Source organism: Ranitomeya variabilis, chromosome 6, assembly GCF_051348905.1.
Source record: "Ranitomeya variabilis isolate aRanVar5 chromosome 6, aRanVar5.hap1, whole genome shotgun sequence".
Lineage (NCBI taxonomy): Eukaryota > Metazoa > Chordata > Amphibia > Anura > Dendrobatidae > Ranitomeya > Ranitomeya variabilis.
In genome coordinates this window covers 328,415,849-328,560,027 of record NC_135237.1, presented here as the reverse complement: position 1 = coordinate 328,560,027, position 144,179 = coordinate 328,415,849, and the positions used below count along the sequence as shown (strand labels likewise).

Below are 144,179 nucleotides of genomic sequence, written 5' to 3'. Positions count from 1 at the left end.
AACGGCCCCTGCCCCAATCTCAGAAGCGTCAACCTCAACCTGAAACGGAAGAGAAACATCTGGCTGACGCAACACCGGGGCAGAAGTAAATCAGTGTTTAAGCTCCTGAAAGGCAGAGACAGACACAGAGGACCAATTCGTTACATCAGCGCCTTTCTTCGTCAAATCGGTCAGGGGTTTAACCACACTGGAGAAGTTAGCAATGAAACGGCGATAAAAATTAGCAAAGCCCAAAAATTTCGGAAGGCTCTTCATGGATGTGGGCTGAATCCAATCATGAATGGCCTAAACCTTAACCGGATCCATCTCTATAGATGAGGGAGAAAAAATGAAGCCCAAAAAATAAACCTTCTGCACTCCAAAGAGACATTTAGACCCCTTCACAAACAAAGCATTGTCACGAAGGATCTGAAATACCATCCTGACCTGTTTCACATGAGACTCCCAATCATCGGAAAAAATTAAGATGTCATCCAAATATACAATCATGAATTTATCAAGATAATTCCGGAAGATATCATGCATGAAGGACTGAAAAACAGATGGAGCATTAGAGAGCCCGAATGGCATCACAAGGTATTCAAAATGGCCTTCGGGCGTATTAAACACAGTTTTCCATTCGTCACCCTGCTTAATACGAACAAGATTATATGCCCCCCCGAAGGTCAATTTTAGTAAACAAACTAGCCCCCTTAATCCTGGCAAACAAATCGGAAAGCAAAGGTAAAGGGTATTGAAACTTGACCGTGATCTTATTCAAGAGGCGATAATCAATACAGGGTCTCAAGGAGCCATCCTTCTTAGCAACAAAAAAAAATCCTGCTCCCAACGGTGAAGAAGATGGCCGAATATGCCCTTTCTCCAAAGACTCCTTAACATAACTCCGCATGGCGGTGTGTTCCGGCACAGACAGGTTGAAATGTCGGCCCTTAGGAAACTTACAGCCTGGAATCAAGTCAATAGCACAATCACAGTCCCTATGCGGTGGAAGGGAACTGGACTTGGGCTCATCGAATACATCCTGAAAATCAGACAAAAACTCTGGAACTTCAGAAGAGGAGGAAGAGGAGATTGACACCACAGGAACGTCATTATGAACCCCCTGACAACCCCAACTAGTCACAGACATAGACTTCCAATCCAACACAGGATTATGTATCTGCAACCATGGAAACCCCAGCACAATAGCATCATGCAAATTATGCAACACCAGAAAACGACAATCTTCCTGATGGGCTGGCGCCATGCACATGGTCACCTGCGTCCAAAACTGGGGTTTATTTTTAGCCAAAGGTGTAGCATCAATGCCCCTTAAAGGAATAGGGTTCTGCAAAGACTGCAAGGGGAAACCACAACGCCTGGCAAATTCAAAGTCCATTAAGTTCAAAGCGGCGCCTGAATCCACAAACGCCATGACAGAAAATGACGACAATGAGCAGATCAAGGTCACAGATAACAGAAATTTAGGTTGTACAGTTCCGATGGTAACTGAACTAGCGATTCTCTTTGTACGCTTTGGGCAGACTGAAATGACATGAGAAGCATCGCCACAATAAAAACACAACCTATTCTGACGTCTGAATCCTTGTTGTTCCGTTCTAGACAGAATCCTATCACACTAGATAGGCTCAGGCATCGGCTCTGAGGACAACGCCACAGCGCGCACAGTTCTACGCTCCCGCAAGCGCCGATTGATCTGAATGGCCAGAGACATAGAATCACTCAGACCAACAGGCATGGGAAACCCCACCATAACATCTTTAACAGATTCAGAAAGACCCTTTCTGAAAATTGCCGCCAAAGCATCCTCATTCCATTTAGTCAGCACAGACCATTTTCTAAATTTCTGACAATACAATTCTGCCGCTTCTTGACCCTGAGACAGGGCCAACAAGGTCTTCTCCGCTTGATCCACAGAATTTGGTTCATCATATAATAATCCTAGAGCCTGAAAAAAGGCATCTACATTAAGCAAGGCCGGATTCCCAGATTCCAGGGAAAATGCCCAATCCTGAGGATCGCACGCAGCAGGGAGATGACAATTTTAATCTGCTGAATGGGATCACCAGAGGAACGAGGCTTCAGAGCAAAAAACAGTTTACAGTTGTTTTTAAAACTCAAAAATTTGGACCTGTCCCCAAAAAACAAATCAGGAGTAGGAATCCTTGGCTCTAAAAATGGAGTCTGAGCAATATAATCAGAAATACCCTGTATCCTAGCAGCAAGCTGGTCTACACGAGAAACTAATCCCTGAACATCCATGCTAGCACAAGACTCCTCAGTCACCCAGAGGAAAAGAGGGAAGAAAAGACAAAACAGGCTACAGAAAAAAAAATGGCTCTTTCTTCCCTTCTTCTGAGATGCATTTAACTCATTGTTGGCCAGTTGTACTGTTATGATCTGGTGACCTTGGAGCCGCATGAGAGACTTTCTCAGGAGTAAGTGGTACCTGTACTGACCGCAAACCTTAATCTAACACCGCAACTAGAAGTAGCCGTGGGATGTACCTAACATGTCCTAGACATCTCGACACAGCCGGAGGACTAAATACCCCTATAGATGGAAATGGGAATTCTATCTTGCCTCAGAGCAGAACCCCAAAGGATAGGCAGCCCCCCACAAATATTGACTGTGAGTAAAAGAGGAAAGACACACGCAGGCAGAATAACAGGATTTAGCAAAAGAGGCACTTCTAGCTAAATAGAAAAGGATAGGACAGAATTCTAAGTGGTCAGTATTAAAATCCTAAAGACATCCACAGCAGATAATACAAATATTCCACATCTAACTAAAGACATAGAAAGTATATCTGCATCTCCTGAGAATCCAGCATGACTGAAAAATCCAAACAAAGTCTAAGCTGGACAAAAACACAATAAATTGCACTGAATTGCAATGCACACTGCATGTGTGCACAGAGACAAAAAAACCAGACACTTATCTTAGCTGAATCTGCAGCAGGGCATGAGGAGCCAGAGAGAGATGCAATCCCTCCAAGTACAATGGACAACTGGCACAGACTCATGGATCCTGCACACCTAAATACCTAATAGAGCTGCAATCAGCAGAAACACCTGCCCGGATTACAACCCCAAGACAACTGCACTACCACCAACAACCACCTGAGGGAGCCCAAGAGCAGAATTCACAACAGCGGACGCAGTGTCACGCTTGCAGAGCCCTTGATGTACCTAAAAAGTGGAAACTCCCACAAGTGACCCCATTTTCATAACTACACCCCTCAAGGAATTTATCTAGAGGTGTGGTGAGCATGTTAAACCCACAAATGCTTCATAGAATTTTATAACAATGAGTTGTGAAAATTAAAAAAATACATTTTTCCCACAAAAATGTTTCTTACCCCAAATATTTCACTTTCACAAGAGTAACAGGAGAAACTGAACCATATCATTTGTTGAGCGATTTCTTCTGAGTACACCGATACCCCATATGTGCTGAAAAACTCCTGTTTGGGCACATCGTAAAGCTTGGAAGGGAAGGAGCGCCAATTTAATTCTGGAGTGCAATTTTAGTTGGAACAGATTGCAAATGCTCTGTCACATTTGATGAGCAACTGACATGTCAAAACAGCAGAAACCCCCACAAATGTCCCCATTTTGGAAACTACATCTCTTGATGAATTCAACTAGTGGTGAAATGAGCATTTCTAACACTTAGGCAATTAACAGAATTGTATAACATTGGGCTGGGTCAATGAAAAATTATCATGTTTTCCACTAAAATGTTACTTTGGACCTGAGTTTTCAATTTTCAAAAGGAAAAATAGGAGAAAATGGACTACAAAATATGTTACACAATTTCTCCTAAGTATGCCAATACCTCATACGTGGTTGAAAACTACTTTTAGGCACAGTGCAAAGCTTGGAAGGGAAGGAGCGCCATATTGCATTGCACATTTTTCTGGAATGGATTGTGGGTGCCATGTCACCTTGGCAGTGCCCCTGAGGTGCCATAACAGCAGAAACCAACACACGTCACCCTATTTTACAAACTACACCTCTCAATGAATTCATCTAAGGGTGCAGTGATCATAATGACAACTGGGGTGTGTATCAGAATTTTATACTATTGGCAGTAAAGAAAAATAATTACAGTACATTTGTACCACAAAAAAATTGTTTTAGCCCCTGATTTTACATTGTTACACATTGAGATGGGTAAAAATGGCACCAAAATGTGTCACACAACTTCTGCTGAACATAGCAATACTATGGCTGTGGCTGTACTGTACTGCTTAGCCACAGGGCGAGACTCGGAATGGAAGGAGCACAATTTGACTCTTGGAGAATAAATTATAGTAGAATAGTTTGCAGACTCCATATACAAAGCTCCTAATTGCCAGAAGAGCAGATTTCCCACTCAAGTGCCCCAATTTTGGAAATAACATCCCTCTGGGAATTTAACCTTCTCATTTAAAGATTTTTCTGTATTTTCATGACTATGAAAATTGTACATTCACACTGAAGGCATCAAAACTATGAATTAATACATGTGGAATTATATACTTAACAAAAAAGTGTGAAACAACTGAAATTATGTCTTATATTCTAGGTTTTTCAAAGTAGCCACCTATTGATTTGATGACTGCTTTGCAGACGCTTGGCATTCTCTTGATGAGCTTCAAGAGGTAGTCACCGGGAATCAGGGCCGGACTGGGACTAAAATTCAGCCCTGGCATTTGAAGTTACACAGGCCCACTTGTCACATGGTGACTGTATAATATCTTTGTACACTTGTAGGCAGGGCCGGTTTTAGGCAAAGTGGGGCCCTAGGCAAAGTTTAAAATGGGTCCCCAAATGCTAACATATTGCACATCACACAGAAGCCTTTCTGTTGTATTTACGTGCGCTGAGTTCAGGCCGCTAAACGAGTTTGATCGACAATACTGAAGTTGTTCAACGCTTGTTTCCCGGCCTCTTTCCACCAGCTGAGGAATAATGATGAGACAGAACGATCACTAATAGATCACCATACAGTATCATGTTTTCAGCAGCACATCTACAGTTTACACTGGCAATGTGCTGCTGACAACAAGGCTTTTTGTTCCAGCAAAAACAATCCGAATATGCAGCATTTTACTTGTTTAGTAAAATACACCCCATAGTCCTCCATATATTATAATGTGCTCCATAGTCCTCCATATAGTATAATACACTCCCTATAGTCCTCCATATATTAAAATACACTGCTCAGTCCTCCACATAGTATAATACACTCCTCATAGTCCTCCATATAGCATAATACAATCCTCATAGTCCTCCATATAGCATAATACAATCCTCATAGTGCTCCATATAGTATAATGCACCGCCACAGTCATCCATGTAGTACAATTCACTTCCCATAGTATAATGCACCCCATAGTTCTTCATATAGTATAACGTATTCCCCATAGTCCTCGATACAGTATAATGCAGCCCACATATAGTATAATGCAGCCACCCCAGAGTATAATGCAGCCACCCCAGAGTATAATGCAGCCACCCCAGAGTATAATGCAGCCACCCCACAGAGTATAATGCAGCCACCCCAGAGTATGTAACCCCCATAGAATATAATACAGCCCACCTCCCCATAATATGTAATGTAGCCCCCCATAGAATATAATGCAGCCCCCCATAGTATATAACGCAGCCTCCCCCATAGAATATAATATACCCCCACAATAGTATATAACACAGCCACATAGTACATAACATGGCCTCCCCCATAGAATATAATATACTCCCCATAGTATATAGCAAAGCCCGCATATTATATAGCACAAACCGCATAGTATACAGCACAGCCTGCATACTATAGCACAGCTCGCGTAGTAGATAACACAGCCCACACAGCAGTATTCAGCACAGACCACACAGTAGTATACAGCACAGACCACACAGTAGTATACAGCACAGCCCATGTAGAAGTATACAGCACAGTCCACACAGTAGTATACAGCACAGCCCACAGAGTAATATATACAGCACAGCCCACAAAGTAATATATACAGCACAGCCCACAAAGTAATATATACAGCACAGCCCACAGAGAACTATATACAGCACAGCCCACAGAGAACTATATACAGCACAGCTCACAGAGAACTATATAAAGCACAGCCCAGAGTACTATATACAGCACAGCCCAGAGTACTATATAAAGCACAGCCCAGAGAGTACTATATACAGCACAGCCCAGAGAGTACTATATACAGCACAGCCCAGAGAGTACTATATACAGCACAGCCCACAGAGTACTATATACAGCACAGCCCACAGAGTACTATATACAGCACAGCCCACAGAGTACTATACACAGCACAGCCCACAGAGTACTATATACAGCACAGCCCACAGAGTACTATATACAGCACAGCCCACAGAGTACTATATACAGCACAGCCCACAGAGTACTATATACAGCACAGCCCACAGAGAACTATATACAGCACACAGTAGTATACAGCACAGAGCACAGCCCACAGAGAACTATATACAGCCCACAGTAGTATACAGCACAGAGCACAGCCCACAGAGAACTATATACAGCCCACAGTAGTATACAGCACAGAGCACAGCCCACAGAGAGCTATATACAGCCCACAGCAGTATACAGCACAGAGCACAGCCCACAGAGAACTATATACAGCCCACAGTAGTATACAGCACAGAGCACAGCCCACAGAGAACTATATACAGCCCACAGCAGTATACAGCACAGAGCACAGCCCACAGAGAACTATATACAGCCCACAGCAGTATACAGCACAGAGCACAGCCCACAGAGAACTATATACAGCCCACAGCAGTATACAGCACAGAGCACAGCCCACAGAGAACTATATACAGCCCACAGCAGTATACAGCACAGAGCACAGCCCACAGAGAACTATATACAGCCCACAGCAGTATACAGCACAGAGCACAGCCCACAGAGAACTATATACAGCCCACAGCAGTATACAGCACAGAGCACAGCCCACAGAGAACTATATATAGCACAGAGCACACAGTAGTATACAGCACAGAGCACAGCCCACAGAGAGCTATATACAGCACAGAGCACAGCCCACAGAGAACTATATACAGCCCACAGTAGTATACAGCACAGAGCACAGCCCACAGAGAACTATATACATCCCACAGCAGTATACAGCACAGAGCACAGCCCACAGAGAACTATATACAGCCCACAGCAGTATACAGCACAGAGCACAGCCCACAGAGAACTATATACAGCCCACAGCAGTATACAGCACAGAGCACAGCCCACAGAGAACTATATATAGCACAGAGCACACAGTAGTATACAGCACAGAGCACAGCCCACAGAGAGCTATATACAGCCCACAGCAGTATACAGCACAGAGCACAGCCCACAGAGAACTATATACAGCCCACAGTAGTATACAGCACAGAGCACAGCCCACAGAGAACTATATGCAGCCCACAGCAGTATACAGCGCAGAGCACAGCCCACAGAGAACTATATACAGCCCACAGCAGTATACAGCACAGAGCACAGCCCACAGAGAACTATATATAGCACAGAGCACACAGTAGTATACAGCACAGAGCACAGCCCACAGAGAGCTATATACAGCCTACAGCAGTATACAGCACAGAGCACAGCCCACAGAGAGCTATATACAGCCCACAGCAGTATACAGCACAGAGCACAGCCCACAGAGAACTATATACAGCCCACAGTAGTATACAGCACAGAGCACAGCCCACAGAGAACTATATACAGCCCACAGCAGTATACAGCACAGAGCACAGCCCACAGAGAACTATATACAGCCCACAGCAGTATACAGCACAGAGCACAGCCCACAGAGAACTATATACAGCCCACAGCAGTATACAGCACAGAGCACAGCCCACAGAGAACTATATACAGCCCACAGTAGTATACAGCACAGAGCACAGCCCACAGAGAACTATATACAGCCCACAGTAGTATACAGCACAGAGCACAGCCCACAGAGAACTATATACAGCCCACAGTAGTATGCAGCACAGAGCACAGCCCACAGAGAACTATATACAGCCCACAGCAGTATACAGCACAGAGCACAGCCCACAGAGAACTATATACAGCCCACAGCAGTATACAGCACAGAGCACAGCCCACAGAGAACTATATACAGCCCACAGTAGTATACAGCACAGAGCACAGCCCACAGAGAACTATATACAGCCCACAGTAGTATACAGCACAGAGCACAGCCCACAGAGAACTATATACAGCCCACAGTAGTATACAGCACAGAGCACAGCCCACAGAGAACTATATACAGCCCACAGCAGTATACAGCACAGAGCACAGCCCACAGAGAACTATATACAGCCCACATCTCTTCTCTTCCTCCCCTCACCTCCTCCGAGAATGGCCCCACAGTCCAGAAAAAAAAAAAACTCTCCTCACCTCTCCTCGTGCCCAGCGTTGCTTCCTGGTTCCTGCTCCTGTCTCAGCAGCTGCAGTCTGCCCGGGACACAGCAGGTGCGCGATGATATGACATCATCGCGCACCCGCAGTGTCAGAGGCAGAGCGGGGAATGATGGGAGAGGAGCGTCTGTAGACGCTCTCTCCTCCATCATTGCATTCAACTGTACCGGCGTCTATACGCCGGTATAGTTGAATGCGACGGCGGGGGCGGCGGATTGAGCGGCCCACCACTGGCACCGGCCCTTCTGGCATTTGCCAGAAGTGCCCTATGGCCAGTCCGGCCCTGCCGGGAATGGTTTTCACTTCACAGGTGTGCCCTGTCAGGTTTAATAAGTGGGATTTCTTGCCTTATAAATGGTGCTGGGACCAACAGTTGTGTTGTGCAGAAGTCTGGTGGATACACAGTTGATAGTCCTACTTAATAGACTTAGAATTTGTATTATGGCAAGAAAAAAGCAGCTGAGTAAAGAAAAACGAGTGGCCATCATTACTTTAAGAAATGAAGGTCAGTCAGTCCTTTCAAACTTTGAAAGTGTCCCCAAGTGCAGTGGCAAAAACCATCAAGCGCTACAAAGAAACTGGCTCACATGAGGACCGCCCAAGGAAGGGAAGACCCTCAGCTCAGATTAGAGACCAGGTCAATGCCACACAGAGTTCTAGCAGCAGACACATCTCTACAACAACTGTTAAGAGGAGACTTTGTGCAGCAGGCCTTCATGGTAAAATAGCTGCTAGGAAACCACTGCTAAGGACAGACAACAAGCAGAAGAGACTTGTTTGGGCTAAAGAACACAAGGAATGGACATTAGATCAGTGGAAATTTGTGCTTTGGTCTGATGAGTCCAAATTTGAGATCTTTGGTTCCAACCACCGTGTCTTTGTGCGACACAGAAAAGGTGAACGGATGGACTCTACATGCCTGGTTCCCACCATGATGCATGGAGGAGGAGGTGTGATGGTGTGGGGGTGCTTTCCTGGTGACACTGTTGGGGATTTATTCAAAATTGAAGGCATACTGAACCAGCATGGCTACCACAGCATCTTGCAGCGGCATGCTATTCCATCCGGTTTGCGTTTAGTTGGACCATCATTTATTTTTCAACAGGACAATGACCCCAAACACACCTCCAGGCTGTGTAAGGGCTATTTGACCAAGAAGGAGAGTGATGGGGTGCTACGTCAGATGACCTGGCCTCCACAGTCACCAGACCTGAACCCAATCGAGATGGTTTGGGGTGAGCTGGACCGCAGAGTGAAGGCAAAAGGGCCAACAAGAGCTAAGCATCTCTGGGAACTCCTTCAAGATTGTTGGAAGACCATTTCCGGTGACTACGTCTTGAAGCTCATCAAGAGAATGCCAAGCGTCTGCAAAGCAGTCATCAAAGCAAAAGGTGGCTACTTTGAAAACCTAGAATATGACATAATTTCAGTTGTTTCACACTTTTTTTGTTAAGTATATAATTCCACATGTGTTAATTCATAGTGTTGATGCCTTCAGTGTGAATGTACAATTTTTATAGTCATGAAAATACAGAAAAATCTTTAAATCAGAAGGTGTGTCCAAACTTTTGGTCTGTACTGTATACCAAACAAGAAATATAGGGGATCATTAACCAATGGAATATCTTTCCAAAATGTATTAATATGTCAGAACAGGACAACACACAAATAAAACATATGTACAGCACAAAGGTGCTATCTAATAGAATGGGCCCACAATGCCAAACTGACCCAATAACACAGCAGAGTGACCAGTATAATAATAAAATATCAGGCCAGTATACAGATAAGTATAACGGCAATAAATAAACTTGTGTGGGGGATTTTGATCTGTGACTTGGACCAAAAATGTACATGTTTGTAATTATTTTGCGGTGCAGACACATGGTCCGCAAAAAAACACAGATGTGACCAATCCCATAGAATATAATGGATACATGTTCTATCTGTAAAAAACATGGATAGGATGTGTATGTGAAAATGGATGTCTAAATGCAGGGGACCACAGAAGCCCCTCGTGTATCACCATTCCTGTATCCTCAGGGGTAGTGTGAAGGTTGAGCCTTAAAAGGGTTGTCCCACGAACAAAGCACATTTTATTTAGTAGATCTTAGAATAATAATAAATTCCACGATTGGATGTGTTTAAAAGAAAATGTTCCTGTGCTGAGATAATCTTATAAATGTGCTCCTGCTGTGTACTGTGTAATGGCTGTGTCTGACCATGCAGTGACATGGTCTGATCATACCACATCTCCTGGGCAGGGGAGGAAGCAAAAGAGGACACAGACATTACAGCTGATTCTTTTTGCAGGGTAAACTATTTCACTGCCTATTTTAAGCAATGTTTCACCTCAAAGAAAGAATCAGCTGCAATCCTGTGCTGTTCTGTCTCTACACCTAGTCCAGGAACTGTGATATGATCAGACCATGTTCATGTAAGGCTAGACACAGCCATTACACAGCACACAGCAGGGGCACATATATAAGATTATCTCAGCATAGGAACTTTTTTTTTTAAATACATCCAATTGTCCAACTATTATTCAAAGATCTATTAAATTGTTTTTAAATTGACTTTATTAATATAGGAAGAGAACTTTCTCTAACTGTCTACTGTTATAGACTATATGTGAAAAGTTCTGTTTCTATATCATCGGAACAGTTGATTGGAGGGAACAGTCTCTCTGTCATCAAGCTTATAAAGATGTCTATGACTGCTCAAAGTGTCTGCACATCTGGAGCCATTCCAATGAAGAAGCTAGAAAGGGCAATTTACTTTAGTGGATACACTGACTGTCCCTTATGGGAAACTGCTGACTGTTATAGGTATACTAGCTGGCATCTATCTAAATTATGAGGTTGGACCTTTAAGGGTATATGACTGGCATTGCTGAGGACAGTGTAGCTGGTAGTCTGGACATCACTTTCACTAGTCAATGCAGAGGATGAAGGTTATTATATCTGTCATACTGCTATCTTGACCTGACAGCTGTTCTGCTCTATCCCATCAACCCAGCAAGTATTCTCAATAGCAAGATATGAGAACCTAGGACTACTGACTGCTGATATTATTATCCACCCCAATACACCTTTTTTCACCCACAAGCTATCATTACAGCACACTACATAGCTTTCCTCCTTCTGAAATTGGCAAGTTTGATTGACCTTTACCCAAGGTGAATGGCCAGTTTTACGTTTACTGCTTGCTCGGTTCTAGAGACACCATGGATTCACCAAAATACCTTAAAACCACGCGAAAGAACTAAGTAGGTGAGAGCATAATGTCACGAGGGTGTCACGTCCCACTGAAAAAAACTGAAGTTAGATGATCACGAGGGGTAATGAATTACAGGTGTTCATAGAGATGGTGTGATTCATGTCCTATGTAAAATGGATTTACTTTCCTTCAGGTGCTGAGGGGGTTAAGGACTCTTTCCATGCTGACTGAGACCATACAGCCTGGTTGCCTCAGCTGCAACTGCTTATCGTTTACTCCCTCTATATATACTGGCTCTGGGAGTTTAGTCCTTGCTGGTGAAAGATTCGTCTTCCTGTGGTGAATGCTAAAGCTAAGTGGTTGGAGTGGAGTTGTAGTAGTGATCTGTAGTTTGCTGTAGTGCGTGTGTGCTTATCTCATGGTCCCTTTTCCCATTTAGTTTATTCCTCCCTGTCCCTATTCTCCCTATTGTTGGTTTGTGCTTTTGCATGATAGAGAATTTCTGTTATCCCTGTTTTGTCTTCGTGTCTTTTTTACCTTACTTTTCTGTCCCATGCCTCATCGGGTGGGGGAGGGGGCAGATTAGGGCTTAACAGAAACATAGCAAGGTCAGAGACCAGAGCCTATCACGGGACAGGGATAGTTAAGGTCGGAGTTTCAGGGTCAGTTTGAGACCTCTATCCCTTAGAGAAGACCGTCACAGCGTGACAGTACTGAGAAGAAGATAAAATTAGGAGACACAGTCCTATTCCAGTTTAGGAAACGTTCTTGCAATATTATTCACTCTCAACAAATAAGTAATGGATGAACATGTGACTGAAAGGTCTGAAAATAGTACAATACCACAACATGACACATCAACAGGAATACATCGCTGACTAAACAGTCAGATATTACCACATCCTCCTTTCTGAGTAACTGAATGCCAAATGTTGCTTTTGCTTCTTTGCTATCAGCGTTTTAGCAGTGAGGAATCATTCATTTCCTTGCCAGGCATAATAGCAGAATACCCACAATTAGACATAAGAAAAATTATTTTATTGTTATTCTTATATTATCCAGCTTAAGACTTATTATTATTCTGATATTATCTAGTCTGTACTTTTTACTTTTTATATACTGCATTTTACTGTTCTACCATCAACTCAAATATCAGGAACTTATTTCCTATCTACACTGCTCAAAATATAAAGGGAACACCTAAACAACAGAATATAACTCCAAGTAAATCAAACTTCTGTGAAATCAAACTGTCCACTTAGAGCCCCTTCACACTGGTCGATTCTGCTACGATTACGACGCATTTGCGTCATATTCGACATCGCAGTACGAGCTCGTAGCCAGCGGTCACACTCTACGATGTTAACGCTTTTTCTGACGTAGTTGCGATGTGAACGTCACGCGTCGCAATCGTACGCTACCCTTCACACCGCCATAGTCCTACGACTCCGAGCGTGACGTATTACCAGCATGGGCGTGCTAAAACGTCACGCCCAATCAGGAGACAGGTATGCGGAAGCCCAACCCACGTAGTCGCATTACGAGCTCGTATGACCGCCGTCACATACTACGATTTCGACCGCCACAGCGAGACATTTACGACGAAAGAAAGTTCTGCTCTTTCTTTCACATCGTACGATGCTGGGCTGCGTCGCAGATCGTAACGCCATGTCACACTTTGCAACCTCGGAACGAGGACGGATAAACGTCACAAATCGAACGCTCGTTCAGACTTTGATTGCACAGTGTGAAGGGGCCCTTAGGAAGCAACACTGTTTGACAATCAATTTCACATGCTGTTGTGCAAATGGAATAGACAACAGATGGAAATTATAGGTAATTATCAAGACACACTCAATAAAGGAGTGGTTCTGCAGGTGGGGACCACAGACCACATCTCTGTACCAATCCTTTCTGGCTGATGTTTTGGTCACTTTTGAATGTTGGTTGTGCTTTCACACTCGTGGTAGCATGAGACGGACTCTACAACCCACACAAGTGGCTCCAGGATGGCACATCAATGCGAGCTGTGGCAAGAAGGTTTGCTGTGTCTTTCAGTGTAGTGTCTACAGGCAGGAGGTGTAACCAGGAGACAGGCCAGTACACCAGAAGACATAGAGGGGGCCGTAGGAGGGCAACAACCCAGCAACAGGACTGCTACCTCAGCCTTTGTGCAAGGAGGAACAGAAGGAGCACTGCCAGCGCCCTGCAAAATGACCTCAAGCAGGCCACAAATGTGCATGTGTCTGCACAAACGGTTAGAAACCAACTCCATGAGGATGGGCTGAGTGCCCGATGTCCACAGATGGGGGTTGTGCTCACAGCCCAACACCGTGCAGGACGATTGGCATTTGCCACAGAACACCAGGATTGACAAATACGCCACTGGAGCCCTGTGCTCTTCACAAATAAAATCAGGTTCACACTGAGCACATGTGACAGAGCCTGGAGACGCCATGGAGAGCGATCTGCTTCCTGCAACATCCTTCAGCATGACCGGTTTGGCAGTGGGTCAGTAATGGTGTGGTGTGGCATTTCTTTGGAGGGCCGCACAGCCCTCCATGTGTTCGCCAGAGGTAGCCTGACTGCCATTACATACCGAGATGAGATCCTCAGACACCTTGTGAGACCATATGCTGGTGCCGTTGACCCTGGGTTCCTCCTAATAAAGGACAATGCCAGATCTCATGTGGCTGGAGTGTGTCAGTAGTTCCTGCAAGATGAAGGCATTGAAGCTATGGACTGGCCCGCCCGTTCCCCAGACCTGAATCAGATTAAACACATCTGGGACATCATGTCTCGCACCATCCACCAATGTCACGTTGCACCACAGACTATCCAGGAGTGGGTGGATGCTTTAGTCCAGGTCTGGGAGGAGATCCCTCAGGAGACGTCCCGCCGCCTCATCAGGAGCATGCCCAGGCATTGTAGTGAGGTCATACAAGCACGTGGAGGCCACACACACACTACTGAGCATCATTTCCTTGTCTTGAGGCATTTCCACTGACGTTGGATCAGCCTGTAACTTCATTTTACACTTTGATTTTGAGCATCATTCCAACTCCAGACCTCCGTGGGATATTAGTTGTGATTTACGTTGATCATTTTTAGGTTTTATTGTTCTCAACACATTCCACTATGTAATGAATAAAGATTTACAACTGGAATATTTCATTCAGTGATATCTAGGATGTGGGATTTTAGTGTTCCCTTTATTTTTATATTAGGACTGGGGACATTATTAAAGGATAGCCACCAGGATATGGGACATTATTAAACGAAGGGGACAGGATGGGAAACATTATTACAAGTTGGTGAGCAGGAAAGAAGACATTATTAAGGATACGGGCCAGGATGGAGGACTGTGTTACAGAGGCAAACACCTGACCAACATGCTGTTGGGGGCCCACGTCCATATTTTGTATCAGAGCCAAAATGACTCTGGTTCTGCCACTACGTATATACCTTTATAAAAGATAACATCTTAACATATGATGGTAAATCCTACTGGTACAATAATCTATTCAAAAAATGATTTATGATACATCGTAATAAACTCAATAAAATGGTCTGAAATATTACTTGGGGAAAAAAAAGGCACTGCCATAAAAAAATAGAAGAACAAAAAATTCTGTTGTTTCTATTTTAGATTATTTCATTGTTATTGTTCTTTTTATAACTTACAATATAATGAAAGGTGGTGCAAATATCTTTATGGTGCAGTTTGCAAAAGAGCAATTAAGTGAATCAGGTAAAAAGTTACTGCTGACCCATACATCCCATTAAAACGATAATAATAATAATAATAATAATAATAATAATAATATGCATATATATAATATGGATAATATAAATGTTTCTGTAATATTTGGCACTACAATGTGAATACAGAAAGTTAACAGCAATGATATGTAAGATATTTTGGTACCCAATGTGTTGTTGCACCATTCTGTGAATATAGAACGTGTAGGACTATAAGGCAAGTTCAGAGTAAACTTAATGGTTATACAGAGGGGGACCACATAGTGTGGCATTATTATACAAGCATTCAAAGGCATTCTAAGGAAATCTTCCCTATCCCCTATTAGCCAAGTTCCCTTTGTCGCAATATTGTGCCTGGCTGTAAGACAACTGGTTTCAGCTGGAGGCTTCCCCTCTCTGCCCTGACTCCATTAGGACGCAAATTTAATGAAACCCTACCCCTTGCTTAAGAAGCATTCCTCCCATCAAAGTTTTTATCCTCTTAATATTTTACAGTCACCATTTTGTATAGCACTTTGTACTTACAATTGCTCATTTTGCCTTTCTACCCAGATAATTCTATTTTCTCTGCTCTATTCTAGAATCAGGAAGTCTCTTGTCCATGCATTTATCATTCGCCTCTTCATCTCCTGACCCAGCTGTTGGGCAGACATAACAAGAAAACTTTTAGAATAATACTAACACATCAGGACCAGGCAAAGAGCTAAGCACTGACAAGAGATGCAGGACATTTCCTCAAGTTACTTAAGGGAATATTAAATGGTGCAAACATTTCTGTGAGCAGAATGCAGTTAGACTTTTGAAGTAGACTCGCTGGCACTTAAGTGGAGCAATGAGGATCTCTGTTTTACTTGTTTTGATTCTTTAACACAATAAGGGGAGCACATTTTGGATACACATTTAACAAAACATACAGTGGGTGCGGAAAGTATTCAGACCCCTTTAAAGTTTTCACTTTGTTTCATTGCAGCCATTTGGTAAATTCAAAAAAGTTCATTTTTTTCTCATTAATGTACATTCTGCTCCCCATCTTGACTGAAAAAAAACAGAAATGTAGTAACATTTGTAAAAATATTAAAAAACAAACTCTGAAATATATGTATACAATGTATTTGTTTTACACTGAAAATATTATTAGCCATAATAATAACCACAGCAAAAAAATAATACAACTCTTATTAGCATTATATTTGTTTCTCATTAAAGCATCGCATGTAATATCTCCCAGCTATTGTCGCTGCTTTGATATACATATAAGTATACACCATATATGTAAATACAGTTAGGTCCATATATATTTGGACAGAGACAACATTTTTCTAATTTTGGTTATAGACATTACCACAATGAATTTTAAACAAAACAATTCAGCTGCAGTTGAAGTTCAGACTTTCAGCTTTCATTTGAGGGTATCCACATTAAAATTGGATGAAGAGTTTAGGAGTCTCAGCTCCTTAACATGTGCCACCCTGTTTTTAAAGGGACCAAAAGTAATTGGACAGATTAAATAGTTTTAAATAAAATGTTCATTTTTAATACTTGGCTGAAAACCCTTTGTTGGCAATGACTGCCTGAAGTCTTGAACTCATGGACATCACCAGACGCTGTGTTTCCTTCTTTTTGATGCTCTGCCAGGCCTTCACTGCGGTGGTTTTCAGTTGCTGTTTGTTTGTGGCCTTTCTGTCTGAAGTTTAGTCTTTAACAAGTGAAATGCTGCTCAATTTGGTTGAGATCAGGTGACTGACTTGGCCATTCAAGAATATTCCACTTCTTTGCTTTAATAAACTCCTGGGTTGCTTTGGCTTCATGTTTTGGGTCATTGTCCATCTGTAGTATGAATCGACAACCAACCAGTTTGGCTGCATTTGGCTGGATCTGAGCACACAGTATGTCTCTGAATACCTCAGAATTCATTTGGCTGCTTCTGTCCTGTGTCACATCATCCATAAACACTAGTGACCCAGTGCCACTGGCAGCCATGCATGCCCAAGCCATCACACTGCCTCCACCATGTTTTACAGATGATGTGGTATGCTTTGGATCATGAGCTGTACCATGCCTTCGCCATACTTTTCTCTTTCTATCGTTCTGGTAGAGGTTGATCTTATAATAATAATAATAATAATTTTATTTATATAGCGCCAACATATTCCGCAGCGCTTTACAACTTATAGAGGGGACTTATACAGACAACAGACATTACAGCATAACAGAAATCACAGTTCAAAACAGATACCAGGAGGAATGAGGGCCCTGCTGCTCGCAAGCTTACAATCTATGAGGAAAAGGGGAGACACAAGAGGTGGATGGTAACAATTGCTTTAGTTATTTGGACCAGCCATAGTGTAAGGCTCGGGTGTTCATGTAAAGCTGCATGAACCAGTTAACTGCCTAAGTATGTAACAGTACAGACACAGAGGCTATTAACTGCATAAAGTGTATGAGAACATGATGGAGGAACGTGATTATGTTGTTGTTTTTTATTAATAGGCCACACAGGGATAATTAGGTTAATGCGTTGAGGCGGTAGGCCAATCTGAACAAATGAGTTTTTAGTGCACGCTTAAAACTGTGGGGATTGGGGATTAATTGTATTAACCTAGGTAGTGCATTCCAAAGAATCGGCGCCGCACGTGTAAAGTCTTGGAGACGGGAGTGGGAGGTTCTGATTATTGAGGATGCTAACCTGAGGTCATTAGCAGAGCGGAGGGCACGGGTAGGTTGGTAGACTGAGACCAGAGAGGAGATGTAGGGTGGTGCTGAGCCATGGAGTGCTTTGTGGATGAGGGTAGTAGTTTTGTACTGGATTCTGGATTGGATGGGTAGCCAGTGTAATGACTGGCACAAGGTAGAGGCATCGGTGTAACGGTTGGCGAGGAATATGATCCTGGCAGCAGCATTCAGGACAGATTGGAGCGGGGAGAGTCTGGTAAAAGGTAGGCCAATTAGTAGAGAGTTACAATAGTCCAGACGAGAATGAATAAGTGAGACAGTAAGAGTTTTTGCAGAGTCGAAAGTAAGAAAAGGGCGAATTCTGGAAATGTTTTTGAGATGCAGATAAGAAGAGCGAGCCAGTGATCGGATGTGGGGGGTGAATGAAAGCTCGGAATCAAGGATGACTCCAAGGCAGCGGGCATGTTGCTTTGGAGTAATGGTGGAACCGCACACAGAGATGGCAATGTCGGGCAAAGGTAGGTTTGTAGAGGGAGAGAACACGAGGAGTTCAGTTTTTGACAGGTTCAGTTTCAGATAGAGGGAGGACATGATGTTAGAGACAGCGGTAAGACAATCACTGGTGTTTTCTAAAAAGGTCGGCGTGATAACAGGAGAAGAGGTATATAATTGGGTGTCGTCAGCATAGAGATGGTACTGGAAACCAAATCTACTGATTGTTTGTCCAATAGGGGCAGTATACAAAGAGAAGAGGAGGGGGCCTAGGACTGATCCTTGAGGAACCCCAACAGTAAGGGGAAGGTGAGAGGAGGAGGAACCAGCAAAACAAACAGTGAAGGATCGGCCAGAGAGATAGGAGGAGAACCAAGAGAGAACGGTGTCCTTGAGGCCGATGGAGCGGAGCATAGTGAGGAGGAGCTGATGATCCACAGTGTCGAATGCTGCGGAGAGATCCAGGAGAATTAGCATGGAATAGTGACCATTAGATTTAGCTGTTAGTAGGTCATTAGAGACTTTAGTGAGGGCAGTTTCAGTAGAGTGTAAAGAGCGGAAACCAGATTGAAGAGGGTCGAGAAGAGAATTATCTGAGAGATAGCGGGTAAGACGGGAGTGGACCAGGCGTTCCAGGAGTTTAGCGATGAAGGGAAGATTAGAGACAGGTCTATAATTAGCGGCACAATTTTGATCGAGGGAGGGCTTTTTAAGTAGTGGATGTATGATGGCATGCTTAAATGAGGAGGGAAAAATACCGGAAGTGAGGGAAAGGTTGAATATTTTTGTTAGGTGAGAGGTGACAGCCGGGGAAAGGGACTGGAGGAGATGCGACGGAATGGGGTCGCTGGTGCAAGTGGTCGGGCGAGAAGATGCAAGGAGCCTGCTTACTTCTTCTTCTGTAACTGGTTCAAGTCAGAGAGTGAACTAGATGCAGTGGGGGAGGGAGGACAGTGCTTGGTATGAAGAGATTGGGAAATGATTTCCTGTCGAATGTGGTCAATTTTTTCTTTGAAGTAATTGGCCAGATCGTCAGCGTGGAGATCTGTGGTTGGGGCCTGCTCTCTTGGGTTGAGTAGGGACCGGAAAGTGTCAAAGAGACGTTTAGGGTTATTGGACAGCGAGGTGATGAGGGTGTTGAAATAGGTTTGTTTGGAGAGGTGAAGGGCAGAGTTGTATGTTTTTAACATGAACTTATAATGGATGAAATCTTCGGGCAGATTAGATTTTCTCCACAGACGTTCGGCGCACCTGGAGCACCGCTGCAGGAAACGTGTTTGCAGCGTGTGCCACGGTTGTCGCCGTCTGTGCCGAGTTGTTCTATGTATAGGAGGTGCAGCTTCTTCCAGGGCACTTTGCAGGGTTTCATTGTAATGCTTCAGAGCAGAATCAGGACAAGAGATGGAGGAGATTGGGGCCAATGAAGACTGCAAGTTCTTCATAAGTTTCTGGGTGTTAATGGCCTGTATGTTTCTATAAGTGTGGAAAGTGGGGATGACCTGAGCGGGATGGCAGTTCTTGATAGAGAATGAAAGAAGGTTGTGGTCAGAGAGCGGGAGAGGGGAGTTTGTGAAATCATCCAGTGAGCAAAGCCGGGAGAAGACCAAATCAAGGGAGTTTCCATCATCATGTGTTGGAGAGTTAGTATGCTGCGAGAGGCCGAAAGAGGAGGTTAGAGATAAAAGGTGAGAAGCAGATGGGGAGAGGGGAGAAGCAATTGGGATATTGAAATCACCCATGATGAGGGTGGGGGTGTCATAAGAGAGAAAGTGTGGAAGCCAGGTGGCAAAATGATCCAGGAACTGGTGAGAGGGGCCGGGAGGACGATACACCACCGCCACTCGCATGGAGAAGGGGACGTAGAATCTGACAGCATGGACCTCAAAGGAAGGGAATACAAGTGAGGGTACTTGGGGGATAACTTGGAAGGTACATTTGGGTGAAAGGAGCAGACCAACGCCTCCACCTGCTCTGTTGTCTGATCTTGGGGTATGAGAAAAGTGTAGTCCACCAAATGAGAGAGCAGCAGCAGCGGTGGTGTCTGACTGCTGGATCCAGGTTTCAGTAAGAGCCAGGAGATTAAGAGAGTTAGAAAGGAAGAAGTCATGAATGAAGGAGAGTTTATTACACACAGAGCGAGAATTCCAAAGAGCACAATTGAATGAGACAGAAGGCATGCATGGAATATTAATAAGGTTAGAGGGGTTTCTGGGTGTAGCAGTTGGGAGGTTTGACTGGCTATAACATGGGGGGCCGGGGTTCGGAGAGATGTCTCCAGCAACTAGGAGAAGGAGGATAGAAAGAGTGAGCAGATGGTTAAGTGATTTGTGAGAGCGTCTCTTTTGTTGGATGGTGGGACTGAATGGATCTGTACTGTTAAGCAATGTGAACAGAGCATGAGTGCTATACATAGGAGAGGCCAGGACAGAGGGGCCAATATGGATGGAGTGTAAAGAGTTGATGCAAGGGCGGTGATTGTGTGTGAAAGCAGCAGCCATGATATAGATTATACAAATACATATGGTGAGTATTTGCTGTGTGCCAACTGAATAGGGAATAGATTTTGATTGTCTTACCTGTCTCCTGCCCTGTCTAACTGCCATGTTATAACTGCTGAATACTTAGAAAAAAAAGTACTTTGAAAAAAAAAAATGTACACATCTTGGTTTCATCTGTCCAAAGAATGTTCTTCCAGAACTGTGCTGGCTTTTTTAGATGTTTTTTAGCAAAGTCCAGTCTAGCCTTTTTCTTCTTGATGCTTATGAGTGGCTTGCACCGTGCAGTGAACCCTCTGTATTTACTTTCATGCAGTTTTCTCTTTATGATAGATGTGGATATTGATACGCCGACCTCCTGGAGAGTGTTGGTCACTTGGTTGGCTGTTGTGAAGGGGTTTCTCTTCACCATGGAGATTATTCTGCGATCATCCACCACTGTTGTCTTCCGTGGGCGCCCAGGTCTTTTTGCATTGATGAGTTCACCAGTGCTTTCTTTCCTTCTCAGGATGTACCAAACTGTAGATTTTGCCACTCCTAATATTGTAGCAATTTCTCGGATGGATTTTTTCTGTTTTCACAGCTTTAGGGTGGCTTGTTTCACCTGCATGGAGTACTCCTTTGACCGTATGTTTACTTCACAGCAAAACCTTCCAAATGCAAGGACAACACCTTAAATCAACTCCAGGCCTTTTATCTGCTTAATTGAGAATGATATAACGAAGGGATTGCCCACACCCGTCCATGAAATAGCCTTGGAGTTAATTGTCCAATTACTTTTGGTCCCTTTAAAAACAGGGTGGCACACGTTAAGGAGCTGAAACTCCTAAACCCTTCATCCAATTTTAATGTGGATACCCTCAAATGAAAGCTGAAAGTCTGAACTTCAACTGCATCTGAATTGTTTTGTTTAAAATTCATTGTGGTAATGTCTATAACCAAAATTAGAAAAATGTTGTCTCTGTCCAAATATATATGGACCTAACCGTATATATAGTACATATACACTCACCGGCCACTTTATTAGGTACACCATGCTAGTAACGGGTTGGACCCCCTTTTGCCTTCAGAACTGCCTCAATTCTTCGTGGCATAGATTCAACAAGGTGCTGGAAGCATTCCTCAGAGATTTTGGTCCATATTGACATGATGGCATCACACAGTTGCCGCAGATTTGTCGGCTGCACATCCCAAAGATGCTCCATACAAGGCAGGATGGATCCATGCTTTCATGTTGTTTACGCCAAATTCTGACCCTACCATCCGAATGTCGCAGCAGAAATCGAGACTCATCAGACCAAGCAACGTTTTTCCAATCTTCTACTGTCCAATTTCGATGAGCTTGTACAAATTGTAGCCTCAGTTTTCTGTTCTTAGCTGAAAGGAGTGGTACCCGGTGTGGTCTTCTGCTGCTGTAGCCCATCTGCCTCAAAGTTCGACGCACTGTGCGTTCAGAGATGCTCTTAGGCCTACCTTGGTTGTAACGGGTGGCGATTTGAGTCACTGTTGCCTTTCTATCAGCTCGAACCAGTCTGCCCATTCTCCTCTGACCTCTGGCATCAACAAGGCATTTCCGCCCACAGAACTGCCGCTCACTGGATTTTTTTTCTTTTTCGGACCATTCTCTGTAAACCCTAGAGATGGTTGTGCGTGAAAATCCCAGTAGATCAGCAGTTTCTGAAATACTCAGACCAGCCCTTCTGGCACCAACAACCATGCCACGTTCAAAGGCACTCAAATCACCTTTCTTCCCCATACTGATGCTCGGTTTGAACTGCAGGAGATTGTCTTGACCATGTCTACATGCCTAAATGCACTGAGTTGCCGCCATGTGATTGGCTGATTAGAAATTAAGTGTTAACAAGAAGTTGGACAGGTGTACCTAATAAAGTGGCCAGTGAGTGTATATACCGTATATATAAAACTCACATATGGCAAATGCATCATATTTTATTTATTTGTGCCCAGTAATTCAGTAATATGACACTTGGGCCCCGATACATCAAGACCTGTGTTTTTCACACCAGCCTGGATGAAGGGGTGGGGTGAACTGTGAGGTGCCTAATTAATTAAAATTAATTCTGCTTCAAAGAGACGCATGTCTGTTAGGCTAGGCTCACATTAGCATTCGGCTGAGCTGCGGAGGGCTGCGTACTTTGTTAAGCTCTAGGTCCGCCTACATTTGCATGCGTCCTGCGTACCTATCTTTAAAATTGGGTACGCAGGACATGTATGCGGATGCCTCCTTTTGACGCGCCCACCGACTGCACGGGGACACAACTTGCATTCGCATACATCCGCATGTCCTGCGTACCCAATATTAAAGATAAGTACGCAGGATGCATGCAGAAGTAGGTGGAGCTAAACGGTAGAAGTGAGGAAGTAGGCGGAGCTTAGCGGAGGAAGTACGCAGCCCTCCGCAGCTCAGTCAAACGCTAATGTAAATCTAGCCTTAATGAATCAGGTGAGGCATGAAGTGGCGTGTATCTCCATGTAGATCAGGGCAGCAGACTGTCAGTCATTACATTTATTACACTGGTAACGCCCCCTGTAATTTAAAATAAGCTCTGGAGGCAGATTCTCAGGGAGATCTATGTCCTTCCCATAGATCTTAACAGCTCATTTACATATTGAGAAAAATGTGGATTTCTCTGGAATAAGACATCGGATTGCAGATATCAAGGTGTCATTTTTTTCAGCTTCGTATGACCTACATGCCCGTATAGACGGCTTAGGAGGGACGATCCTACTGACAGATTCCCTTTAAGTGCTGATAAATGAACACTGCAAGTAATATATTAGAGTTAAAATAATAATAGTAACCACTAACCTTCCTGTATACTGTGTAAAAGCATCTATATTACATCTGTCTGAGACATCAAGTTATTATTGCCAAAGAATATTTTAAGGATGACGAAAACAATGAATGATGAACAGTCTCCTTGGAAAACTGAAGAATAATAACATCAGGCAGTCCACACCCATTTACTTACTCTTCCACAATGTAAGAATTCAGCGTACTGAGGAGCATTCCAGACATATCCTAGCCCTTTCACAACACCAAGCTTTATTATAGTCATGTGAAAAATGGACTGTATGCCGCAACAAGGGATACTTTTGCCTTTGTAATCGTCAGACACTAATTACAATACAATGGTTCCTTGAGAAAAGGGAAAATCAGGAATTTAGGGCAGGAAGGAAAGCTTCCTGTGCTGTTAAGGGGTAGATCTTCTGTTCTACAATATATAGGAAAGAGAGAGTGTCATCCATTAATTATACAGAAGACAAGCAATCACTGTGCATGCTGTACATGTGTTACAATTCAGCACGCCACACCATGACAGGTTACTCCATCTGGACACCATCAAAAGTTTTCTTGTGACCTTTGAACTCTTTGATGAGTGACTGCTTCTATGTTTTAGTCCATTAGAAAGGTTATCTTTTTACATATATTCATATTAGACTCCACTGATGAAAGTGTTGGAATGCGCAGAGGCTACTGTGCTACAGACAGTATAAGCATATAGTTGTTGTTACAGGAAAGATATATAGCTTTGTACCGTGTTAGCCAGTAGGTAGAAAAATATTTAGATGTTAGAGTCCTTAGTGGTTGATACCTTTTAATAGCTAACTGAAAATTGTTACCATCTTTTCAGTTAGCCATTAAAAGGTATCAACCACTGAGGACTCTCACGTATAAAAAATGTTTTAGTTGTTGTTAGTGATCCATGTGAAAGTATAGGTTTTCATTTTAGGAGTTGAATTCAGCATTAAATAAATGGCAAATATATGCTACTGCTATAGTATTATTACTTTGCACACATATAGTATATTACATTTCAAGAAAAACGTTCCTTTTCACAAATTTCTACATGCTAAAACACTTTTGCATATCCCACAATGCAGCATATGTATATAAAAAAGAAGAGTCCCCCAATTGGGAGCAAGACCATGGGCACGTAACGCAGGGTAATGAATCCAGCATAAAAGGAGGAAATTCAACTCCAGTTGTTGTAAAATCTTGAGGGCTTTATTAAATATCCATAAATATACTAAGGACAAAAAGGTACATCACTGACACATTTCAGACGCAAATGATTCGCAGTTGTAGTATGTTGGGACTCCTTCCTGTGAGCCAAAATAGACAGCCACTCTGGTGAACCCTCACAATACATGAATGATCATTCATTTGAATTGCTGGATTCCCTGCTCAGTCTCCTACCTTGATAACAGCTCATTGCTTGAGGTAAAAAAAAAACAAAATTGATGAGCTGAACCAAAAGAGGATTCCTTTAATTGTGATTGTTAAGGGTTTTAATAATGAGAATGGAGTCAGTAAATATAATCATAAATGTTAAGTAGTTTAGTTATCCATAAGTTATGATTACTGTACAGTTGAAGAAGTATGTCCAACAAATTTAATAATTGCCTATGCTTTATTTAAGAATTAAGATATAGTAAAATCCAAACATAAAAAGCAGCATATATCAACGTGTTTCAGGCATGCTTTAATAGATGCTGAAACATACTAATTAGTGATGAGCGAGTGTACTCGTTGCTCGGGTGACCTCTGAGTATTTGTTAGTGCTCAGAGATTTAGTTTTCATCGCCCCAGCTGAATGATTTACAGCTACTAGTCAGGCTGAGTACATGTGGGGGTTGCCTTGTTGCTAAGGAATCCCCACATGTAATCAAGCTGGCTAGTAGCTGTAAATCATTCAGCTGCCGCAATGAAAACTAAATCTCCGAGCAGTCATAAATACTTGGAGGTCACCCGAGCGTGCTCGGGAAAACCCGAGCAACGAGTACTCTCGCTCATCACTAATACTAATGGATACTGTTTTTTTTGTCTGTTTGAATGTTAAAGGAGTTGTCCACTATTGAAAAACCCATTCTTAACAACTAGTGTGTCCCACATAAAATAAAATAAATGTACTGCAGCTAGTGATGAGCAAACATGCACAGATAAGGTGTTACCCGAGCATGCTCGTCTGCTAACCGAGTGTCTTTGGCGCGCTCAAAAAATCTGTTAAAGTCTCCATGGCTCCATGTCTCCCGGCTGTTCACCAGCCACAACACATGCAGAGATTGCCTATTTGTTAGACATGCAGCCACAGGGACGCGAACATATTCTTCGAGCACGCCAAAGACACTCGGTTAGCACACAACCATGCTCGGATAACACCTTAGGCCTCTTTCACACTTCAGTTGTTTGGCGTCAGTCTAAAACCATCATTTTCTTCAAAAAACAGATCCGTTTTTTTTTCCGACGGATTCGTTTTTTTCCCCATAGACTTGCATTAGCGACGGATTGTGACGGATGGTCGTCCGTTCCATCCGTCATGCGACGGATCCGTCAAAATTTAGCGGACGTCATCTAGACATTGACGTTCATCTAGACGTTTTTTGTCTCCGTTGAAATGGCGGATCGCGACGGATCCGTCGCGTCCGTCATTTCATAGAATGGCCACCTATGGGCGACGGATCCGTCGCGATCCGTTTTTTGGCGGATCTGTCGCCCCAATCCGTTTTTTCAAGTTTTTTCAATTGCGCATGCTCCAAAAAGTATATACAAACCCCGAGTAACGGATTCGTCAAAAAAACGGATCCGTTACATCCGTTTTTTCAACAATTGTGACGGATCCGTCGATCCGTCACTTTATCGGAAGTGACTGACGCCAAACGACTGAAGTGTGAAAGAGGCCTTACCTGAGCACGTTCGCTCATCACTAACTGCAGCCTTTCAGTATCCCAATGGAGGGGATGTTTGATGTGACAGAATGGTGAAGGCTGCAACCAAGCAGTGACTGCTGATTGGCTGCAGTGTTTGCATTACATAACAATGTCACGTGACAGCTGAGAATCATTGTGCCAACAGTCCTGGTCCAAGAGATATGCATGTTTTTTTTTTCATTTTATGTGAGGCATTCTGGCAGTTAAGACAGGGGTTGCAACTACTTCAATATATCCTGAATAAAGTATTGACAGTCACTGAATCTGCTGGGCATTCTTCTCCTCCAGTTGATGCAACGTGGGATGGTCTGCGGTCTGGGCGAAACTACTGTGCAAATAGGTGAGCTGAACACTATTTTCCTGTGTGCTAGGATAACAGGTGTGTAGTAGATGCTTTCTTCCTTATTTCCAATCTGTTGCGCTCATATGTGTGCTACACTGTGATCTCTCATTGTCCTGTTCTCTTTCTGACATGTCAAAATGACAATCGTGATAGCACTCATCCTCCTACAGGATGGATTTCATGTGTTAGTTGTAAAACATGTTTTGAACACTTATCATATTAGCCTACAGCAACAAGCACATCTCTGAGATGATTGGTTTTGTACTCACAAAAAAATTCAGCATTTGTTCTCTTGTTTCTCCTTTTTTTCTCCATATTCCTATAATCGATTGCTAACAATCAATTAGAACTTTGTATATTATTATTTTCAAACATTTTTATTGGGTTTTCATATAATAAAGCATAACAAACACTTGTGCATCTTACATATACATATCAAATCATAGAAATGTGATCACATGCTTATAATTGTGGTACAATAACTCAGCCTAAACATACTGCAAAAAATAAATTAATGTGCATGTGGGCCGACAAAATACTCAGACAAGCATTAATAATAAGTAATAATCATTAATAGTAACTGGAATATAGTTTGTATCTATTGTATACAAGGCACAGTGACGGGAGCATTTTTTTATCACACCGAAAATACTCGATTAGGACACGAGCCTGCTCAGATAACACCTTATCCGAGCATGCTTGCTCATCACTACTCAGTAACTATGTAGCACTTACCAGATGTGTATCTTTTTCTCATTAATGGTGTTACGGGGTTACCGAGACAGTGTGGAGCCAGAAGACTGCAGGGTCCGATTGCTCCTACTCCGGAGCTGAGAAGAAGCACTTCTCCATTTTAAATGTGTTTATTCCTTCTGGTAGAACAGGGGTTAATCGGCCATGTTGGAAATCTCTGTGCTCACAGCTGTGCTCGGTTAGCCACTCCATTCCCTTTATAATCTGGGCTCTGATAATATTCCTTGTCAGAGCTAGCATTTGCTGCATGGCTAATGGAGGGAGAGGAGTTCGTATGAGAAGGAGAGTTGAAGGAGTTATTAGTGACTGTTGCTTGGTTTGTATGCATGGTTAATCCTTATCCTTCTCTGTTTTGGTTTATCCCCTTACCTTCACACCTCGGTACATTCCTCTGTTATATGTGAGTGAATATTTTGTATGTCTGGAGTTTTCGAATAACCCTTGTTTGTGTTGCCTTGTTTGTCGGGTTGGTGTACTACGGTGCACAGTCACGTCCCCTTTTCCCTAGGTGGGGGAAGAGAACAGGAGGAAGGCTAACTCAGGAGATAAGGCAAGGGTGGAGGCCCCGGTATCTTCACCATCTGAAGTATCCCGGGGAGCAGGGCAAGCTAGGGTGCCCCCCCTAGTGTTAGGAACAGGGAAGGAGCCCCTGGTCCTGGGTCACCCGATAGCTGTGTCGTGACAAATGGTTTATTATTCTTTCGCAAGAAGAAGGGAGGCGCCAGACCAAGACCAGCGACACCCCTCGGACCGGACCACCCCACAGGTGAGTACAATAAAAGTTATTTTTCTTATCTTTCAGGTCAGATCAAGGGCTTATCTACAGCATTATAGAATGCTGTAGAGGAGCCCTGAAAGGAGGTGGCCATATCTTATATCGGCCAAACCTGGTGACAGGTTCCCTTTAATATCATTGAAGGAAATGAGCAATATTTGCTGTGCCATTTTTTTTCTTTATGAATCTAACAAACAAAATTTCTCTCAGAAAAACACAATGTGAACCCGGCCTAAGTTCACGCCAACCAAAAGTTCAAAAGAGTAGAACAATGAAATTGACTGACAGCTACAATGGTTATAAGACGGACACCAATGGTGTTCAACTGATGCCCATGACCCACGATGGGTCCATCGGAATTCCAACATGGTGTCTCTCATTTTACTACAAGAAATAGCACAGAATGCTATTTGATTGTTGCACAGTCAATTTTTTATGAATTGGCAGAAACAAAAGTGAGTAAAGCTTCACCTTGCAGGCCTGGGAGGAAGTCATTGTTCACAGAATCTGTCAGCACAATCAAAATACGAAAAGATGCTTATCCTTAAATTAAAATGAAGGCTACCTCTTTTCTTATGAAGGCTCCTGGAGTAACCAGTGGAAAAAAAAAATGGATCAGTACCTCACCTTCCATTTTCCTGCTGCATTCCCTGCTAGCTTCGGACCTACTCTTCCAAATGGGAGGCACATGACCACTGAAACACTGTTTTTTCTGCTCTGATGGAAATTCAAGGCTGCACTCAATCAGCATCCTACGTTTTTTCTGTGAAAATTACAATGTTTTCATAATAGAATGAAGATAAAAATATATTGTGAGTAGATATTAGAAAAAAATGTCATATACGGGGAGTAGGGGGGTTATGATTAGCCACAGTGACCATATATAAAATAGGAAAATATTCATTAAACCTACTGTGGATGAAATGATGCACAACTAGATGTAAGCATATACAAAATAATTGATTGTCCTTGTATCGGCACAGCACATGTAATTACTATGTGGGTAAATCATGAAAACTCATCAGCTAATAAACCGCAGTGTTATCTGACAAGTGTCAGAGAGGGTCCGCAACAGAAATCCTTCAACATAAGGTGATCCCACATTTATTGTATAGTCTAATTATATAAGCCATCAATGAATGCCAAAACTTTCAGGAAGGACGCTCTGACTTTCTTATGTGCTTCCCTCTTTCTCCATGCTTGGCTGGGGAGATTGGTTTCCAGCACCAATCCGTAATAAAAAGAAAAGGAAAAAGCACTTCCAGATGTTCACCTCCTATGTGCTCCCTGAGGCCATAGAGTGTTTCTGCCCTTTTGAGCTGGGTTCATTCATGGACAGAAAGCACAACTGTAAAACACATGGGGTGCAGATCTGCTCCATCCATATTGCTTCCAGATGCAGAAGTGTAATGTATAAAAACATGGCCATCCTGGCACAAGCAGGGGATCCGGCTGTTGTCACAAGTGTCACAAATATTCACTTTTAGGCACCATTTTTGAGTTCAGATACAGAGTTTAGAAAGCTGAGGTCGTGTAAGACATTTTGGGGGTTTCAGCTGGTAATGTTACTGAGCCCCGTAACAATATACAGAAGCCTTTGTGCTAGTTTATTCCTATTTATACCATTAGCCAGTCTTTCTCACTTTCATCCCCTGTAGAGTTTCTTCTTTCTATTATACTTTGTATACAGCTGTATATGTTTTTAATATGTATATAATGAAAAGCTTTTTGATACACTGGGACTTTGGTTCTTACGCTAGGCTGCTGTATTTTGTACATACAGAATTAGAATTACTGCATCACTTTTATACACATATAACATTATTTTTCTAAGGGATCTCTCACCCCGCCATATAAATTGGACAAGTGCTATCCAATTTTTTATCGGACCAATGTTGTACAATGGGGCTGTGCTGATAATAGATTCTGTAAATAAAGACAAATTATCTGTGAAAAAAATGGCAGCACGCTCCGAAATCGGAAGGGCGTGAGAAAAATATCGGATGGCAAATAGAGCCACAGTATGACATCCGATTTGTAAGGATACATTACAATTTTGCAGCATAGGAAACTGTAAATAATTGATAGCGGCTGATAAAAAATAGATTTGATATGGATGATAAGTGAGAAAAAACGTACTTTTCTGGAAAAAAATCGTACCAATTTTCTTACGGTCATGTGACCCTAGCCTGATCGTGAGTTACAAATTGTGTAGCTGTAAAATCCAGAGCTGTAATCCTTCATCATTCTTGGCTGGATCTATAGAGGGATCATATTCAGGCGTCATTCAGATTAGTGCACAAAAAAAGTCTGAATTTTGTCAGTGCTTTGGATTCATCAGTGCTTGGTTTGTATGTCAATTTTTACCATCAGTGATTTTTTTTCTTGAAAAAATGAATAAATTGCAAATCTACTCATGTCCATTACATTTGACAGTACACAGATGACAATGTGTGCTGCCATTGATTTTTCAGACCCATTTACTTGTATGGGTGATTTCCATCCATGTTCCTTTTGTATATTTTTTAGTGACAACTTGATCCGCAAAAAAACACGGAGATGTGAAAAGCCACATAGACTATTATGGGTAGGCGTTCTATCCCTGAAAAACACTGGAAGAACACGGTTGTGAGTCACAGAAGTGTGAACGAGGCCGAGGGCTGGGTTCCCAGACAAGCTGTCTTATGTCTGAGTCAGACATAACTGATGACAATGTTGGTCACTGGTCCGTGATTATTGGGATCAGCTCTGCTGTCAGTTTATATTTAGCATTTCACTACCACTCTGGAAGGAAAAAACCCAACAATCAATGGCTGAATATATGGGAGCTAAATCTTAAAGGGATTATCTCATAATCTTAATTGGTTAAAACTGCAAAGTACTCGTAGGAACAAGGAACTTGCAATTCACTTGTTATTAAAAATTCTCTCAACTCTCAAAAATGGAGGGATTTTTAATTTTATTTCTATGTCTGCAGTCTATCAGTGGTGGCCGATGGCTGGCCTCCCTTGGTAAGGAGTGCAGCACTTACAAGCTCTTTGCTACAGAGCTTGTAAATGTTGCCCAGAAGCAGGCTGTAGCTGGCCAGCTTCAGATCCGTTATGCGCCTTCCATTCTGCAGAGTCCATGCTGACTTAGCTTGCCCCACAAGAGAGTGCACAGTTTGGGCCAGCGAGGCAACCATGCCACTGGTCTGAGCTGTCAATCAATCAGTAGCACTCCAATCACAGGCAAGCAGGAAGATGGGAGGCTGGTAAGCAATGCGCCACTGAAGACAAAATAATCCAATAACCCCTTTCAGTCCCTCCATGCAGACTGGATTAAAGTTAATGAAAAGGAACAATTTTAACCAAAACCATTGTTTGTTGGGTAAAAACGTAAGAACTAAACATAGACCGTCATCGATTGAAATGACTTGGGCCACCTCTGACTTTTTCAGACGATAGTCAGATTAACGATCTTTAGTTGAAAGAATATCCTACAGATCATTATGTCACCTGGTGTCACCGATCCCGCCCCTGCCAGTACCTTCCTATCCTTAGGTGCTGCGTGAACCCCCCTCACTCAGTTACCGCCGTCCTTGCGGAGAGCAGATGAGACATCTGTGGTCTCTCAGGCTCATTGCGCCTGAACGTTCTCGCTTTTGAAGGTTCGCCCTGTTGAAGGTTCATTCTTTCTGGGGTTTTTCATCACAATTGTTTATTTTTGCTGGTTTTCTGAATGAATAATGTAAAGTCTGTAGATATTTCGTACAAATAAGAGGGTTTTCTTAGAAATGGCCCGAACACGTAATAATAATCTATGATATGATAATAGGATGCCAACCTTGCTTTTCTCTCTGCCAATGTGTTTCTTCTGATGAACTTTCAACGTCTGAGTGAATGTCCCCGGTAACTAAGTGCCTTACAATTACCTTTTTTCCTAATTTTAATGTTTAGTAATAGTTATGTCCTGTAAACTGGAGGCTGTCTGGCATTAGTTCGGAAATTTGGGTACTTTGTTTTTTTTCTGCATCTGATTTTGTGTACGCTTTTTTTTAATACATCCCTATGAAGGTCACTGATTACTTTTAGAGCCTAGAAATTGAGATAATGATATACTATAGATGGTTTTCTAAGTTGTGCCTGTCAGGGAGTGCCAGAGATGCGCCTGGCGGAGCGGGGTAACCGCCCTGATGTCAACTGCTGGGGACCCCCATATGCGTTCATTTTGTCTGGCATCGACCGTAGTCTAATGTAGTTTACTCTACTTTTAAGATCCCTTCTAGTTAATCATGTCCTGGGGTAATAATTACCACACAACACATGCCAGGAATACCACCTCATGTGATGGAAGCCATGGCTGGCAGTGGGGAGGCCATCTCTCATGGCCAGGCAGGGTGAGCCCTGTGTGATGCAGCCATAGGCACATCTCCATGCATTGGGCGGCACCGTGTGAGGGCGCCCTGGCATGTGACATGAGGCGAGAAGCAGCCGGCCCAGTGTGCAGAGCAGAGCCGGCATTCCTCCTCCTCACAGCGCTCAGCCTCTCTCCTCCACACAAAGTTCCTCATCCTGCAGAGTCTTCCTGGCAGCGCTGCACTGAGGGCGGAGGGAGGTCCGGTGACAGCAGCTCCCAGCCGGGGGTGGGAGACAACAAGTTACACGTAGCCTGCCATCGCCCCTGCCCTGACAGCATCCCTGTGACGACTGAGCCGGAATGTCGGGACATAGCGGCACAGGGAGGACATAGCGGTATACGGAGGACATAGCGGTATACGGAGGACATAGCGGCACAGGGAGGACGGCGGAGCTGGCGGGATGTGCTGAGAAGTTGGCGCAGGGTCACTTACAATGTCCTGTGTGCCACTGATCCGGGGAGCGAGCGCCGGGATCTAGTTACTGCCGCCACAGCTGGGCACATCAGGGCTGCCACGTTGTGCCCGCGGGTGGGGATGTGGGCTGAGGATGGCATCGGCCGTGTTTGAGGGCACCTCCCTGGTGAACATGTTTGTGAAGGATTGCTGGGTGAACGGCATCAGGAGACTCATCATTAACCGCAAAGGGGACGAGGAGGAATTCTTCGAGATCCGGACCGAGTGGTCGGACAGGAACATCCTCTACCTCCACAGGAGTTACTCGGACCTGGGGCGACTCTTCAGGAGGCTGCTGGAGTCCTTCCCGGAGGACCGGGGGGAGCTGGCGCAGACATCGCTGCTGGAAGGTGGGTGCCGTGTCCCCCTAGATGGGTGGGCAGAGTGCTGGACCCCAGGGCCGCGTTCACACATTGCGGAACATCATGAATAGGGACATCCGCAAGGAAAATCCGCACAAGACCGTGAGCTCCGCGCCATCAATGGGATTGTATAACCCCGATGTAATGTATTGTGCGGTATATTCTGTGGAATCTCATTTTCTGCTCTAAGGTTCATGTTTTATGGGGAAAAAAGTGTATTTGCAATATCTCCGCTTGCTGCCAATGAGCAGGCTCATTCTTACATTGACAGTATGGAACTAACTGATCACAGCTGAGTGTTTGCTACAATGGCATTCAGTAGAGATGGCGCAAATCGCTTCGCAGGGCCGGCTCCATAAGGCTACTCAGCAGTCTGTGGCCACCGGCCAGGAGTCCTGGGAACCGCCTCTAAACTCCCGGCATCCACGACTCTCCTTTGGATTTGCCTCAACGTTGCGATGTGACGCTCATTTAACGTTGCACTAGGACCTGCTGATCAAAAGAAGAGTCGCTGGTGATGGAAGGTGAGGCGGGTGGTGGGGCTCCATCTAGTAGCCAGAGATTACCGGGGTGATGGAAGGTGGGGCGGGTTGTGGGGCTCCATCTAGTAGCCAGAGATTACCGGGGTGATGGAAGGTGGGGCGGGTTGTGGGGCTCCATCTAGTAGCCAGAGATTACCGGGGTGAGGGAAGGTGGGGCGGGTTGTGGGGCTCCATCTAGTAGCCAGAGATTACCGGGGTGATGGAAGGTGGGGCGGGTTGTGGGGCTCCATCTAGTAGCCAGAGATTACCGGGGTGATGGAAGGTGGGGCGGGTTGTGGGGCTCCATCTAGTAGCCAGAGATTACCGGGGTGATGGAAGGTGGGGCGGGTTGTGGGGCATCTAGTAGCCAGAGATTATCGGGGTGATGGAAGGTGGGGCGGGTTGTGGGGCTCCATCTAGTAGCGAGAGATTACCGGGGTGATGGAAGGTGGGGCGGGTTGTGGGGCTCCATCTAGTAGCCAGAGATTACCGGGGTGATGGAAGGTGAGGCAGGTTGTGGGGCTCCATCTAGTAGCCAGAGATTACCGGGGCCACTGACGGACCGGACCGCGGGGACCAATCTGCCCTAAGTCTGGTATCCAGTCCACTTACAGTTGTGGCCACTCGGTCTGCTGCTCCAGTGGTTTAGATCTATTAGTCAGATATTTCTATGGTCACTGAAGTACAATTATTAGAATTAATACTTTTTACACTTTTGTTGATAAATGTATCAAGTGTATACAAAGACTCAATATTTACGGTGCTGACCTTTTTTTTTCCAACACTTCCACTTTTGGAGACTTGAGATCTGAAGAGTTTCCTTGCCATGGACCCAAAATTTCAATGTTTCGTTCATCGAACCACTTGATCACTTTTGTCTTGTGATTTGCTGCTCCATCATGCTGGAAGAAGCAATGTTCATCACCACATTGCTCCTGGATGGTTGGGAGAAGTTGCTCTTGGAGGAGGATTACATACTATGTTTTGTTCATGGCAGTGATCTTTGGCAAAACTGTAAGTGAGCCGCTACCGTGGATGATAAACAGCCTCACATGTGAATTGTGTCGCCATTTCTAACACTGAATATCATTCCTCCAGAGTCCCAAACAGTCTGAAGGGGGCTTCATTAGAGACAATAATGTTACAGGAAGTATAGGGATTGGACTGCAGAGGACTGGGGTATGTTCTCTGATGAAGCCCCTCCAGGCATTTCAGATCTGTGAGGATAATTGTCCATAGAAGAGAAGGTCAGCGCTAACATGAGTCACAGACACTTGTGGGTCACAGTCATTTGTCAGTCAGTCACTTGTGGGTTCCTGTTGCAGACAATTGTCAGCAGTAGTCACAGACACTTGTGTGTCACTGTCACTTGTAAATTGCAGTCACAGACACTTTTGGGATGCAGTCACTTGTGCGTCACTATAACTTGTGGATTGCAGTGACAGTCACTTGTATTTCAGAGTTACTTGTGGGTCACAGTCATTTGTGGGTTGCAGTTACTTGTTGGTTGCAGACACAGACACTTTTGGGACACAGGCACTTGTGGGTCACTATCACTTGTGGGTGGCAGTCACTGTGACTTTAACTTGTAGGTCAGAATTACTTGTGGATTGTAGTGACAGTCACTTGTATTTCAGAGTTACTTGTGGGTTGCTGTCACAGTCACTTGTGGATCAAAGTCCCTTGTGTGTCACAGTTACTTGTGGTTTGCAGACACAGACATCTGTGAGTCACAGTCACTTATGGGCTGTAGTCACAGACACTTGGGGCTCAGAGTCACTTGTGGGTCACAGACACTTGTGGGTCACAGTCGCTTGTGGGTCACAGACACTTGTGGGTCAGAGTCACTTGTGGGTCACAGTCACTTGTGGGCCACAGTCACTTATGGGCTGTAGTCACAGACACTTGGGGCTCAGAGTCACTTGTGGGTCACAGACACTTGTGGGTCACAGTCGCTTGTGTGTCACTGTCACAGTCACTTGTGGGTCACAGTCACTTATGGGCTGTAGTCACAGACACTTGTGGGTCAGAGTCACTTGTGGGTCACAGTCACTTGTGGGTCACAGTCACTTATGGGCTGTAGTCACAGACACTTGTGGGTCAGAGTCACTTGTGGGTCACAGACACTTGTGGGTCACTGTCACTTGTGGGTGGCAGTGTCACCCCATTCTGGATCATTCCCTGTGACTTGGCAGGGTTGTGTTGCGCAGTCACTGGTCCCAAATCCCCATTAATCCCAAGCCTTATTCGATATTCCAGGCGACTCCTTTTTAGCTGCCCCATGTTCTACGTGACGCATCTGTGGGATCTGATCCTAAAATCAGTCTTGTTCATTGTATAGCTGGAAATCTGTAGAATGATCATAATTACATGGCGCAGAATAGGTAGGTAATGGTAATGCCACTGTGAGGTCTACTCACCGGACGGACAATAGAAACGGTTATGGAAATCAGGGCTGCACCAAATGGTGATATTTCTTTATCCGTCTGATTTAGGAGCAGAATCTTTATGTGTGAGCCCAGGCTTTTTATAGGCGTGATATGAAGTAGCCTATTTCTCCTGTTGAGCATAGGTTGGATGTTTCCATGTATCCGTAACTACTACGGGATCTGAATGCAGGGTACATACAGTAGATATAGGACACTGGAATTACTTGAGATCCTAATAAAATGAACAGTTATAACGCTGTAACAACCCTTCCCCCATATAACGATGAGGAGGAAACAGTCACCAGAGCTGGGGTGGGTGATGTGCTCCTGGTGGGAGAAGTTTCTACACTGAAAAGCATCATAAGGCCAAATAGTGAAGAACATGTTCGGTCTTATTAGGTTTCTCTTTATCTGTTATATTCACATATACGGCTATAAGCTGAGCTTCCTTCCCTATAAGTGGCCATACGTAGCTGTTGGCGTCCCCAAATGTCTGCGCACTCATTTCAGGTGAGATTCGGGAGAGAGGATAAAATGCTGACACCCCTGGCTTTGGTCTTTCTCCGGGGGAAACACATTTTATTTATTTTACTCCCTTATAAAGCACCATTAATTCCACAGCACTATACAGACATTATCATCACTGTCCCCGATTGGGCTCACAATCTACATTACCTATCAGTATGTGTTTGGAGTGTGGGAGGAAACCGGAGTACCCGGAGGAAACCCAATTGTTGTCCAAATGGATCAGAATGTGTAAAGCAATATCCCCCAAATCATTGGCTGGCAGATACTAAAAGCTTTTTCCATCACTGTGATATGGACGACCTATCTTTGCAATGATCGGCAGGGGTGCCGGGTGTCGGACTCCCAGCAACCTGATATTGATGGCCTAATTCTAAAGGTAGGTTGTTGTTATCAGAGTCCTAGAAAACCCCTTTATTTTAGCTGTCCCTGCTGAACTGACATGGAGAATACAGTGGAAATCAAGAGTGGATTTATTTCCTTTCTGAAACAGCAAAGGCAATAAGGAATTACAAAGTCAAACATGACTTTTCTGAGTTTCATCTTAGGTGGCCACAGACAGTAAACGCCCCCTACATGTTAGACTAAAGTTGTCCTAAAACGACAATATTGACAGAATCGTCCAACAGTCTAATGTGTATGGAGACCTCCCGGCTCTGTAACAGATGATGTCAGGGGAGAGAAGGATCCAGCCTGTCAGATCTCCATCTGCAGATTCTTTTTATTCTATGAGAGATAAAATGGCACCAGATTAGTCTGGCAGTGGCTCTGTAATAGTAATAGAGCTCTACCTCCCGGTGTATGAGGGAGATGGGGGACATACAGGTGCTTCTACCAAAATTAGAATATCACCAAAAAGTTAATTTATTTCAGTTCTTCAATACAAAAAGTGAAACTCATATTATATAGAGTCATTACAAACAGAGTGATCTATTTCATGTCTTTATTTCTGTTAATGTTGATGATTATGGCTTACAACTTTTTGATAATATTCTAATTTTGTGATAAGCACCTGTATGTGTCGTCTACACAATTGTTCGATCATCCCTTATCAAACGTGTATGGCGACCTTACAGATGTTGTCCGGACTTCTGCTAAAAGTCTGCAGTTACTTTATGTGACTGCAGACTTCTGAATCCTCGCAGTGTGTCCTCTGCACGCTGTCAAGATTCTCTTACATTGCTGGTGATAACGGGCAGTCACGTGACTGTAAGTATGCCATGTGCATTAATGTGGTCGCATGCTGATTAGACTTGCTCATGTCACTTGTATTGAGTGAGACCGAGCACGTCTAGTCAGAATGTGGCCAGACATATACGTATTGTATACTTGCACGACCGCTTGCTCTTACTGGGAACACAGGAGAATGCTGACAGTGTGCGGTGCACTGCAAGGATTCAGAAGTCTGCAGTCACATAGAGTGACTGCAGCCTTTTATAAGAAGACTGAACAACCCTTTTAAGGTTTCTTTTATGTAGTCTTTTTAATGATTGCCCCACAGGGGGTGCTGCTCCTTACCAAAATCCATCTGATAAAGAATGGAGTCTTATAAGCCATGCCCCCTTGGAATTTCATTTGACGTATCTCCAGTAACATCTGTACTTTCCTCTGGAAATTAGCATACCTGCCCAGATATTTGGAAACCTATGGACATTGTTGCACCTGTATTTTCCTGGCCAGCAGCTGGGATTTGTGCAATTTTTGATCAAAAATGTTCTGGAATAATTTTAAGGTTTGGAATGGGTTTTAAAAGGGTTGTGTGTACGCCTGTACGGATAATTCTTTTCAATATAATAATTAAAGAGGGACTCCAGCTATTAGCCCTATCTCAGGGCTCTGTAAGGGAATCTGTCACCAGGTATATAGGAGCAGAGACCTTGATTCCAGTGATGGGTAACTTACTGGGCTTTCAGTTTTGATGAAATCACTGTTTTACTTCAGATCTAGCAGTTATCTGAATGCTGTAACTTCGCCCATACCACTGATTGACAGCTTTCTGTGTATACTGTGCATAGGCAGAAAACTGCCGATCAGTGGTGACACTGGGGTTATACAGAGCTCATGAATATGGAGGACTACATAGAAGCAGGTTTACTAGTCCTCGAGTGAATCTTCTGCTGAGTAAGCAGTTCGGTAAGTGACACATCACTGGAATCAGGGTCTCTGCCCCTACATCATGCTGCTCTCAGATTGCATGGGAAAAACCTGGTGATGTTTTCCTTTTAAAGGGAAGCAACATCTAGCAGTGTGATGTTCCTCCCCCGTTCTATGTTATGACACGACTATGAACACGAATATGTGGTGGAATATAGATACCTGCACCCAATATTGCACTAAAAGTGGCCTTATAACGGGGTGTCCATATAAAATGATGGGAATATACATGCAAATAATGCACTTAAGTAATGACATTCAGATCAATTATTTATGTGCCTAAAAAGCCCTCCTCTCACTTTTTTCTCTGTTGCTCTGGACTTGTGGATTGTCTCAGTTTCTTTTTAGCTTCACATTACTAATTTGTGTTGTCCCTTTTCTGTCGCCTTGAAAGAGATATTGTATACTTGGCACAGAAGTGGCGCTGAGTTGCCAGCTACTGACAGAGACCCTCTGTTTGCCGCTGCAGCCTGCCCGGGACGCTCTTTACTTCTAACTTCAACTTTAGCTCCTAAGTCTATACAGAGCTGGAAGCTATTCATCCACTGAGCCAGATATATTTGGGGGCATATCTAGGGTTAATGTCTCAGTATGTGCTCCATATTCATACACGGGGGTTATCAAGCAGCTGATAGATGCCATGCAGCGCCTTCAGATGCGGAAGCGAGCGGTGCTGGATCATCCCTTTAAGGCTACGTGCCCTTAAATAAAGATCCCTCATCACCAGGTCACAGTGACCAGTTTTTGCTCCTATGATCATTTTTATGTTTTTTTTATCAAGAGGCTGTTGCTCTCAGGGTGATTGACTGAAGACACGCTCCTAGAGGATCCCGCGACCAGCCCCACTATAAAGGCCATAAAGGTAGCACATTGGGTGCCCTAAATGAAAAGTCCAATATTTATAGAACTGTACGGAGGAATCAGAAAAAAATATATATATATTCAGGGGAGCAGCAGAAATAAAATAAGAGCAAAATGTGACCACTTATGACCTTGTGATTAAGAAAGCCAATGTCAAAATATCAGCATAGGCTGTGATGGGGAAGGGTTCTGGAGAAGGGGGCTGGCTTAGTTATTGAAATGAGACAGGCAGAGCTCTGATTGCCTCCTTTCACACATCCGTTTTTTAGAATCAGTCACAATCCATCATTTTTAGAAAAAAATGGATCCAGCAAATGTTGCTGCTGGATCCGTTTTTTTCCCATTGACTTGTATTAGCGACGGATTGTGACAGATGGCCTTCCTTTTCATCAGTCAAACGACGGATCCGTCGTAAAGTCGTTGTCCGTCGGACGGAGACAACAGACATACTAACGTTTTTTGTGTACGTCGAAAAGACGCACAGTGACGGATCCTGCGGCGTCCGTCATTGGCTATAATGGAAGCCTATGGGCGCAGGATCTGTCGCTGTCCGTCCGAAAACGGATTCCAGTGATAGATTCCGTTTTTTTGCAACCGAGCATGCCCGGAACCCATTTTTCCTTTCAGGAAAAAATCTCTCTCTTCATGTTTATTGCAGGGTTGTGGAGTCAGTGTCCATTTTGGTGGAGTCAGTATAAAATAGACCGACTTACGACTTTGATATTGATGACTTGTACTTAGGACAGGCCATTACTATCAGATGGTTGAGGTCTGAGCTGTAATCATGAGAGAGAGAGGAGAGAGAATATAAAATCCAGCTACGGGGCATGCTCAATGTAAAAAAAAGGAATCGGTCGCCGGATTCACTCATTTGAGGAATCCGGCACCATATTCTTCCATTATAGCAAAAGCCGCATGGCGCTGGATCCGTCGCTGGCCATTTTTTAGACGGACACAAAAAACGTTCCTCTGTGCGTTCTCTCCAATTTTTGACGGATCCGGAGAAAAACGGATATAACCTTGGGCCATCCGGCGCTAATACAAGTCTATGAGAAAAAAATGGATCCGGCTCCAAATTTTGCCGGATCCATATTTTTCAAATTTCGCCGGATTGTGTCTGATGGCAAAAACCTGATGTGTGAAAGTAGCCTAATAAAGGTTCCCATACACGTTAGATGAGATAACCCGAGCCCTGGGCGATCATCTAATGTGAGTAGGACTGTTCTTACTCTCATCCAAGAGCAGGTATTGGGAGAACAAAGGATTTGTGCCTGCTGGCTTTCAGTATGCCTGATCCACTGTTCTCACAGTATCTCACAGGAGACAAGCTGCCTTCAGAGCGATCTGCCAGCATTCTCCCCATTAAAGACACCTTCCCTCTTGGTTGAGCTAATGTACATAGGGGCAGGAGGGACTGGTGGTGTGCCTGTCCGGAAGCTATGAAAGGTCCCCTTCTCAAATCAATACAAAAGCGGTGCCGGAAAAAACAGTACCGGCGTCATCAGTGTTTTGGATCAGTGTGCCATCAGTGTCATCAGTGTGTGATCAGAGTGCCATCAGTATTCAATCAATGTGTCATCACTGTGTTAGGCTAGATTCACATCGCTTTAGTGCCATCCGTTCAACGGACCCGTTAAACGGATGCGCTAACGCTGATGCCCAAAATCTCTTTTTTTCTACAATCGCATTAACGCATGCGCCAACGCATGGTACCATTGCGTTGGCATGCATTAGTAATTGAGGTCTATGCACAGTGAATGCGTCAGTTTGCTGTGCGTTAGACCTAACATACCCGAAAGCGCGGTAGACCGCGTTCAAAGGTGCGTCACAAAGTAACGGACCATAGCTAACGCATGCCGATTTTGACATGCATTAGGATGCGTTACGATAATGGATGGCAATAGTTGCATTAATGGATCCGTTACATTAGTTAGTGTCGCTTAGTATCCGTTAAACTGATGGCACTAACGCGATGTGAACCTAGCCTTATTAGAGTGCCCTCAGTGTCATCAGTGTACCATCAGTATTCGATCAATATGCCGTCAATGTCATCAGTGTGTCATCAGAGTGCCATCAATGTGCCATCAGTGTACTATCAGTGTTTTTATGGTATGTCAAAAGAAAAAGTAATTACAATTTTTTTCTGTATTTTACAGTGTTAAACACATACAGCACATGGAAAGCACACTGATACCATCCATGTGCTGTACATGTTTTACACGGACCCAATGACTTGTATAGGCCCTTTTCATCCATTCTGCAAGAAAAGAAATGGACATGTCTCTGTGTGGGTCACACAGACATGTGCATAGCAGCTTATCTTATAGAGGGTGCATGTGAAAAACATGAATTCCGCACGTACTGCAAACATGGACATGTGACGGAGGCCTAAGAAGGTGTGTGGGCACCTAAAGCCACATGGACTCGTCATGGAGCTCTTCTAGAACATATTGCTGACGAGGTGCTGGTGTTTGTGATGTCGGGGTCTCCTGTCTCCCCTCTCGATCCTACATTTATACAAATTCCTTTTTACATCTGTTCAGATCCGTATCCTCATTGGCCTCACAGACTGTAGGTACTGTATTTTCCTTCCTCGGTCTCCCCATGTAACTATGACACGTTGTATAATGTCATTTTTGGAAGCATGATGTCCTTTCTGTTGGTGGATATGTAGAAATAATATATTTAGTGTCAGTGAATTTGTTTTTGTATTCCTTTCAGCATGCCCATGCATGATTTACAGAGCCGCGGGTCTTGGCTATTGCCAAATGTATGATAATGAAACCTGCTTTATAACTTGCTTCCAAGCTACTGAATAATTTACATGGAGTAATCTACTCTTTACACAAAGGAGAGTGGGATGTTTTCACTAAAACTTAACTTATCAGCAGTCTTATATTTCTAAGCCAGGGGAAATTAATAGGGAGGAAACTTTAATAAGATGGATTTGTGACAGTCTATGAAAAATGTTTTGGGAGCTGTGTAATGTTTCATTCACTAGTGAAGAGGGGCACTATTATGGACAGGCAGGAGGCTCCTGATAATGTGGATTACATTAGAACCACTGTCGGTTTGCTATTAGTTGCCTAATTTGGATCTTTACTTTTACTTCACAACATTTCTGAAATGCCAATGAAAGTTGGGCAATTTCTGATTAGAAGATGGAGAATCTTTTGTGATGTGACCAACATACTGTCTCCAAGATCTCCTCCCATGTCACAGCATGAGTCTCAGAGAGGCCAAAGCCAGTAATACGCTTGACATAGCTGTCAACCAATCGCTTGGCATAGCAGTCAGCCAAGCGCTTATTACTTAGCTGTCAACCAAGCACTTATTACTTAGCTGTCAGCCAAGCGGTTATTACTTAGCTGTCAACCAATCGCTTGACATAGCTGTCAGCCAAGCGCTTATTACTTAGCTGTCAACCAAGCGCTTATTACTTAGCTGTTAGCCAAGCGCTTTTTACTTAGCTGTCAACCAAGCGCTTGACATAGCTATCAGCCAAGCGCTTATTACTTAGCTGTCAACCAAGCGCTTGGCATAGCTGTCAGCCAAGCGCTTATTACTTAGCTATCAGCCAAGCGCTTATTACTTGGCTGTCAACCAATCGCTTGGCATAGCTGTCAGCCAAGCGCTTATTACTTGGCTGTCAACCAATCGCTTGACATAGCTATCAGCCAAGCGCTTATTACTTAGCTGTCAACCAAGCGCTTGGCATAGCTGTCAGCCAAGCGCTTATTACTTAGCTGTTAAACAATCGCTTGACATAGCTGTCAGCCAAGCGCTTATTACTTAGCTGTCAACCAAGCGCTTGGCATAGCTGTCAGCCAAGCGCTTATTACTTAGCTGTCAACCAATCGCTTGACATAGCTGTCAGCCAAGCGCTTATTACTTAGCTGTTAAACAATCGCTTGACATAGCTGTCAGCCAAGCGCTTATTACTTAGCTGTCAACCAAGCGCTTGACATAGCTGTCAGCCAAGCGCTTATTACTTAGCTGTCAACCAATCGCTTGACATAGCTGTCAGCCAAGCGCTTATTACTTAGCTGTCAGCCAAGCAGTTATTACTTAGCTGTCAACCAATCGCTTGACATAGCTGTCAGCCAAGCGCTTATTACTTAGCTGTCAACCAAGCGCTTATTACTTAGCTGTTAGCCAAGCGCTTTTTACTTAGCTGTCAACCAAGCGCTTGACATAGCTATCAGCCAAGCGCTTATTACTTAGCTGTCAACCAAGCGCTTGGCATAGCTGTCAGCCAAGCGCTTATTACTTAGCTGTCAGCCAAGCGCTTATTACTTGGCTGTCAACCAATCGCTTGGCATAGCTGTCAGCCAAGCGCTTATTACTTGGCTGTCAACCAATCGCTTGACATAGCTATCAGCCAAGCCCTTATTACTTAGCTGTCAACCAAGCGCTTGGCATAGCTGTCAGCCAAGCGCTTATTACTTAGCTGTTAAACAATCGCTTGACATAGCTGTCAGCCAAGCGCTTATCACTTAGCTGTCAACCAAGCGCTTGGCATAGCTGTCAGCCAAGCGCTTATTACTTAGCTGTCAACCAATCGCTTGACATAGCTGTCAGCCAAGCGCTTATTACTTAGCTGTCAACCAAGCGCTTGACATAGCTGTCAGCCAAGCGCTTATTACTTAGCTGTCAACCAAGCGCTTGACATAGCTGTCTGTTGTGAATTTGGATTCTGGGCTCCCCCGGTGGCCGCTTGTGGAATTGGACTTGTCATCCTCTTTCCTGTTTCACCTGGTTCCATCAGTAGTGGGTGTCGCTATTTAAGCTCATTTCTCTGGTGGTTTCTTGCCGGTCAACAATGTTATCTGATGCCTCTCAGTGCTTGTTCCTGCTTCTAGACAACTACTAGATAAGTTGGACTTTTGTCCATGTTTTGTTTTGCCTATTTGTTCCAGTTCACAGCTGAAGTTTTGTTACTGTGTCTGGAAAGCTCTCGTTGATCAGGGATTGCTACTCTGGCGTTATGAGTTAATGCCAGAGTTTAAGGTAATCTTTGGATGGTGTTTTGTTAGTGTTTTTCTGCTGACCATGAAAGTATACTATCTGTCTTCTGCTATCTAGTAAGCGGACCTCAAATTTGCTAAGACTATTTTCCTGCTGCGTTTGTTGTTTCATCTGAACTCACCGTCATTATATGTGGGGGGCTACTGTCTTCTTTGGAATATTTCTCTAGAGGTGAGCCAGGTCTTATATTTCCCTCTGCTAGCTATTTAGGTCTTAGGCCAGAGCTGGGCATCTAGCGATAAATAGGATATGCTACCTGGCTATTTCTAGTTGCGCGGCAGGCTTAGTTCATGGTCAGTATAGTTCCATCTTCCGAGAGCTTGTCCCTCTATAGGCTTGCTATGATCTCTGCTTGCAGAGATCATGACAGTTTGACCGGCCACTAAAGTGTTAATGACCCAGGTTGAGAAAGGAGAGTTATAAGAAGTCTGCTGGAATTTTTTTTTTTTTTTTCCTCCAGCCTGCCTTGCTGCAGTCTTTTTTCTCTCTCTCCTCCTAATCTCTGTATGGCTCTGTGTGCACCTGACAATAATGGATCTTCAGAGTGTAACTGCGGGTTTGAATAATCTCATCACGAAAGTACAAAATTTACAAGATTTTGTGGTACATGCTCCGGTATCTGAGCCGAGAATTCCTTTGCCGGAGTTCTTCACAGGGAATAGAGCTAGCTTCCAGAATTTCCGAAATAATTGTAAGCTTTATTTGTCCCTGAAGTCTCGTTCAGCTGGAGACCCTGCTCAGCAGGTTAGGATTGTGATTTCCTTGCTCAGGGGTGACCCTCAAGATTGGGCCTTCTCATTGCCAGCAGGGGATCCTGCGTTACGCGATGTGGATGCGTTTTTTCTGGCCTTGGGCTTGCTTTATGAGGAACCTCATTTGGAACTTCAGGCGGAAAAAACTTTGATGGCACTATCTCAGGGGCAAGACGAAGCTGAAGTTTACTGCCAAAAATTCCGTAAATGGTCTGTGCTTACTCAGTGGAATGAGTGCGCCTTGGCGGCAACTTTCAGAGAAGGTCTCTCTGATGCCGTTAAGGATGTTATGGTGGGGTTCCCTGTGCCTGCAGGTCTGAATGAGTCCATGACAATGGCTATTCAGATTGATAGGCGTCTGCGGGAGCGCAAACCGGTGCACCATCTGGCGGTGTCTATGGAAAAGACGCCAGAAAGTATGCAGTGTGATAGAATTCTGTCCAGGAGCGAGCGACAGAATTTTAGACGGAAGAATGGATTGTGTTTCTATTGTGGGGATTCTTCTCATGTTATATCAGCATGCTCTAGGCGTGCAAAGAAGCTTGATAAGTCTGTTTCCATTGGCACCATTCAGTCTAAGTTTATTTTGTCTGTAACCCTGATTTGCTCTTTGTCATCCATTGCCACGGACGCCTATGTTGACTCTGGCGCCGCTCTGAGTCTTATGGATTGGTCCTTTGCCAATCGTTGTGGTTTTGATTTAGAGCCTTTGGAGACTCTTATTCCTCTGAAGGGGATTGACTCCACCCCATTGGCTAATAATAAACCACAATACTGGACACAAGTAACCATGCGTATCAATCCGGATCACCGGGAGATTATTCGTTTCCTGGTGCTGTATAATTTACATGACGATTTGGTACTGGGATTGCCATGGTTGCAGTCTCACAACCCAGTCTTGGACTGGAGAGCAATGTCTGTGTTGAGCTGGGGATGTAAGGGTATTCATGGGGACTTACCTTTGGTTTCTATTTCGTCGTCCATTCCCTCTGAAGTCCCTGAGTTCCTCTCTGATTATCAAGACGTCTTTGACGAACCCAAGCTTGGGTCGTTACCTCCGCACCGTGAGTGCGATTGTGCCATAGATTTGATACCGGGTTGTAAATATCCAAAGGGTCGTTTGTTTAATCTGTCTGTGCCGGAACATGCTGCTATGCGGGAATATATAAAGGAGTCTTTGGAAAAGGGACATATTCGTCCATCTTCTTCTCCCTTGGGAGCTGGGTTTTTCTTTGTCTCAAAAAAAGACGGCTCTTTGAGACCATGTATTGATTATCGGCTTCTGAATAAGATCACTGTTAAGTATCAATACCCATTGCCATTGCTTACTGATTTGTTTGCTCGTATAGAGGGTGCTAAGTGGTTCTCTAAAATTGATCTTCGTGGGGCGTATAATTTGGTGCGGATCAGGCAGGGGGATGAGTGGAAGACCGCATTTAATACGCCCGAGGGCCACTTTGAGTATTTGGTCATGCCTTTTGGTCTTTCTAATGCCCCTTCAGTTTTCCAGTCTTTTATGCATGATATTTTCCGCGATTTTCTGGATAAATTTATGATAATTTATCTGGATGATATTCTTATTTTTTCTGATGACTGGGACTCTCATGTCCAGCAGGTCAGGAGAGTTTTTCAGGTTCTGCGGTCTAATTCTTTATGTGTGAAGGGGTCTAAGTGCGTTTTTGGGGTCCAGAAAATTTCCTTTTTGGGGTATATTTTTTCTCCCTCTTCCATTGAGATGGATCCCGTCAAGGTGCAAGCTATTTGTGACTGGACTCAGCCCTCCTCTCTTAAGGGTCTTCAGAGATTTTTGGGCTTTGCCAACTTTTACCGCCGATTTATTGCTGGTTTTTCGGATGTCGTTAAACCACTGACTGATTTGACCAGACAAGGCGCTGATGTTGCTAATTGGTCCCCTCATGCTGTGGAGGCCTTTCAGGAGCTTAAGCACCGTTTTGCCTCTGCCCCTGTGTTGCGTCAGCCTGATGTGAATCTGCCTTTTCAGGTTGAGGTTGACGCTTCGGAGATCGGAGCTGGGGCAGTGTTGTCGCAGAAAGGTTCCGACTGCTCCGTCATTAGGCCTTGTGCCTTCTTTTCTCGCAAGTTTTCGCCCGCAGAGCGGAATTATGATGTTGGGAATCGGGAGCTTTTGGCCATGAAGTGGGCGTTTGAGGAGTGGCGCCATTGGCTCGAGGGGGCTAGGCATCAGGTGGTGGTATTGACTGACCACAAAAATTTGATTTATCTTGAGACTGCCAGACGCCTGAATCCTAGACAGGCGCGCTGGTCTTTATTTTTTTCTCGCTTTAATTTTGTGGTGTCATACATACCGGGTTCTAAGAATGTTAAGGCAGATGCCCTTTCTAGGAGTTTTGACCCGGACTCTCCTGGTAATTCTGAACCCACAGGTATCCTTAGGGAGGGAGTAATTTTGTCGGCCGTTTCTCCTGATCTGCGGCGGTCCTTGCAAGAGTTTCAGGCGGATAGACCGGATCGTTGTCCGCCTGATAGACTGTTTGTTCCGGATGATTGGACCAGCAGAGTCATCTCTGAGGTACATTCTTCTGCATTGGCAGGTCATCCCGGAATTTTTGGTACCAGGGATTTGGTGGCAAGATCCTTCTGGTGGCCTTCCCTTTCACGAGATGTGCGAGTCTTTGTGCAGTCATGTGACATTTGTGCTCGGGCCAAGTCTTGTAGTTCTCGGGCTAGCGGACTGCTGTTGCCCTTGCCTATTCCTAAGAGGCCTTGGACACACATCTCGATGGATTTTATTTCAGATCTGCCTGTTTCCCAGAAGATGTCTGTCATCTGGGTGGTCTGTGACCGTTTCTCTAAAATGGTCCATTTGGTTCCTCTGCCCAAGTTGCCTTCTTCGTCTGAGTTGGTTCCTCTGTTTTTTCAGAATGTTGTCCGATTGCACGGTATTCCTGAGAATATTGTTTCTGACAGAGGTACCCAATTTGTGTCTAGATTTTGGCGGGCATTCTGTGCTAGGATGGGCATAGATTTGTCTTTTTCGTCTGCTTTTCACCCTCAGACTAATGGCCAGACCGAGCGGACTAATCAGACCCTGGAGACATATCTGAGGTGTTTTGTCTCTGCTGACCAGGATGATTGGGTTGCTTTTTTGCCATTGGCAGAGTTCGCCCTCAATAATCGGGCCAGCTCTTCCACCTTGGTGTCCCCGTTTTTCTGTAATTCGGGGTTTCACCCTCGATTTTCCTCCGGTCAGGTGGAATCCTCGGATTGTCCTGGAGTGGATGCGGTGGTGGAGAGATTGCATCACATCTGGGGGCAGGTTATGGACAATTTGAAGTTGTCCCAGGAGAAGACTCAGCGTTTTGCCAACCGTCATCGTCGTGTTGGTTCTCGGCTTTGTGTTGGAGATTTGGTGTGGTTGTCTTCTCGTTTTGTCCCTATGAGGGTCTCTTCTCCTAAGTTTAAACCTCGGTTCATCGGCCCTTATAGAATATTGGAGATTCTTAATCCTGTTTCTTTCCGTTTGGACCTCCCTGCGTCCTTTTCCATTCATAACGTTTTTCATCGGTCGTTATTGCGCAGGTATGAGGTACCTGTTGTACCTTCAGTTGAGCCTCCTGCTCCGGTGTTGGTTGAGGGTGAGTTGGAGTACGTTGTGGAGAAAATTTTGGACTCTCGTGTTTCCAGACGGAGACTCCAGTATCTGGTCAACTGGAAGGGTTACGGCCAGGAGGATAATTCTTGGGTCAATGCATCTGATGTTCATGCTTCTGATCTTGTTCGTGCCTTCCATAGGGCTCATCCTGGTCGCCCTGGTGGATCTGGTGAGGGTTCGGTGCCCCCTCCTTGAGGGGGGGGTACTGTTGTGAATTTGGATTCTGGGCTCCCCCGGTGGCCGCTTGTGGAATTGGACTTGTCATCCTCTTTCCTGTTTCACCTGGTTCCATCAGTAGTGGGTGTCGCTATTTAAGCTCATTTCTCTGGTGGTTTCTTGCCGGTCAACAATGTTATCTGATGCCTCTCAGTGCTTGTTCCTGCTTCTAGACAACTACTAGATAAGTTGGACTTTTGTCCATGTTTTGTTTTGCCTATTTGTTCCAGTTCACAGCTGAAGTTTTGTTACTGTGTCTGGAAAGCTCTCGTTGATCAGGGATTGCTACTCTGGCGTTATGAGTTAATGCCAGAGTTTAAGGTAATCTTTGGATGGTGTTTTGTTAGTGTTTTTCTGCTGACCATGAAAGTATACTATCTGTCTTCTGCTATCTAGTAAGCGGACCTCAAATTTGCTAAGACTATTTTCCTGCTGCGTTTGTTGTTTCATCTGAACTCACCGTCATTATATGTGGGGGGCTACTGTCTTCTTTGGAATATTTCTCTAGAGGTGAGCCAGGTCTTATATTTCCCTCTGCTAGCTATTTAGGTCTTAGGCCAGAGCTGGGCATCTAGCGATAAATAGGATATGCTACCTGGCTATTTCTAGTTGCGCGGCAGGCTTAGTTCATGGTCAGTATAGTTCCATCTTCCGAGAGCTTGTCCCTCTATAGGCTTGCTATGATCTCTGCTTGCAGAGATCATGACAGCTGTCAGCCAAGCGCTTATTACTTAGCTGTCAACCAAGCGCTTGACATAGCTGTCAGCCAAGCGCTTATTACTTAGCTGTCAACCAATCGCTTGACATAGCTGTCAGCCAAGCGCTTATTACTTAGCTGTCAACCAATCGCTTGACATAGCTGTCAGCCAAGCGCTTATTACTTAGCTGTCAACCAAGCGCTTGACATAGCTGTCAGCCAAGCGCTTATTACTTAGCTGTCAACCAAGCGCTTGACATAGCTGTCAGCCAAGCGCTTATTACTTAGCTGTCAACCAAGCACTTGCATAGCTGTCAGCCAAGCGCTTGTTACTTAGCTGTCAACCAAGCACTTGACATAGCTGTCAGCCAAGCGCTTATTACTTAGCTGTCAGCCAAGCGCTTGACATAGCTGTCAGCGAAGCGCTTATTACTTAGCTGTCAGCCAAGCGCTTGACATAGCTGTCAGCGAAGCGCTTATTACTTAGCTGTCAACCAATCGCTTGACATAGCTGTCAGCCAAGCGCTTATTACTTAGCTGTCAACCAATCGCTTGACATAGCTGTCAGCCAAGCGCTTATTACTTAGCTGTCAACCAAGCGCTTGACATAGCTGTCAGCCAAGCGCTTATTACTTAGCTGTCAACCAAGCACTTGACATAGCTGTCAGCCAAGCGCTTATTACTTAGCTGTCAGCCAAGCACTTGACATAGCTGTCAGCCAAGCGCTTATTACTTAGCTGTCAACCAAGCACTTGACATAGCTGTCAGCCAAGCGCTTATTAGCTGTCAGCCAAGCGCTTGACATAGCTGTCAGCGAAGCGCTTATTACTTAGCTGTCAACCAATCGCTTGACATAGCTGTCAGCCAAGCGCTTATTACTTAGCTGTCAACCAATCGCTTGACATAGCTGTCAGCCAAGCGCTTATTACTTAGCTGTCAACCAAGCGCTTGACATAGCTGTCAGCCAAGCGCTTATTACTTAGCTGTCAACCAAGCACTTGACATAGCTGTCAGCCAAGCGCTTATTACTTAGCGTTAGCTGTCAGCCAAGCGCTTATTACTTAGCTGTCAACCAAGCACTTGACATAGCTGTCAGCCAAGCGTTTATTACTTAGCTGTCAGCCAAGCGCTTGACATAGCTGTCAGCCAATCGCGTATTACTTAGCTGTCAACCAAGCGCTTGACATAGCTGTCAGCCAAGCGCTTATTACTTAGCTGTCAACCAAGCACTTGACATAGCTGTCAGCCAAGCGCTTATTACTTAGCTGTCAACCAAGCACTTGACATAGCTGTCAGCCAAGCGTTTATTACTTAGCTGTCAGCCAAGCGCTTGACATAGCTGTCAGCCAATCGCGTATTACTTAGCTGTCAACCAAGCGCTTGACATAGCTGTCAGCCAAGCGCTTATTACTTAGCTGTCAACCAAGCACTTGACATAGCTGTCAGCCAAGCGCTTATTACTTAGCTGTCAGCCAAGCGCTTATTACTTAGCTGTCAGCCAAGCGCTTATTACTTAGCTGTCAGCCAAGCGCTTATTACTTAGCTGTCAGCCAAGCGCTTATTACTTAGCTGTCAACCAAGTGCTTGACATAGCTGTCAGCCAACAGCTATTTTTCCCTCATCAGCCATGCTCTTGAACCCTCCATCTACACACCTCAGGTAGGATGGGCATGTTGAAATTCAAAATGTCCAATCCTTCTTTACTCCAATGTCTGCCAGAGTTAACAACCATGTACATGAGATCAGGTCAGGTTGGGCTGACTTATTTTATGTTCATAAAAGAGACTGTATTCACCTTTGACTACCTGTTATCGATTTAGTGTATTACTGTAGTCCCGTGTCACAACCTATTGCATTCCTGCTGTTTAAAAACTGCAAATCCCAGCATGCACAGCCAAATGTCATTTTTTTTGTAGTTTTGCAACAGCAAGAAGACAACAAGTTGAGAACCATTGAATTTGAATATTTATGGGTAGAAAAAATGGTAGAGCCGGTTATTGGAAAGTGGGAAACTTTGTATTTTACACTAATATCATATATTACAAACTTTCATATTTTCTCATGTACTTCTGGGTTAAAGGGAATGTCCAGGACTTAGCGGTTGTCTTATCTGTAGGGTTGGTCATCAATATTAGATCGGTTTGGGGACCTACAGACGGCACCCCCACCGATCATCTGTTGTAGCGGAATAATCAATATACAGAGCAGAATCCCACAGCCCCATACATTGTTTAATGGCCATAGCCTAGTACTGCACTTATTTCCCATTTACTTGGTTTCTTGGTGATTGATGGGGGTGCTGGTGTTGGACCTCCACTGATCTCATATGGATTATCTATTGCATGGATAGGTTAACAATTGTTAAGTCTCAGACAACCCCTATATCCAAGGACATTATTAAAAATGTTCATAATATGATGGCTATAATCTGGAGTCTTTTTTCACATAGCCCTTTTACATACTCTTCTTTTTATTTGCCTTTAACTGTCAAATGTATAAAATCAGTAAGGCTAGTTTCACACTAGCGTTTGTAGGAGCTGCGGAGGGCTGCGGACTTCCTCCGTGAAGCCCCGCCCTCAGCCGCACCTCTGCCACTAGCTCCGCCTACTTCTGCATGCGGCCTGCGTACCTATCTTTAACATTAGGTACGCAGGTCGTGCCGCTGTATGCGGATGCTTCCGCATGCGTCGTTTTGACAATGCGGCGACCATCATAGAACGCAGCTTGTAGCAATTTCTTTTTTTTTCCGCATCGTCAAAACGACGCATGCGGAAACATCCGCATACAGCCGCATGACCTTCGTACCTAATGTTAAAGATAGGTACACAGGCCGCATGCAGAAGTAGGCGGAGCTAGCGGCGGAGGTGCGGCCGAGGGCGGGGCTTCACGTAAGAAGTCCGCAGCCCTCCGCAGCTCCTACAAACGTTAGTGTGAAACTAGCCTAACTCTGCCATTGGGTGGATGAGCGTCCCTAAATTCTTAGGTCTAAGGGGTAACATTTCTTGTTGTGGAAAGTGACATACTGACTACGACATGCCAAGGTAAGGAGGCTTATTCACCGTTTTATGCTTCTCTGGGAAATTTAATATGCAAATTGCCTCTTCCAAGCAGAAGAGGACTTGAATTCTATAGTGCCACCTGTTGGAAACAGCGATCCTACAACTCACTATTGACCCTTTAACAGGCCTTGAAATGTGACTTAGGACAAAAGCCAAATCAGAATCTCAATTTTCAGATAGTGTTTCGGGCTATTAGCCCTTCATCAGTGCAAAGTATGAGAACTGGTTTGGCTAGGTGAGAGACTCTGGACTGAGGTCTAAGTGGTAACATTTCACCTTGTGGAGAGTGACATACCGGCTCTGGCATGCATGCTTATGCAAATCGCCTCTTCAGAGAGGGAGAGGACTTGAACTCTATAGCGCCACCTATTGGAAGCAGCCTGCAATCCTACAAGTCACTATTGACCCTTAAAGGGAACTTGTCACCCCGTTTTTTCAATATGAGCTAAAAATAGCTTTAAATAGGGCCTGAGCTGTGCTTTATAACTGTGTCTTTATTGTCCCCTGATTCCCCACCTTTGCTGCCAAAATACCTTAGTAAAGTCGCCGTTTTCGCCTGTCAATCACAGCGGTCTGGTCAAATGGGCGTTGTGAATTCGCCGTTTCTCCCCCACCTCTTGCTTTTCCCTAAGTAATTTCTTCCCGGCATTTGCGTAGTGTTTTGCGCCTGCGCAGTTAAGTCTAATGTCACGCCTGCGCATTATGCTTTGCCCAACTGTGGTCATAGCATACAGCTCGTCTCTGCGCATGCGCGGCTCTTCTCTGTAACCTGTGTGCCCCGGAAGTCTGGCTATGCAAATGGTGTTGTGCTGGATGCCGGTAAAATTTCCCCATCCAGAACTTCTTGCGTAAGTTGCTTATCTACAAAACTTATGCAAGAAGTTCTGGATGGGGAAATTGGCGAAAACGGCGACTTTACTAAGGTATTTTGGCAGCAAAGGTGGGGAATCAGGGGACAATAAAGACACAGTTATAAAGCACAGCTCAGGCCCTATCTAAAGCTATTTTTAGCTCATATTGAAAAAACGGGGTGACAGGTTCCCTTTAATTCTTATATATTTTTTTAAATATGTAATTTTCTTATAAAGCACGGGGCAGATTGAAACATATATACAGATCCCAAACTGCTGAAAGTCTACTTCTGTTTCTGAAAGCAATAAAAAGGTTCTGATCTACAATTGTGTCATCTTTTTTTAAAAGGACAAAATTGTTATTACTTACTAAAACCCTGCCAGCTGAACTTAATGTGTATGGTGAACACTAGAGTTTATCTGTTCGAAAAGGCAAAAAAATGGCATAAACAAATAATACCTTTTATAACAAATTACATTTTTACATTTAGTTTTACAAAAGGTGCACCCATATCTTAATTGTTGTATGAATACTATCTTTTAGGGCTTATTACAATTAAGGATTCACATGAAATTGAAGCAAGACTCAATGAAGTGGAGAAACTATTGAAGACTGTGATCAACATGCCTTGTAAAGTACGTATCTTTGATTGCAGCTATAGAAAATAGACTATAGCCACCAGGAATTAAAGGGAAAAAGTACAAGGTATGATCAACTCATATAGCTCTTCCACAAGTGATAAATTACTTGCCTCTTCTGTCCAACACACCATACATTGGCACCAGATGGATAGTAGAAGATGGAACTGACGGACTTCTATCTTCTGCAAATTTTGAGAGTTTGGTGTGCGACAAAGTGTCTCTTTGGTGCTCTTTGCATAAAAAAATGTTTTGAGAAGTGAAACACTGCAGCTCCTAAGAAACAATTACAGTGGGTCTTTTTTTTTTCAAAACCAGGCTCAGAAATAAATCCTTAACATTACTATAATATACCAGTAGTTATTTTTCTCTCTGAGTGGATCAAGCTATTGACTAATATTTATTATTTAATCTGATTATCAGATCTTAATGTTGTGTGCTCATTATAAATCATTACTGTTACATCACTTTTTGTGAACTTATTTCTTGGTTATTTGAGATGTATTGCACCTTAATCATATCATTGCCATGAGATTTGCCCCTCACTTTTTCCTTGTATTTTCCTTATTGACCTCTCATATTTTTAAACTGGATTTTTAATGATATTTGAATATTATTGTATTTAGTTATTTACAGGTGCTTCTCACAAAATTAGAATATCATCAAAACGTTTACGGTATTTATTTCAGTTCTTCAATACAAAAAGTGAAACTCGTATATTAGACAGAGTCATTACAAACAGGGTGATCTATTTCAAGTGTTTATTCCTGTTAATGTTGATGATTATGGCTTACAGCCAATGAAACCCCAAAAGTCATTATGTCAGTAAATTATAATACTTTATAACACCAGCTTGAAAAATGATTTAAAAAATTTCCTGGTAGACAGCTGCGCTGACTTTGGTCTTGATAAAACACAGTGGACCTACCCCAGCAGATGACATGGCTCCCCAAAACCATCACTGATTGTGGAAACTTCACACTAGACCTCAAGCAACTTGGAGTGTGTGCCTCTCCACTCTTCCTCGACTCTGGGACCTTGATTTCCATATTAAATGCAAAATTTACACTACCGTTCAAAAGTTTAGTCACCCAGACAATTTTGTTTTTTCCATGAAAACTCATACTTTTATTAACCCCTTCCCGACCTGTGACGCCACGTAGGCGTCATGAAAGTCGGTGCCAATCCAACCTGTGACGCCTATGTGGCGTCATGGAGGGATCGCGTCCCTGCTGATCGGGTGAAAGGGTTAACTCCAATTTCACCCGATCTGCAGGGACAGGGGGAGTGGCTTTGCCCCCACGTGGCTACGATCGCTCTGATTGGCTGTTGAAAGTGCAACAGCCAATCAGAGCAATTTGTAATATTTCACCTTTGAAAAGTGGTGAAATATTACAATCCAGCCATGGCCGAAGCTGCAATATCATCGGCCATGGCTGGAAACCCTGATCTGCCCCCCCCTTCCGCCACCGGTCTACTCCCCAGTCCTCCATCCTGTGCTCCGCTCCCCTCCGTCTGCCTGTCCGCTCCCCCCGTGCTCCGATCCCACCCCCCGTGCTCCGATCACCACCCTGTGCCCCAATCCCCCCCCCTCATACTTACCGAGCCTCCCGGTGTCCGTCCGTCTGTTCCATGGGCGCCGCCATCTTCCAAAATGGCGGGCGCATGCGCAGTGCGCCCGCCGAATCTGCCGGCCATTTTGATTACTGTGATAAAACCTATCACAGTGATCAAAATAAAAAAAATAGTAAATGATCCCCCCCCCCTTATCACCCCCATAGGTAGGGACAATAATAAAATGAAGAAAATATATTTACTCTTATTTTTCCACTAGGGTTAGGGTTAGAACTAGGGTTAGAACTAGCGTTAGGGTTAGGGTTAGAATTAGGGTTAGGGTAAGGCTATGTGCACACGTATTCTGGTCCTCTGCGGATTTTTACGCAGCGGATTTGATAAATCCGCAGTGCAAAACCGCTGCGGATTTATCGCAGATTTACCGCGGTTTTTCTGCGGATTTCACTGCGGTTTTACAACTGCGGTTTTCTATAGGGGCAGCTGTAAAACTGCGGAATCCGCAGAGAGAAGTGACATGCTGCGGAATGTAAACCGCTGCGTTTCCGCGCAGTTTTTTCCGCAGCATGTGCACAGTGTTTTTTGTTTCCCATAGGTTTACATTGAACTGTAAACTCATGGGAAACTGCTGCGGACCCGCAGCTGCGGAAACGCTGCGGATCCACAGCGTTTTCCGCAGCATATGCACATACCCTTAGAATTAGTCTATGTGCACACGGTGCGGATTTGGCTGCGGATCCGTAGCGGATTGGCCGCTGCGGATTCGTACCAGTTTTCCATCAGGTTTACAGTACCATGTAAACCTATGGAAAACCAAATTCGCTGTGCCCATGGTGTGGAAAATACTGCGCGGAAACGCTGTGTTGTATTTTCCGCAGCATGTCAATTCTTTGTGTGGATTCCGCAGCATTTTACACCTGTTCCTCAATAGGAATCCGCAGGTGAAGTCCGCACAAAAAACACTGGAAATCTGCAGGTAAAACGCAGTGGCTTTTACCTGCGGATTTTTCAAAAATGCTGCGGAAAAATCTCACACGAATCCGCAACGTGGGCACATAGCCTTAGGGTTAGGGTTGGAATTAGGGTTGGATTTAGGGCTAGGGTTGGAAATAGGGTTAAGATTAGGCTTGTGGTTAGGGTTATGGTTAGGGTTAGGGGTGTGTTGGGGTTAGGGTTGTGGTAAGGGGTGTGTTGGGGTTAGGGTTGTGGTTAGGGTTCGGTTAGGGTTGGGATTAGGGTTAGGGGTGTGTTGGGGTTAGGGTTGTGGTTAGGGGCGTGTTGGGGTTAGGGTTGTGGTTAGGGTTGGGTTAGGGTTGGGATTAGGGTTAGGGGTGTGTTGGGGTTAGGGTTGTGGTTAGGGGTGTGTTGGGGTTAGGGTTGTGATTAGGGTTATGGCTAGAGTTGGGATTAGGGTTAGGGGTGTGTTTGGGTTAGTGTTGGAGTTAGAATTGAGGGGTTTCCACTGTTTAGGCACATCAGGGGTCTCCAAACGCAACATGGCGCCACCATTGATTCCAGCCAATCTTGCGTTCAAAAAGTCCCTTCCGAGCCCCGACGTGCACCCAAACAGTGGTTTACCCCCACATATGGGGTACCCCCACATATGGGGTACCAGCATACTCAGGACAAACTGGGCAACAACTATTGGGGTCCAATTTATCCTGTTACCCTTGTGAAAATAAAAAATTGCTTGCTAAAACATCATTTTTGAGGAAAGAAAAATGATTTTGCGTTGTAAACTTCTGTGAAGCACTTGGGGGTTCAAAGTCCTCACCACATATCTAGATAAGTTCCTTGGGGGTCTAGTTTCCAAAATGGGGTCACTTGTGGGGGGTTTCTACTGTTTAGGCACATCAGGGGCTCTGCAAACGTAACATGATGCCCGCAGACCATTCCATCAAAGTCTGCATTCCAAAATGTCACTACTTCCCTTCCGAGCCCCAACATGTACCCAAACAGTGGTTCCCCCCCACATATGGGGTATCAGCGTACTCAGGACAAACTGGACAACAACTTTTGGGGTCCAATTTCTCCAGTTACCCTTGTGAAAATAAAAAATAGCGGACTAAAAAATCATTTTTGAGGAAAGAAAAATGATTTTTTATTTTCACGGCTCTGCGTTATAAACTTCTGTGAAGCACTTGGGGGTTTAAAGTGGTCACCGCACATCTAGATTTGTTCCACGGGAGGTCTAGTTTCCAAAATGGGGTCACATGTGGGGGAGCTCCAATGTTTAGGCACACAGGGGCTCTCCTAACGCGACATGGTGTCCGCTAACAATTGGAGCTAATTTTTCATTCAAAAAGTCAAATGGCGCTCCTTCCCTTCCAAGCCCTGCCGTGTGCCCAAACAGTGGTTTAAACCCACATGTGAGGTATCAGTGTACTCAGGAGAAATTGCCCAATAAATTTTAGGATCCATTTTATGCTGTTGCTCATGTGGAAATGAACAAATTGAGGCTAAAAGAATTTTTTTGCGAAAAAAAAGTACTTTTTCATTTTTACGGATCAATTTGTGAAGCACCTGGGGGTTCAAAGTGCTCACTATGCATCTAGATAAGCTCCTTTGGGGGTCTAGCTTCCAAAATGGGGTCACATGTGGGGGAGCTCCAATGTGTAGGCACACAGGAGCTCTCCAAACGCGATATGGTGTCCGCTAACGATTGGAGCTAATTTTTCATTCAAAAGTCAAATGGCGCTCCTTCCCTTCCGAGCCCTGCCGTGTGCACAAACAGTGGTCTACCCCCACATGTGAGGTATCGGTGTACTCAGGAGAAATTGCCCAACACATTTTAGGATCCATTTTATCCTTTTGCCCATGTGGAAATGAACAAATTGAGGCCAAAAGAAATTTTTTGTGAAAAAAAGTACATTTTCATTTTTACAGATCAATTTGTGAAGCACCTGGGGGTTCAAAGTGCTCACTATGCATCTAGATAAGTTCCTTGGGGGGTCTAGTTTCCAAAATGGGGTCACTTGTGGGGGAGCTCCAATGTTTAGGCACACAGGGGCTCTCCAAACGCGACATGGTCTCCGCTAAAGATTGGAGCCAATTTTTCATTGAAAAATTCAAATGGCGCTCCTTCCCTTCCGAGCCCTGTCGTGCGCTCAAACAGTGGTTCTCCCCCACATATGGGGTATCAGCGTGCTGAGGACAAATTGTACAATAATTTTGGGGTCCAATTTCTCTTTTTACCCTTGGGAAAATACAAAAATTGTTGCTAAAAGATCATTTTTGTGACTAAAAAGTTAAATGTTCATTTTTTCCTTCCATGTGGCATCTGCTGCTGTGAAGCACCTGAAGGGTTAATAAACTTCTTGAATGTGGTTTTGAGCACCTTGAGGGGTGTCACTTTTAGAATTGTGTCACTTTTGGGTATTTTCAGCCATATAGACCCCTCAAACTGACTTCAAATGTGAGGTGGTCCCTAAAAAAAATGGTTTTGTAAATTTCGTTGTAAAAATGAGAAATCGCTGGTAAAATTTTAACTGTATAACTTCCTAGCAAAAAAAAATTTAGTTTCCAAAATTGTGCTGATGTAAAGTAGACATGTGGGTAATGTTATTTATTATCTATTTTGTGTCACATAACTCTCTCTTTTAACAGAATAAAAATTCAAAATTAGAAAATTGCGAAATTTTCAAAATTTTTGCCAAATTTCCATTTTTTTCACAAATAAACACAAACATTATCGACCTAAATTTACCACTAATGTGAAGCCCAATATGTCACGAAAAAACAGTCTCAGAACCGCTAGGATCCGTTGAAGCGTTCCTGAGTTATTACCTCATAAAGGGACACTGGTCAAAATTGCAAGAAACGGCCAGGTCATTAAGGCCAAAATAGGCTGGGTCATGAAGGGGTTAATCAAATGAGTTGCCAAATGAATTTAAAATCTAGTCCAGACATTGACAAGGTTTGAAAAAAAAGATTTTTATTTGAAATAATAATTTTCTCCTTCAAACTACTTTGCTTTCATCAAAGAATGCTCCCTTTGCAGCAATTACAGCAGTGCAGACCTTTGGCATTCTAGCAGTAAATTTGCTGAGGTAATCTGGAGAAATTTCACCCCATGCTTCCACAAGCCCCTCCCACAAGTTGGTTTGGCTTGATGGGCACCTTTTGCGTACCATACAGTCAAGCTGCTCCCACAACAGCTCAGTGGGGTTGAGATCTGGTGACAGCGCTGGCCACTCCATTACAGATAGAATACCAGCCGCCTGCTTCTTCGCTAAATAGTTCTTGCATAATTTGGAGGTGTGCTTTGGGTCATTGTCCTGTTGTACGATGAAATTGGCTCCAATCAAGCGCTGTCCACAGGGTATGGCATGGCTTTGCAAAATGGAGTGATAGCCTTCCTTATTCAATATCCCTTTTACCTTGTACAAATCTCCCATTTTACCAGCACCAAAGCAACCCCAGACCATCACATTACCTCCACCATGCTTGACAGATGGCGTCAGGCACTCTTCCAGCATCTTTTCAATTGTTCTATTTAATGAAGCTGCCAGTTGAGGAACTGTGAGGTGTCAATTTCTCAAACTACAGACTCTAATGTACTTGTCTTGTTGCTCAGTTGTGCAGCGGGGCCTCCCACTTCTTTTTCTACTCTGGTTAGAGCCTGTTTGTGCTCTCCTCTGAAGGAAGTAGTACACACCGTTGTAGGAAATCTTCAGTTTCTTGGCAATTTCTCACATGGAATAGCCTTCATTTCTATGAACAAGAATAGACTGTCGAGTTTCACATGAAGTTCTTTTTTTTCCCTTCCCCATGACAGCACCGTTACATGAGAGAGATGGTCCCGCCCCCAAGAACAGGAAACCTGCATAGGAGATAAAAGATGGGGGCGGCACCTCTCTCCTCAGTTTGGTTTCCTGTTCTTGCGGGGAACCTGCGGTGCTGCATGGGGAGAGGTCTCCCGTGCTTGGCCGGTCTCTGACCGAGGTCCGCGGTGGGAGCAGCGGTGGCGGCGTGTGCGCGTCGCCTCCATACCTGGAGCTGCAGGTGCGTCCTTCCCACTGCGGACTCCCCGGCGTCCGCTCCTGGCCGGAGGCTGGGCCGAGGGAAAAAGAGTGAGCGTTCCCATCACGACGCTGGCGCCGACTGAATGGGGGAACTTCCGGGATTGAACCGGAAGTGACGCTACACGCTGAAGAAGCGGTGTGCTGACACTCCCCGGGGGGGAGGAAGTTCAGAGGCGCACACACCGCTTCCTGCCCGCCATATTTAAAACTGACAAGGCGGCAAGCAGGCGCTGGGAACAGTCTCCTGCAGGATGGCAGATCCGAAGGAATCGACGATCCCAGCTGAAATCCCACAACCTGTCGTGGTACTAAGGGTCCGGTGGGTGAGTGCCTTTGTAAGGCAAAAAACATGTCAGTGACACTGTGTTTTTTGTATATATGCAGGGAAAAAAAGTCACCTCTAAACAAAAGCATAAAGTATGTGCACTCTGTGATAGAAGCCTTCCCAAAACGTATGAAAAGCGTATGTGCCGCTCATGCATAGAAAAAACTGTGTCTGAAGAGTCATCATCTTTGCTTCAGAATATAAAAGATATTGTTAGAAGCGAAGTACAAAGCACTGTAAAGGAGCAGTTAAAACATCATGGACTGCAGAGCTCCGTAAACCCATTCCCTACGTCTGCCCAGGCATCTGACGTAGAATCCGAGGGTGAACTGGGTGAGCTTCCGCCCGACGAGGGTTCGGACCTGGACTCTTCAGATGAAGAGTGTGGCCGGCCTTATGTGTTATCAGAAGATGTGGGGAAGTTGCTAAAACTGGTCAGGTCCACCCTGGGGGTTGAGACGCCAAAAGAGAAGCAAACAGTGCAGGACTCTATGTTCAGTAATTTGGAGGATAAGAAACGAAAAGTTTTCCCGTTTCATGATAACATTCTAAATCTCATTAAAAAAGAATGGAAAAAACCGAATAAAAAGATTTCAGTTCCCCAGGCCTTGAAACGTAAATATCCCTTTAGTGAGGAAATTTGCGAGAAATGGGAAAAGGCGCCTAAGTTGGACGCGGCTATCGCAAGTACCTCCAGGGGCATAGCACTTCCCTTCGAGGACATGGGGGCCCTAAAAGACCCCCTAGATAAAAAGGCGGATGCCTTTCTAAAATCAGCCTGGGAAGCCTCAACTTGGGCGTTTAAACCTGGAGTAGCGGCTACTTGTACTGCCCGTGCCATGGTTAAATGGTTGGAGGAACTTAGCGACCAAATAAAAAACAAATGTCCAAGAGACAGACTTCTGGAAGTCATCCCTCCACTTCAAAATGCAGCGGGATTCCTGGCGGACGCTGCCATTGATTCTGTGCGGTTTGCTGCCCGGGCTAGTGCCCTTTCAAATTCAGGAAGAAGGGCGTTATGGTTAAAGAACTGGAATGCTGATTTCCAATCCAAAGTGAAGCTCTGTGCAGTCCCCTGTGAGGGCCAATATTTATTCGGCAGCGCTTTAGATGAGATTTTAGAAAAAGCGGCGGACAAGAAAAAACACTTCCCTCCACCTCCCTTCTTTAGAAGACGTTGGTATGACAATCGTCGGTCCTTTCGAGGATCGAGTAGGGGCCGAGGCCGCCCAACGGATAGAACCACACGGGGGAAACCCTGGGGTGAGAAAAGAGAAAGAGGTTTTCTTTTCAATAAACTCCCAAAACCAGACCCTAAACAATGACGCCATATTCCAGGTGGGAGGAAGGTTACGGTTTTTTGTCCATCAGTGGGTAACCTTACAGCCGTCCCAATGGGTAATCAACTTGCTAACAGACGGTCTACGGTTAAATTTCATCTCCCTTCCTCCCCACCGAATGAAAGTTACTCGTGTGGCCAAAAAGAACCAGTTGGTTCTCGAAAAAGAAGTTCGTCTTCTTCTAGACAAAAAAGTCCTGGTAAGAGTACCTTCGCAGGAAATAGGAAGGGGATTTTACAGCACCCTTTTCCTCACTCCAAAGCCGGATGGATCTTTAAGAACTATTTTCAATCTAAAAGAATTAAACAAATTCATCCGAGTAGAAAAATTCAAAATGGAGACTCTGAGAACGGCGGTAAAACTGCTGTATCCAGGATGTTATATGGCAGTGATAGACCTTACCGATGCCTATTATCATGTGCCAATCAGCAGAGAGCATCAACAATTCCTGAGGTTGGTTGTGCAGCTGGGGCAGGTCTACACCCATCTACAATACCAATGTCTCCCCTTTGGGGTATCGGTAGCTCCTCGTATTTTTACAAAAATAATTTCGGAAGTAGCATCCTTCGTAAGGAGAGAAAACATTCTGCTAGTGCCCTATTTAGACGATTTCCTCTTGATAGCAGACAATCAAGAAGATTGCATAAAAGCAGTTACGACAGTACGAGAGCTACTAACCAAACTAGGGTGGATAATAAACTTAAAAAAAATCAAGATTGATTCCGGCCCAGATACAGGAGTTCCTGGGGATCCAATTAAATTCAATCAAACAGATCTGTATCCTTCCAGACAGGAAAATCGAGGGCATAAAACAAAGAATAACACAAATACAGGTGGCCCAATACGTCTCGGTGAGGGAAGCCATGTCCCTCCTAGGCATGCTTACTGCAACAATTCCGGCGGTCCAATGGGCACAACTTCATTCAAGGGACCTACAGTGGGAGATCCTGTCAGAACAAACAAGAATACCCTACAATCTAAACCGAAAAATCGTATTGTCACAACATGTCCGGGACTCTCTAAGCTGGTGGCTAGATTCCGGAAATCTAAAAAAAGGGGTCCCATGGTCAATCCACAATCCGGTGATACTGACCACAGATGCGAGCCCGTTAGGTTGGGGAGCACACCTATCAGATCGGATCCTACAGGGTCTATGGGATCCACAGATGCAATCAGCCTCCTCAAACCTGAGGGAATTAACAGCAGTAAGGCAAGCAATTCTTCAATCAGAAGAAGATCTCAAAGGAAAACATTTGGTAGTATTATCCGACAACAGCACAACGGTGTCGTATATAAATCGACAGGGAGGAACCAGATCAAGTTCCCTAATGGAAGAAGCAGGAAGACTATTTCTTTGGGCCGAAAACCACCTTTTATCCCTCACAAGTACACACTTAAAGGGGTCGGAAAACTTTGTCGCAGATTTTCTGAGTCGTCACGTCCTGCACCAGGGCGAGTGGTCGCTAAATCAAAGAATATTTGGAGAAATCTGTGCAGTCTGGGGGCTTCCTCAAGTGGATCTTTTTTCCACAAGGCAGAATCGGAAAGTAAAAAGGTTCTACTCTCTAAACCCGAAAGAGAACCCGGAAGGAGTAGATGCGTTACTACACCAATGGAAATTCCAACTAGCCTATGCGTTTCCCCCGATCCCATTGATCCCTACAGTCCTGAAGAAGATCCGAGAAGAGAAATCACGCATAATCTTAATCGCACCCTTCTGGCCAAAGAGAGCTTGGTTCACTTGGCTCAGACGTATGTCCATCTCGGACCCGTGGATACTTCCAGAGGTCCCAGACCTTCTGCACCAGGGTCCGGTGACACATCCTCAGGTTCACAGCCTACACCTCACTGCTTGGAACTTGAGAGGGGACTTCTGCTAGCAAAGGGGTTCTCGGATCCGTTAATTACTACTCTACTGTCCAGTAGAAAAAAAGTCACAACTGATAAATACCAAAAGGTATGGGGAAAATTTTTAGAATTCTCAGGCCGAGGGATAACTGATACCGTTCAGAAGGTCCCTATATCTGAAATCCTAGAGTTTCTCCAAAAGGGTCTGGAGAGGGGATTATCTACCAGCACTCTAAAAGTGCAAGTCTCGGCGCTTAGCGCCTTGTTTGACCAAAAATTGGCTGATCACCCCTGGGTGTGTAGGTTCATTCGGGCCTCCTTTACAGCCAGACCATTCAAACCTCGTCCAAAGGTCGCTCCCTGGGATTTAAATTTAGTTTTAAACGCCTTGACCTCCTCTCCCTTCGAGCCTCTTTCCTCCATATCGGAAAAAGCGCTAACTCTAAAAACAGTTCTCCTGATTGCCCTTACCTCAGCCAGACGCATTAGTGAGCTTCAGGCTATATCTATTGACCCTCCGTATACTGAAATTCTGGAGGATAGGGTAATTATAAAATCTGATCCGGCCTTCTTACCTAAGGTCAACTCGAAATTTCACAGGGACCAGGAGATAATCTTGCCTTCATTCTGTGCCAACCCAAAATCCCAGGGAGAAGAAACCTTCCATTGCTTGGACGTCAGACGTTGCCTTCTTCAATATATAGAAGTGACAAAACCATGGCGACAGTCTTCAGCCCTTTTTGTCTCCTTTCAGGGGGCAAACAGGGGAAAAAAGGCCACAAAGTCGACTATTGCACGTTGGCTCCGTATGGCCATATCACTTTCCTATTCCTCTTCGGGACAGGTCCCTCCACCTGGTGTTACGGCCCACTCTACGAGGGCTATTTCCACATCTTGGGCAGAGAGGGCAAATGCATCGATAGAGCAAATCTGTAATGCAGCAGTATGGTCTTCACCCTCTACTTTCTTCCGCCATTATAGATTGAATCTGGGGCTATCAGATCTTGCCTTTGGTAGGAAAGTACTATCTGCTGTTGTCCCACCCTAGAGGTTCTTTCTATTTCTTCCTCTCATGTAACGGTGCTGTCATGGGGAAGGGAAAAAATGATAATTACTTACGGGTAATTTGATTTTCCAGATCCATGACAGCACCGCTCTAGTTCCCGCCCTATCTTGGTGATGGTGTGTGTTTCACAAAAAAAAAAAAAAAAAATCTCTTATAAAAAAAAAAAAAATATATAAAAAAAAAAAAAAAAAAAATATATATACACAAATGAAAGATGGGGTAATAACCACTTAACAATAGATAAATAGTCTTAGAGTTAAATATAATTTGTTATATGCCTAAAACTAACATAGCGGTTACCTTACATTCTCTGTAAACAAACTGAGGAGAGAGGTGCCGCCCCCATCTTTTATCTCCTATGCAGGTTTCCTGTTCTTGGGGGCGGGACCATCTCTCTCATGTAACGGTGCTGTCATGGATCTGGAAAATCAAATTACCCGTAAGTAATTATCATTTTTTCTGGCCATTTTGAGAGTTTAATGGAACCAAAAAATGTAATGCTCCAGATTCTCAACTAGCTCAAAGGAAAGTCATGTTTATAGGTTCTCTAATCAGCCAAACTGTTTTCAGCTGTGCTAACATACTTGCACAAGGGTTTTCAAGGGTATTCTAACCATCCATTAGCCTTCTTACACAGTTAGCAAACACAAAGTACCATAAGAACACTGGAGTGATGGTTGTTGGAAATGGGCCTCTATACACCTATGAAGATATTGCATTACAAACCAGACGTTTGCAGCTAGAACAGTCATTTACCACATTAACAATGTATAGAGTGTATTTCTGAATCATTTAATGTTAGCTTCATTGGAAAAAAAATGTGCTTTTCTTTAAAAAATAAGGAAATTTCTAAGTGACTCTAAACTTTTGAACGGTAGTGTACTTTCATATGAAAAGAACACCTTGGACCACTGAGCAACAGTCCAGTCCTCTTTCTCCTTGGCCCAGGTAAGACGGTTCTGGCATTGTCTATTGGTCATGAGTAGCTTGACACAAGGAATACAACACTTGTAGCTCATGTCCTGCATGCACCTGTGTATGGTAGCTCTTGAAGCAGTGACTCCAGGAGCAGCCAATCTCCGTGTGAATCACCTCCAAATTTTTGAATGGCCTTTTCTTAACAATCCTTTCAAGGCTGCAGTTATCCCAGTTGCTTGTGCACCTTTTTCTACCACACATTTTCCTTCCGTTCAACTTTCCATTAATATGCTTGAATACAGCACTCTGTGAACAGCCAGCTTCTTTAGCAATGACCTTTATTGGCTTACCCTCCTTGTGGAGTGTGTCAATGACTGCCTTCTGGACATCTGTCAAGCCAGCAGTCTTCCCATGATTGTGGAGCCTACTGAAACAGACTAAGGGACCTTTTTAAATGCTTATAAAGCCTTTTCAGGTGTTTTTGTTAATTATTCTAATTTACTGTGATAATGACTTTAGGGTTTTCATTGGCTGTAAGCCATAATCATCAACATTAACAGAAATAAACACTTGAAATAGATCACTCAGTTTGTAATGACTATATAATATATGAGTTTCACTTTTTGTATTGAAGAACTGAAATAAATTAACTTTTTGATGAGATTCTAATTTTGTTAGAAGCACTTGTATTGGTAGTTCCTTTATTACTCCATGTTGTTGCTGCAGTCTGTAGATGTTATAAAACCTGTGAGCAACAAGACTCTGCTGTCAGAAAGCTTTGATAAATGAAGCCCATTGACTCCAGCAGCAGACATATAGCCTATATGTTTGTGCAGGGGCAGACGTATCATTGGTGGAACCTGTGCAGCCGCACACAGGACAAAGAGCTGTGGGGGCCCATTTCCACCTCCGAAACATGTGTAATTGTGCGTTATGATGAGCTGTTGGGCTACAAAGGACCCATACCCTGTTCCTGCATAGAGGCCCTCTCCTGACTGTTTGTGCCAGTGTGTTCCTGTACGGCCATGGTAATCACCTTTGATAAGCTGCTGATATTCCTACACCTAATATTTGGCTGACCACCAATGAACCTAGAAATGATTACTTGTAGCTGGTTGTCCTGACCTGCTCCCGTTCTCATATAATGTACCGTATGTATTTACAACTTGGCAATGATCATGTTTTATTGAGCAGTTAGTAGTAATATATAGCAGATGTGCACACGCGTTCCACCAATACTGTGCTCATTACATGGTCTTCTCCCACATACATATTATTAAGCTCTTGTCCTCATCATCTTCCAGTATTCCAGGTCGGAGGTTGTCCTCACTTTCTTTGAGAGATCGCCACTGGACCAGGTGTTGAAAAATGACAACGTTCACAAGATACAACCCAGCTTCCAAAGCCCTATCAAAATCTCTGGTAAGTTATTATACAGTACTGGTAGGTTGTATTGCTGTCACATGCACTTTAGCAAATAGCAGTCATATTACTTTGTCTATGTCAGACCATAGGGTTTTTTTGTAAACCATTTTATGATACCCTTGTAGGGCGTATACAAGGATTTTTCAACACATCTTTGTATTACAGTGGCAGCCTATTGATTTGAATGGGCACTGTATAACGTTTTCTTTAATCTGTTTAGGCTCTGTAGTGGAGGGCTGAGGAGCAATGTGCTGCAGGAAGCTGTGTATAGAGAGAGCTGAAGAGCAATATGCTGCAGGAGGCTGTGTATAGAGAGAGCTGAGGAGCAATGTGCTGCAGGAGGCTGTGTATAGAGAGAGCTGAGGAGCAATGTGCTGCAGGAGGCTGTGTATAGAGAGAGCTGAGGAGTAATGTGTTGCAGGAGGCTGTGTATAGAGAGAGCTGAGGAGCAATGTGCTGCAGGAGGCCATGTATAGAGAGAGCTGAGGAGCAAAGTGCTGCAGGAGGCTGTGTATAGAAAGAGCTGAGGAGCAATGTGCTGCAGGAGGCTGTGTATAGAGAGAGCTGAGGAGCAGTGTGCTGCAGGAGGCTGTGTATAGAGAGAGCTGAGGAGCAATGTGCTGCAGGAGGCTGTGTATAAAGAGCTGAGGAGCAGTGTGCTGCAGGAGGCCATGTATAGAGAGAGCTGAGGAGCAAAGTGCTGCAGGAGGCTGTGTATAGAAAGAGCTGAGGAGCAATGTGTTGCAGGAGGCTGTGTATAGAAAGAGCTGAGGAGCAATGTGTTGCAGGAGGCTGTGTATAGAAAGAGCTGAGGAGCAATGTGCTGCAGGAGGCCATGTATAGAGAGAGCTGAGGAGCAATATGCTGTAGGAGGCTGTGTATAGAGAGAGCTGAGGAGCAGTGTGCTGCAGGAGGCCATGTATAGAGAGAGCTGAGGAGCAAAGTGCTGCAGGAGGCTGTGTATAGAAAGAGCTGAGGAGCAATGTGCTGCAGGAGGCGGTGTATAGAGAGAGCTGAGGAGCAGTGTGCTGCAGGAGGCCATGTATAGAGAGAGCTGAGGAGCAAAGTGCTGCAGGAGGCTGTGTATAGAGAGAGCTGAGGAGCAATGTGCTGCAGGAGGCGGTGTATAGAGAGAGCTGAGGAGCAAAGTGCTGCAGGAGGCCATGTATAGAGAGAGCTGAGGAGCAAAGTGCTGCAGGAGGCTGTGTATAGAAAGAGCTGAGGAGCAATGTGCTGCAGGAGGCTGTGAATAGAGAGAGCTGAGGAGTAGTGTGCTGCAGGAGGCCATGTATAGAGAGAGCTGAGGAGCAAAGTGCTGCAGGAGGCTGTGTATAGAAAGAGCTGAGGAGCAATGTGCTGCAGGAGGCCATGTATAGAGAGAGCTGAGGAGCAAAGTGCTGCAGGAGGCTGTGTATAGAGAGAGCTGAGGAGCAATGTGCTGCAGGAGGCCGTGTATAGAGAGAGCTGAGGAGCAATGTGCTGTAGGAGGCTGTGTATAGAGAGAGCTGAGGAGCAATGTGCTGCAGGAGGCTGTGTATAGAGAGAGCTGAGGAGCAATGTGCTGCAGGAGGCTGTGTATAGAGAGAGCTGAGGAGCAATGTGCTGCAGGAGGCTGTGTATAGAGAGAGCTGAGGAGCAATGTGCTGCAGGAGGCTGTGTATAGAGAGAGCTGAGGAGCAATGTGTTGCAGGAGGCTGTGTATAGAGAGAGCTGAGGAGCAATGTGCTGCAGGAGGCTGTGTATAGAGAGAGCTGAGGAGTAGTGTGCTGCAGGAGGCCATGTATAGAGAGAGCTGAGGAGCAAAGTGCTGCAGGAGGCTGTGTATAGAAAGAGCTGAGGAGCAATGTGCTGCAGGAGGCCATTTATAGAGAGAGCTGAGGAGCAAAGTGCTGCAGGAGGCTGTGTATAGAGAGAGCTGAGGAGCAATGTGCTGCAGGAGGCTGTGTATAGAGAGAGCTGAGGAGCAATGTGCTGCAGGAGGCTGTGTATAGAGAGAGCTGAGGAGCAATGTGCTGCAGGAGGCTGTGTATAGAGAGAGCTGAGGAGCAATGTGCTGCAGGAGGCTGTGTATAGAGAGAGCTGAGGAGCAATGTGCTGCAGGAGGCTGTGTATAGAGAGAGCTGAGGAGCAATGTGTTGCAGGAGGCTGTGTATAGAGAGAGCTGAGGAGCAATGTGCTGCAGGAGGCTGTGTATAGAGAGAGCTGAGGAGCAATGTGCTGCAGGAGGCTGTGTATAGAGAGAGCTGAGGAGCAATGTGCTGCAGAAGGCTGTGTATAGAGAGAGCTGAGGAGCAGTGTGCTGCAGGAGGCTGTGTATAGAGAGAGCTGAGGAGCAATGTGCTGCAGGAGGCTGTGTATAGAGAGCTGAGGAGCAATGTGCTGCAGGAGGCTGTGTATAGAGAGAGCTGAGGAGCAATGTGCTGCAGGAGGCTGTGTATAGAGAGAGCTGAGGAGCAATGTGCTGCAGGAGGCTGTGTATAGAGAGAGCTGAGGAGCAATGTGCTGCAGGAGGCTGTGTATAGAGAGAGCTGAGGAGCAATGTGTTGCAGGAGGCTGTGTATAGAGAGAGCTGAGGAGCAATGTGCTGCAGGAGGCTGTGTATAGAGAGAGCTGAGGAGCAATGTGCTGCAGGAGGCCATGTATAGAGAGAGCTGAGGAGCAAAGTGCTGCAGGAGGCTGTGTATAGAAAGAGCTGAGGAGCAATGTGCTGCAGGAGGCTGTGTATAGAGAGAGCTGAGGAGCAGTGTGCTGCAGGAGGCTGTGTATAGAGAGAGCTGAGGAGCAGTGTGCTGCAGGAGGCTGTGTATAGAGAGAGCTGAGGAGCAGTGTGCTGCAGGAGGCCGTGTATAGAGAGAGCTGAGGAGCAAAGTGCTGCAGGAGGCTGTGTATAGAAAGAGCTGAGGAGCAGTGTGCTGCAGGAGGCTGTGTATAGAGAGAGCTGAGGAGCAGTGTGCTGCAGGAGGCTGTGTATAGAGAGAGCTGAGGAGCAATGTGTTGCAGGAGACTGTGTATAGAGAGAGCTGAGGAGCAATGTGCTGCAGGAGGCTGTGTATAGAGAGAGCTGAGGAGCAATGTGCTGCAGGAGGCTGTGTATAGAGAGAGCTGAGGAGCAGTGTGCTGCAGGAGGCTGTGTATAGAGAGAGCTGAGGAGCAATGTGCTGCAGGAGGCTGTGTATAGAGAGCTGAGGAGCAATGTGCTGCAGGAGGCTGTGTATAGAGAGCTGAGGAGCAATGTGCTGCAGGAGGCTGTGTATAGAGAGAGCTGAGGAGCAATGTGCTGCAGGAGGCTGTGTATAGAGAGAGCTGAGGAGCAATGTGCTGCAGGAGGCTGTGTATAGAGAGAGCTGAGGAGCAATGTGTTGCAGGAGGCTGTGTATAGAGAGAGCTGAGGAGCAATGTGCTGCAGGAGGCTGTGTATAGAGAGAGCTGAGGAGCAATGTGCTGCAGGAGGCCATGTATAGAGAGAGCTGAGGAGCAAAGTGCTGCAGGAGGCTGTGTATAGAAAGAGCTGAGGAGCAATGTGCTGCAGGAGGCTGTGTATAGAGAGAGCTGAGGAGCAGTGTGCTGCAGGAGGCTGTGTATAGAGAGAGCTGAGGAGCAGTGTGCTGCAGGAGGCTGTGTATAGAGAGAGCTGAGGAGCAGTGTGCTGCAGGAGGCCATGTATAGAGAGAGCTGAGGAGCAAAGTGCTGCAGGAGGCTGTGTATAGAAAGAGCTGAGGAGCAATGTGCTGCAGGAGGCTGTGTATAGAGAGAGCTGAGGAGCAGTGTGCTGCAGGAGGCTGTGTATAGAGAGAGCTGAGGAGCAGTGTGCTGCAGGAGGCTGTGTATAGAGAGAGCTGAGGAGCAATGTGTTGCAGGAGGCTGTGTATAGAGAGAGCTGAGGAGCAATGTGCTGCAGGAGGCTGTGTATAGAGAGAGCTGAGGAGCAATGTGCTGCAGGAGGGTGTGTATAGAGAGAGCTGAGGAGCAGTGTGCTGCAGGAGGCTGTGTATAGAGAGAGCTGAGGAGCAATGTGCTGCAGGAGGCTGTGTATAGAGAGCTGAGGAGCAATGTGCTGCAGGAGGCTGTGTATAGAGAGAGCTGAGGAGCAGTGTGCTGCAGGAGGCCGTGTATAGAGAGAGCTGAGGAGCAAAGTGCTGCAGGAGGCTGTGTATAGAAAGAGCTGAGGAGCAATGTGCTGCAGGAGGCTGTGTATAGAGAGAGCTGAGGAGCAGTGTGCTGCAGGAGGCTGTGTATAGAGAGAGCTGAGGAGCAGTGTGCTGCAGGAGGCTGTGTATAGAGAGAGCTGAGGAGCAGTGTGCTGCAGGAGGCTGTGTATAGAGAGAGCTGAGGAGCAATGTGTTGCAGGAGGCTGTGTATAGAGAGAGCTGAGGAGCAATGTGCTGCAGGAGGCTGTGTATAGAGAGAGCTGAGGAGCAATGTGCTGCAGGAGGCTGTGTATAGAGAGAGCTGAGGAGCAGTGTGCTGCAGGAGGCTGTGTATAGAGAGAGCTGAGGAGCAATGTGCTGCAGGAGGCTGTGTATAGAGAGCTGAGGAGCAATGTGCTGCAGGAGGCTGTGTATAGAGAGAGCTGAGGAGCAGTGTGCTGCAGGAGGCCATGTATAGAGAGAGCTGAGGAGCAAAGTGCTGCAGGAGGCTGTGTATAGAAAGAGCTGAGGAGCAATGTGTTGCAGGAGGCGGTGTATAGAGAGATGGGAGAGATGTGGGAACCACAAGAAAAACGACCATACGGAAAAAAACTATAAGCAATAAAACAGCTCTTTATTAGATACAAAAGTTTAAAATGTACAGACAAGAATGGAATAAAGATGGGGGAAATGGCACAGGTGACAACACGAAAACTACCGTGTGAATACCAAAACGTGCAGGCCCAACGTAAACTCCCTATATGTAAAAGATGTAGGTATGGGGAGTGGACATCACTAAAGCAGAGTGGCTGTAATAAGTATAATAATATAATATTAGATCATGAACCCCTGGAACACCCCATACACAGCATATATCCCTCATTCAAAACAGACTAACAATTCAATATATATGGGACGTTCAAGCAAATAGTAATGAGGATGTCCAGGGAGAACTGAAAGTGGTAAATGTCACCAACAGCCATCACTGCATATAAACAGCACCACACCAAACAGGAGACCAGGATAGCACAAGTATAGCCCGTATCACAGACAGCACATGCTGTAACACTATATTACCTGGTCCGTGGTGGTGCACTAACGTGTGTCCGGTGTGCGGCCCGCACGTCCAAAACCCGCCGCACACCGGACACACGTTAGTGCACCACCACGGACCAGGTAATAAGGTGTTACAGCATGTGCTGTCTGTGATACGGGCTATACTTGTGCTATCCTGGTCTCCTGTTTGGTGTGGTGCTGTTTATATGCAGTGATGGCTGTTGGTGACATTTACCACTTTCAGTTCTCCCTGGACATCCTCATTACTATTTGCTTGAACGTCCCATATATATTGAATTGTTAGTCTGTTTTGAATGAGGGATATATGCTGTGTATGGGGTGTTCCAGGGGTTCATGATCTAATATTATATTATTATACTTATTACAGCCACTCTGCTTTAGTGATGTCCACTCCCCATACCTACATCTTTTACATATAGGGAGTTTACGTTGGGCCTGCACGTTTTGGTATTCACACGGTAGTTTTCGTGTTGTCACCTGTGCCATTTCCCCCATCTTTATTCCATTCTTGTCTGTACATTTTAAACTTTTGTATCTAATAAAGAGCTGTTTTATTGCTTATAGTTTTTTTCCGTATGGTCGTTTTTCTTGTGGTTCCCACATCTCTCCCATATCATCCTTATACGACTGGTGTGGTAATTTGTCCAGCAAGGGAGTAGCAGTAAGTGTTTGCACTATTCGTACTCACGGGATGCTGCTTTGTAATACCGCCATCCTGTGTATAGAGAGAGCTGAGGAGCAATGTGCTGCAGGAGGCTGTGTATAGAGAGAGCTGAGGAGCAAAGTGCTGCAGGAGGCTGTGTATAGAAAGAGCTGAGGAGCAATGTGCTGCAGGAGGCGGTGTATAGAGAGGGCTGAGGAGAGATGTAATGCAAGAGGCTTTATATACAGTGGGAATGGAAAGTATTCATACCCCTTTAAATTTTTCACTCTTTGTTTCATTGCAGCCATTTGGTAAATTCAAAAAAGTTCATTTTTTTCTCATTAATGTACACTCGGCACCCCATCTTGAAAAAAAAATAACAGGAATGTAGACATTTTTGCAAATTTATTAAAATCGAAAAACTGAAATATCACATGGTCATAAGTATTCAGACCCTTTTGAGCTAGTACCGCCATGAGTCTTCTTGGGAATGATGCAACAAGTTTTTCACACCTGGATTTGGGGATCCTCTACCATTCTTCCTTGCAGATCCTCTCCAGTTCCATCAGGTTGGATGGTGAACGTTGGTGGACAGCCATTTTCAGGTCTCTCCAGAGATGCTCAATTGGGTTCAGGTCAGGGCTCTGGCTGGGCCAGTCAAGAATGGTCACAGAGTTGTTCTGAAGCCATTTTAGCTGTGTGCTTAGGGTCATTGTCTTGTTGGAAGCTGAATGTCACGGAGTTTCCACGACAGAGCAGTTTCAGAAGACCGCAGCGTCTGATGGCTCCGGCTTCGCCGCTGAGAAGAACCACTTATCCGGTGTATTAAATGTGTTTGTTTTTCTTTCAGCAGGACAGGGGTTAATCAGCCATGTGGAAATCCCTGCATTCAGCTGTGCTCGGTTAGCCACTCCTCTCTGCTATAAAAGCTAGGTCTTCTGGCCAGGTCTTTTGAGTTAGCACTTGCTACATAGATCTGGAGAGTGAGGAGCTGGTGTTTGGAGAGCTGAAGGAGTTTATTGTGCGACAGTTGCTTGGTTTGTAAGCTTGGAAATTCCTCATCCTTATTTTCTTCCTCCATCCTTCACACACAATTTCTACATACTGTATCTGTATTTTTTCAGTCGCGATGGGGTGCAGAGTGTACATTCATGTGAAAAAAATGAACTTTTTTGAATTTATCAATTGGCTGCAATGAAACAAAGAGTGAAAAATGTAAAGGGGTCTGAATCCTTTCTGTATCCACTGTAGATGTCCTGCAGGATAGGATTGTATTTAGAGGGGCTGACAAGAGGGATGTACAGCAGGAAGGAACTGTATGTAGAGAGAATGAGTGGAGGGATGTACTGCAGGATGGGACTGTATAGAGAGAGAGGCTGAGAGTATTTATGAGCCATGTCACTGCCAGTAGAGTGAGTCCTCCTATACAGTCTATCCCAGTCAACTGCGTAACACACCATGAGGTTACCAGTTTTGGTCAGGAGACCTGTGGCTGGTCAGTGAATCACAGTGTGACGATGTGTCACTACTAAGCAAAAATAAACTTGGCACTCAAAATGATGAAAGATGAGGAAATTTCATTTATTTTGCATCCAGACAAAAACAGAAGAAATAACTGAATGTTTTCGGTCTCACATTGGACCTTCATCAGAGTATCTTGAAGGATAAGACAATGTGCTTCAAATAAGCTTGTAGGATGATAAGAGGAAAATGCCTGAATGATGTTTAAGGAAGCAAGATTAGATGTGGCTAAATTAAATGTAGCGCGTCCATAAATAGCGACAGCCGTCACATGGTAGAGTACTGGATGCTGCTTGGGGAATCAGAATTCAGTCCAGCATGTCCTTTATAGGTAACTAGCTGTACTACCCGGCTTCGCCCGGGTTAATGACTGCTGTTAGCAAAATAGAATGTGTTAACAAAAATTTATTCTGCACACAAAAACCACAAAACAAATAGATAGAAATGTAATTATTAAAAGGCAAAAACTAAGCAAATAGAAGCATTTCACAACATATATTAGCTTTGTTATACTGAGAATGTCTTTGTTGCCTATATTAACCAATCAGAGCTCAGGTTAATTAACTGTAGCAAAATAGAAGCTGAGCTGTGATTGGTTGCTATTGGCAGCCTGATAAATCCCCAGCCAACAGGAAGCCCTCCCCCCTGGCAGTATATATTAGCTCACACATACACATAATAGACAGGTCATGTGACTGACAGCTGCCGTATTTCCTATATGGTACATTTGTTGCTCTTGTAGTTTGCTTATTAATCAGATTTTTATTTTTGAAGGACAATACCAGACTTGTGTGTGTTTTAGGGCGAGTTTTATGTGTCAAGTTGTGTGTGTTGAGTTGCGTGTGGCGACATGCATGTAGCGACTTTTGTGAGATGAGTTTTGTGTGGCGACATGCGTGTAGCAACATTTTGTGTGTTGAGTTGCATGTGACAGGTTAGTGTAGCAAGTTGTGTGCAGCAAGATTTGTGCATGGCGAGTTTTGCGCGTGGCGAGTTTTATGTGTGGTGCATTTTGAGTATGTGCAAGTTTTGTGTGAGGCAACTTTTGCATGTGGTGCAACTTTTGTACATGTGGCAATTTTTCTGTGTGTGCAAGTTTTGCATGAGGTGAGTTTTCCATGAGGTGAGTTTTGCACGTGTGGCGAGTTTTGCGTGAGCCTAGTTTTGCATATGGCGAGTTTTGCATGTAGCGAGTTTTGAGTGGTGACTTTTGTGTTTCGACTTTTATGTGGCGAGGTTGGTGTGTGTGTGTGGTGAAATGTGTGCTGAGGGTGGTATATGTGTTCAAGCACGTGGTAGTGTGTGGCGCATTTTGTGTTTGTGTTCATATCCCCGTGTGTGGTGAGTATCCCATGTCGGGGCCCCACCTTAGCAACTGTACGGTATATACTCTTTGTCGCCATCGCTCTCATTCTTTAAGTCCTCATTGTTCACATCTGGCAGCTGTCAATTTTCCTCCAACACTTTTCCCTTCACTTTTTCCCCATTATGTAGATAGGAGCAAAATTGTTTGGTGAATTGGAACGCGCGGGGTTAAAATTTCACCTCACAACATAGCCTATGACGCTCTCGGGGTCCAGACGTGTGACTGTGCAAAATTTTGTGGCTGTAGCTGCGACGGTACAGATGCCAATCCCGGACATACACACATACATACATACACACATTCAGCTTTATATATTAGATATACCTGTATGTAATCTCCTGTATATAGTATATACCTGTGTGTCATCTCACCTATATATAGTATATATCTGTGTGTCATCTCCTGTATATAGTATATACCTGTATGTCATCTCCTCCTATACATAGCATATACCTGTGTCATCTCCTCCTGTATATACTATATACCTGTAGGTAATCTGCTCCTGTATATAGTATATACCTGTGTGTCATCTCCTCCTGTATATAGTATATACCTGTATGTCATCTCCTCCTGTATGTAGTATGTACCTGTATGTCATCTCCTCCTCTATATAGTATATACCTGTGTGTCATCTCTCCTGTATATAGTATATATCTGTGTGTCATCTCCTCCTGTATATAGTATATACCTGTGTGTCATCTCCCCTGTAAATAGTATATACCTGTGTGTCATCTCCTGTATATAGTATATAGCTGTATGTCATCTCCTCCTGTATTAGCCCTCGTTCACACGTTATTTGGTCAGTATTTTTACCTCAGTATTTGTAAGCTAAAATGGCAGCCTGATAAATCCCCAGCCAACAGTAAGCCCACCCCCTGGCAGTATATATTAGCTCACACATACACATAATAGACTGGTCATGTGACTGACAGCTGCCGGATTCCTATATGGTACATTTGTTGCTCTTGTAGTTTGTCTGCTTATTAATCAGATTTTTATTTTTGAAGGATACCAGACTTGTGTGTGTTTTAGGGCGAGTTTCGTGTGTCAAGTTGTGTGTGTTGAGTTGCGTGTGGCGACATGCATGTAGGGACTTTTGTGAGATGAGTTTTGTGTGGCGACATGCGTGTAGCAACTTTTTGTGTGTCGAGTTGCATGTGACAGGTTAGTGTAGCAAGTTGTGTGCAGCAAGTTTTGCGCATGGCGAGTTTTGCGCGTGGCGAGTTTTATGTGTGGTGCCTTTTGAGTATGTGCAAGTTTTGTGTGAGGCAACTTTTGCATGTGTTGCAACTTTTGTGCATGTGGCAATTTTTCTGCGTGTGCAAGTTTTGCGTGTGGCGAGTTTTGCACGTGTGGCGAGTTTTGCATGTGGAGAGTTTTGCGCGTGGCGAGTTTTGAGCGGCGACTTTTGTGTTTCTACTTTTATGTGGCGAGGTTGGTGTATGTGTGGTGAAATGTGCACTGAGGGTGGTATATGTGTTCGAGCACGTGGTAGTGTGTGGCGCATTTTGTGTGTGTGTTCATATCCCCGTGGTGGTGTGATTATCCCATGTTGGGGCCCCACCTTAGCAACTGTACAGTATATACTCTTTGGTGCCATCGCTGTCATTCTTTAAGTCCCCCTTGTTCACATCTGGCAGCTGTTAATTTGCCTCCAACACTTTTCCTTTCATTTTTTCCCCATTATGTAGATAGGGGCAAAATTGTTTGGTGAATTGGAAAGCGCGGGGTTAAAATTTCACCTCACAATATAGCTTTGACGCTCTCAGGGTCCAGACGTGTGACTGTGCAAAATTTTGTGCCTGTAGCTGCGACGCCTCCAACACTTTTCCTTTCACTTTTTCCCCATTATGTCGATAGGGGCAAAATTGTTTGGTGAATTGGAAAGCGCGGGGTTAAAATTTCACCTCACAACATAGCCTATGACGCTCTCGGGGTCCAGACGTGTGACTGTGCAAAATTTTGTGGCTGTAGCTGCTACGGTTCAGATGCCAATCCCGGACATACATACATACATACATACATACACACACACACACATTCAGCTTTATATATTAGATTACTATTGCTGTGAGCAAGTGCTGGCTGCTGCATATGTAGATCTGATTATGTGCAGCGCATCCATGTGTGGCGACCGAAGTCGCTGCTTCAAAGTACTGCGTGTGTGGAGGTCCTGGGAGCTGGACAGGAGGACGCTGTGTCACTACTCACGGGCAAGCCGTGAGACAGGGTAGTCAGGAGGTCCGAGGTTAGTTATCAGGAGGGCTCATAGTACAGAGGGGCAAAACGAAAGCATTGTCAGATAACAGCCCTGGGTCAAATGTCAGGTGGGTACGTCATGACAAGGGATAACAACAAATGGATAGTCAGAGGCCAAGTCTGGGGTCAGATACCGGATGCCTGAGAACGTTAAGAACAGAAGGGATAATCCACACGAATAGTCACAACAAATCCCAGGCCCGGCAACACGATCAGAGAAATGAGACACATGGCTAAGCAAACACACCTAGCTAAGCTACTGTACAACTGACACTGGACTGCTCACAGGTAGCCAGCTAAATAGCTTGCAAATCATTAAGGACTTGAGGCACCTGGGGAAATGCCCGCAGGCTAGACCATAAAAATGTTGATAGCCCAGCATTCCCCAGGATCAGATTGGATAACTGGACTGTCACTCACAACACTGACAGTCCATCACACTCCAGATCCCTAGGCCACAGTCAATGATGAAACCGTGACACACGGTCTGTACACGACCCTGACCAATGGATGTAAAAATTGAGTATAACCTCAAGTCAATTAAACTTCAGGGACATCAGTCTTAATCTTCAGGGATATCTACATTATAGTCAACAGTACCTTTATTACTGGGATGAAATCTTCAGACTCATGTCAGACCTTAAACTGATGCAATGAGCCTCTTTTTCTCCTGCTGCAGAAGATAGCTTGGCCTCATGTGACCAGAGAATCTAGGCAGTTCCTGGATGAAATCATTGATACCACTGACTGGACCTCATGTTTCCCAGACCTGAATCCAGTTGAGAACTTCTAGGACATTATGACCAGTACATCTGACGTTGCCAAGAATCTCCATAGACTGTCCAAGAGCTCACTGATTCCCTGATCTAGTTTTCAGAGATCTCAAAAGACATCGACCATCTCATCCATAACTTGCCCAGAAATTGCCAGGATACATATGGTCACATGGGTGCCATCAACACTATTGATTCACATCAGGAGCTTACACAAGTCGGATTCTCTTGTGATTTCAATTGTTTACTTTGATTTGCAGGGTGATTTGCAATCTAGCCTGTAATTGGTTGATGAGTTTTTGGTTTCCATTGACCGTTGGTACATTTTGTGTTCAATGAATAACACAATTTATAACAGTAAAAATTTTCAACTGGAATCGAGATGTGTGATTTAGAAGGTACTATCTTCTGTCTGAGGCTGTCCTTTTTATTTAATAAGAGAGTGGGTAGCACAAGATTGGTGATTTTTCTAAACATCATCTGTTAGCAAGAGCATTCATAACTTCTGGGTCTTGGTATCCTGGGATGCAGAACAGGACACCACAACCCACCGCGGCTGCTCCCACAGTGGAAGAGCGAGATTCACTTTTTGCACTGACTGTTAGGCTAGTTTCACATTTGCGGATGAGTCCACAGCATCTTGTCCGCAACCGCAAAGACATGCAAAAACGCATGCCAACGCATGTTTACGCAGCATTTTTTTTTCATCCGCATCAGCCATGCCATGACGGCAAAAAACCACTGCGTTTGCATGCGTTTTTGCATGCGTTTGCATTTTTTATGCGCATGCGCTTGATATTTCCAGGAGGGCGTGTCTCAATGGGCGTGTCTAAATCAGTTCCTGGACATGCCCAGTCCGAAGTACGAAAGCGCAGCAAAGGCATGCGTACGCAAATACATGCATATGCATGCGTTCCCATAGACAGTAATGTGTTTTTTTTTACACACCCATCCGCATGCGCATGTCTGCACATATTTGATGGAAATTTGCCGCCTCAAAAATTGCAACATGGTGCGTGAGCCGCTCCCCGCTGCACACCGCAAAAAGATGCATGTGTAAGCAAACGCGGGCGAACGCATGCAAACGCATGAACCTACGTCCACAATGTAAAAGATATGAAATCAAGACGCATGCGGAAGCGCTGCGGACACAACCGCAAATGTGAAACCGGCCTTACTAAATGGTAACCGTTGTAATAATGTTACCATTTTGTAACAGCTTAGTAACGTCGCGGCATAAGTGAATTTCGCTGTTTCATTATGAGAGAGGCGTTGGAGGGGTGTGGGATCCTGCTCTGCATCCCAGGATACCAAAATCCAGAATTGCGGGCCCAATTTTTTGCTAGAAAGTCAGGCCTGCTGGGGGACATTAGGGACTATACTTTTTTTAGCATACAGTGCATCACAAAAGTGAGTACACCCCTCACATTTTTGTTAATATTTTATGATATCTTTTCATGGGACTACACTGAAGATATGACACTGATACAATGTAGTCAGTGTACAGCTTGTATTACAGCGTAAATTTGGTGTGCTCTCTAACTCAACACACAGCCATTAATGTCTAAACTGCTGGCAACAAAAGTGAGTACACCCTGAAGTGAAAATGGCTAAATTATGCCCAATTAGCCATTTTCCATCCCTGGTGTCAAGTGATTCATTGGTGTCACAAGGTCTCAGGAGTGAATGGGGTGCAGATGTGATAAATTTGGGGTTATTGTTCTCTCTCATACTGGTCACTGGAAGTTCAACATGGCACCTCATGGCAAAGAACTCTCTGAGGACCGGAAAAAAAGAATTGTTGCTCTACATAAAGGTGTTCTAACCTGTAAGAAGATTGCCAACACCCTGAAACTGAGCTGCAGCATGGTGGCCAAGACCATACAGCGGTTTAAGGCCTCTTTCACACTTCCGTCTTTGTAGTCCCATCGAGATACGTCGTTTTTTGAGAAAACAGGATTCTGCATTTTCTCATAGACTTGTATTAGCGACGGAAGGCCACACGTTTTGTCCGTCGTGTACTGGACCCTGCGGAATTTGACGGCCCATCTTTTGCAAAAAACGTTCAATGAAACGTTTTTTGTCTGCAGTGGAAAAATGTTCCCCGACGTCTCCTGTGGCATACGTCGTTGCTCCGAATGGGCGCCTATGGACACTGGATCCTGCGCACAGTGTGAAATGCAGGAATCCAGTGACGGATGCAGTTTTTACATCTGAGCATGCCTGGAGACATATTCCAACCCGGGGAAGAGTCTCTCTCTCTCTCTGTCTCCCTCTCCTCACGCGACACATCCATCATACTACTGGATGCGTCACACACGTTTTCCTCTATTTTCACAACTTCACAACGTCCGTTGACGCGTCATTTCACTACACTATGACGCACAGCCAACGACGGAAGTGTGAAAGAGGCCTAACAAGACAGATTCCACTTAGAACTGGCCTCACCATGGTTGACCAAAGAAGTTGAGAGCACATGATCAGCGTCACATATCCACAGGTTGTCCTTTTAAAAGTGTATGAGTGCTGCCAGCATTGCTGTAAGGGTATGTGCCCACGTTGCGGATTGGTGTGCGGATTTTTCGCACAGATTCTGAAAAATCCGCAGGTAAAACGCAGGGCATTTTACCTGCAGATTTACCGTGGTTTTTGTGTGGTTTTCACATGGGTTTTGACACCTGCGGATTCCTATTATGGAGCAGGTGTAAAACGCTGCGGAATCCGCACAAAGAATTGACATGCTGCGTAAAATAAACTGCAGCGTTTCCACACGATATTTTCCACAGCATGTACACCGGATTTGGTTTTCCATACGTTTACATGGTACTGTACAATGCATGGAAAACTGCTACGGATTCACAGCCAAATCCGCAACGTGTGCACATACCATAAAGGTTAAAGCGGTGGGGGGTCAGCTTGTTAGTACTCAGACCATACGCTGCACACTGCATCAAATTGTTATGCATGGCTGTCTTCCCAGAAGGAAGCCTTTTCTAATGACGGTGCACAGGAAAACCTGCAAACAGTTTACTGGAGACAAGCAGACTAAGGACATGGATTACTGGAACCTATGGTCTGATGAGAGCAATATAAACTTATTTGGTTCAGATGGTGTCAAGCGTGTGTGGCGTAAACCAAATGAGGAGTACACAGACAAGTGTCTTGCCTACAGTCAAGCATGGTGGTGGGAGTGTCATGTTTTGGGGGCTGCATGAGTGCTGCCAGCTGTGGGGAACTACAGTTCATTGAGGGAACCATGAATGGCAGCATGTACTGTGACATACTGAAGCAGAGCATGATCCTCTCCCTTTGAAAACTGGGCCACAGGGCAGAATTCCAACATGATAACGACCCCAGACATACCTCCCAAGACAGCCACTGCCATGTTAAAGAAACTGAGGGTAAAAGTGCTGGACTGGCCAAGTATGTCTCCAGACTGAAACCCTATTGAGCATCTGTGGGGCATCCTCAAATGGAAGGTGGAGGAGCGCAAGGTGTCCAACATCCATCAGGTCCATGGTGCCGTCATGGAGGAGTGGAAGAGGATTCCAGTGGCAACCTGGGAAGCTATAGAGAACTCCATGTCCAAGAGACTTAAGGCAGTGCTTGAAAATAATGGTGGACACACAAAATATTGACACTTTGGGCACAATTTAGCCATTTTCACTTAGTGGTGTACTTACTTTTGTTGCCAGCGATTTAGACATTAATGGCTTGTATCGGCGTCATATCTTCAATGTTGGCCCATGAAAAGATATAATAAAATAATTACAAAAATGTGAGGGGTGTACTCCCTTTTGTGATATACTGTATAATATTTAGCAAAATCATCTATCTGAGGTCACCCATTTATTAAATAAAAAGGGCAGCCCCAGATTGGCAGGAACTCTTTTAAAGTGGCTGTCCACTACTATAGCATTGATGACTATGCTTGTGATAGGTCATCAATGTCTGATTGGTCAAGGTCCTGGTGCCCCCGCCAATTATCTGTTCTCCATGGCAGCGGCTACCAGCTGGAAATGCTCACTTGTGGAGCTGGTCGTCTTCTCATTTTGGCCGCCACAGGGGGCTACACATTCCTATTGGTTTGAATACGAGGCGGATGTGCAGTACCCCTCCTCAGCCATTATCAGAAGACGGCCAGCTCTGTGATTCTTTACAGTCAATTGTTTTGTGTTTATTTTTTATTTCAATTCCGCTTTTAAATATGCACCATTTGTCATGAATCTGTCTAAAACTTCTGGATAAGCTAAGTTGTGGAGGAAAAATCTAAAAAGACTAAAAAAGAAAGGCAACTTTAAAAGTGGTGCAAGTAGTAAGCAATAAGGGTGAAATACTAAAGCTACTAAAAAGGAGGAAGTTACTCCCGAACAGTGGAGAACCCACTATGATGAATCAGGGCCATGGTTTAGGTTTTTATGCTTAGCCTCTCCTTTCACTGAGACTGCTTATATCTGTGCTGCCCATGTTCCCCTTACTTGTGCTCCTATACAGGCGCTCTGGGGAGGAATTCCACTGTAAAACGGTGGACTACACTTTTCTATGCAATTCAGGCAAATCTTGTAAAATACTGCCATCTAGAGGCGAACTGTATTAGTGTTGTCTATTCTAGATTACACTCTGAACCTATATTTGTCATTAAAGGAATATTACCATCTCCAAGATCCTATCCCAATGTTTAGTAGGTGTAATAATAATATTAGCAAATACCTCCACTTAGAAATGTAGCATAGTTCTTCTGCTTCGCTATGCCTTTTTCCTCATCTGCAGGCATTGCATGACCTTATGCTTATGACCACTGATATAGTCACAGTTAGTTAGATAGTTGTTAATGGTCGTTAGCTTGGATACCTAAGGTCCTGCAATGCCTGCACGTGAGGAAAAAGGCATAGCGAAGCAGAAGAACTATACTACATTTCTAAGTGGAGGTATTTGCTGATATTATTATTACACCTACTACATATTGGGATAGGATATTGGAGATGGGAATACCCCTTTAATTACAAGTAAAACCAGTTATCCAGGAATTATTTCAGACTCGCTGGATGTATCATTACAGGTGGATTTTGTTGTCATGTAAAAATTGTAGCAGAAATCTGACTATTCCACATTAGTACTGTGAGTTGTTTTGGATTTTCAGCATAGATTTTGATCTACGGGGTAACATGGAGAATGATATGCCTGACATGCCAGTGTAAGGAGACTTAAAGGCCATGCAATTCTCCTCTGAGAAATTAAATATGCAAATTGCCTCTTCAGAGAGGAAGAGGACTAGAACTCTAGTGCCACCTACTGGAAGTATAAATCTTAAAAGTCAATATTGACCCTTTAACTGCCACATGACTCTTGATAAAAGCCAAACCAGAATCTCAATTTGCAGATATGTGTATTGGCTTATTGCCCCTCATCAGTGCAAAGCGTGAGATCTGATTGGCTGTATGAGAAACCTCTGACTGCGGTAAAAGGGGTAATTTTTCAGGAGACTTATAGGCCATGCAATGCTCCTCTGGGAAAAAAAACGTGCAAACTTCAGCGTCGATTTCAACACTAATGCACACATCTGAATGCGACCCTGAAGAACTTGAATCTCATTGTTTAAGGATGTCTATTAGCAGTGTTTATTGAATTTGTACTGAGTTAGGCTAAGTTCACATTTGCGTATGTGTCTGCAGCGTATCGTCTGTGCATGCCTTTAAAAGCGTTTTGGCATGCGTTTGCATTTTTTATGCTCATGCTGGGGGTGGTGACATCATTTTCTGGACATGCATGTAGAAAAGCCGCAGAGACACCATCACGTGTTTCTCAACGCAAGCAATGAATAGCCAGGTCTTTCACCGGGAAGGAACAACCACGGGAAGGGCAGCATCCAGTAAAGGAAAACCACCTATACCAAAACATGGTATCCATCCACAGACAGCTGTTTCGGGGTATTTGCCCCTCATCAGTGTGGAGTAGGAAACTGGCTATTAGGAGCAGTGCCTAGTGAAAAGACTATAAACATAAGGATGAATGACCTCGGGGAGATCAAAACATCCAACACCACGGAGACACCATCACGTGTTTCTCAACGCAGTGATCCAGAACACTGCCCCCATCCCTAAAGGGAAATATGCAAATGCATGTAGAAAAGCCAGGGAGACACCATCACGTGTTTCTCAACGCAAGCAATGAATAGCCAGGTCTTTCACCGGTAAGGAACAACCACGGGAAGGGCAGCATCCAATAAGGAAAACCACCTATACCAAAACATGGTATCCATCCACATATTTGACTGCTGTTTCGGGGTATTTGCCCCTCATCAGTGTGGAGTAGGAAACTGGCTATTAGGACCAGTGCCTAGTGAAAAGACTATAAACATAAGGATGAATGACCTCGGGGAGATAATGTGGATGGATACCATGTTTTGGTATAGGTGGTTTTCCTTATTGGATGCTGCCCTTCCCGTGGTTGTTCCTTCCTGGTGAAAGACCTGGCTATTCATTGCTTGTGTTGAGAAACACGTGATGGTGTCTCTGTGGCTTTTCTACATGCATTTGCATATTTCCCTTTAGGGATGGGGTCAGTGTTCTGGATCACTGCGTTGAGAAACACGTGATGGTGTCTCCACAGTGTTGGATGTTTTGATCTCCCCGAGGTCATTCACCCTTATGTTTATAGTCTTTTCACCAGGCACTGCTCCTAATGGCCAGTTTCCTACTCCACACTGATGAGGGGCAAATACCTCGAAACAGCTGTCTGTGGATGGATACCATGTTTTGGCATAGGTGGTTTTCCTTATTGGATGCTGCCCTTCCCGTGGTTGTTCCTTACCAGTGAAAGACCTGGCTATTCGTTGCTTGCGTTGAGAAACACGTGATGGTGTCTCCGTGGCTTTTCTACATGCATTTGCATATTTCCCATTAGGGATGGGGGCAGTGTTCTGGATCACTGCGTTGAGAAACACGTGATGGTGTCTCCGCGGTGTTGGATGTTTTGATCTCCCCGAGGTCATTCATCCTTATGTTTATAATCATTTTCTGGACATGCGCAGTCTAAAGTACACATGCATATTGAACGCATGCATACACATGTCCTTGCGTACTAATGCGTTTCCGTAGTACGTGTGTTTTTAACACTTGTGGCTTTTTTTTTTTAAATTGCAGCATAGTGGTGGAGAGATTAGGCCAAAGTCGTTGTGGGGGTACTTTGAAATGCACAAGGAGTCATAGCTTGGGGGGCTCAGTGGAACGCACTGTATAGAGCGATCAGTATGTCCCATAATATAATTCGTGTCCTTTTATTATAGATTAAATTCTTACAAGTTTCCTTTTTCATTTACTGTATGTCACTAATTCCGTGAGAAGCCATGACTTCTAATGAGTCCAACATGCTACTTTGCTGCAAGTACTCCTCAGAAATGCCAAGAGTATTTCTACCCTGCTGTAAAGTACGTGGTGCGGCATCTGATGGCCAGTTTACCTGTAATGACCAGTATGGGCTGTAATGTGTATGGCTGCATGTGCGTAACAATAGCTAATCAGAATGGTTCGTTCTATGGTTGGTCAAGCCATGGTCACCTTTATTCATTGGAGCAGAGTAATGTAAGATTTGACTGAGACTCAGCGAGCGCTCAAAGTTTAGAGGGTTATTCCCACCTCTGGTTTTCATGGTCGAAATGGGAATAACTCTCTGTAGATCTGTAGGGGACAGGGACCTGGTGAGCTGTGCAGACGGGTGGAACCATTGTTGCCGGGAGTCGGGGTTCCGGGGGACGGATTTGAGGGGCGCATGGGAAGCCAGGCTCATGTGACAGGAGGCAGAGTGACGCAGGGAGAGGAGAGGATAAAAAGCAAAACGCGCGAAAGCAGGGGCAGAGAAGCGCGGGAAATCTCTGAGGAGAGGAAACTGCAGCGCAGTTGTTGTGTGTGTGCAGGCCGCAGTGAGACTCGCTGGAAGCAGGGGGAAAACGTGCAACAGACACTGCGGGCAATTACCAGAGCCCCCAAAAAGAGGCGCATTCGTCGTCAGCGACCCCCCAGGCAGAGGGGTAGTGCTGATCAGCTCAGGGACAGTATTACCGCGCTCCCCGGGAGCATCTTGCCACCGAGTGCTCCGGGCCCTCCTGGGTTTTTCTTAGCTGTGACTGATACTGATAATTCTGCTAATTCTCCTCAAAAAGACTCCTCTCTGGACGTGGAAACTGTTACCCCGGATCAACGTCCGCCTGCGGGAGGTAACGCAGCACCGCAAAAGACATTCTGGACTCGAATCTACACCTGGGCTCGACGTCGGAGGACACCGCCTTCCCTCACCACTAGGACTACGTCGCTGACGGAGCCTCACCACCAGGACTACATCGCTGAAACAGCACTGATAAGTGAACGTTGTTGACTTTACCTTAGTAGGAGAGGTACTAGTGAGGCGCGGCCGCGTTCTTCGGGTATAGTTCAGGCCTCCTATATAGTAGTTAGGATTTACTGTGACATTGTATACTTGTACTTAAGTTCCCTGCGTGGAAAACTGTTGTTATCTTTTTGGTTGGAAGTTAAAAGAAAAGTTAAAAACGCTGTTTGCTTTCTGGCTCCCATTTGTCCCTGCATCCTTCTTTATCTGCGGTCTCTACAGATCATCAAAGGAGGGTTTACAAAAATGGCCGAGCTCAGCTGCTCTACTCTGTTTGTATAACTCCCAAAGTTATGAAAGAGAGTCACAGAAACAGCTCAACAGCTTATGTGGTAGTATACTATCCCAACACCCATAAATTACTTTGTGAGTTATATGGGCAGTGTAGCTATACCTGCCAACAGACCCAGACCCAGGGAGATATTCATGAATTTGGGGTGCTGTCCAGGGGGTTGTGGTATGTCCCAACTTCAGTTTTAACTGTGTCCCAAGGAAACTGATACAGTTGAACACAGTGGTGGAGCAGGGATCATTAGGTTTCTGCTCCACCATTCTGCCTATGTACAAGGGTTTTCAGGTCATGTGACTGGGTAGCAGTCAGAGAGCAGGGATTCAGGCAAGTGATTTTCTCGTGTGAGGGCATCATACTGTCTGTGGGTGAATAATACTATGTGAAGTAGTGACTGTGGGGGCCATACCTCACTCTGTATGGGGATGATGTGGGACATCATACCATGTGGGGAGGCTGTGGGAACATCATACCATGTGGGGAGGCTGTGGGAACATCATACCATGTGGGGAGGCTGTGGGAACATCATACCATGTGGGGAGGCTGTGGGGACATACCATGTGGGGAGGTTGTGGGGACATCATACCATGTGGGGGGGCTGTGGGGACATCAAACCATGTGGAGGGGCTGTGGGGACATCATACCATGTGGGGAGGCTGTGGGGACATCGTACCATGTGGGGAGGCTGTGGGGACATCATACCATGTGGGGAGGCTGTGGGGACATCATACCATGTGGGGGGCTGTGGGGACATCATACCATGTGGGGGGCTGTGGGGACATCATACAATGTGGGGGCCTGTGGGGACATCATACCATGTGGAGAGGCTGTGGGGACATCATACCATGTGGGGGGCTGTGGGGACATCATACCATGTTTGGGAGCTGTTTGGACATCATACCATGTGGGGAGGCTGTGGGGAAATCATACCATGTGGGGGGGCTGTGGGGTCATCATACCATGTGTGGGGGCTGTGGGGACATCATACCATGTGGGGGGGGGGGGCTGTGGGGACATCATACCATGTGGGGGCTGTGGGGACATCATACCATGTGGGGGGGAGGGCTATGGGGACATCATACCATGTGGGGAGGCTGTGGGAACATCATACCATGTGGGGGCGCTGTGGGGACATCATACCATGTGGGGGGCTGTGGGGACATCATACCATGTGGGGGGGCTGTGGGGCATCATACCATGTGGGGGGGCTGTGGGGACATCATACCATGTGGGGGGGCTGTGGGGACATCATACCATGTGGGGAGGCTGTGGGAACATTATACCATGTGGGGAGGCTGTGGGGACATCATACCATGTGGGGAGGCTGTGGGGACATCATACCATGTGGGGAGGCTGTGGGGACATCATACCATGTGGGGAGGCTGTGGGGACATCATACCATGTGGGGAGGCTGTGGGGACATCATACCATGTGGGGAGGCTGTGGGGACATCATACCATGTGGGGGGGGCTGTGGGGACATCATACTCTGCCACTGGGACTGTGGAAGTACCATATACACCTCTGGCAAAAATTAAGAGACCACCACATCAAAACCCTGTCATGGGCAGCCCAATCTCCAGACCTGAACCCCATTGAAAACCTCTGGAATGTAATCAAGAGAATGATGGATAGTCACAAGCCACCAAACAAAGAAGAACTGCTTACATTTTTGTGCCAGAATCAGTGGGAAAGACTGGTGGAAAGCATGCCAAGACGCATGAAAGCTGTGATTAAAAATCATGGTTATTCCACCAAATATTGATTTCTGAACTATTCCTGAGTTAAAACATTAGTATTGTTGTTTCTAAATGATTGTGAACTTGTTTTTTTTTGCATTATTTGAGGTCTGCAAGCAATGCATTTTTTTTTATTTTGACCATTTCTCCGTTTCAGAAAATAAATACAAAATTTATTGCTTGGATTGGAACTTCGGAGACATGTTGTCAGAAATTTATAGAAAAAAAGAACAATTTACATTTTACTCAAAAATATACCTATAAAGAGAAAAATCAGACAAACTGAACATTTTGCAGTGGTCTCTTAATTTTTGCCAGAGCTGTAGTGTGTGGGGACATCATACTATGTGGAGTGGGCTATAGGGCCATAATATTGTGTGGGATGAAGTTGGGAGTATTGCAGTGTGTTAGGGAGAGAGGGGGCATCATTCTATATATGAGACTATGAAGGTATAATGTTTTGGGTGACTGTGAGGGCATCATAATGTGGTAAGCTGTGGGGGCATCATACTGTGTGTTTAGCTATGGGGGCATTACGCGGTGTGGGAGGGTTGGCTGTGTGTACATCATACTATGGGGGAAAGGGCTGTGGAGGCGTTATACTGTGTTGTGGGCTGTTGGGCTGTAGTGACATCATGCTGCATGGAGGACATTATATTATGCATTATGACATTTTTGTTGTGAACCAGAGAGTGACCTTGATGCTTTATAATCTACTAGCAGACCCAAACTACTGGTTGCCTATCTAGGCTATAATGATGACTAGTCACTACAGATTTCTATGTGAATGTCTGTATATTTTTCAACGTCACCACTAGATGGCACTACAGATTCATTAAATAAAGCTTTACTTTCTCAAGGGAATAGATCAACATTAAACAAAGACCTGTCTTGAAATCCTGTTGTCTCTGCTCCATCTCAAGCATTCAGCCACAATTTTAATAAAATTAATGTTTGGAAATAATTAAAAGATAGGAAATGCAACTTGGGTATTGTTTGCTATTTTACTCTGGGCCCAGGACTAGGTGACAAAGAAAAAAAATTAAAGGGGTATTCCCATTTCCAGCATCGCATCTCAATATGTTGTAGGTGTAATAATAATATTAACAAATACCTTAAATTTGAAATGTAGTATAGTTCTTCTGATAAGCTATGTCTCTTACCCCATGTGCTTGGCATTCCAGTAGCTTAGGCTAGGTTCACATTAGCGTTTCTGTGCGCAGCGTATGATCCGCATGCGTAATGCGTACATATCTTTAACATGATGTACGCATGCATCATTTCGCGGTGTGCGTCGGTGTCCGGCGAACGCAACATGTTGCATTTTTTGAGGCATCAAATATTGTGCAACCATGCACATGCGCATGCGTACTTCAGACTGCGGATGTCCAGGAAATGATGTCACGGCCTCCACCATGCGCATGAACAACGCAAACGCATGCCAAAACGCATTTAGACGCATGCACACGCAGCATTTTTTTTTGCGTAAGATGATGCGGAGTAAAACCGCAGCGTAAGCATGCATTTGTGCATGCAGATGATACGCTGCGCACAGAAAAGCTAATGTGAACCTAGCCTTAGATATCCATGGTTATGACCACTAACAGCTAACTAACTATCACTATATGAGTGGTCATAATCATTCTACTGCAATGTCCTGCACATGGGTAAGCGACACAGCGAATCAGAAGAACTATACTACTTTTCTACAATGGAGGTATTTGCTAATATTATATCTACTACATATTGGGATAGGATCTTGGAAATGGGAATACCCCTTTAAAGGCATCTACAGGGCACATGTTCAGAGAGCTGCTGGCAGATATATCATTACAATGCGTTAAAGGGCTTGTCCATTGTAAACAAGTTATCACCTATCTGTGGGATCATGAGGGTCTGACTCCTGGGAATCTCACTGACCGGCAGAATGGACCCCTACTAGAATGGCTCTGCAGTGTGCATGTGCGACCGCTGCTCCATTCCTTTCCCTATGGCGCTGCCAGGTGCCGTGTTTCTTTTTTCCTGGCAGCTCCATAAAGAAAGAGTTTGTATCAGGAAAGCAAATTCCCAATTCTGCCCATTGGAGCGAGTCCCAGCCGTGGGACCGGTCAGTAAGTTATCATCTATCTTGGTGATAACTTGTTTTCTCTGGACAACCACTTTAATTAGTTTTTCTACCTGAAATCATGGCATAATGAATTCAAAGTTAGTAAATTAGTTTTCAGTTACTTCTCAGAATGTTTGGTGATTGGACTGTTATCCAGTTTTCTGAGATCTTTCAACATAAATCTGTAGCTCTATGGCATCTGTAGTCCATATATACAGGTGTGTCTCACAAAATTAGAATATCATCAAAAAGTTAATTTATTTCAGTTCTTCAATACAAAAAGTGAAACTCATATATTATATAGAGTCATTACAAACAGAGTGATCTATATCAAGTGTTTATTTCTGTTAATGTTGATGATTATGACATTATGATACATTTCCTTTTTTCTGCCAATAATTTCAGAAAAAAGGAAATTTACTTTTAAAAAGAATTTGATCTCATTGGGTTTGTTTCTGCAGCCCGTTTATGGATTTTATTGATGTACAGAACATTTGTCAAATCTTTTGGAACAAATCAGCCATGTGTGAACATACTCTTACTAGATTAATTCAAGCACTGTAATTGTAGTTTGGTGATGCAGTAACAGAAGTATGTGCTTTTGTCACCTACAATGATGTGGAGTTAGAACTCAGTCTTATCACTGAACAGAACTTTCTCTAGCATCCGCTTGATTTAGAAATGGATGCATATCGGCAACCTTTTAATAAACCTGCCTGAACTCTTTCAGCATAGCTATTTTCCTTCATTCTGACGATCTAGCAATCTTGTAGAAATTGCTTTGTGCCTGAGTACAGGAAAATGACTCCTATTTTTCAAAACATGGGTAATATGAAGAAGGTTGGTTATAGATAGAAATCATGCTGGAAAAAGAACACTTGTATCTTTTGTGTTTCTGCCCTACTCATAGACATACTTTTAAAACATTTTTTTGTATATATATTTACTTTAGGGCTGCACGGAAACCAAAATCCAGGTAGCTAATGCACCTAGAATTTTGCTGCTGATGCCTTATTGGTTACAGACATTCTTAAAGAGGTTGTCCAGCCAGAATATATTACTGACGTCAGATCTATCCTTAGCGCTCTAACCTTGGGATAGGTCATCGAGATCAGATTCGACACTTGGCCAATCAACTGTTGCAAGCTCTGCCTGCGGCTAGATGTAAAGATATTGCACAGCTCTGCACTGTGCAGCTCCATTCAGAGTGTTCTGGCGTCTGCCAGGTACTGCAGAACAGCTCTTATTATTTTGACCAGATCATATTGTTTTGAAAAAGAACCTGTTCTGCAGTACACAGCGACCACTACGCATTGATTGGAGGTTTGCAGTGTATTTAATGTCTTCACATCCAGCCACCACCAGAGCTTGAAACAGCTGATCATTGGGGGTATCGAGTATTTGACCCTCACCATTTTGAAATGGATGACCTATCCCAAGGAAAGGTAATCAATATATTCCAACAAAACCATCCCTTTTTCTTTCCTGGCTACAAAAAGCATACCGATTCCTGTAGTGATCTAATAACCTACAAGTTTACAGTAATTTGATGTTTTGTGGATTAGATCAGGATTCAGTCATAACAAGTCCTATCAATATAAATGGTAACACATGACCAAAGCAGCACACCTAGTTTTTTGGGGGGTTGTAATTGATTTGTATGTTTCCTTCATTCCCTATATCCAATCACTGATTCATTATCATCTGCAGCTCACAAAAATCTCCAGAATCCACCTTTGTTCTACCAGTAAAACTGCAAAAACTTATTGTTGCTCTTATTCCTCCTCTTCTGAACTACTGCAACTCTCTTCTAATCAGTTCTCCACTGCACTCTCCAATCTGTCCTGAAGCAGCAGCCAGAAACAGATTCTGTCCAGCCACTACACTGGTGCCTCCACTGTGTCAGTCATTGCACTGGTTGCCCATCCAATATAGAATGCAACATAAAATTCTCAATTTGAACCGCAAAACTCTAAACTTCTTCACCGCCCGATATGTCCTCCCACATCATTGTCTACCACCCTGTACTTGGTCTCCATTCTGCCAATGATAAAACTTATCCTCCATAATCCGAACCTTCCATCCCCATCTCCAAGACATTTTTGTTGTTGCATCAGTTTTCTGTAATGTAATAACACAGATAAATCAAATTAATTTCCAGTGTCCAGAGTTTTAAATATGCCATAAAAAGCACCCTTTTTGCAGGACAATCATCAGTTTCTCACATATTTCATGCACTCAGTAGCACTTTGTATGAGACATAAACAGATACTGGCTTGTGACTGCTTCCTGCTGCTTTACATGAAACTCTTATTTATTACAAAGATGGCTGGACATTTCACCTTTTGTGAAACTCCACTTATCTCAACGATTAACACAAAAGCTTCCACTGAAGTAAACCAAATGGCACTTCAAATCAAACATAAGCACAAATTCTGGTGCCTGGTAGCTCCAGGAAAAATTAAGAGATCCATAAAATATATAAAGCTTTATTAATAATATTTTTTTTCAAAAATAACAGTAACAGAGTGCCTGAAAGGGAAGTACCACAAAATAACTAAATATACTCAATAAATAAAGAAAATGAATAGCCAAAAAATTGGGACAAAAATATATATAAATAAATAAATATATATGGCAGCGAACAGAGTGTCAGAGCAAGGGTATAACTCAAAACAGGAGGAAGAGGAGGGTGAAACTGAGTGAGTTCAATTATACATAGTAATAAAATATACAATAGATCACATCACATAACAATGTCCCCTAGGCAATTGCACCACCACCAAAGCACTTTTAAGTCAAATTCTCATTGCCAAAAATCATGAACCTGTATAATATACTCCACAACCAAAATGCATAAACCCAACAGTGGGGGGAAATTAGGTTACAAAAGTTCACATACTAATACCTCAATTTAGTAGCAGAGTGGACTCCCCACCCCCCCAACGCGCGTTTCACCGCTGATTCTTCCAGGGGCGTATTGGGTTTATGTATTTTGGTTGTGGAGTATTCTGTTATTTTTTTATTTGAAAAAAATTATTATTAATAAAACTTTATATATTTTATGCATCTCTTCATTTTTTCTGGAGCTACCAGGCACCAGGATTTGTGCTTATGTCATAGATTGTAAGTTCTTGCGACTAGAGAGCTCACTCTTGCTTGAATTGTTGAATTATGTGTTATTACTCTTTAATATCTGATACAGTTTTTTATTTGTACGCTTTGACATGTAAAGTGCTACATAACTGAATACTAATTTATTATTCTTACATTTTTTTGTACATTTCTGGTTTTGTAGATATAAAAACAAAATGTGACTATGACCTAATACAATGTGAAGAAAAAATGTTGAAATACAAGTATTTTTATCCATATTAAGTTTCTTTTTATTATGTTTCAGAAATCATGCGTTCCAATGGATTTTGCTTAGCAAACACAGAAACAATAGTCATTGACCACAACCTTCCACATGTGAAAGATCCCGACTTGGATGTAGACTCAACAGATCATTTGTGAGTATGCCGCATACCGGTTTTAGCAATAAAACCTATTCTTATCTTTGTCTCCTGGCCAGGGTGTTTTACAAGCTCTAAGCAGTGACCTAACCTAGATATGCCCACTCATTTCACAGCATAGGAAAATTTATTTTTACTACCTAGCATTAAAATCCAGCATGAAAAGTTTCCTGCTGTCACTGATTTATAGGAAAAGGAAGAGGTTTTCTCTCTTGTCATATTCACAGGGATCCAAGAAAATGAGAAAACGGTGTTTCTTCCAATGTCCTTGCATATAAGGGCTATTTGTTCTCCATGTGTCTGCAGCACTGGCTTAAAAGGAATGTGTCATCAAAAAATGATCTATTAAATTACATTTTTGAGTCAAATGTATTGTTTATTTCTTTTAATTTTAACAATGTTTTATTGTTCAATTTTCACACTAGGCACTAGTTTGTTTTTTTTAGACTCTAACGCATGGATTAATTACTGACGTTCCGTAAACCAGTCTTAATGATGGGTGTGTAGGACTAAGATGGGCCTAATTCATTAAGAGATGCATGCCAGTTAACGTATATGAGGCATGTTATCACTGGTGTGCACCTTACCAGAAATGTTCCTCCATAATTTACGCCTCTAAAGTGGCAAAACTTTTTAAGAATTTGTCGGGCTGGCTTCATCACACCCTAGCCCACATACGCTCCACCAGCTTTGGCAGATCTGGTCTGGACTTAGCATGAAAACACCAAAAGTCACAACGTTTTTGCACAATTATGAGTTGCACAAAAGTTTTGCAACTCTTCAAAGCGTTTTGTTTTAGAAATCTGCTGTCACAGGTTTACCGCAACAGACAAGAGCAAGAATACCGCAGTGACTGATTTCTCCTACTCGTGCACTGATGAGAAGCACTTCACCTTCATATTAAACTGTGCAAGTTTCTTTTAGCAGTGCAGTAGTTAATCTGCTCAGTTGAGAGTTCTTGGAAGCTTTCCTGCATTTAGGCTCAGCTATGCACTATTAGCCACTCCCATCTCCTACGTAAACAGGGTATAAACAGGCTAGCATTCATTGTCACAGCTAGCTTTTGCTGCATGGCTGGGGAGGTTGTTGGTGGTTATTAGAGTAGGTGATTAGTGGATTTATCTGTGACAGTTGCTAGGTTTTGAGTGTGTGATAATTTATTTTCTTCTCCTACTTTGGTTTAACCCCTTCCTCCACTCCCCGGTGCATCCCTCTGTTATTTGTGTGTGTATATTTGTATGTTTGGTATTTTTCATTACCCCTGCTCGTATCACTTTGTTAGTCTGTTTGGTGGGTTACAGTACACTACTACCCTCTTCCCTGGGTGGAGGAAGGGTACAGACTGAGGGCGAATTTAGAAGCTAAGCCAAGATGCGTTGCCCCGCATCTTCACTATCAGAAGTAATCCGAGGAGCAGGGCGAGCTAGGGCGGTAGGGACAGAGAAAGAACCCCTGGTCCCGGGACACCTGATAACAGAGTCGTGTCATCTGGTGAAAACACTTTCATGAATTGAGGCCTAACTTCCTGTTGTTTTAAGAAACAATACAAGTACATTAACAGCAATGAACAGACTCTGACCCTATCTTTTGTACTGAAGCCTCTAATAAGTGTGTGCAATAATCATTATGAAGCAAGGGGGAGGTGTGAACTCGCTTATTGCCACTGGTGGATCCTGTGTTATCAGTTGTGTATAGAGGTGTTACCTACTTCTGATGATAAGGAGTTGGCTGAAAACTCTTCATGAAGTAACAGGAAATGTAAGCCTAAAAAAATTCCAGGGGCCTCTGTAAAAATTGCTAGATTACTATTTTTTTTTTTATTTAATAAAGATCATGATGTATTTTTAAAAATACATTGCCTGTTTTTTTTTTTTTTAAATACATTTAACACAAAATCATGAACAATAGGTTATTTTCTGATGAAACATTCCCTTTAGTTTGCCATCTAATAGGTATTAGATGAATGTAGTCTGAGCACGCCAATTTTGGCGGGACTGAATAATCTTCTGTTGAGAGTGGTGATGTCTTGATTCTGTCCTCATGGCAATTGCAGAAAAGCTGGTGGAAAGAACAAAAAGATTAGACATATTGAAATCAATCTTGCCTTTTAATGAGGCAAAACCACTACTATAGGTATCCGGTAGTGATTTACTCCCCTCCTTCTATTGAGCACACGTTCAGTGGGGGACTGAGATTAAGTGGTTAGGTGAATACGTTGGCAAATGTAAGAAAGTTGGTGGAAAGAACAAAAAGATTGGACATATTGAAATAAATCTTGCTTTTTTATGAGGTAAAACCACAACTATAGGTATCGGTCAGTAGATTTACTCTCCTCCTTCTATTGAGCACACGTACAGTGGGGGGACTGAGATTAAGTGATTAAGTGAATACATTGGTGGGATGTAACAAACGTGTATGACAACCTATTTTACCTTCATATCACAGGTAGCTACAGAAGGTCAACCGTATGTTTCATAACTAAATTATTTTACACCTAAATCCATAGGAAACCCCACAAACATCGTTTTACCATTATGTAGATACATGCCCTTGCTCTTGGGATACATAGCAATGTTCAGTGTACATCCTGAATAACACAGTATAGGACAGAAGTAAGGCAGGGATCAGATCCCAAGACCTTCTAGTTGAGAACCCAACATTATGTGGCAGACAGGGGAAGATTATCATATAAGCCAGACGCTTTCGCTGTACGAGTGATTTGTGTCTAAGAGCTCTCATCACTCCGAGCTGTGAAATACAGCATTACTAGCCTAATATTATTCCTTACACCTGCTGTCTGTCTGATTACAATGTAGCAGATTGATTGGAGTAATTACTTTCTGCGCTGTGCAGGGTAGAGCTACTACTGAGCAGGGTTATGTGCCTCTCTCAGCATGAGACATGGCAGGACGTCCTGCCAGTGGCACTGGATCAACAGCAGGTCACCTCTTTGATGCTCTCAGGACATTCTTTGAATGTTAATGTGACTCCTTGACATGATACTGAGCATTTCTGCGCTGATTGAATATGAGCTGTGCTTCCAGCGTAGAGGAAAAAATTGGAAGTGGGTCTGGAGAGAACTTGTTTACTTGTCCAATGTGCAAAATGGAAACATTTGATCTTGCAATTCAAGGAGGTGGCAACATGGCGACATGTCTCAAATACACCTCACTAATGTTGCAGCTCCATTACTGAAAAATGTCATTGGTATTTAGGTATTGCATACGTTTTTTAAAAGGTTCTTCAATTAGCAACTGGAACCTATCATCAGGATGTCACAGCGGCATTATGTTCTTAATGTCTTTTTTAAAATTCTTTCCAACTTCTATTGTACCCCTGCCGCCCCACATGGCTTAAACTGGAAAGGAGAAAAAAATGGCGGATTAAAGAGAAGGAATAAAAAAATTGAATTAATTGGTCTACATGTGTCGAGCACTAAGGCTTGTATGACTAAAACTTAGAGCCATAGTGCTCAAAACGCAAAGACCGAGTGATTCTATTTTTTATTCCTTATCTTTATAATTTTAAGAGCAAAGTAATAAATGATGGTTTTATACATTTTATTTCCCTGCGGTTGCTGGAAATCTTCTACTCTTATATACAATTGTTCCTGCCTTGGGACCAGCCCATGGTCCCCTCCATGCACCACACCCTACAAGAATTATCCAATTAACAGATCTGGTGAGCTGATGTGATCTACTTTTTGTCCATTGGAAAGTGACCCATTGCATTTGCACCGGTCTTCTGATCAGTGGCTGCATTAGTAGGCAAAAAGGTTGTACTGAGCATGGTGCCAGCTACACCCATCAGACCACCTGGTGCTCATCATCATACCATATGGGACAATTCAAACTGTACTGGTGGCATGAGTTTACACAGAGAAAACTTGGTGACAGGTTCCATTTAAAAGAGGTATTCCCGTGGTCGAATGTTGTGGCCTATTTGCATTATATTCCACAATATTATAATATTATAATCATTGGGAAATGGCGTCTATGAGGCCTCTCATCTTTTTAAGTGGTGGAACTTGCACTATTGCTGACTGACTAAATACTTTTTTGCCCCACTGTATATGTTCAGGGGATGTATGCCTGGTAATGTCTGAATGATTGCCTATTCACAGAATACAATTTCTTTACACTGTTCCTCAGTGTAGGAGATGACAGCCTGCTACACAATCTTATAATTAAATTAATGGAATGCATATTGGTTAAGTAGAGACCTAAGGAACACATTGGTGAAGAGGGGCCTATGGCACGTTAAGGTGCGTGCTGGAAAACACATTCTGCCCTTAGCATAAAGACCCCTATACACTGGATCTGAATGTTGGCCGAGCATAGCATGCATGGGATGGCTGGGATTGGAGGACCGGCTGAGTATGGCCAGTGTTACATACTGCATCTCACAACATGACTCGTGCATTAGATGCAGAAAATAACTACATCTACAACACAAATAACACCAATATCAGTCTATAGAGGTGCTAAAAGATGATACGCTACATTCTTACTCTGTGCCTCATATGTGTATATAGCTCAGATACAGAATAGCTGACAGCAGACCCATTAAAGGGAAACTAGAATTCAGCATAATGAAATAAACCTATACAAAGCTTTCTGAAGTGCCAGAGAAGATCTTCACAATTTGACATGGTGGAATATTAGAATCTAATCTTATCGGCACCAGGCAACCTCAGCTTTGTTCAGACTCCTTCTTTAATCCTAAGTGCTTCATCTGCGGACGTGCTTAGAAATATCTTAGCAAGCTTCATCTGTAAATGTCAAAGTGGTTTGCAACAGATTGTCGAGAATTGATTGCTGCTCTGCCCACAAATTGTAAGGAATGCGGATAGGTCTATTCTATTATCATTGCTAAGAAGAAAGACATTGACAGTTTAGGGACTTATTAATGTATCAAGACTAGAGAAGAGTCAGATTTAGTCATAAACACAATAGAGGTTGCACTGTTATGGTATACCACACTTTGCTTGAGAAGGTCCCTTTTATGATCACTTTTAGGGCCCCTTCATACGTACGTGTTTGCAGTACGTGTAGTGTCCTTTTTTCACGCGTACTGGAGATACACGCACACCCATTGTAATCTATGGGGCTGTGCACATGTCCATGTTTCCAAACGGAATGTGTGTCCGTGTGGCGCACACGTAGACATGTTCGTTCTTTTCCAGCAGCACAGATGACAATACGTACCGAACACGTGCACACAGATGATATAGGTGTAACATCCGTGTGTCGTCCGTGTGAGACGTACCAGAATATAAATCAAACCTTTTTATTTGTTAAAGATATTCAAAGATACACATAGATATATAGATAGCAGACAGCTGTGAGCTGATATCAGGCTGGGAAGGTACTCAGTGTAGTGCAGCGGGGTTCACACAGTGTGACAGATAGGCAGGAACTACAGAACGTTCAACATAAAATGTCTTTATTCCAGAAAACACACATAAACATGTAAACGATATCCTCCGGTTTGAAGCCGGATCCTCCAAACAGTCCATGTTCAAACCCATTGCACCGCTGTATCTCTTTGGTGCGTCAGTAGCTTTGAAGTCCCTGGCTCTGTGTTAGCTTCACACAGGCCTTGGTTGCACAGAGCCTCCTGCTCTGCAGCTTGCAAAACTAAAACTGACACCCCAAGACAAAACTGAGAGATTAAACGGGAATCGTGGACATAGAGCCACTCCCAAAACCCGAAGTGGAGGAAGGGATTTGCCCCACTACCAAACCTGTAAATCCCTCCAAAAATAAAAGGCTGTGTCGGGTTTTCCTAAAAACTGACTTGCACACTACTTCGACCAAATCTACTCTCACTTTTACATTGCCTTGTAATCACAGACATTTTGCTGCAATCACAATGTGCTCCAGCGGGTTTACTATATCTCTATACGCATCCTGGGGGACACATACCGGCCCTCGTATGTGATCCCCCTCACTATCTCACAATGGTTATTGGGCCCTACCCAGCTTAAAAATACTAGCCCGCAGCTGCCCCTGAAGTGGCACATCACATTAGATGTGCCAATTCTGTCTCTTTGCCTCTGCTATTCCCAACTGCCTGGTGCATTGGCAATCTGGGTAATGGTAGCTGGCAGAGGTGTAGCTAGGGTTTTGGTTCGGGGCGGAAGGTGAAACTTCTGAGTGGACCCCTAACCAGGTAACCCTGATTACAACTATGGTGATGCACCTTGATAAAGGATGTCGGAGAACCTCAGCAGATGACCGCGATGTTGCTAAAAAATATCTCTGTACAAACACCAACACTGAGAGAGATTACTGCCCTGTGGTGACCATATAGTGGTAGATACCAGTCCTGCAGCGCATTTAAGAGATTATAGCACAGTTACAGATAGTGACTTACAGCTGATGTTCTTTATGGTGGAGCCATTCATGTTTCCTGTCTTTTCCATCTGGCCCAGACTGACATGGTAAGTTCTTCCTGCCAGGACTCGGCTGCAGAGATTACAACAAAGATATATATGACTTCTAAAATTTCCAGAACCGTCCCCATCTATTCCCAGCCTGCACAGACTTCTTACCCTGCTGATACCCCAGTGCTGAGCTGCTGCTGCCGTATGTGTCCCTATTACTGAACCTACTGTGTGCCGTCTAGATGGTAAAACAAACTTCTAGAATACATTAATGTATCTTGCAAGTGCCCTAGAAAACAGTGCCCACATTTTGCCCCCTATTAAGTAATAATGCCTTCTGTGTGCTCCTTTGTTTTTTGACAGTCACAATAACCTGAGTTCAACTATAACAATAAGTGCCCACTTAACATTTAATAATGTCCCGAGTCTCCCCCCCTGTACAACTTCCCTCTACACAGTATGATGCTGTCCTATAAAAAATATAATACCTCCACACTGTATAGTACCACCCACACAGTATACTGACCACTTAGTAGCCCCAACACTGTATAATGACCCCCATATAAATACCCAGCATTAGCTCCCACACTGTATGGTAGCCCCATCATTGTAATCCCCACATTGTATGATGGCCCCCTAAATAGCCTCCATACAGTATAATGCACCCCATAGTCGTCCATACAGTATAATTCACTCCCTATAAGCCTCCATACAGTATAATGCATTCCCAATAGGCCTCCATACAGTATAATGCATTCTCCATAGGCCTTCATATAGTATAATGCACTTCCAATAGGCCTCCATGTAATATAAAGCACTCCCCATAGGCCTCCATACAGTATAATGTACTCCCCATAAAACAAACATATAATACTAATTTCTCCTCCTCGTTCACCCACTGTTCTGGTCTCTGCAGCGAGCGCTGTGAACTGCTGCACATCTCAGCCATGTAGTGACATCATTGTGACCGCTTTGCTGAGACGTAAGACGCAGAGGGAGAGTGATAGCAGAGGGAGCATCAACTGAGTGTCAGCTGACACTCCCTCTCCAATTATTGCTTTTAATTGTATTGGCATACAGGAAGCCGATACAGTTGAACTTGTGATGACGGGTGGGAGGCCCAATGCTAGCACCAACCCCCTTCCTGGCTCACGAGCCCCATAGTGCTCTGCTGGAGAGTTTAACTGTATTGGAGTTTTGCACACGCCGTGGCAGTTAAAAGTAGCGTAGCTCCGGGTGGACCCTCAGAGCACGGGGCCCGGAGTTACCACACCTGTAGCCCCCTGGTAGATACACTACTGGTAGTTGGGGTTGATGTCAGCTGTGAATTGTCTAAAAACGCTGACATCAAGCCCCAGTGTTAGTAATGGAAATGTATCTTATCAGACACCCCAGTTACTAACCCAGTAATAGAAAGAAAAAAAACACACACAAAAATACTTTATTTAAAAAAAACACTCCCCAACTCATACCCTGGTTCATCCAATTTATTTATTTATTTAAATCCCATGCAGGCCCGATGTAGTCCAGGGAATTTGACGTAGTCCACAAATGTAAACCTGAAAAACATTAAAAGAGAGAAATAAAAACAAGACACTTTCCCTCGTTCACCAGTTTATCAAAAAAGTTCTCCCACAGGTCCGACGTAGTCCAGCGCTACACATAACATTCCCTGAATCCATCTCGCGCTGCGAGACCCGGCGACTGTGTAGAGCAATAACGTTACTGACATCCCCGCTTATCAGAGTTGCCAACGCACGCTGCTCTCTATCAGACTCGGCAACTGTAAATACTGGCAATGAGGCAACGGGTCTACATGTTTCGAGATGACTATCTTTTAGTCTTGACTATCAAGTCTCCGTGAAACGCTTAGACCCGGTGTCTCATCTCTGGTATGTATTTTTAATCTCTCCTTTGGATTTTTATGTACAATAAATGTGATGTTTTACTATACTTTTTTTTTGCGGATTCTGGCTTTTTTTTTCTCCTTTCTCATGAGTCATACACTCAGGAACCGGCCTGAGGCTGCCGTGCACCGCACCTTACTTTGAGATATTTTCCTACCTGGTGAGCTGATGTGTCTGTTTTTGTTTTGTTTTCAGCTTTCTTCTCATGGCAGTCAGGAGGGGGATACAGCTGAGCTGACAGCACAGTGAGAGGAGAGCTGCAGAGGTGTTTGTAATTAAACAAAGCTCAGCTGTACTGACCTACCCCCCAAAACTAGCTGCTGTGAAATGAAAGCTGAAGAGTGTATGTAATTAGAATCATCTCTGCTCTACTCCTGGCACTTTGTAATTGCACACAACTCTGTAGTGAGGAGAGCAAACTGTCTGTCACTATATGTCTCACACAGAGAAACCTGTTCTAAGCTACAGTTGTGTGAAAAAGTGTTTGCCCCCCTTCCTGATTTCCTATCCTTTTGCATGTTTGTCACACTTAGGGGACAAAGCTAATATCTTCAATAGGGAGGACAAATTTAAAATTTTTAATTATGTTTTATTATTCTCTACAGCCACTACTCCATCTTGGGGGCAGTTTCACCTGCTCAAACTGGTCCTATTTAAATGTATCTTCAAAATGAAGACCTCTGCCATTCCATTGTGACCTTACCTACAGTTTTCTCTTTTAGCAAATATGGTGTACATTTTGGCACGTGATAATTTGTAAGAATTTGTTTCACAGTTTACACCAAAAATTGGTGGAAATACAGTATTTTGATAAATGCGGCCCATGCTGTTCATACTATAAATAATACTGATTCATGTAATTTACCTCTTATGTAAAACACAGTTTAGATATAATCTAGCACCACAAAATGTCATTCATAAATGTCTTATACGTAATCTCATCTAAATATCAGGCTGACGAGTACGACACACTGAGTCTTCTCCAGATTGTTCTCATAACAACTCCTATGATGAATGTTGATTGTAGACGTCTAGGTTTTTTTTACACAGCCCACATGGATTCTCTTCTCTTTTATAGACATCGTTCTATATTTATTCCCAGTCTTAGTTAAATGATGAAAATGGGGTTTTCTCTTAACAAACAACTTTGTATTTCCAAGTTGGCCAGGAGTTCTCCCTGCTATTTGTATCTGCATGATGAATTTATGGTAAATGAGACAGTGTGATGGAAGTATTGCACAATATGCCAATGTAACGCTCGGCGGATAAAGAGAATGCAAAAGGCATCCCTCACTTCTAGGGTGTAGGTCCACATCATCATCAGGACATCATGCCCTGATTACCGCCTCCACTTGGCCAATTCACCGCACTGATATACTAAGCATTTATTCAGATTCCCTATGCTAAACTTGTGTCACCTGAACAATTCCAGCTCTTGGGCAATGGCTTATTTCTTTTATAGCTACACGTGACAGCAAAAAACTTTTTAAGTATTTTTTTTTATAAACAAAGGCATCTAATGTCAGTAAAGTTTGTGCGTAATGGTAGTTACTGGTTCAGATGATGGATGCCACTATCCACACCTAGTGTTCGACATGTAAGCCTTGCTTCTTTAGCTATTACAGGTAGGCATTAGTGATGTGCGAATATACTCGTTACTCGAGATTTCCCAAGCACGCTCGGGTGTCCTCCGAGTATTTTTTAGTGCTCGGAGATTTAGTTTTTTTCGCCGCAGCTGGATGATTTACAGCTACTAGCCTGCTTGATTACATGTGGGGATTCCCTAGCAACCAGGCAACCTCCACATTTACTTAGCCTGGATAATAGCTGTAAATCATTCAGCAGCCACGATGAAAACTAAATCTCTGAGCAGTCATAAATACTCGGAGGTCACCCAAGCGTGCTCTGGAAATCTCGAGTAACGAGTATATTCGCTCATCACTAGTAGGCATGCATCCAAATGATAGGTCATCATTATCTGATCAGTGTATACAGTAGTACCACAGTATTGCAGCACATAATGTAAATGCTTGTTTCCTATAAACCCATTAGCATCAAGGTGGCAGCCAAGAGGGCATTCAGCAGGCTCCCTACTGCCATGATAATCCATTGGCACTTTGTGATTGCATTGGCGATTGCTTAATTTAACATGATTTAACATGGCATCTAAATGAATAACGGGAATCTGTCAGCAGGTTCTTGTTACCTCATCTGAGAGCAGCATAATGTAGAGAAAGAGACCCTGATTCCAGTGACGTATAACCTAGTTTACTGGATGCATCAGATGTGACACAATCAGAGTTTTTAGATATAGCAGAGCTCAGAAAGCTGACTCTGCCCACAATCCTGATTAGCAACTACTATGTACATTGTATATTGACAGTAAGCTGCTATTCATTCAAGGGGTGTGGTTGGATTATCTGGCATGCAGGTGGGTAGTCTGACAGTGATTATCTCCTGTTGATAAAATACTCATTGTATTAAAAAAATCAGCACACAGCTTAATAAGTGATACATCACTGAAATCAGTGTATCTGCCCCTACATCATTCTGCCCTCAGATTGCATAGCAAAAACCTACTAACAGATTCCCTTTAACCCCTTCCCGACCTTTGACGCCACGTAGGCGTCATGAAAGTCGGTGCCAATCCGACCCATGATGCCTATGAGGCGTCATGGAATGATCGCGTCCCTGCAGAGCGGGTGAAAGTGTTAACTCCAATTTCAGGGGGAGTGGTACTTCAGCCCAGGGGGGGTGGCTTCACCCCCCCGTGGCTACGATCGCTCTGATTGGCTGTTGAAAGTGAAACAGCCAATCAGAGCGATTTGTAATATTTCACCTAAAAAACTGGTGAAATATTACAATCCAGCCATGGCCGATGCTGCAATATCATCGGCCATGGCTGGAAACACTTATGTGACCCCCCCACCCCACTGATCGCCCCCCCAAGCCACCGATCTGTGCTCCGCTCCCCTCCATCTTGTGCTCCGCTCCCACGTCCTCCTGTCCGCTCCCCCCGTGCACCTATGCCGCCCCCCCGTGCCCCGATCTCCCCCCTTATACTTACCGAGGCTCCCGGTGTGCATCCGTCTTCTCCATGGGCGCCGCCATCTTCCAAAATGGCGGGCGCATGCGCAGTGCGCCCGCCAAATCTGCCGGCCGGCAGATTCGTTGCAAGTACATTTTGATCGCTGTGATAGGTTCTATCACAGCGATTGAAATAAAAAAAATAATAAATAACCCCCCCCTTTATCACCCCCATAGGTAGGGACAATAATAAAATAAAGAAAATATTTTTTTTTCTTTTTCCACTAGGGTTAGGGTTAGAACTAGGGTTAGAACTAGGGTTAGGGTTAGGGGTAGGGTTAGGGGTAGGGTTAGGGTTATGGCATGTGCACAGTGCGGATTTGGCTGCGGATCCGCTGCGGATCCGCAGCGGATTGGCCGCGGATCCGCAGCGGATTGGCCGCGGATCCGCAGCGGATTGGCCGCTGCGAATTCGTAGCAGTTTTCCATCAGGTTTACAGTACCATGTACACCTATGGAAAACCAAATCCGCTGTGCCCATGGTGCGGAAAATTCCGTGCAGAAACGCTGCGTTGTATTTTCCGCAGCATGTCAATTCTTTGTGCGGATTCCGCAGCGTTTTACACCTGTTCCTCAATAGGAATCCGCAGGTGAAATCCGCACAAAAAAAACACTGGAAATCCGCTGTAAATCCGCAGGTAAAACGCAGTGCCTTTTACCTGCAGATTTTTCAAAAATCGTGCGGAAAAATTTCACACGAATCCGCAACGTGGGCACATAGCCTTAGGGTTAGGGTTGGAATTAGAGTTAGGGTTGGAATTAGGGCTAGGGTTGGAAATAGTGTTAAGATTAGGCTTGTGGTTAGGGTTACGGATAGGGTTAGGGGTGTGTTGGGGTTACAGTTGTGGTTAGGGTTGGGATTAGGGTTAGGGTTGGGATTAGGGTTAGGATTAGGGTTAGGGTTGGAATTAGGGTTACGGGTGTGTTGGGGTTAGGGTTGTGGTTAAGGGTGTGTTGGGGTTAGGGTTGTGATTAGGGTTATGGCTACAGTTGGGATTAGGATTAGGGGTGTGTTGGGGTTAGTGTTGAAGTTAGAATTGAGGGGTTTCCACTGTTTAGGCACATCAGGGGTCTCCAAACGCAACATGGTGCCACCATTGATTCCAGCCAATCTTGCGTTCAAAAAGTCAAATGGTGCTCCCTCCCTTCCAAGCCCCGACGTGCGCCCAAACAGTGGTTTACCCCCACATATGGGGTACCAGCGTACTCAGGACAAACTGGGCAACAACTGTTGGGGTCCAATTTCTCCTGTTACCCTTGCAAAAATAAAAAATGACTTGCTAAAACATAATTTTTTGAGGAAAGAACAATTATTTTTTATTTTCACGGCTCTGCGTTATAAACTTCTGTGAAGCACTTGGGGGTTGAAAGTGCTCACCACACATCTAGATAAGTTCCTTGGGGGGTATAGTTTCCAAAATGGGGTCACTTGTGGGGGGTTTCTACTGTTTAGGCATATCAGGGGCTCTGCAAACGTAACATGATGCCCGCAGACCATTCCATCAAAGTCTGCATTCCAAAACGTCACTACTTCCCTTCCGAGCCCCGGCATGTGCCCAAACAGTGGTTTACCCCCACATATGGGGTATCAGCGTACTCAGGAGAAACTGGACAACAACTTTTGGGGTCAAATTTCTCCTGTTACCCTTGCAAAAATAAAAAATTCTGTGCTAAAAAAATATTTTTGAGGAAAGGAAACACATTTATTATTTTCACGGCTCTGCGTTATAAACTTCTGTGAAGCACTTGGGGGTTCAAAGTGCTCATCACACATCTAGATAAGTTCCCTTGGGGGTCTAGTTTCCAAAATGGAGTCACTTGTGGGGAGTTCCTACTGTTTAGGCACATCAGGGGCTCTGCAAACGCAACCTGACGCCCGCAGAGCATTCCATCAAAGTCTGCATTTCAAAACGTCACTACTTCCCTTCCAAACCCCGGCATGTGCCCAAACAGTGGTTTACCCCCACATATGGGGTATCAGCGTACTCAGGAGAAACTGGACAACAACTTTTAGGGTCCAATTTCTCCTGTTACCCTTGGGAAAATAAAAAATTGTGGGCTAAAAAATCATTTTTGAGAAAAGAAAAATTATTTTTTATTTTCATGGCTCTGCGTTATAAACTTCTGTGAAGCACTTGGGGGTTCAAAGTGCTCACCACACATCTAGATTAGTTCCTTGGGAGGTCTAGTTTCCAAAATGGGGTCACTTGTGCGGGAGCTCCAATGTTTAGGCTCACAGGGGCTCTTCAAACGCGACATGGTGTCCGCTAATGATTGGAGCTAATTTTCTTCAAAAAGCCAAATGGAATGCCTTCCCTTCCGAGCCCTGCCGTGCGCCCAAACAGTGGTTTACCCCCACATATGGGGTATCATCGTACTCAGGACAAACTGGACAACAACATTTGGTGTCCAATTTCTCCTATTACCCTTGGGAAAATAAAAAATTCTGGGCTAAAAATCATTTTTCAGGAAAGAAAAATTATTTTTTATTTTCACGGCTCTGCGTTATAAACTTCTGTGAAGCACCTGGGGGTTATAAGTGCTCACTATGCATCTAGATAAGTTCCTTGGGGGGGTCTAGTTTCCAAAATGGGGTCACTTGTAGGGGAGCTCCAATGTTTAGGCACACAGGGGCTCTCCAAACGCGACATGGTGTCCGCTAACGATTGGAGTTAATTTTCCATTCAAAAAGTCAAATGGCACGCCTCCCCTTCCGAGCCTTGCCGTGCACCCAAACAGTGGTTTACCCCCACATATGAGGTATCGGCGTACTCAGGAGAAATTGACCAACAAATTTTAGGATCCATTTTATCCTGTTGCCCATGTGAAAATGAAAAAATTGAGGCTAAAAGAAATTTTGTGTGAAAAAAAAGTACTTTTTCATTTTTACGGATCAATCTGTGAAGCACCTGAGGGTTTAAAGTGCTCACTATGCTTCTAGATAAGTTCCTTGGGGGGTCTAGTTTCCAAAATGGGGTCACTTGTGGGGGAGCTCCAATGTTTAGGCACACAGGGGCTCTCCAAACGTGACATGGTGTCCGCTAGCGATGGAGATAATTTTTCATTCAAAAAGTCAAATGGCGCTCCTTCCCTTCCGAGCCTTACCATGTGCCCAAACAGTGGTTTACCCCCACATGTGAGGTATCGGTGTACTCAGGAGAAATTGTCCAACAAATTTTAGGATCCATTTTATCCTGTTGCCCATGTGAAAATGAAAAAATTGAGGCTAAAATAATTTTTTTGTGAAAAAAAAGTACTTTTTCATTTTTACGGATCAATTTGTGAAGCACCTGGGGGTTTAAAGTGCTCACTATGCTTCTAGATAAGTTCCTTGGGGGGTCTAGTTTCCAAAATGGGGTCAGTTGTGGGGGAGCTCCAATGTTTAGGCACACGGGGGCTCTCCAAACGCGACATGGTGTCCGCTAAAGATTGGAGCCAATTTTTCATTCAAAAAGTCAAATGGCGCTCCTTCCCTTCCGAGCCCTGCCGGGCGCCCAAACAGTGGTTTACCCCCACATATGAGGTATCAGCGTACTCAGGACAAATTGGACAACAACGTTCGTGGTCCAGTTTCTCCTTTTACCCTTGGGAAAATAAAAAAATTGTTGCTAAAAGATCATTTTTGTGACTAAAAAGTTAAATGTTCATTTTTTACTTCCATGTTGCTTCTGCTGCTGTGAAACACCTGAAGGGTTAATAAACTTCTTGAATGTGGTTTTGAGCACCTTGAGGGGTGCAGTTTTTAGAATGGTGTCACTTTTGGGTATTTTCAACCATATAGAACCCTCAAACTGACTTCAAATGTGAGGTGTTCCCTAAAAAAAAATGGTTTTGTAAATTTTGTTGTAAAAATGAGAAATCACTGGTCAAATTTTAACCCTTATAATTTCCTAGCAAAAAAAAAATTTGTTTCCAAAATTGTGCTGATGTAAAGTAGACATGTGGGAAATGTTATTTATTAACTATTTTGTGTCACATAACTCTCTGGTTTAACAGAATAAAAATTAAAAATGTGAAAATTGCGAAATTTTCAAAATTTTCGCCAAATTTCCGTTTTTTTTCACAAATAAACTCAGAAATTATCGACCTAAATTTACCACTAATATGAAGCCCAATATGTCACGAAAAAACAATCTCAGAATCGCTAGGATCCGTTGAAGCGTTCCTGAGTTATTACCTCATAAAGGGACACTGGTCAGAATTGCAAAAAACGGCAAGGTCATTAAGGCCAAAATAGGCTGGGTCATGAAGGGGTTAAACAACAGCATCTGAGCTAGCAATGGTCACTGTTCTTAAAGACAGATATAGCACAGCCAGCATCTGCTGCATGTGGAGTGGACTCAACTCCTGAGCCCCCGTCACAATAGCAGACCCTAGAGCAGATGTACAGGTACATCCATTTGCGCTAATGGGCTAAAGAAACAATTACCATATCTCCCAGTAGCTATCAGTCTACTGATTGATTTTATTCTTACTGTTCTAGATTAAAGACCATTTTTATGCTGGGCATTCTAGCCATATCTATGCTCAGTTGGCTATTTTCAAAATTTCCATATAAGTAAATGGAAAGAAATTGGCAAGGCGGTGGCTAATCTTGATGGAAGCAGGACCCACATTTAAAATTAATATATGAGTTATTCTATCGATACCTCTTAAATGTCCCCCCCTTTAAATAGCATTATACAGTGGGTACGGAAAGTATTCAGACCCCTTTAAATTTTTCACTCTTTTTTTCATTGCAGCCATTTGGTTAATTCAAAAAAAGTTCATTATTTCTCATTAATGTGCACTCTGCACCCTATCTTGATTGAAAAAAAAAACAGAAATGTAGAAATTTTTGCAAATTTATTAAAAAATAAAAAACTGAAATATCACATGGTCATAAGTATTCAGACCCTGTTCTCAGTATTGAGTAGAAGCACCCTTTTGAGCTAGTACAGCCATGAGTCTTCTTGGCAATGATGCAACAAGTTTTTAATACCTGGATTTGGGGATCCTCTGCTATTCTTTCTTGCAGATCCTCTCCAGTTCATTCAGGTTGGATGGTGAATGTTGGTTAGACAGCCATTTTCAGGTCTCTCCAGAGATGCTTAATTGGGTTTAGGACAGGGCTCGGGCTGGGCCAGTCAAGAATGGTCACAAAGTTCTTCTGCAGCCACTCCTTTGTTATTTTAGCTTTGTGCTTAGGGTCATTGTCATGCTGGAAGGTGAACCTTCGGTCAAGTCTGAGGTCCAGAGCACTGTGGATGAGGTTTTCATCCAGGATATCTGTGTACTTGGCCGCATTCATGTTTCCTTCAATGGCAACCAATCGTCCTGTCCCTGCAGCTGAAAAACACCCCTATAGCATGATGCTGCCACCACCATGTTTCACTGTTGGGATTGCATTGGACAGGTGATGAGCAGTGCCTGGTTTTCTCCACACATACCACTTAGAATTATCACCAAAAAGGTCTATCTTAATCTCATCAAACCAGAGAATCTTATTTCTCATAGTCTGGGAGTCCTTCATGTGTTTTTTTGCCTACTCATTGTGGACTTTCATATGTCTTGCACTAAGGAGAGGCTTCCGTTGGGCCACTCTGCCATAAAGGCCCGACTGGTGGAGGGCTGCAGTGATAGTTGACTTTGTGGAACTTTCTCCCTACTGCATCTCTGGAGCTCAGCCACAGTGATCTTGGGGTTCTTCTTTACCTCTCTCACCAAGGCTCTTCTCCCACGATTGCTCAGTTTGGCTGGACGGCCAGGTCTAGGAAGACTTCTGGTGGTCCCAAACTTCCATTTAAGGATTATGGAGGCCACTGTGCTCTTAGGAACCTTGAATACTGCAGAGATTCTTTTGTAATCTATGCCAGATCTGTGCCTTGCCATAATTCTGTCTCTGAGCTCCTTGGCCAGTTCCTTTGACCTCATGATTCTCATTTGGTCTGACATGCACTGTGAGCTGTGAGGTGTTATATAAACAGGTGTGTGCCTTTCCAAATCAAGTCCTATCAGTTTAATTAAACACAGCTGGACTCCAATGAAGGAGTAGAACCATCTCAAGGAGGATCACAAGGAAATGGACAGCATGTAACTTAAATATGAGTGTCTGAGCAAAGGGTCTGAGTACTTATGACCATGTGATATTTCAGTTTTTCTTTTTTAATACATTTGCAAAAATGTCTACATTTCTATTTTTTTTCAGTCAAGACGGGGTGTAGACTGAACAATAATGAGAAAAAAAATGAACTTTTTTGAATTTACCAATTCTGAATACTTTCCGTACCCACTGTAAATTATTCTACTTTCAGTAGAAGACTGATAATCCTGAGCACTGTTGTCCAGAGTACAGATTGTGCTTTATGGGCTTGGGTTCCACCACCAAGTCCATACCCCAACAATACCTGAAAACAAGGAAGAATATAATGTGCAGGTCCAAGGTGTATAATGCCACTCTCTATTGGTCCTTATGGGCAAGACAATATTGTGAGGTGTTCTCAAGCTTATTTTAACCACCACTACAACACATATTTATAGTGACACAAAAGAGTCCTATTCCCATGGCAGGCATCTCTGACATTGCTCTATTGACACTCCTCTATTAAATTCAGCATTGACAGTTCTGGAATTTATTGTTGTGAAAATCAATAAACAAAATAATGTAGGAAAAAATGATAATATCATGGATAAATTGTGTTATCCACGCAGACAGGCATTACAGAGATCCATGCACAGCATGTGATGTAATAACTACCCAGCGCCATCCATAACAGATCCATAACTTTCATTGAAATTCTCCAGTCTGATTCTCTTCTCCATTTGTCCTTTCTTGTAGGTTTGGAAATGGAACAGATTTTCCTCCAGAGGCCGAGGATTCTGATGACCCTACAGCTTATGTTACGAATTTGTCGTACTACCATCTCGTTCCATTTGAAACAGACATTTTAGACTGAAGCTATCAAGAACCTGCAAAGATTTATTTGCCATGATGGTGATGTCTCTTGAGTGCTGCTATTCCTGTGGCCTTTTACAAACTCTAAAATACAATGCTCTTAAGCAACTAGCACACAGATCTCAGCAAATGGAAGTACTGCAGATTTACAAGATGCCTTAATGGGAACCGGAGCCAGAAGGACATTGCTTGTTCTTAATATCCACGTAACAATACTCACCAAGCCTATTGCCGCATGAACGTAGGGTCTACTCGCCTAATGCATGTTCATCATTTCGGGCCTGTTCACTTTGGTCCAAGAATCTAGACACCAGCAGCAGTTCATGTGTATTGTGTCACTTGTATCACAGCCCGTGAAGTATGTTGAGGTCTCCAAAGCACAAATATTACAATGTGATGACTGCTTAGAACGTCAAGATCAAGAAATGTTCCTCAACAGCTGAAAATGTGCTAGATTGTTTGGGGGCATATTTTTATGTGTACTGGGGGGGGGAGTCAAAATGAAGACCACATTTGTTCATTATGTATATTGTGAAACCACAGACATCGGTATGTTGAGAATATGCTAAATGTATGTGAGATGGGAGCAAGCATCAGCCGATGGCGTCACACAGCGTCTACATTCCAACCTTTTTCACTCATTATTTGGTATAGGGCTTTGCTGGTATGAAGTTACCTGTGATGGGTGTAGATGCTTTTGCTACATAAGCAAACATATTACTATCAGCTCTGTGTACCAACAGCAAGCACATTGTAATGTAAATATTAGTAAATTATTGAAAATGCTAATTCTTTTCTACAATATCTTTTAAAATCTATTTTATTGAAATGAAATATTACTCACAATAAATATATTTAATATCTGCAGTGTAATGTGTTCATAGACATTAAGGGGCAGCAAAACTCTCTGCCACCGCCTGAATATCGTCACCAACACACAGCTAAAAAGGCAAAAATCTGAAATGTGTTGTTCCATGACTATGAAGTTTTGATGGATTTAATATCTGTTTGCGAATTTAAGCTGTAAATTGTAAATGTACTTTAATTTTTCTCTATTTAAAGGGAACCTGTCACCCCCCCCCCAGGCGTTTGTAACTAAAAGAGCCACCTTGGGCAGCACTAATGCTGCATTCTGACAAGGTGGCTCTTTTAGTTATTGGTGCTCCTTGAATTAGTCCAGGAGGCAGGTCTTTCCCCCCCCCCTGCTGCAAACGCAGCACCGCCGTCACTCATGTCCTCTTGGCGCCGGGCGCCACCTCCTCACTGCTGTTTTCAAATGAGCCTGCGCTCTTTTCTCATGCCTTGGGCAGGCGCAGTGAGGGCTGCCCGTCCTCTGTCCTCATTTGCAGTCTAGCTGACTGTGCCTGTGCGGCCGCCCTGCCTGTGAATCCCCGCCCCGCAGTGTCTTCTGATTTATTCTCACTGTGGGCTGGGATTCCTGGGCATGCGCAGTGCATATCTAAGCCTCTCACTCATCTCCCTCCGCCTTCTTCAGACTATGTGGCGTTAGCTGATCCCTAATCACATTTTTTAACCAATAACATGAAAGTAAGGTTAAAAATATAACTTTCGGGGGCGTGGCTATGGAGTGAGTGAGGAGAGACGTGTTTTGGGAGAGCTCCTCAATATCCTGATATCATTTAATCTGTTGGACCCCTAAATCGGCACATACCTCACCGTTACCGAGACTCCTGGAAGCACAGAGGCTGCTGGCCCCTGGTGAGGACTGAAGTGACGGCTGGGGAACGCTGGTGAGGAAGAGAGACCGGCGGCGTGGTGAGCCCTGCATGTGGCGGCGGCCATCTTCCCGGCAGGAGATCCTGTGATACAGGGCACGGCGCTGCGGAGTAGCGGCAGCTGAAGATCCTCCTCGGCCTTCAGAGGGCGGCGGACACCTGCGGGTGGGAGCTGCAGGACCCCCGACCCGACGAGTAAGAGGAGGAAGCTATAAAGGTGACGGGGGAGGCTGTGTGCGGCGGCCATTGCTGAGGCGCATGCCCCTGTAGCTGAGGAGGCAGCGCAACTTCTCATTACAGCAGCGCGGCTGAGCAGCTCGTATTTGCCTCACATGGACGCAGGGACAGCGTGGTGTGAGCTCTGAGCATAGAGCCCCACGTTCTCCCCATAAATAGTATTCCAGCCGGCTGCACCTTTAATTTGCAGACCCCCCCAGCCCCTCCTAAACCGTTCTCTGCCATTATTTGGAACTTTCCCTATTGAAGGGACTGCCGTTCTCTTACAGCATACATCTCCTGATAATACATCAGTGCTCCTCCTGGTCATAGAGGTTCACAGCAGCACTGCATACTATATACAATAACTTTGGTGTGGCTTCTGGACATTGTTGTGATTCTGTTCTGAACTGTCCTGCTACGCCACCTACTGGTCAATCATGCAGCGCACAAAGAGTACATCTGTAGCTGACAAGCTTAAGGAGTTTGCTAGGAGTGATGCCCATGATAATACAAGATCTCTTAGAAATAGCTCATCACAAGCCCAGCGGGGGAAAAACCGTCCCTCTGATAGTACTGATGAGATTGAACAAGATGAACTGACACTTGCGCAGGCATCTGCACAATTAATGCAGGCTATATCCCTGACTAGAACGTCCCTTTCTGGACAGATAGAGGATGTGCACACTGAGGTGGGACGTCTAAGACAAGACATGCAAGCTATGAAGGGACGTATGACGGAAGTGGAAACGAGGGTATCTCAGGTGGAAGACACCATTAAACCTATGGAGACAAAATTGGCAAAAGTTGCTGGTTCCACAAATGCCTGGAAGCAAAAGGCTGATGATTTAGAAAACAGAATGCGCCGCAACAACATCCGCATCATAGGTCTACCGGAACGCGCAGAAGGCCAACAACCTGAAAAATTCTTGGAGGACTGGCTCAAGTCCTCGCTGGGAGACATGTTTTCCCCAATGTTCTCAGTGGAAAGAGCTCATAGAGTGCCCACCAAACCTCATCCTCCTGGAGCTCCACCCAGGCCTTTTCTGGCACGCATCCTCAATTGCAAAGATAGAGATGCTATCCTGCGGTTGGCACGACAAAAGAGTCCCATCAAGCTCGACGGTGCTACAATCTCAATATTTCCAGACTTCTCCGCTGAGCTCCAGAAACAGCGGGCAAGATTCGTAGATGTCAAGAGGCAACTTAGGGATAAGAACATTATTTACTCCATGATATACCCGGCGCGTTTGCGGGTTGTCAGCAATGGCTCCTCCTTGTTCTTCACTGACCCGTCAGAGGCGGCGGACTGGCTACGTTCTCGCGGGAAGTCTAATGGAGCAGATCCCTGATAGATTTTAAGCTGATTTACAACTCTTCAACTGTTGAATTGGAGCTCTCCCAATGAGCGTTTAGTACACCAACAATACCGGACGCTGGAATCAGCGGGGGTATCCCCAGGTTTACTTAAGGATGGGAGCGCTGAGTTAAGCTCCTGGATTATGCAGTTTTTGTTAAGTTGTGTTTTTTTTCTCTCTCTTTTTTTCTTGTTAAATTTAACTAGCCTCAGTAGGTATCTAGGTAAAAGCCGCCTTCGATACTGCTATAACCTTCTATGCGTAGTATGTGGACTTTTATTATTGTTGTCGATGCATATTATGTTTTTTAATGAGTGAATATGGGGTCTGAACTAATATGCATGACATGGAACATACGGGGTATTAAATCACCCCGAAAGAAAATTAAGGTGTTTTCTCAGATAAGACGGTACCATCCCCATATTGTGGGCCTGGTGGAGACACATTTGACCAGAGACACGGCCAAATACGTGCAGAAGCCCTGGGTACAATGGCATGCTCATGCATTTCACACTAGCTATTCGAGAGGGGTGTCATTGTTAGTACATAAAGATGTCAGGTGGGAGGCTCAGACGACTCGACGGGACTTGGAGGGACGTTTTGTTTTTGTCCATGCATTAATTGATTCCCGCGAATATGTTATATTGTGTATTTACAACCCTCCTCCGGCCAGTACCTCTGTGCTTAAGATGGCAATGAGCTTTGTGTTAAATTACCCAGACGCACATGTTATCTGTATGGGTGACTTCAATCTAATTATGGATAGTGATCTTGATAGAATGAGATTGGGGGATGGATCTCCTGGGGGTCCCCTGCCCTTCCCCCCTTCTTCGACCCCGACTCAGCTGGCACTGTTCATAGAAAATAGCGGCTGGGTGGATTTATGGAGGGTACGTCATCAGGAGGAGAGGGGATATACCTGTCACTCATCCACTAAGCGCTCTCTCTCACGTATAGACTATATCTTTGGATCCAGCAACTTAGTGCAGTGGGTGGATAATGTGGAACATGGTAATAGGGGAATCTCGGATCACAGTCCAATTATACTTAAACTTGTGTTTGGAAAGGTGAATAATGGTAGAATATGGAAGTTAAATCCCTTCTGGCTCAAACTATTAGATTCGGGTGATAGGACGGTTGATCAGTTGAACTGCTATATCCAATCCCATTCAGACCTTCAAAATGTTAATTTATTTTGGGATACACTTAAGGCATATTTAAGAGGCTGTCTATCGTCTACAATTTCTTATATCAAAAAGAAAACGTCAAAGGAGGACGATGAGGTTGAACAACAACTGAGAAAGGCTGAGGCCGCATATACGGCCGATCAGACTAATAATAATAGGATTGAGTGGCTGACTCTACAAAGACTATATACCCAACACTTAGATACCAAATCTAAGCGCAAACTCTTTTTCACACGACAATCGTATTTTGAAATGGGGAATCAGGCGGGAAAATTCTTGGCCTATCTAGTGCGTCAACATAACATATCCAATATGATAATACAAATTCGCTTACCTGATGCTTCATTAAATTCCACTACTGAGGGGATTCTTCAATGTTTCTATAATTACTATAAAGGACTGTATGAATCTAAGAGTAGTTTTAACGTCTCTGATTGTCTAAGTTATTTATCTGATATAACATTCCCCACGTTGAGTCCCACCCAGCAGGCCTTTATGGACGCTGAGTTTACTCTGGAGGAAGTAGAGAAAGCTATAACGGATATGGCTTCTGGGAAGGCCCCTGGACCGGATGGCTTCCCTATAGAGCTGTATAGGAGATACCGGGAAATACTGGCTCCGCTGTTACTGAAGGTATTTAGAGGGATTTGGGAGGGTGGATGTCTACCTGATACTTTTTACGAGGCACATATCATTGTGCTCAAGAAGGAGGGGAAAGATCCTTTGGAGTGTGGTTCCTATCGTCCCATATCGCTGGTAAATGTGGATTATAAGATCTTTACTAAGATACTGGCGACCAGATTGAACTCCATCATATTAGATATTATACACCCAGACCAAACAGGCTTTATGCCTGGTAAGAGTACATCTATAAACATTAGACGGGTTCAATCAGTGATCCAATATAGCTCTTTATTACCAGATAACAGTTGGGCGCTGGCGTCACTGGACGCAGCTAAGGCGTTCGACTCTCTCGAGTGGCCCTTTTTGTCTGCTTGTCTGCAGAGGTATGGCTTTGGGGAAAAATTTCTGCATTGGATTAGCGTGTTATATGTGAAACCCAAGGCCCGCATAATCGTAAATGGCTCCATATCTGAGTCAATTCCACTGCATAGGGGAACCCGTCAGGGGTGTCCCCTATCCCCAGCCTTGTTTGCTCTAGCAATAGAGGCATTAGCTATTCGTCTACGTTCTGCTCCCGATATTGATGGTATTAAAATAGCGGACCGTACCGATATCATCGGTCTATATGCTGATGACATGATAGTATTCATGGATGAGGTAGAAAAAACATTGCCAAAGGTAATAGATACCATAGACAAATTTAGTGGGTTTTCAGGCCTATATATTAATTGGGATAAGTCTACCCTACTGCCTCTGTCCCATTCCCCAATACCTGATCTTGATGCTCTTTCCCCGTTACCTGTAGTGTCTGAATTTAAATATTTGGGTATCTATATGTCCCGGTGTAGTGAATTAGATTTACAACTCAATGTCCTTCCCCTGCTAGAATATGCCAAATCGAAATTCACGTCCTGGGGTAAACTTCCACTGTCTGTAACAGGCCGTATCAATCTCATAAAAATGATCTTGCTCCCTAAGTTCAACTATTGTCTTCAACATAGCGCAGTTACCGTGCCAAAGTTCTTTTTCACTAACTTAAATTCTTATGTTACTTCATTCGTGTGGGGGAAAAGTAGACCCAAACTTAAATTGACAACTTTACAAAGGCCTAAGCAGGGGGGAGGAGCGGCATTACCAGATTTTTTTTTATACTACTTAGCAGGGCAGATCAAGGCACTCTGTAAGTGGATGCCTCATAATTATCTCCCTAATTCTGAAAGTCACCTGGTTAGTTCTGCCGGTACTAATTGTCCACTGGGCCTTCTAGAATCAGGGAAAGTAAATGCCCCCCGATTGTTGCCCATGATAAGATTGGCGCGATCCACTTGGAAGAAAACTAAAAAGGTCATTGGATTTGGGGACATTGTGGCTGAGATGCCTTTATGGGGTAATGATTATTTCCCTGTGCTGGTGGGTCACCCGTCTGCGGGCTTTTGGGTTTCCCACGGGGTCCTGTTGATAGGTGATTTATATGATCAAGGGGTCTTTAGATCTTTTGAACAGCTACAGGTTAAATATGATCTTCCAAGATCTCAATTTTTTCGATACCTACAACTCAGATCTGCCATCCAGTCATTTGTCAGGAATGTAGGAACAAACCGTAACATCTCGTCTTTGCCCCTGATAGGTATTCTTAAGTCACAGGGACCTCAGGGCCTTGTTTCCTCTTTGTACACATATTTGCTATCGGTGGGAGCGAATTCTGTTATGGACTCGGTGAAGAGCAAGTGGGAGGGGCTCATCACTAATATGCAAAGCGAGGAATGGGAGGATATTTTAGACTCCCCCCTCAAAGTCTCTCCGTCAGTTAATAACAGGATGACCCAGCTGTATATAATCCATCAGTCGTATCTGACCCCACTGAGACTCTTTCGGATGGGTCGATACTCGACATCAGACTGTTTGCGTTGCCATTCACCAGACGCTGACTTTCTACATCTGATATGGCAGTGTCCCATTGTTTTTCAATATTGGGGGGAGGTGACGTCGCTATTAACCTCTGTACTGTCAATCCCGGTTCCTGTGGAGCCTTTGGTCTGCCTGTTTGGGGTATGGGACGAGGAAGCTTGGGACCATTATACGGGGATCTTTCTACGTGAAACTCTGTTTCTGGCACGGAAATTGTTGGCTCTGCGGTGGATGGGGAGTTCACCCCCCTCCATTAGATCCTGGATCGAGTTGGTGAATACAGTTGTCACATATGAGCGCACTCTATATCAAAACAGGGGTTGCCCGGGCAAGTTCAATAAAATTTGGGATAGATGGAACGCCTCTCATCTCACCTTATGACGGGACTAATAGACAAGGACATGGTTTGTTTGACTCTTATTCTACAAGCACTGCGCAGCGGAGGGAGGGAAATATTGTTCACTATCGTTAAATGGTGGCTTAATAGTTTTGGAGGCTTGGTTTGGTTGTAGTTTAAGAGTTTTATGTTTATGATTTTGTGTTTGATTGTTTTATAATTGTACACATAAGTTTCTCCTTTGTGAAATAATTGGCATATGTATGTGCTGTCCTTATTATCCTTTGTAAATGTAACCATGCAGACTAATGACAAGGACAAATATGTATGCTATACTTTATTTGTGTTTGAAAATAAACGAATTTAAAAAAAAAAAATATAACTTTCATTACAAAATCTTCAGTTTTGCTCAAATTAGTTGATACCAAAATGAATGCACTTCATCTGAAAAACAACTGATCTATTATTTTATGTAACCTCCATGACTTTTAAGGACCGCACCAAGTCTTCTAGGCATGGAATAAATAGGTTGGTGACATATTGCAGCAGCTATCTTTTTCCATTCTTACGGTGATGGGGCTGCTGTGCAGTGTAGCGCAACCTCCACCAGGGGGTGCTGGTGAGGGAAGAGAGGCCGCACACTCCCAGTGCAGCAACAATGAGCAGCCGCACAGGTGTAACAGGTAACAAAAAAGTGGTCAGACGAACTGAGTCAAAACCTGTCAGGAGCAGAAGTAACAGCAAAGCACGTAGTCAGAGACAAGCCAAATGTCAGAGCCAAACGGGAGCGCGGTATCCAAAACGTGAGACGTAAGACGAAGTCGGGGTACAAGTCAGAGAGTCAAAGCCGGTCGGGTAACGTGGTATCAGAGACAAGAGGCGGGGTTCAGAGATCTGGCCGAGTCTTACACTGTAGGGAAACAACTAGATGAACACTAAGGCCGGAGTCACACTAGAGAGGAATACGGACGAGTGCTATGTGAGAATAAATCGCATAGCACTTGGCCCAATGTTAATCTATGGGGCAGCTCCCATCATGCTGCGATTTGCACCGTACATCGTCCGAGACTCGCCAATACAAGTCTATGGGTGCGAGAAAAAAATGGAGGACACACGGAACATCAGTGTGACTTGCAAGAAATACGCAAGCATTTTCTTCATTTCAGCCCATTGAGCCATTAAATTCAATGGGGAAAAGCAGTGAGAAAAACGCATGTCATACGGATGCTATACGGATGTCACACAGATACATAGATGCGAGGAAATCACATCTTCGCATTGCAAACGGATTACATATGGATCACTGTTTTGGAACATTTGTGCGATTCTCGGACGTCAAAATCTGACCGATTTTGTTTTATACGTTATGTGTGACGCCATCCTAAATCAGGGATAGGCAATGGGTCTAATACAAATACGGGAAGTCAGAGGCAGAAGGATCACCAGGTTATACGGGTGAGCTGCTCTATCCTGGAAGCATGAACTATCACTGAGGCTGGCCAGCAGACTGTAGAGGACTTAAAAAGCCCAGCCATCTCCAAAACTAGGCAAAGGGGATTAACCCCCATGACCAGTCCAGAGAGATGATAGCAGAAAACAAAACCCAAAATGGATCATGACACTTCATATATATACAGGCCTGCCACTGGCGCATGGGGCCCGATGAGCAGAGGGGGCTCAGGAGAATCATTGCCATGGTGACCAGATGTCATCATGACGACATCCGGCTCACTAGATCTAGCAAACTAGCTGATCATGCCCTTTGCATGATGAGCAAGTTTATCTGTCAGTGCAGAGCTGACAGTTTCTGCAGCATGGGGATCCACTCAAGAAGAAATGGAGCTCAGTTTGATGTAAAAAAAAAATTCCTATTAGCCCTTAGAAAAATTAAAAACTTAGGACTAAAACAACATTTAGTGGTAAAAATGTAATTTATTCTTTATTCACCGCTCAGTGGTATAAAACTCTGTGAGGCACATGTGGTGCCAATATGATCACCGCACCCCTAGATGAATTCGTTGGGGAGTGTAGTTTATAAAATGAGTTCACATATAGGGGGTTTCTGTTATTCTGGCTGCTCAGGAGCTCTGCCAATGTGACATGGCACCCTCAAACTATTCCAGCAAAATCTGAACTCTAATATGGTGCCTCTTCCCTTCTGAGCTTTGTACTGTGCCTCAAAAGTAGTATTCCCCCACATATGGGGTATCAACGTACTAAGAAGAAATTGCGCAACACATTGTATGGTGCAGTTTCTCCTGTTACACTTATGAAAATAATGAATATAGTGTAATAATAATAATGATAGTGAATATTTTGTGCTAAAAACATATTTGTGGTGAAAATTTGAATTTTTTCTTTATTTTTATGGCTCAACGTTATAAACTTCCATGAAGCACCTGAGGGTTCAATGTGCTCACCAGACATCTAGATCAGTTCCCTGAGGGGTCTAGTTTCCAAAATGGTGTTACTTGTTAGGGATTTTCAGTATTTAGGCATATTAAGGTCTCTCCAACCGTGACATGGCATCCGTCAATTGTTCCAGCAAATTTTGTATTAAAAAAGTCAAATGGCTCTCCTTCCCTTCCGAGCCCTGTCGTGTGCCCAAACAGTGGTTTTCTCCCTCATATGGAGTACCGGTGTACTCAGGAGAAATTGCACAAAAAATTGTGGGGTCCATTTTTTCCTGTTACCCTCAGAAGTAAATTTTTGGGGGAAAAAAGTTAAATGTTAATTTTTTTTTACACATTCCAAAAATTCTTGTGACGCACATGAAGGATTAAACTTCTTGAATGTGGTTTTGAGCACCTTAAGGTGTAACTTTTGTGTATCTTCTATCAAATAGACCCCTCAAAGTGACTTCAAATGTGATGTGGTCCCTAAAAAAATGATGTTATAAAAATGAGAAATCAATATTTAACCCTTATAACTCCCTAACAAAAAAAAATTTGGGTGCAAATTTGTGCTGGTGTAGACATGTGAGAAATGTTACTAATTAAGTATTTTGCGTGACATACAGTGGGGAGAAACAGTATTTAGCCAGCCACCAATTATGCAAGTTCTCTCACTTAAAAAGATGAGAGAGGCCTGTAATTGACATCATAGGTAGACCACAACTATGATAGTCAAAATGAGAAAACAAATCCAGAAAATCACCTTGTCTGATTTGGTAAGATTTATTTTGCAAATTATGGTGGCAAATAAGTATTTGGTCATTGACAAAAATTAATCTAAATATTTTGTTATGTCCCTTTTTGGCAATAACAGAGGTCAAACATTTTCTGTAAGTCTTCATGAGGTTGGCACACACTGTTGGTGGTATGTTGGCCCATTCCTCCATGCAGATCTCCCCCAGAGCAGTGATGTTTTGGGCCTGTTGCTGGGCAACATGGACTTTCAACTCCCTCCAAAGGTTTTCTATGGGGTTGAGATCTGGAGACTGGCTAGGCCACTCCAGGACCTTCATATGCTTCTTACGAAGCCACGCCTTCGTTGCTGTGGCGGTGTGCTTGGGATCATTATCATGCTGAAAGACCCATCCACGTTTTATCTTCAATGCCCTTGCTGATGGAAGGAGGTTTGCACTCAAAATCTCATGATACATGGCCCCATTAATTCTTTCATATACCCGGATCAGTCGTACTGGTCCCTTTGCAGAGAAACTGCCCCAAAGCATGATGTTGCCACCCCTATGCTTCACAGTAGGTATGTTGTTCTTTGGATACAACTCAGCATTCTGTATCCTTCAAACACGACGAGATTTGTTTCTACCAAACAGTTCTACTTTGGTTTCATCAGGCCATATGACATTCTCCCAATACTCTTCTGGATAATCCAAAAGCTCTCTAGCAAACTTGTCCGTGCCCGGACATGTACTGGCTTAAGCAGGGGGACACATCTGGCACTGCAGAATCTGAGTCCCTGGCGGCGTAGTGTGTTACTGAAGGTAGCCTTTGTTACTGTGGTTCCAGCTCTATGCAGGTCATTTGTGTGGTCATGGGATTTTTGCTCACCGTTCTTGTGATCATTTTGACCCCAAGTGGTGAGATCTTGCGTGGAGCCCCCGATCGAGGGAGATTATCAGTGCTCTTGTATGTCTTCCATTTTATTATTATTGCTCCCACAGTTGATTTCATCACACCAAGCTGCTTGCCTATTGCAGATTCAGTCTTCCCAACCTGGTGCAGGGCTACAATTTTGTTTGTTTGGTCTTCACCATAGTGGAGTTTGGAGTGTGACTGTTTGAGGTTGTGGACTGGTGTCTTTTTTACTGATAACAAGTTCAAACAGGTGCCATTACTACAGGTAATGAGTGGAGGACAGATGAGCCTCTTAAAGAAGAAGTTACAGGTCTGTGAGAGCCAGAAATCTTGAATGTTTTTAGGTCACCAAATACTTATTCTCCACCATAATTTGCAAAATAAATCTTGCCAAATCAGACCACGTGATTTTCTGGATTTGTTTTCTCATTTTGACTCTCAGCTGTTGTCTACCCATGATGTCAATTACAGGCCTCACTCATCTTTGTAAGTGGGAGAGCTTGCATAATTGGTGGCTGACTAAATACTTTTTTCCCCACTGTATCTCTGTGATTTAAGGGCATGAAAATTCAAAGTTTTCAAAATTTTCACCAAATTTCCATTTTTTTTTTACAAATAAACGCAAGTCATTTCAAATAAAGGTCACCACTATCATGAAGCACAATACATAATGAAAAAAACTTTCTCAGAATCCATTGAAGCGTTCCAGAGTTATTAGCTCATAAAGGCACAGTGATCATAATCATAAAAATTGGCCTGGTCATTAACGTGCAAACCACCCTCGGGGGTAAAGGGGTTAAAATCGTGATGACATCAGAAAAAAACAGCCTGCAGAACATACACGTTTCTGGTACCTTAATCCTTAACCCTGTTCACAATGACTAAGGGTGCTATACACACCAGAAAAGCGTAGGTGATGCATGCAGAATTTTTTTCTGATGTAACCATGATTTTAAGTGCATGTGAATAAAGTTTGGAATTTTACTGTTTGAACTGGATCCTATTTCGTATTCCTAAATAAGAAGGAACCATATGGCACATTTTAAAAAGACAAAAAGCCGAGTACTCAAATTTTGCAAACTCAACGAGGTTGTCCACTACTTTAACATTGATGGCCTAGCCTTAGAATAGGTCGTAAATGTCTGATCAGTGAGGATGCGACACCTAGAACCCTCGCCAATCAGCTGTTCTCGGTGTCGGTGGCAGCTGGGACTAACTAGTTATGGAGCTGGCCGGGTACTGCACATCCACCCCCTACTCAAATCGATGGGGCTGATGTGGACTACCCAGCTGCGGTCACTATACAGTAGATGGAGCTGCGCTGTACAGCTCCTTAACTGGTCAGTGACACTGACAACAGCTGATTAATGGGGGCACTGGGTGTAAACCCCCACCGATCAGATATTGATGACCTATTCTAAGTACAGGCAATCACTGTTAAAGTAGTGGACAACCTCATTAGCAAATGCAAACTGGCCATTTTTCACCAGAGGACAGGTCCTCTTTAAGGTGTGCAGCCTCTATAGAGTAGTCTGCAGATTTCAATTTATTGTCTTATGTCGGCTGATGCTGTTTCTTTCCATGATTCTGAATTTTATATAAATATGAAGGACAATGATCTTGATGATTTTGCTGAATAACACGATTGGACAGATAGCACATTTTAATTATTTTATTTCCCGTTATTTAAGTCAAGAACCTTTTGGTAGGAACCTTAATTTATTTTCTCACCTCTATCCCACTATAATTTGCATTTCCATTCCTTGAATTTAATGGTGTTTAATTAGTCTAACAAAGGTTAGGTTCCCTCCATCAAATATTCAATTTATGAGCACCTGAGTTGTGCTGAGCGCTGACCTCTAAAATTGTGTGAGTAGGAGTTTGCTGATGACGAGACACCTAAAATAGAAAACTACATAAAAATGTATTAGTTGCTTTGAATTGCATTGCTAGCATGTAGCCTTGACAACCCAGAGAATATGTCAGGATTTTCTCAGCTGAAATTGAAAATCAGTTGAGTGTTATTGGGAACTATAAAAAAGCAACAAAACACGTCCTTCAGAGGTTAGCTGGTCAGCACAATGTGAAGAAGAATATCAACAGTATTCTTCCCGACATCGGTTCACAGAACATTACACAGTTCAGTGTTTCCCAATTTGCACCATTGTTCTTCATTCCCTTGAAATTTCTCTCCCTTTTCTAGTCACGATTGAGATGTAGTGAAGTCACCTGTATGACACATGAAAAGGCATCAATTGTATCCCCTGGATGAAATGAAGACCTGTGTCAGACATGGTGAAAACAGGAGAATAATGCAGTTTTAAAGCATTAATGGGACAAGCAAGCTGTATTTTAGGTCAGCAACTTCTACAAAGACTTAGAGACAATAATCCTGACTGAGAGGGACAGGTTTTCATGAACTAAAGGACAGAGACAGGGTAAAAGAAACCATATTTACATTTACATTACATTGACCTGTTTGCTAGTAAAAGAACTCTGGGGCCGACTTTCTTGACGTCCTTAACTGTTTTAATCACCTTGTGATTTTCCGCTTTTGCGGTTTCGTTTTTTGCTCCCCTTCTTCCCGGAGTCATAACTTTTTTATTTTTCTGTTACTAATGCCATACGAGGGCTTGTTTTTTGCAGAATGAATCATACTTTTACATGACACCATTGATTTTACCATATAGTTTACTGGCAAATGGGGAAAAAAATCCAAGTGCGGTGAGATTGCAAAAAAAAAATGCAATTTCACATTTTGTTTTTATTTGCCACATTCACGAATTGCTAAAACTGACCTGGTAATATGATTCTCCAGGTCATTAAGAGTACATAGATACCAAACATGTATAGGTTCTTCTTTATTGTCTTTTACAGGGGACTTGGGCTTCGATGGATTATCATCGGACAGGCGAAGAATATGGTGTTTTATTATTTTTTGTCTTTTACAAGGGACAAGGGCATCAATGGATAGATGGATTATAGGTGTAAAGGTGAGTATAACTTTGTTTTTGTTTTTTATAAATGTGACAAAGAGAGTGTTGAGTTTTACTTAAAATAAAGTACTTTAGCTGTGTGTTTATTTCAAAACTTATTATGGGGTTAGTAATGGGGGAATTTTATAGACGCCTCTCCATTATTAACCCCTGGGCTTGATGTCATCTGACAATACAGAGCTGACATCAATCCCAACCCTATTACCCCACTTGCCACCGCCATAGGGCAAGTGGGAAGAGCAAAGCTAAGTGTCAGATTTGGCACATTTAATGGATGTGCCATTTCTGGGGCAGCTGAGGCTGATAGCCTTGAAAGGTGGGGAAAATATCTATGGTCCCTTCCCAGGCTATTAATATCAACCCACAGCTGTCTGTTTAGCCTTTGCTGGTTTGAATTTATAGTGGGACCCTACATCGTTTTTTTTCTGGGGTCCCCCATAAATTCACGAGTAGAGGCTACGCAAACAGCTGTGAGCTGTTATTAATAGCCTGGGAACCTTTTGGGATATTGTCTCTTTTCCCAGATTATTAGGATCAGCCCCCATTAGTGGGCTTTCCCTCTGCTGGCTATTAAAATGATGCGGGAGCCCATGCCTTTCTTTTTATTTAATTCTTAATTTTTCTTAGGATGTACACTGCAGGTGCTGAATACAACTCCCATCATTGTCGCCTGGTTGTGCTAAACTCAAGGAGACCAGGCAACAATGATGAGAGCTGCCTTCAGCAGCCAGCGCCTGGGAAAAGCTAACGGTATTGCTTTTCCCAGGTGCCAATATGTGTCATACAGACTCACGGACGGCAGACGGATGTCACACACGGACAGCAAACGCATACCCGGATGTCACACAACAAAGACATAGATTGTGAGCCCCATCGAGGACAGCGATGATAATGTGTGCAAACTGAAAAGCACTGCGGAATATGTTAGTGCTATATAAAAATATAGGAAAGACATACCGTATATCTTTGTACCGTGTTAGCCAGTAGATAAATAGATTGAAGACTTTCAATTCTAAATATTTTTCGATATAAAAATAAAGATTATTATTATATGGAAAAGACTCTGCTGTATTTGGGACAGTTGATATTAGAGATGAGTGGATTGATTCGTGGGATTCCAGTCTAGTGTGTAGGTCAGTGCTACCTGGCAGCTGGATAGAGGCCCTGTATCTCTTACCTTCCGGCGTCCCTGGCGTGGCTTTTGATCACCCAGGGCAGCGCAACGTCATCTGTGTGACATATTCATATCTAGTTGTGGATTTATGTTTTCTTCATTCATTCACAGTCATAACAGAAAGAACTTTCTCATCTTTATGTAGCTTCACTATATGAAAACTGGCTTTTTTGGGGTCTGTAAAACTGTATTCACATGCTGCATAAATACCGTGTTTTTTGCTTTCTGCAAGTAATCGCACCAAATTAAACACTAACAATCTTCTCTGAACATTGCATTTGTGCTACATTTTTTATGTCTTTTCCCCATATTTGATGCATTTTTGGTGCAGATGTGAAGTCCTGTTTCTAATGTGTTTTAAAAGTTTTAATTCTGGACGTAAAACAGTATCTGCAGTTTTATACCTGTTGTTTTTTTAGGCTCTACAGAGAACCCTCTAGAGAAAAAAAAAGCACCAAAACTGCACAGTTCAGCAGAGTCTTTAGACGCACAGTGGGCGCATTATTCATGAAATCACATCCACTTTGCTTGGACAGTTAAATACAGCAGAAACTCTGTGCAAAAGAAAAGCAACAGAAAAAAATGTAATATTTACTCTGCATGTGAACAAGGTTTAAATGTTGAAGCAAAGTCGCTGTGATTTCATTAAATATCTGTCCTTGGTGGCTCTAAACTCAATGCTGAACGCTGCAGTGTTGGTGCTGGCTTTCTTTATAAGCTTTTATGATGTGGAGCCTTAAAAAAAATAGAGAAAAAAACACATTGCAATGCACACCACACAGACCATCAGTGTGACTTACGAGAAATGCGCACCGGTGTCCTTTAGAAAAGCCGGCAATTCAGTGCAGTGTAATGTAAAATCACACTGACAGGTTAGAATAGAATAGATAAAATAAATGTCTACACATAGTATACACTCACTGGCCACTTTATTAGGTACACCTGTCCAACTTCTTGTTAACACTTAATTTCTAATCAGCCAATCACATGGCGGCAACTCAGTGCATTTAGGCATGTAGACATGGTCAAGACAATCTCCTGCAGTTCAAACCGAGCATCAGTATGGGGAAGAAAGGTGATTTGAGTGCCTTTGAAAGTGGCATGGTTGTTGGTGCCAGAAGGGCTGGTCTGAGTATTTCAGAAACTGCTGATCTACTGGGATTTTCACGCACAACCATCTCTAGGGTTTACTGAGAATGGTCCGAAAAAGAAAAAAAATCCAGTGAGCGGCAGTTCTGTGGGCGGAAATGCCTTGTTGATGCCAGAGGTCAGAGGAGAATGGGCAGACTGGTTTGAGCTGATAGAAAGGCAACAGTGACTCAAATCGCCACCCGTTACAACCAAGGTAGGCCTAAGAGCATCTCTGAACGCACAGTGCGTCGAACTTTGAGGCAGATGGGCTACAGCAGCAGAAGACCACACCGGGTACCACTCCTTTCTGCTAAGAACAGGAAACTGAGGCTACAATTTGTACAAGCTCATCGAAATTGGACAGTAGAAGATTGGAAAAACGTTGCTTGGTCTGATGAGTCTCGATTTCTGCTGCGACATTCGGATGGTAGGGTCAGAATTTGGCGTAAACAACATGAAAGCATGGATCCATCCTGCCTTGTATGGAGCATCTTTGGGATGTGCAGCCGACAAATCTGCGGCAACTGTGTGATGCCATCATGTCAATATGGACCAAAATCTCTGAGGAATGCTTCCAGCACCTTGTTGAATCTATGCCACGAAGAATTGAGGCAGTTCTGAAGGCAAAAGGGGGTCCAACCCGTTACTAGCATGGTGTACCTAATAAAGTGGCCGGTGAGTGTATATATATGTATGTAATTGACACACATATACCGGTATATATCTCTATATTTCATAGAGAATTAGATAAGAGAATAGCCGATAATTCAATTGTCGGGTTCTGTAAAATCATTGCAGAACCCGACAGGATATGAGACATGGTTTCCATACAGTAAACCATTGTATATCCATTAGATTTTTATATGTGCCTCACTAATAATGTTAGTAGTGTGTGTGTGTGTGTAAAATTTGGGAGCTAAAGAAAATCATATTGTACCCCCAAAAAAACAAATTTTATTAAATATCATTAAAATGCCACCAACCTGTGGCTACACCACACAGAACAAAAAACAAAACCCACCGTGGAAAAACTAGTGTGGGGATGGACAATCCCTATATGATACCTGTACTGGTGTATACCTAACGACTGACCCTAGGGTCCCTAGATCAGTCCTAGCGATCCAATTGGGTCCCTCTGCCCACACAAATATATACTAAAGGTACCCGTATTACTCTAAACATAGATCACACCTATAAATCGGGAGTGCTATACCCCACACCGTGCAATAAAAACAGTAGAGAATATGTTGATCGGCTTTTTGACGGTAATCAAATGCAATTTACACAGTCACTGATTTATAGAGAAACTTATCTTTCTCATATGTTGTTAATCAATACAGGGGAGGACAATTTTATATTACAGGATGATTAATGTAAACTAGAAGCTTGGGCTGATAAATGGCAAATGAGCTTTAATGGGGATAAATGTAAGGTCATGCACTTGGGTAGAAGTAATAAGATGTATAACTATGTGCTTAATTCTAAAACTCTGGGCAAAACCGTCAATGAAAAAGACCTGGGTGTATGGGTGGATGACAAACTCATATTCAGTGGCCAGTGTCAGGCAGCTGCTACAAAGGCAAATAAAATAATGGGATGCATTAAAAGAGGCATCGATGCTCATGAGGAGAACATAATTTTACCTCTATACAAGTCACTAGTCTGACCACACTTAGAATACTGTGTACAGTTCTGGTCTCCGGTGTATAAGAAAGACATAGCTGAACTGGAGCGGGTGTAGAGAAGAGCGACCAAGGTTAAGAAGACTGGGGGGTCTGCAATACCAAGATAGGTTGTTACACTTGGGGCTGTTTAGTTTGGAAAAACGAAGACTAAGGGGTGATCTTATTTTAATGTATAAATATATGAGGGGACAGTACAAAGACCTTTCTGATGATCTTTTTAATCATAGACCTGAGACGGGGACAAGGGGGCATCCTCTACGTCTGGAGGAAAGAAGGTTTAAGCATAATAACAGATGCAGAATGCAGATTCTTTACTGTAAGAGCAGTGAGACTATGGAACTCTCTGGGAACTAGTCTGATTGCCGTATGTTGAGTTGGGAAGGAATTTTTTTCCCGAATGTGGAGCTTACTCTTTTCCACATGGGTTTTTTTGCCTTCCTCTGGATCAACATGTTAGGGCATGTTAGGTTAGGCTATGGGTTGAACTAGATGGACTTAAAGTCTTCCTTCAACCTTAATAACTATGTAACTATATATTATTGCAATGACAATTCACCTAGACCATCATAATTTGGCTATTCGGTTTTAGCTGATATATGCAATATTATTCTTATTAAGGTCACAGCTGCTCGATACTCTCAACAGACTATATCCTATATATATAAAAAGAACTCCAAATCAGAATCAAGCTAACAACCGAGTTGGATGCCGTATCGTTAGAGTGCCACCTATTACATCCACAACCGATGCTCCCCTTATGATAATGTTATATGGGGTCTATGTCACATAGGTGGAAAACCTCAAAGAAAACATGATACTCATCGCCAGGTCAGGTGCAGTCCGCCTAGTGTCTGTTTTGCCTCAACGCGTTTCGCCTCTACGGCTCATCAGGAGGCCTGATATTATACCATGTGTCTTGATGGTTTCTGATCGAAATCCTGATGTTATTACCTCAGTTAAAAAGGCCTGCCCAAGCACCGAGCACGCCATACTTCCTGTTTCTAGACCGGAAGTCCGGTCAATCTGCTATCTCATAGGGCAGACTCAGCAATCCAGTGCGCTCGCTAAAAGTGGAGCGCAACTCAGCTAACTGCGTGTCAACTCCTGCGCAGACTCACTGTGATGAACAGATTTCCCGGCTATGGGTCATGGAACACTCTACCCAGTAGCAAACTGTGCACGCGTAGAGTGGAGTGCATTCACGCCAGGTATGCGCTCCAAGCTCATCAATATTAATCATTCACAACTTAGATCACTCTGAACAGGTGATTCTTTATAAGGAAATACTATATGCAGCGCGCCTCTGATCTCGACAGGTTTTAGGGCTGCGCTGACTCATCGTCATGTAAAAAATCTCCCCATAGAACCTAGATCGTATATCACTCTTTTGCTGTCACGTACTGCGCACGCGTCAAATAAAATGCAGACTTTTCTGGATCTGTCTCCCGGCCTCATGGATATGCAGGGGCTGCTCAAACGTTCACTCCTACACACAGGACTTGTTAATTGCCAGATCAATTTGTACCAGGTATTATAGTTATTATAGTTATCACGATAAATTGATAAATATATATATTTATAGAAGATTATAAGTCACAATGAACCAAGATAAAGAGCCATCATATATCACTCTCTGCTATAGCAAATTAAGTTATATCTTTTATTGACTTTATTCTTTTTCTCCCTCCTCCCTTGGGATACTTGAACACAGTTGTGTACTACAACATGACTATGGATGATTCATTATATAGATACTGACATAACATTTGTATAGACGAAAAAAAAAAAAGAGGGAGATTTCATGTTTATTTGTCTTTTTGTCTACTTGTTTGGTTGCTTATTTTCTTCAAATGTTCATCGTGTAATATTCCATAATATGATGAAAACTGTTTTGAACTGTTTAAAAAAAATATATTGAACACTAAAATAAACTCTGGAGACAGAATCTTGGGGAGATCTATGTTCAGACCATAAATCTTAACATCTCATTTGCATATCAAGGAACATGTGAATTTCTCAGAAATAAGACATCAGATTGCAGATATCACAGTTTTTTTTTCAGTTTCCTATGACCTACATGCCCATATAGATGGCTGAGGAGGGACGATCCTACTGACAGATTCCCGTTAGTATTACAATTGATTATAGTTGCATGTATAGTTAGGTTAGCCTTAATTATGTATTTTACTCATTTATATAGCGCCATTGATTCCACAGAGCTTAACAAACATTATTATGCATTAAAACATTTACAGACACCTCTAAGATTGCAACTAGCACTTCCGAGGTCTGTACTGATAAGTAACAGTGACTAAGCAGTGAATAATAGATAGAATTGTTTCATAGGAAATGCATTATTTAGTGATAATAAGTGAGTTACACAGGAATATGTATTTTTTATGTTTTTTTTTTAAATCTATGTAGACCGTATGCCTTTCAATAAATTGAATGAACTCTTGTTCTCTTTCACAAACGTACTCAGTTTTTCTTTTATTATAGCTCATAATGGATAACCATGGTGTAGTTTCGTACGCATATATAAAACACATAAAAGATCAAAAATTTGGAAGAATTATTTTCAGCAGCAATAAGAACAAGTTATTTCTTTATGAAAATGTGTTTTGTTTTTTTTTAAACAAAGTTTAGAACCACTTCTATAATTTAACAGCAAAACGTATTTAACCCTGTCTCAATAGTAGTACATACTCTGAATGAAAAACATTCTGCATTCCCAGATTATTAATGAAAAAATAACAAAACTGAAAAGGTAGCTTTACACCAATGGTATTTGGAGAAAGGTAACTTAACTTTTTATTTATATTCTTTTAGCCACAGCAAGAAGTGGATTCAAAAGGAATAGGAGGAATTAGAGAATGATTTACAATTGTGCTTGAAAGTTTGTGAACCATTCAGAATCTTCCATATTTCTACATAAATTTGATCTGAAACTACTTCATATTTTCATATTAGTCGTAAAAGTAGATGAAGCGGACCAAATAAAACACATAAGCCAAAAATATTAGAATATTAAACTGTCATTTTCTATTCAAGAAAATTAACCAATATCATGTCTGTGAGTGGTAAATAAATGTGAACCTTTAGGGTATGTGTCCACGTTCAGGAAAAGCTGAGTTTTTGACGCAGCGTTGAGCAGCATGCATAAAAAACGCAGCGTCCAGATGTTACAGCATAGTGGAGGGGATTTCATGAAATCCTGTCTCCACTATGCAGTAAAAGACGCATGCGGCACACCCGAGAAAACTCACATGCGGCGCGTCTTTTAAGAACGCAGCGTGTCCTTACATTGGAGAAAAAACTCAAGGACAACGCAGGTGACCTGCCAGTGACCTCAGGTGCAGATTTGGTCAGGATTTTACCTGCATAAAATCCTGACCAAATCCTGAAGCAATCCTGAACGTGGACACTTAGGGTATGTGTCCACGGTCAGTTAACGCTGTCTGTTTGACGCTGCGTGGGGCCGCAGCGTCAAACACGCAGCGTCCAGATGTTCCAGCATAGTGGAGGGGATTTTTTGAAATCCCGTGTCCACTATGCGTGGAAACACGCACGCGGCGGCCCTGCGACTCCGGACATGCTGCGCGTCTTTTCAGATCGCAGCATGTCCGTGTTCCTTGAGGCGACGCAGCGTCGCCGCAAGGAATATCACAGGGCCCTATGCGAGGAGTGCGATGATCCCGGATGTGTACAGTTAACACATCCGGCATCATCGCGTCCCAGAAGGGGGCGGGGCTTAGCGCCGAGCGGCTTTGCCGCTCCGACGATACCGCCGGCCATCCTGACCGTGGACACATACCCATACCCTAATTCTCGGTATCTTTGTAGCAATTAGTGATGAGCGAGTGTGCTCGTTACTCAAGAGTTCCGAGCATGCTTGGGTTTTCTCCGAGTATTTTGGGCGTGCTCAGAAATTATGTTTGCGTCGCCGCAGCTGCATGACTTGCGGCTGCTAGACAGCCTGAATACATGTAGGGATTCTCTAACAAACAGGCAATCCCTGCATGTGTTCAGTTTGTCTAACAGCCGCAAATTATGCAGCTGCGGCGACTCAAACATAATTTCCGAGCACGCCCAAAATGCTCGGAAAACACCCGAGCATGCTTGGAAATCTCGAGTTTCGAGCACACTCGCTCTTCACTAGTAGCAATAACTACCTCCAAATATTTCTGGTAATTATTGATTTTCTCACTACAAAACAGCTTCAGCTCTGTTATGTTGCTGGGTTTTCTCCCATGAACTGCTTGCTTCAGGTCCTTTCACAACATTTCTATAGGATTTAGGTCAGGAATTTGCCTTGACCATTCCAAAATTTTTCTTCTTTAACCATTTTTGTGCAGAACAACCTGTGTGCTTGGGGTCATTGCAATGGCGTGGTCAATGCCTTCTTTCCAGACAAAGGCATTGATGAGCACCAGGAGACCTCCAAACATGAGGGATCACGTGGTCAAAGCCGATATGGGCAGTGCCCGTTTGGAATATACCCAGCAACTACTCAGTACACGCCGCCATGGCACTTTTCCATGCCTGAACTGCGCCACATGTTCAAACATTATTAAATCTGACAATGTCACACACCCCAGGAAGGGTAAATCCTTTCCCATTCGTGGCTACTATACTGTATGTATGAATCCAACTTTGTCATCTATGTAATTAAGTGCCCTTGTGGCCTTCTCTATGTCGGAGAAATAATTCAACATGTGAGAGACCGCATTGCCAGCCATAAGTCCACAATTGGGTGTGGAAAAACATGGCTCCCCCTTCCAGACCATTTTGCCACAACCAGACATTCCATAGCTTAAATTTCAAGTTATTGAACACGTACCACGCCCTAGGTGAGGTGGTAATCATATCAAGCTTCTTAAATCCAGAGAAACATATTGGATATACACCCTAGACACACTTTAGCACCCAGGGGCCTTAACAGGGACATAGATTGGTTACATTGACTATCTGATTAATTTTTTCCTTTTTATTCCCTACCACAGACTCGATGAATTTACTGGTGCATTTCACCCTCATCCCCCAGCTATTCGCTCACCCTATAGTCCACTTTCCCCCTACTTTTTATACATAGCCTACTTATCCATCATATATGCACTATACGCATTATGTGCATTTCACTTAGAATCATTCATGGCCCCGCTTTTAATGCACTATATATTTATTACATGCATTCCACGTAGTATCTTACATGGGTATGGTTCATAGTTTATGTGGTCAGCCTCCTCCATGCCATAATGCAGGGGTTAAACATTCTACAGCGCCCGCCTGGATAGGCATTCTTGTCTCCTCGTTACACACTTTTTTCCCCTTACTATGGCCACGCATGCGCATTTGCCACCACCGCACTGTGGGCGGGACTCACGGGGCCGGATGACACACTTCCGGTTCCATGGGTCCCGATACACACTTATACCGGTGCGGACATGCTCTCACCAGCGTGCTTCGTTCAGCTAGGCGCGGGAGCGCCGCTTATACAACTATCATTCCAGGTAACCCCCTACTCCATCCATGATGGGCTCGCCTACCTCCGTCCACACTGCCACCCATTGCTAATCATATATACCACTTTTTAGGCCCCACACACGTCGGGACGGTTGACTACTTGTCATATCCCTGCCACGCAGTATTACAGGAGGGGCCAATCTGGAGCTATGGTACCTTAACTGTATCGGTGTATGCAGCACAGTGATACAGTTAAGCAGGGAGACACGTTGTCGCCACACTACTGCTTTCTGTTCTGTTGACCACACATTGTTGCGCCGGGACTCTGACATTCTGTGCGTGCATCGACGCTATGACAGCGTGTTGGTCTGCCCAGGTCATGCTCATGTAATACCACATCAATTATGTAAGAGGATGTAACAGTAGTCATGAAATTCTCCAGTGCTGAGTCATTGGTGTGAGAAGACTGCCACCTACCATTCAAACAGGACCATGCGGAACCAACCAGAAAAGGAAAAGTTTCAGGAGAACAAGTTTGGATGCAGGTGCCATTGATGATGGAGTTCCTTAGTAAAAAAGTTCTCCATGCCAAACTGGAGCCGGTTTTGGCGTCAAGACAGAGAGCGGTCCAGACATGCACAGTAGAAGACCCTGCAAGTGACAAGCCTCAGTAGGAAGCATGAGCCAGCGGGCTGCTGTCCACTTGCAAACAGTAAAAGATATGATTGAGAAGAGAAAAAGAAAGAAAGAGACAACAAAAGCATTAGAGAAAAAGAAAGAATAGGGTAATGAAAGAAGAAGGATGCCAAGAACCCAACACCCCCCACAACTTTTATCTGCTAGGAAACCTGAGAAAGCGTACCTTGTGTTAACCATGATTGAAAATGTTGTGACTCTTTAAATTAGATCCACGGATGCCATACTGCAAACCATTCAACACCCAACCTGGCATCAAATGCTCTGATCTCTTCCATTCACTGCAGAACATCTATTGCCTCCACCAGGTCTACCCGTTTTGGTAGAACCGGAGATCTCCATAATGTAGGTATAATTTGACGCATCGCTGTCTTAAAGAATGGCAATAGATCTGTTTTGATTTTAGATATTGAGCCTGGGAAAATGGATAACAACGCTATCTCTGGAGACACCTCCACCTGAACTTTAGTACTATGATTATACAGTGAGAATATTTCATTCCATAAAGATCTAAACCATTGGCAATTCCACCATATATGTTCAGTGCCTTGCGAAAATATTCGGCCCTCTGGAACTTTTCAACCTTTTCCCACATATCATGCTTCAAACATAAAGATACCAAATGTAAATTTTTGGTGAAGAATCAACAACAAGTGGAACACCATCGTGAAGTTGAACGAAATTTATTGGTTATTTTAAATTTTTGTGGAAATTCAAAAACTGAAAAGTGGGGCGTGCAATATTATTCAGCCCCTTTACTTTCAGTGCAGCAAACTCACTCCAGAAGTTCATTGTGGATCTCTGAATGATCCAATGTTGTCCTAAATGCCTAATGATGATAAATATAATCCACCTGTGTGTAATCAAGTCTCCGTATAAATGCACCTGCTCTGTGATAGTCTCAGGGTTCTGTTTGAAGCACAGAGAACATCATGAAGACCAAGGAACACAACAGGCAGGTCCGTGATACTGTTGTGGAGAAGTTTAAAGCCGGATTTGGATACAAAGTGATTTCCAAAACTTTAAACATTCCGAGGAGCACTGTGCAAGCGATCATATTGAAATGGAAGGAGCATCATACCACTGCAAATCTACCAAGACCCGGCCATCCCTCTAAACTTTCATCTCAAACAAGGAGAAGACTGATCAGAGATGCAGCCAAGAGGCCCATGATCACTCTGGATGAACTGCAGAGATCCACAGCCACTGTCGGACTGGGGTGCCTAGGGCCCACCAATGGAACTGACTCCAGGGGCCTACTCTAAATTAAAATGAAATGGATAACCGTGGGCACAACTAGAGAGGGTGCTCGAGTAGGTTCCCAAACCATCAATGTGTATTTAAAGACTCGGCACTCAACTTAAATAAACAAGTGGTGGTTTATTGTTGTCCACTGTAGTAGCAAAATGTTTTGGTCTTACTTCAGACCTTCCTCAGTTACTACATAGAAGTTACAAAAAGAAAAAGGTAATAAACTAAATAAAGTATATACAGACACATCAAAGGCAATTATGGTCAATTTGGATTGAAAGGAAAAAAAGGATAACAAGCTTGGTACCTGCACAACCTAAACTCATATAGTAAGCAATAACATTAACAGTGACAGGATGCAATATAGACTGAACTGTGTTGATGGTGAGGAATAGGTGGTAATTAAAATATAATAACACATACCAGATAACCGCGCGTCTATTGTCTTGGATTAACCAATAGGTTCAGAATGACAGAACTTGATCTGGAGAAATATATGTAAAAAACATTCATATTCGAAAGAGTGGATTCTAAGGGAGTTTTGTGCCTTATATAGAGTGAACATACCAGTCTGTCTATCTGTAAAACTTGTGGATGATATAGATGTAAAGCCTGTGGAATGATGTGAGAGTTTCAGTGTCCCATTGTCTGTCATATGAGGGTGGTGTCAGAGTGACTGGCAGTCCGTCCAGTAAATAACCTGTGCTTCAGATGGAGACAGGTGTGGAGTGCCTCAGTGGCGTGTCTGGACACGGTGTCCACCGCTCGACCTGACAGGAAGTGTCTGAGAGGTGAGTATAAGGAAATAGAGAGGGGGCGAAGTTCCAGTTACTAGGCGCGTTAAAGCAAGACTGCAGTGCTGCAAAGTGGGCGTGAAGTCACCCGATACTAATGGATAATAAATGTTATAATAGACATGTTGGCATAGTGAAACAATTCTTAATGAAGGTCATAATAAATATCGCTATGTGTTTAACAGACTATTACAACAGGTTCTCAAAACATATCACCAAGAACAGTGAATTAGTTACAGTAGATTATTCTTTTGCGGCAAATATTATTAGTATATAAAGATATTTTATGGCATGTATGTTTGAACTGTGACCAGCTGAATGTTAGCCTATTTAAGTAGACTCATATAACAAAGAATACACTAGATGAACGATAATAAGTCATACTCGCTGTTCAAACCCTTGGGAGAAAGGGTATTGAGGGTATGTATCCAGAATGCCTCCCTATGCTTCAGCTGTATAAAAGTGATTATTTCAGCACTCCTAGGGATACTAAGCATAAGAGCCACCTTCACAGAATGCAGCTTTAGTGCTGCTGAAGGTGGCTTTTACTTAAAAACGCTTGGGGAAGGGGGGGGGGGGTGACAGGTTCCCCATAATTGGTTCTGTCCATTGCATTTTTGTCTATTATGTGACAGATCCATTTCATAAAGGTTACAGTCACACTATCAGTATTTGGTCAGTATTTTACTTCAGTATTTATAAGCCAAAACCAGGAGTGGGTAATAAATACAGAAGTGGTGCATATGTTTCTATTATACTTTTCCTCTGATTGTTCCACTCCTGGTTTTGACTTAAGGTACCGTCACACTAAACGACTTTATAACGATATCGCTAGCGATCCGTGACGTTGCAGCGTCCTCGCTAGCGATATCGTTTAGTTTGACACGCAGCAGCGATCAGGATCCTGCTGTGATATCGCTGGTCGGAGCTAGAAGTCCAGAACTTTATTTGGTCGTCAGGTCGGCGTGTATCGTCGTGTTTGACAGTAAAAGCAACGATGCCAGCAATGTTAAACATGGAGCTAACGACCTGTGAGAACGATAAGTGAGTCACCGTTACGTCACAGGATCGCTCCTGCATCGTTCTGGAGCTGCTGTGTTTGACATCTCTACAGCGACCTAAACAGCGACGCTGCAGCGATCGGATCGTTGTCTATATCGCTGCAGCGTCGCTTAGTGTGACGGTACCTTTACTAATACTGATGTAAAAAACTGACCAAATACTAAGCATGTGATCATGGCCTTAGTTTAATTTTTCTGTTACTATAACAATACAAAGAAAAAAAAACCTGAATACCAATGTGATCCTAGCTACACCCGTTCATTTTTAGGCCGTCAAGATTTAGTATTTTTTTTAGTTTCCCAGAGATCAATCTTTTTTATTTTTAAGTTTATATAAGGGCTTGATTTTGACAATGCCGTCAACAGAGGATGCAAATCATTTAAACGGGTGGTCCCATATAAAAGATTATTACTCTGTAGGCTTAGGAACACAAAAACAAATAAATAAAAAAAATTGAGCTCCTAGGTTGTGCGCACATCTTTTAGACGCCAGCATGCCCACATTGATTTTGTTATAGGAAGTGTTTTCAGGAATACAACAGAGGAGTTTTTCCTGAAGCATCTTTTAAGATTTTCTTTTTTTAACAGGCATTATTATTATTATTATTATGGGTGTTAATAGTGAGCTTCCTGTTGACTTTCAGCCATTTTTCATCTTTGAAAACCTAAAGCTGTTAGAAGAAGCTGAAAAGGCTTGGTCCAAATGTATTCTCTTCAGACACCCATATTCATGAATGAAGACCGGACAGATTGCCTCTGCCCCCCGTTTCTGCTGGTGAAGTGGTCAGTCATTGCCAAGCAATACTCATAATCTTTGAAAGATGTTCCGATCATCAGGTAATCTGATGGAGGGGATGTCCTTATTGCCTGGACAGGGGACCTCTGCTTTGGAGGCTTGATTAGCTCCCACTGGCGGCACTTTTGACAGGATTCTTCTACTGTCTGGCACTGCTGAGGTCAGTACATCAACTGTTGCAGCCATCGGAAAGCCTTCTCAGTACCAAAGTGGCACCCCTTTTTGGCGGCCCCCCTGGCCACCATTTCTTCCGAAATCACCACTTGCCAGGTGACATCAAATTCTCAGGGCATTTGAATAAAGCAAGCCATTATTCATGAAGAGCCTTTCCCACTGTCCCAGAATCTGCAAGGTGCTTGCTGGTTTGGGCATTCTTAACTCTTGGTCAGGTCTTTGTCTAAGAACGACCGACTTTCTTACCTCCATAAGTTCAGGGTCGTACTGCTGCAGTTGGACCCACTCGTCTTTTTGGCAGCCCAGGATCTGAGCAGACTTGCTTTCCCCTTCTGTTTCTTAAACAGCCATCACAGCTGTTGTGAAGCGGCTGAAGTCTGGAGTTTCGTCGCCCTCAAGATCTTCATCTCTGTTGTTTCTCTTCAGACTCACTGACGTGACCCAGGATAATGCATCCACATGTGTAGTATGGGCTTTTGATCAGTACGAGATTTTGTACCGGAAATTGGACATCAACGTGACCCACATTTGCTCCATCACACCCAGCTTCTCATTCTCCAGATGAGGGGATTGTTATCTGTCCGTACCTGATCTTCCAATCCTTACAAGTATTCTGCAAACTTTTCAGTCATGGCCCAT

General features: G+C 43.7%; 1 protein-coding gene across 1 annotated transcript; it reads left to right on the top strand.

Moving 5' to 3' along the window:
• The first annotated feature begins 33,194 nt into the window (after positions 1-33,194).
• Positions 33,195-115,780, top strand: PXDC1 (PX domain containing 1). The gene is made up of 5 exons (XM_077269802.1): positions 33,195-33,904; positions 55,188-55,279; positions 68,680-68,797; positions 96,483-96,594; positions 114,797-115,780. The coding sequence occupies exons 1-5, from the start codon at positions 33,649-33,651 to the stop codon at positions 114,912-114,914; spliced, it is 696 nt and encodes a 231-aa protein (XP_077125917.1). The 5' UTR covers positions 33,195-33,648; the 3' UTR covers positions 114,915-115,780.
• Positions 115,781-144,179: the final 28,399 nt, after the last annotated feature.

What these genes read in the sequence shown, in the direction of transcription:
- PXDC1 (XM_077269802.1), top strand. Translation starts at nt 33,649, where the DNA reads ATGGCATCGGCCGTGTTTGAGGGCACCTCCCTGGTGAACATGTTTGTG. An exon ending in GCAGACATCGCTGCTGGAAG is followed by an intron (nt 33,905 to 55,187) that starts GTGGGTGCCGTG and finishes ACTATCTTTTAG; the next exon opens with GGCTTATTACAATTAAGGAT. An exon ending in AAGCCCTATCAAAATCTCTG is followed by an intron (nt 68,798 to 96,482) that starts GTAAGTTATTAT and finishes ATTATGTTTCAG; the next exon opens with AAATCATGCGTTCCAATGGA.